The sequence below is a fragment of the Nyctereutes procyonoides genome, unplaced genomic scaffold (genome assembly GCF_905146905.1).
Source record: "Nyctereutes procyonoides isolate TBG_1078 unplaced genomic scaffold, NYPRO_anot_genome, whole genome shotgun sequence".
Classification (NCBI taxonomy): Eukaryota; Metazoa; Chordata; class Mammalia; order Carnivora; family Canidae; genus Nyctereutes; species Nyctereutes procyonoides.
The window spans coordinates 22,925,749-23,069,927 of NW_026575125.1; the positions used below are offsets into that span (position 1 = coordinate 22,925,749).

At 35.6% G+C, this 144,179-nt stretch overlaps 1 protein-coding gene across 1 annotated transcript; it reads left to right on the plus strand.

Moving 5' to 3' along the window:
- Nucleotides 1-10,463: 10,463 nt before the first annotated feature.
- On the plus strand, nt 10,464-107,115 carry LOC129517848 (DDB1- and CUL4-associated factor 8-like). The gene is made up of 3 exons (XM_055337993.1): nt 10,464-10,586; nt 97,598-97,668; nt 105,177-107,115. The coding sequence occupies exons 1-3, from the start codon at nt 10,464-10,466 to the stop codon at nt 107,113-107,115; spliced, it is 2,133 nt and encodes a 710-aa protein (XP_055193968.1).
- Nucleotides 107,116-144,179: the final 37,064 nt, after the last annotated feature.

A 144,179-nucleotide genomic window follows, 5' to 3' on the forward strand; every position in this document is an offset into this window, starting at 1 on the left:
ATGAGAAGTTTTAAGGTCTACTCGCTTAGCAAGTTTCAAGTATACAATACAGTATTATTACTAAAATCACCATGCTGTATGTTACATCCCTGGGGCTTATTTATTTTATAACTAGAAGTTTGTGCCTTTTGATCATCTATACCCATTTTGCTCACCCCCAACCCAACCCTCTGCCTCTGGCAACCTCCAATCTGTTCTGTGAGTTCAGATTTTTTTTTGTTTGTTTTTGGTTTTGTTTTTTAACAGATTCTTAATCATTTTGCTTTCTGACCAAACCATGAGCTCACTGAGGTAAGATACTTCACTCAGTCATCTGCTGAATCTAGCACAGTGCTAAATGTTGAATAGAACAAAATAAATATCTTTACAGTGACTAATAAAATGAATTATTTTTAATGAAACAATCAACATTCCTAATGATTAGTTCCTAATACATGCCCAAGGAATTCATGATAATTTGAAAGTATCATGCTTAAGGAGCTGTGTTGATAGTCACCTGTTATCAGTCTCAAGAGCTGTGCTAGTCACTGTACTCAATATAATGTTTTCTTCTAAACCAACCCTATGAAATAGATACTGGTAGGACATGAGGAAGCTGAGACACAGAAGAGTCAAGTAATTTTTTTCATTGGCATTGAGAAACTCAAGAATGAAGCAAACACCTTGTTTCCTGACAACTCCACATTCATTCAACTGGCCATTCTACTTCCACATTTACCACTTATAAGAAAAATAAAATTCTTCCATCATCAGTGTTTCATATTGAAAGTGATACTTTTTGAAGTATCATTTCAGTATGTCTGGATAATAGTCAACACTTGATGTATGCAAGCAACTTCTATTAATGTCAGTAGAAATACAGAATGTTTGAAATATTTTATTTTCTTAATGAACTGTGTTGCATGAAAACCCTAATGCTGAAATAAATTACTTTAGACAGCTGGGGCCTTATATCTCATCTGTGTTCATGATACATTCTCCATGTTTAGAAGAAACTTGTTCCTCTGACCCTTAAAGATTTTATTTTGTAATGATAATTTATTATTAACTCCATTTTATTTTAACCTAAAAGCCACTACTATTGAAACTTAATCACTAACATTTAGCTATTAGTAAATTATCTCAAACTGATTCAAAGATATAAAAAAGAGGAGTGTTTATTCATTCATTAATGTAACTCCTTGGAAAACCAGACATGTTTCCTGCTGAACCTGAATGAGGAAGCGTGTAGCCCCAGGAGGTGCTGGCAGCTATGCTGGTTCTAAGATTAAGGAAGAGAAACTGACAAATAGATACAGAGAAACCAGCTATATCAAGTGGGCTACATCTACCTAAAATGACTTCTGTAAAATTAGAGAAGAAGTTTATTGGGAGAATATTAATACTTCAAAGAATGAAAGGGAGAACTGGAGGACCATGCTCAGGAAATAAGAAGGAACCAAAGAGTTGAGTGATATGATATTGCAGAAAAAAATCTGATCTTCAAATGTATCTGATGCTGTTTCCTATCTCCTTCACATCTAGCCATGATAGCCAGATGCAGGGGCAACTAAATAACGAAACTCTTTTCTTCAGGTCCCTAGTTCGAGATACACATCTCAGTTGATAGGATCTGAGTGTTGATTCCCGTGCTCTGGTCACCAGGAGATGTGAAGACAGTAGATTTTACCCCTAAGCTTCTTTTACTGGGAGAAGCTCTCTCACCTGTTGAGAATCACAGAGAATCTACAAAAGTAAAACAGCTCTTCATTTTCTGAGCAGCCAAAAATGACAAACGACAAATGTACATTCTTTTTTTTTTCAAATGTACATTCTATAAAGTCCCAGTCTTATGTTTGAAACTGAAGGCAATCAGAATATGCTGCCCCAAAATATGTCACTTTGGCACAAAGATAATTTCAAGCTGGGGGAACTGACAATCAACAAATGCAGAGAGAATTCTCTGTTGTCCTCTTATCTTCCTAAAAACAGGACATGAATTTCCCTTTGAGGAAGGTGCTCCCTCCCACAGCCCCAGTATCAGGGAGAGAGGAGGGACTCTTATCAAAGACTGGAGTCGACATTGAGTTTGGGTAAATAAACCTTACTAAAATAGCCTTTATCTTCCATTATTTCTTTCATATATATTTCCTAATCACTTCCTCATAATTTCTTTTCCCTTGAAACCTAACCCTCTTTCCTTTGTTAAAAGGGTATATAAACTCCCAAGTCTAACTGCTGCTTTGAGTTTCACTTCTTTTCTCTGAGCTCCTGTGCATGTAACTATTAATAAGAGTTTTGTGCCTTTTTTCCTGTTAGTCTTTTATTGTTTTTTTTTTAGATTTTTATTTATTTATTCACGAGAGACAGAGAGAGGCAGAGACATAGGCAGAGGGAGAAGCAGGCTCCTCATAGGGAGCCTGATGCAGGACTCCATCCTGGAACCCCGGGATTAGGCCCTGAGCCAAAGACCTCAACCGCTGAGCCACCCAGGCATCCCAGTCTTTTATTGGTTTAATTAATGATGATCCAGGTGGAGAATCTAATAGAGTAGAGGAAAAGTTTTTCCTCCCTAAGAAGACACATATAGAGCCTGACCTAATGCTGTTTTCTTCCGTAGAGTGTGATTATATGATTAGATTAACCTTTTGGCTTAAGTTAGTTTGCTTCAAATTAATCCGTTGTTTGTGCCCTAAAGAGTTCTATTGGTACTTAGGATTTCTAAATTTTCTACAATGGGAGCAGTCCCTATTCCAGAGAGCTAGAGAGTGTTCTAGCTTAACTTTGAGGAATGGCACTCCACTTCTAAATTTTTAGTAAGATTATCATTATCCAGCTATATATTGTTACTCAGTAAAATTGTCTGCTTAACTGGACTTCCCCATGTCACTGTCTGGGTTTGCCATTATCATGTTCTTTCCATGATTGGGCATATGCCACTCAGGGCCAACACACAACTTAAGATGGAACCAATCACATTGAGCATCCAGTTTCAAGCCATGGAGTACATAGCCTAGGAGACTAGCTTAATATGGCAATCCTGACACCACTCCTTAATATTTGATCACTATTTTGGATTATTGATCACAATAATTTGGATTATTTTTATACTGTTTCTTCAGAAATTATTTCATATGGTTTACAAAATTTATACAATTAAATTAAAAATGAAAATTTAAAAACCTTGTGAATTAAAGTGGACTCAAAATTTAAAGAAAAGATGATTAGCTCAATAAAATTGAGTCATCCTTTTGTTTTCAATTTTCTATCATCCAACACGAAGTGGTTATTTACCCAGGTACATTGTCCATATATTAAAAACAAAGCAGTTGCTTATGGGAAGCAAAACTATTCATGGAACTCAAACTAGACATGATCCCTGCATTATTAGTTCAGATCCTGGGAGAAACAGACACTAAGACAGAATAAACAAGGCAGAGATTGATTTGGGAAAAATGGCTGTGAGGGAAAGAGTGGAGGGAACTGAAAGAGGCTGGATAGCAATTTCAACTCCTTGGAGGAGAGATGGAAGGATGGAAGATTAGGAAAGAAAAGTTTTAGATGCAGCTCAGTTTCAAGAAAGTTTCAGCAAGACTGATGGGTAGACTTTTAGCCAAAGTTGCTCATTAGAGAAGTTCTGTACTTTGCAGGAATACCCCTGATTTAGTATCCCTGCTGCATGCCATTAATGGCTAGAAGCAACCTGTGGGAAGTGCAGTGATGGATTCAGAACTCAACAGCTGGGCCACTGATCAATTATGGTCTCTGCAGTAAGAGATCTGTGAGCAATGTTTTTGTGGATGCCACACCTCCACCCTCATTTTGATGGGTCTGAAAATATGATGACTACTAAATGTAAATTATTTACTTGAACCAAGCCTGAAATTTTATGTACCTTGGAAACTGACATTTCCCAATTATTTTAACCTTCATGACCAGCTGGATTTGCCCTTACTCTGATTATACTGGCAATGAGTTTTATAAATCTTGAAAAATGAGAATCCATGCCCCATGGAACTGGCATTCTAGTGAAGGTTGTAGACATGTCAGCAATGAAATATAACACAAGGTGAAAGGAAATGATTGTTTAATAAAGGTGTAAACAATGTATTGTGTAGGGGTAGGGAGGAATGGAAGATTTCACAAAGAGTTGGCATTGCATAAGAGACTTTACAGGTGAGTAGTGTTCCAATGCAGATTAAGAGTAACCCAATTCATTTGCATTTACTGTTTGAAGTAATGAGGGCTAATGAGTTAATGTATATCTGTAGTGCTCAAGCTTTAGTGCACATCAGAATCATCTGGAAGGCTTGTTAAAAACACAGATTACTGGATCCACTCCAACCCCCAGAGTTTTTGATTCAGTAGGTCTGGGAATGGAGTCTGAGAATTTCTAATAGGCAACCAGTGTGTCTGATATTGCTGGTCTGAGTAACATACTTGGAGAACCAAGAAAGTAATACAAGAACAATGGCTTTTGAAAATATGAGTTACCTAAATAATTACTCTCATAACTATTTTCTCTTTAATTAATCTTGAATGTGTCATCATAGGATTATTATTAAGAGTACGGGACCTTTGGTATCAAGCAAGTGTGAGTTTCAGACAGGACTTCTTGGGCTTTTGTTTGTTTTTTGGATTCATTACCTCCCACACCCCCAGCCATTGGCAATCCCTCATCAATTTCTGTCTCTATAGTTTTATCTTTTCCAGAAGATTATATAAATGGATCAGTATAGTGTGTAGAATTTGGAGTCTGGTTTCTTTCACTTACCAACATGCATTTCACATTTATCCACATTCTTGCAAATGTCAGTATTTCATTAATTTGTATTGCTGAGTAGTATCCCATTGTATGCATACACTGCATTCTGTTGATCCATTCACCAGGTTAAGGACATTTTCATCATTTCCAAATTTTGGCATTATAAATAAAGCTGCTGTTAATATTTATAAATTAATCCTTTCACTTAGGTAAATATCTAAGAGTGGAGTTTCTGGGTCAATGTATGTTTAACTTTATGAGAAACTGCCAGACTTTTTTCCAAAGGAGCTGTACCATTTTTGCATTCCCACAGCAATACATGAGAGTTCTTAGTTGCTACACATCTTTGCCAGAATTTAATATTGTCATTTTATTGGGGCTCCTGGGTAGTTCAGTTCAGTCAGTTAGGTGTCTGCCTTGGGCTCAGGACATGATCCCAAGGGCCTGGGATCCAGCCCTGAATCCCTACGGTGCAGGGAACCTACTTCTTTCTCTCCCTCTGCCTGCAGCTCTCCCTACTTGTGCTCTCTCTCTCTCTGTCAAATAAATAAAATCTTTAAAGAAATTTAGTCAGTTTATTGTTTTTTTTTTCTATTTTAGCCATTCTAATAGGCATATAGTGGTATTTCATTGTTGTTTTAATTTAAATTTCCCAAATCATTAATGATGTTGATATTTACTCAAGTACCTATTTGCAATCCATACACCTTCTTTGGTCAAATTTTGCTTTAGTGTTTCTTGTATAGATAACTTACAGCAGTCTACTCTCAAGTAATGTTTTATCACTTGACTTATAGTAGAACCTTAAAATAGTACAATTTACTTCCCTTCTGTCTTTTGTGTTATTGTTGTCATACAGTTTAATTTTACATATGTTATAAATATCACAAAACACTGTTACTATTTTTAATTAAGCCTTCAATTATTTTTAATGTAATTTAGCACATAAGAGAAAATCATTTTGTATTTATTCACATATTTCCCATTTCTGGTGTTTCATTCCTTTTTATAGATGAAGATTCCTATGTGGTTCACTTCACCCTTCCTGAAGGACTTCTTTTAAAATTGCATGTCTGCTGGTGATGAATTATTTCACTTTTTATATGTTTGAATAAATATTTCACTTTTATTATTGAAATATATTTTTACTGGTTATACCATTCAAGGTTGATTGTTATTTCAGTACTTAAAAGATATTGATCCACTCATCATATGTACTGTTTCTCCCAAAAAGTCTTCTGGAATCCTCAAATTTGTTTCTCTTTGCAAAATGTGTTCTTCCCTCTTTATCACTGATTGTAAGCAATTTCATAATGATGCGTCTTGGTGAAGTTTCATTCATTTCTTTTCCTTGGGGTTTGAACCTTTTAAATTTGCTTTTAAGCTTTGTTAAGCAGGACCAGAGAAGCTTTGGTTTAGGTATTATTTAAAGTGAGCCAATACCCCTCTGCATAATGCACCTGATTCTTCATATACTATAATGTTTTCTACTTAGGTTGGTGAGGCCACCAATAATTCCTGATCCATTTGAGCCCTGGAGACTATTATACCTGTTTTTTCAGGTTATTTTTTCCTTGGCTTCAGGTAGCTTTCTCACATGTATGTTCTGACAAATACTCTGATTGAAAGACTCAGAAGGGAACCCTTCTGCAAATCTCAGCTTTCTCTCTCTGCAACTCTCTTTTCTTCTTTACTCTGCCTGTGAACTCCAGATACTCTGATCTTCCCAAATTTCCAAGTTCATCTCTTCAATTCAGGACACTGCTGGGCTCATCCTGGCTTTCACTACCCTGTGCTCTGGTCTGAAAACTCTCTTCAGGTATTATCCTGGGTGATCATAAAATTCACTTCATTTGTTTCCCCTCTTTCAGAGATCACTGTCCTGCCAGTTGCCCAACACCTGAAAACGAATGTTTTATATATTTTTTTCACTCTTAGTATTTTAAGGCAGAAAGGTAAATTTGGTCTGTTTTTCCCCTTCCATCTTGACTAGAAGCTTAACTGTTTATTTACTTTGTTATTTTCTATAACATTTATCATCATAATATTTACTTCACTACGTTGTTATAAGAATCATATAAAATAATATATGTAAACTATTTGGCACAGTACTATAAAAGTAAACAAACTATTTTGTCACTCAATCATATTTTTAAAAAAAGATTTTATTTATTTATTCATGAGAGACACAGAGAGAGGGGCAGAGACATAGGCAGAGGGAGAAGCAGGCTCCATGCAGGGACCCCCACGTGGGACTCAATCCCGGGACTCTAGGATCATACCCTGGGCCAAAGGCAGACGCTTAAGCACTGAGCCACCCAGGTGTCCCTTCAGGCATATTCTGACTATTTAATAAGGAATTCATATTACTTCCATGCTGTAATTTTCTTTTTTTTTTTAGATTTTATTTATTTATCTATTGTAGACAGAGAGAGAGAGAGAGAGAGAGAGAGAGAGAGAGAGAGAGAGAGAGGCAGAGACACAGGCAGAGGGAGAAGCAGGCTCCATGCCGGGAGCCCGACACGGGACTCGATCCAGGGACCCCAGGATCGCACTCTGGGCCAAAGGCAGGCGCCAAACAGTTGAGCCACCCAGGGATCCCCCATGCTGTCATTTTCAAAAGCATAAGTAGATTATTCCACTTTCGAAAATATGAAAATCTGGGTAATTGAAATAACATTTTCAAAATATACTAGACTACAAACTTTCTAAATTAATTTCCAAATAATCAGATCCCCTACTAAATGCTGGCCTCTATAAAGATATTATTACATAAGAATATTTTATAATCATTGATTTTTAATACTCAAGAAATCCAATTTCTTTCTTTAAACTTAATTAATTAATTAATCTTTTAAATAAATTTATTTTTTATAGGTGTTCAATTTGTCAACATACAGAATAACACTCAGTGCTCATCCTGTCAAGTGCCCACCTCAGTGCCCGTCACCCAGTCACCCCCACCCCCGGGCCAACTCCCCTTCTACCACCCCTAGTTCGTTTCCCAGAGTTAGGAGTCTTTCATGTTCTGTCTCCCTTTCTGATATTTCCCACTTATTTTTTCTCCTTTCCTCTTTATTCCCTTTCACTATTTTTTATATTCCCCAAATGAATGAGACCGTATAATTTTTGTCCTTCTCCGATTGACTTATTTCACTCAGCAGAATACCCTCCAGTTCCATCCATGTCAAAGCAAATGGTGGGTATTCATCATTTCTAATGGCTGAGTAATATTCCATTGTATACACAGACCACATCTTCTTTATCCATTCATCTTTCAATAAGAAATCCAATTTCTGTATAATTCAGTACATATTTTCTTAGTCATGTAATTATTGTACCATTTGTATCAGAAGATTATATAAACTTCTACCATTACATATTTATGTATACATGTGTATTTGTGTATATATGGACTTTTATAATCATTCGTGCTTTGATTCTCTTTTAGTTCCATTTCCTTACATTAACAAGGAAAAATATACTTAAGGTTTTCAGAGTAAGTTTAAATAAAAACAGGATAAAAAATAAATAAAAATAAAAATAAAAACGGGATAGATATGCTCTATAGACTGTCTCTCTGGCTGTTTTCCTCATAGAATGCCTCTTGTTTTCCAATGCATGAACTTCATGCAATGTGTGTTTCAGCTAATATTCATATGGTAAAATTTAATTTCACTTCCATCAAACTTATTAAACCTTTAAATTTTTTAATAAAAAGATATGTAGGGCAAGTTTGGAAATATTTTCCACATATAACTAGTACACCATCAGAATCACTTAGTCATTTTGAAAAGAACAGATAGCTTCCATAAAGATAACATATAAATCGAGTGTTAGAGGTGATAAGAAAAGCATCATAGCATTATTACAACCACCCCATTGTTTATTAACTCTGCCATACTATCCTTTTTTTTAGCAGAAAGTGATGTCTTAACCATTTTACCTTTTTTAAAAAATTTTATTTATTTATTCATGAGAGAGAGAGAGAGAAGCAGAGGGAGAAGCAGGCTCCATGCAGGGAGCCTGATGTGGGATTTGATTCCAGGACTCCAGGATCACGCCCTGGGTCAAAGGCAGGTGCTAAACCGCTGAGCCACCCGGGAATCCCCCCATTTTACCTTTTAATATGATAGTCTGTTATTTATATGTAGATGCTTTTAGAGTGCTTCTGTTATACTTTAATAAATTGGATTAGGTTTTAGGGTGATGGAAAATATCTCATTTCAAACAGGGGGAAAGCAGCTCCTAGTTAGCATTTCCACTTAGAAAGTCTCATTTGAGGAATGTATTACTGATGTTACAGTGGGAAATATAATGTATTACTTAGTAGAAGAAAGGGCTATAAGGATCAAGTGCCTTGTTAAGGCAAGTGTTCTGGACTTATTAACAATTGTTCCCCTCACTCTCATCATGAGTTTTGTGAGAAATTGTACTTTTCCTTTTTCCCATAAAATCATTTTAAAGGTATTTTAAAGTCTGTTATTTGTTTTTAAAAGAGCTATTCTTATTTTTGTATTCTCTTTTGTTTTCAGAAAACAAATTTGGTTATGCTGATACAAGAGAGACCAGATATCAAGAAAAACTGGTAAAAGAATCCAAGTAACTTTTGGCCGATTCCAGCAGTTTTATAAAAATACATATAATGTTGTGCTTACATATACATTTGCTATAGTTATAATCTGAAAGCTATAAATGATTTATACATTGAAAAAAGTAAAACACGACTCCTATGTTATTCTTCTGGAGGCAACAGGGTGACAATAATTAAAATATTTCTTGCGACTACGTTACTTTCCATGAGGTTATCCCCTGCCTTCCCTATTACACTGTCAGCGCACGCCAAGTTACTGGTGTTTAGCTCTTGCATCTCATGCAATGCCTAACATATTAAGTACTCAATAATCTTTTATTTGGCTGGATGATTGATTGGACTGTAAATGAACTGATTAGGAACTCTCTAGCTCCTTGATGACCAAATGACTGATTTAATATTCCAAAAATTTTACTTTGTTTAAAAAGATTATATTCTCCTGAGCTTTTATTATACCCCACAAAAATAACTTAACTCCCATTTTTAGGTCTTTGCACTTAATGTTATCTTTGCCCAGACTGTTCATGCCACCCCTGTCCATCTGTCTTGCTCCCTTACTACTTTTTTACCTGATCAATGTCTCCTCTGAGAAGCCTTAACTGGCCACTATATCAAAAATATCACCTGTCACTCATGCTGACCCATGATTTTATTTTTTTGAGAGCTACTTAAGAGTATGATGTGTTCTCAGGTATATGTGTGTGTATAGTGTATAACACACATTTGTGAAACACATACACACATTTAACTTGTTCTTTGTCTCTCTTGTCTAGAGATCTTTGTTCTCTTGTCTAGAATGTAAACTCCTTGACAGTAGCAATCGTTTTTGATAACCACTTTCTCCCCATGGTACAGAAGAGTGTAAGACACAGAGGAGATATTCAATTAATATTTGTCAAATAAATGAATAGATGAAGTAAAAAATGGATGATACACTTCATTACCAGAAGCTTCATCATTTCAGTAATATAGGACACATCTGTTTTCAGGGATAAGGCAGGCATTCCTATGAACAACTGTTTGTTAGAAATCATCAAGATATGCTGGATAAATATGACCAACAGGTATCTAATTACATAGCTGGGCTCTCAGGACAATAAGGGAAATCCCCAGGACCATGCAAAAATGAAGAGGAAGCTCGGAATCAGGTGGTACACTGAAGCTGAAACTGTACTATTCGGGTTTTTTAAAATTTTTGTGTTAGTATCCAAGACACTTGTGCCTCCACAGCTGCGGAAAAAGAAGGAGGTAAGTCCTTGGAGCCTAGGAAGGAATGGAACAGGGAACAGGAAAAAGTAGAACAAAAAGACCCCAGACCAAGCCAAGAGCTACACCTTTGATGAAAGCATGAATTAGACAGAAATCAACCTCCTAACAAAGGTCAATAAGAAGTAAAATGATCTATCTAGGCTTGGGATCTGGGAAAAAAAATTGTAAGGTCCTACTGAGATTTCACAACTTCATTCCTACCTTCACTTAGGATATAAGATCCTATTTTTGGTACCCATATAGTCTATAACACTCCATGCCACAAAATTAACTTGAAGAGCCACCTCACAAAGGTAATAAACACGTTGCCTTTCTAGAAGAAAATGATCTCAAAGAGAGTCCACAGGCTGTCCTCATATAAAGATTCCCTGAATTAAAGCTCAGAACTAAAAGTTATATAGCAGAAAAAGAAACAAGATACCATAAACAAAGTGAAGAGGTAAGAAAAAGATTTTGATGAACAAGAAATTGTGATATTAATAGCAAGTACAGATGGTCAGATAAACATGCGTAAAATGTTTAAAGAAATAAAAATGACTGTGAAATTTCTGAAGATAATTTTCACATTTTGGAATTACAACGTAAAAATATACAAAATAATATTCTATATTGTTAAGGGATATATACATAGGGTAATAAGAAATGGGAAACATTCTTATAAACACTGAATTCAGGATAATGATACCTCTATGAAGGAAGTAGAAGCAGGGAGAAGAAAGATTTATGTGATACCAGGTAATACTTTGATAGAGGTATGATTTGTATTTTAGGAAAACTGACTTCAAAGGCCAGTATTAATATTTCTCAGTTGATCGGGCATAATTTTCAAATTATCTGTGATATACCTTTTGGAATTGCATCCTGTTATTAAAAAAATTAGATCATAGGCAGAAACATTCAAACTTTCTAAAAGGAGAATTTATTTTTTATTTGAATTCAATTTGCCAACATACAGTGCATCATTAGTTTCAGATGCAGTTTTCAATAATTGTGCAATGATTGTAGCTATCTAACAATTTTTACAATGTCTTTCTTTCTCAGTTGACTGGACACAGTAATGATGTTAGGGGTCTCAGGTATTCAAGGCAGTTACCATATCATTTTGTACACCCTCATCTCATTCCCACCTTCATTCTAGGACTGTAAGTGATATATAGATAGAAAAAGATGGACAAAGCACAATTGAGTGGCATGATAATGATCCTAAGTAAGATTTATGTAACCTGGAATTGGTCAGAACCTGCAAATCAAACGGGTTCTATTAGAGGTACTTTAATATTTCATACACATTTGACTTGAAGATAGAATGAAAATAAGATTTACTGGATGGCAGATGGGTTAGTATATCAGCTCATGTTGGAACCAAGGTTCTCAAAGATAGCTGTACATAACATTATTTGAGAAAGTTTAAAACATACTGATGCCTGGGCTCCTGCCCTAGAGAATCTGACTGGATTGGTTTGGAGTAGAGCTTGGGCAATGAGATTTGTTAAAAATTTCCCATAAGATTCTAGTTTGTAACCAAGAGTTGAGAACGGCTTTCCTTCAGCAAAATGGCACGGAGTTAGTACATGCATCTCCATGAAACTCTGAGAATGAAGCTGCAATTTCAGAATCAATATAGTACTGTGAGTGGTCAGTGTCAACTGCTCTGATTAGCCTGAAAATAGCTAGAAACCTGTCTGCTATCTCTGCACAAGAATTGCAGGACGGCTTTCAGAAAGAGGTAAAAGAGTTAGGAATATTGGAAGATTCTTATCCTGTATGTTCAGGGCTCATATATTCAGATATGAGTTTAAGTAACCTTATTTCAGATCTCTGAACATTCTAGGATCCAGTACAGTTTAATACACTCTCTTAACAAGATAATTTTATGCTATGAAAGATAAAATCTTAGGGTAAAAACAAAGAGAACTGAGATTAAAAAGAGAACACATGAAAACAACAGTAGTGTGCTCTGTGTGTGTGTTTACCTTTCCTAAATTAAATAATAAAGAGAACAATAAGTTAAATTGCAGTGTCATTAACCAAAACCAAATGAATAACTATCTACACTACAAATTTAGTTTGTCATTGTGTACCTAAATTTTTTTTTTCTATTTTACCAGAGCAGAAGAAATAATGGAGGTGAGGAGAGACAGGCAGGAAAACTAAAGGAGAGGTGTTTTACCTTTGGAAAAAAAAGAATCCTCAGTTCTGAATAAGACTTTTTTTGCTATTTTTATCTTTACAGAAATTAAAACTAAATACCAAATTTGATACAATTTTATACCAGTGCACATTCATTTGCTCAATTAACAACTTTAATTGGAACAAAAGGACCTAATGAATAAAATTATATTGAACTATATGCAAAAATATGCATAATACATTTTATTTTAGGTTTACTGGCTTCTGGAAATGCAAGTTCTGTAACTGACAAAACATGATCCCATGTTTATGCTTTTGCCAAAAAAAGGGGAGTGAATATTGTGACATGTATTTAGATCTCTGCTGTCTAATATGGTAACCATCAGTTAGCTACATATGGTTATTTATATTTAACTTCATTATAATTAAATAAAATTTAAAAATCAGTCTGTCATTAGGATTAGCTACATTTCCAGTACTCAATACCCTCATGTGACTTATGACTATTGTCTTGGACAGCTCAGATATACATCATTTCCATCATCACAGAAAATTGTTGGACGGGACTGAGTAATTCAAACCCTCCTAATGCTAGCATTTAACACATTATTCACTGTGTTATTTTAAGGCAAAGTAAGTCAATTTATTTTTGATGCTTATGATAATTGCCTGTTATTGTCTTCTTTGATATGTATAAAATCACTGTATTTCCTTGATAAAACAAATGTAAATATTAGGATTAAAAGTAGACATTTTAATATCAGATAATTATTTTAATTTCAGAAATTGGAGAAGTATGGTGTTTTGAAAACCTAACTTTGACAAGGTAGTGCTAGATACTTTTTTAAAAATATTTATTTATTTATTTATTTATTTATTTATTTATTTATTTATTTATTTATTATTTTAGAGAGTGCCCAGTGGAGGGAGGAAGGGAGAGGAAGGAGGGAAGAGGGAGAGAGACAATCTTAAGTGGGCTCCATGCCCAGTTTGGAGCCCAACGTGGGGCTTGATCTCACAACCCTGAGATCATGATCTGAACTGAAACGAAGAGTTAGACTCTTAACTAACTGAGCCCCAATACTTTTTAAAAACTAAAAATGGGCACTAGCTCCTATTTTTTCTTTACTCCCATTTCCAAGCCCTTTTGTAATCCTTACCAATGGCTTTGCTCTTTAATTTATAGTGGTTTTTAACAGATGAAATTTCTTTAAAATGCACTGTTTTAATACCTAGTTCTGAGAGTGAATTCCCAAACAAATAAAATTCCTATTGAAAATAAAAATTATAACTACTATGTGGAGTGATTACAATGTGACAGAAATAATCATTGACTATATATTATCCCATTTAATCTTCACAAAATTACTTTTATTTTCCTTTAAAAATGAGAAAAACTCAAAGACTGAATAACTGATATGAGATCACATAGCCTGCTTTCTCTTAATCCCTTGAGTCTAACTACTATGACATAAAATACTTTTAAAATGGCTTTAAAATGTAGTACAAAATGTGAGCATTAATTCACTAATCGAAGTAACTATTTATTACAATTTATTTCATTCATTCCTTCAGTAGGATTTATTGAGTATCTACTATATGCTAGTCACTGACTGAGCTCTGGGTGTACAGCTATGAACAAAATGTGGAACCCAGGAAATTTAACAAAAATCCCCTACCCCTAGACAAGCAGAGCAGGACTAATTCCATTTTGTGCTGCACCCACCACCTCCTGTATGACCCCCACATGACCTGCTTATTGCTTAAGGCGCTGCCCCACCCTAGTCAAGCCGCTGAGCACACCCTTACCGGAAATCGGCTCATAAAAATGTAACCCCGCCTTGTGCCTGCCAAAACTGCGTGCGAATTCTGACCAGAGTGATAGGCCAGTTCAAACGGTCACTATAGGGTAAATTGTGATTCAATTGGCCACCTGTGTGGGGACTGACATGACTGTGCAACTTTCTATGTGTGTTACAATCCCATTGGCCACTGGCCCCTATAAAGCTGCTACACCTCTTAGCCTCGGGGTCCAAGTCCCTGCTTCACTGTGTTGGGTATACTTGGACCCAAGCTCGAGCTTGCAAATAAACCCTCGTGTGTTTGCATCGGTGTCGGCTCCTTGGTGGTTTCTTGGATTCGCAATATTGGGCACAACACAAAACAGATGAAATTTCTGCCCTCATGGACCTGTGGAAACTGAAATTTCAAGGAAAAGAAAGATTAGATCTGTTTAGGCACCTGCAAAAGAACTGAAAACATAAACAAATACCAGCATCTGAGATGCACCAGTTGGTTGCTCAGCCACTTTGTCAATTCCAACAACTTGAGAGCATTTCATTATTCCACCACTTGGTCATGCATCCAGAGGGAGGAAGATAGATATGTAGTTATACGAATGATGAGGATCTGGCCTACCATTATTTCAGAGCAAAGTGATTAAAAAAATAGAACTATTGAAACCTTGGGGCAAAGAAACAAAATCTAGGACAAAAATCTCGGCCAGTTTAAAGGTTAAAAGAAAACACAAGAATTAAATATTTTCAAATTGTTTACAATTTTTTAAATAATTTTAGATTGTTTTATTCATCTAAATTGATCACAATTACTCTGAAGTAACAATCATAAAATGATATTTATACATACTTCTAATGTAAGAAAAACAGAGATACAATTGACTGACATGAAGACCAAGTACATGTTCAATTTAGGATGTAAATTTTTTCTAGGAAATTAAGAGCACACGTATATTGATGGGCATTGAATAATATATAGAATTGTTGAATTACTATATTGCATACCTGAAAGTAACATAACATGGTATGTTAGCTATACTGGAGTTAAATTTAAAAATTTTTTTAAAGAATTATCAATAAAAAAAATTGTTTTCTAGGTGATCATACTCTGAAGAATTCTAAATACATTGGCTTTACTTTTGGATTATTTGGAAAAGAGGTTACTCATTTAAAGTAATTTTGTTGCAAGTATGTATTTCTTTAATTTTAAGAATAATAAAAGACACATTCATATAATAGTTGTCAGAATAACTAGATCCTTTGTCTACTTCAATATGGCAATTCCTGTTGGTTCATTTTGTTGTAAAATATTTTGTAAGTCATGAAAGCAAATCCAGGAAGAAGGCAAGAAAATAATACCAACAAAATGCATCACCTTGATTCATATATATATAAACACTCCTCCTTGGGGAAATGCATTGCTATAATAAAATACTTTTAAAGACATTACATCTTCACCAGGAATAATTCAAGAATACAGTTAAACACTTAGGTGGAAAGTCCATGACATATACTGTAATCTTATATTTTTCTCATCAATTCAAGATCTAAATATTTATGAATAAGGATTTATGCAGCATCTGCTAGTAAATATGTACTTTAATACATTTTTATTCCTTAAAATTTGAAGAAAAATATGAAAAAAATCTTAGGTGACATTTCTGCATAGTAAGATCAATTCATTGACACATTAGTCTATGAAGCAAAGTGACCATGCATTATTAAAGAATTTGGCCACATTCTGTGAGACTTATGTCTCCTGTGGGTTTAGGTATAAATAATATGATTTATTTTTTCGAATAGTCTGGAAATAAAATTTAAAAGGGTTACTCTTCATTTTAGTAGCTGGAAAGCAGTAATTTCCAGATATTCATTTGTTCCTAAAAATATATATATCTTATCACATTTTAAAAATGTATCTTATCAAATTAACCCTGCAAAATGCTATGGGAAGAAATTTCTAAAATATGTTTATTTACAAAAGAACTCTAACTAGAATTAACAAACACAAATAATCCTAATATCTTTTTTTAGCTAAAATTCAATTAATTAACATAAGGTGTATTATTAGTTTCAGAGGTAGCGTTTAGTGATTCATCAATTGCATACAACACCCAGTGCTCATTACATCAAGTGCCCTCCTTAAATGCTCATCACTCGGTTACCCCATCCCCCACCTACCTCCCCTCCAGCAATCACTCCTAAAATCTTATAAAAACAATCTTATAAAAACAATAATTCTTAGTGAAGAAAGCCATTTTTTGTTTAAACATTCAATTAATATTTTGGCTATGCTAACAAGTAGCTATGTTTTTAAATGAATGCTCATAGATACAAACACATGCTCTGCTTCTATTTGTGAGATTCTTCAAAAAGAATTCCATAACCTTCACCCTGGACAAAACCAGCTTTCATGCAGTCATATCCACCAATGATTTTTCCCTTAGACTAGGACTACTCTTTTCTGAAGCAGCCAGAAATGGGTGACTGGTCAGTTAATCGAAAGAACCCAATACAGAGGAAATAATGAGTTACTATAGAACTATATAGAACTATATATGAACTACATATATATGAGTGTATACTTTAAAATGTTCATTTAACTTAAATATCAATATATTTTAATTTACAGTGCTTCATTTTAACTTTAATATACCTTTTATTTACTTTTCTAATGTGGTGTCAAGACTCTTTCTTGTTTTTTTTTTTTGAGTTTGATTTTGCAAATGGATTCACACAGTTATATGTATCATCCACACATTTTAGTTTTAGGGTTTTTGTTATTATTATTAATAAAGTGGAAGCCTAAGGACACTTGGGAAGTACTCTGTGTAAATATATTTCTAGAATGTGATTTTCACAATTTTTTACATGTCTCCTCATATTTAAGCAGCTCACAAGTCAAGTGTTAGTAAAAGAATTCAACTTGTTTTATAAACAAAAACCTGTTTTAACACTTAAATGTTTTGTTCCGTTCATATTGAATTAAATCACACAATTAAAACAAGTAAAATGGCACAACAAACTTGAGAGAATAAAGCATAGCCGCCTCTTTGATAATCAAATAACTCGATTAATGGAGATGGATGTTCAAGGGTGTGGTAGAGTAGACTTGTAACCAGGAGCATCAAGGTGTTCAAGAAGATCTGTCAGTATGTTTTATGGAGGTATTGAGGACAATTGCTCAACCCAATTAATAATGCATAAAGAGTGCTTTAGAGTTGTTTGTTGTACATCAGGCATTCAAGCAAGCTTTTAAAAAATATTAGTGTAGGGTGCCTGGGTGGCTCAGTCAGTAAGCACCTGCCTTCGGACTCCGGTCATGATCCCATTAAGAGTCAGTCAGAGTCAGGCTTCCCGCTCAGTGAGGAGTCTGTTTTTCCCTCTGCCCCTCACCTCACCTGTGCTCTCTTGCGTGAGCTCTCTCTCAAATAAACAAACAAACATTAGTGTATTTAATCCTTATTATGGCATGAGAACTCTGTGAGATAGACATTATCTCATTTTTAAAAATGAAGAAACTGAGTATTGGTGAAGTTAACTGCTTTACCCAAAGCTTCCCAGTTAATAAATACCAAACTAAAACTGGAACCTTTTTCTAAAAAGTACTGTCTCAAAAAAAAAAAATGTACTGCCTCTAATATAGCTTTGATTATACCATATAATGATCAATACTTGTTTCTTGGTGCCTGGTTGGATTGGAATTTGCTAAGGGAAGAGCTCAGTCTTTGTTTTTGTTTTTTAAGATTTTATTAATTTATTCATGAGAGACACAGAGAAAGGCAGAGACACAGACAGAGGGAGAAGCAGGCTCCTCACAGGGAGCCCAATGTGGGACTGGATCCCGGACCCTCGGGATCACGTCCCAAGCCACAGGCAGATGCTCAACTGCTGAGCCACCCAGGCATCCAGAACTCAGTCTTTTTCATTAGTGGATCCCCTGGCTGACACAAAATAGGTTCCTGGGTTCTTTGGGGAAATATTAACTTATTCAGATAGTAACTTATTTGATTATTCATCTAATTGGGGGATAGTTTTGAGCAAAATAATTAGGTTTTGTCTCAGGTTTTTAAAGCCTTTTAACAAAATTTAAGTGTGCAACACATTACTGTTGACTATAGGTGCTAAATAAGCAAGATACGGAAAGACGAGTACTACATGATTCCACTTACATGAGTATCAAAAACAGTCAAATTCATAAAATCAAAGACTGAAATGGTTGTTATCAGGGCTGAGGGGAAGAGCACATAGAAACTATTAATCAAGAGGCATAAAGTTTTAGTTTGTTTCTTACTATTGAAATTTGGTGCAGTGGAGAATGTTATTTCTTAACATTTTCTACAACTGTCTAAGAATTTGCCATTTTTAATTATTATCTACAAGCTTTATTCAGTTGTTACTTGTATAACATTTATTAAAACCTTGAATCAATGGCTTCTTGTATGTAAAATGATCTTTCAGAAAATAAATTTGGCTTATATAATAAAAATGAAAAGTATATAATCTTATCATCTAAAATGATGCTATTATCTCATATAACTTGATTTACTTTCATTGTTCTTCATGAAGCTCAAGTTTTGAGATGAAGATGATGATTAGCAGTTATGAAAGTTTAGTCAATGTAAATTGTACAAAAGTAGTGTATTTTTTAAAAAAATCACTCTAATAGATGGGCTCTACTAATGTTGAGTAGTAAAAATGGAGATACCATTAATTAGTATTTAATTCTCTTGGGGATGACTGTAAGCAAATTTGAGCATGCAAAACTCAGGGATGTTTTTGCTTGTGTTTAATAAATAGTAGCCAGGGATCCTTGGGTGGCGCAGCGGTTTAGCACCTGCCTTTGGCCCAGGGCGCGATCCTGGAGACCCGGGATCGAATCCCACATCGGGCTCCTGGTGCATGGAGCCTGCTTCTCCCTCTGCCTATGTCTCTGCCTCTCTCTCTCTCTCTGTGTGTGACTATCATAAATAAATAAAAATTTAAAAATAAAAAATAAAAAAAATAAATAGTAGCCAACAAAATGTTTTATGTGAGTAAGAATTAGCTACTTGCCTTAAACGTTGCAGCCAGATTATTATGAAACCAACAAGCTTCTCATAATAGAAACACTTTTTAGCAAAGAGGCAAAAATGGTTCATATAGTCTATTCTGTAAGCTTGATGAAGTCCTAGCTTTCTGTCATATTAGAAGCTTTGCCCACCCCACCCCTTTACAAGGAATATTGACTCAACACTGGACAACATCCTGGAAGTAGGACTTAGTTACTCTATCCTCAGGATTAGGCAATCAGAATCCCTCTAACCCAAAAGAAGGATACAGGATCATTTCAGGCCAAGTCTGTGGCATCATCCTCAAGGGTAAAAGCTACAAATCTTGCTAGTTTTTATGTCCAATTTATTCAAGGGGGAAGAGTGTCTGCATACTATTTTAGCCAGTTTATATTAGTTGAAATCTTTTAGTTTCATCAATTACCATCCAATTCTAACAGATGCTTTACTAATTAATAAGCTAGCCACTGACTTAACGAATGGGATATGATATGAAATATGATATGAAATATGGTGATTCTGATATGAAATATCAGTTCTGATATGAAATATGGTGATTAGAAAAACATATGTATATGATCAAAGACAATGTGTTTGTATTCATTACCTCTGAAGGGAATGGTTTCTGCTTTGAAAAAGTGGTTTCTGACTTTCCCTGGAGTGGCCTTTCCTAGTTAGAGTGCATAAAGTGCCTAGGCCAAATTACTTTTTTTTTTTATAAAAGATTTATTTTTTATTTCAGAGAGATACAGAGAGAGCATGAGTTGGGGTAGGGCCAGAGGGAGAAAATCTCAAGCAGACTCTCAGCTGAGTGGAGCCGACTTGGGCTCCATCTCATGACCCTGAGATCATGACCTGAGCCAAAATCAAGAGTTGGAGGCTTAAACAGTTGCGCCATCTGGGGGCTCCTAGGACGTTACTTCTATGCAAATTAAAATTTTTTTACGATGATTAGGAATTAGATTCCTAAGAAATGAAAAATAAGGGATAAATGCAGAGAAAGTAAGTTCATTTATTTTTTTTTTGCTGTTTATATAGTTGTATTTTCTTATGTAGACTTAATGCATTAATGCATAATATCACTCACTTAATAATAATTTTCTTAATCTGGGATGAGTTGCATGATGTTTGATGGGTTGCTCTGACTGGAGTGGTGAGGAAGGAGATAGCTGCCATCTATAGAGTTTAATCAATGAAGTCATATTCTGGAGATAATGGGCAGTATATATCTCTGCCACGTCCCTGACAATTTGGCTTATCCAAACCACTACTTTTTAAATATTTGTTCAATTTTTATTTAGAGGACAAGTTGATTGTTGTGTTCAAGGGTCAGAAGAAGGGCAAATCTGCTTGTCAAAAACCCTACTCACTGACATCAGTCAGATCATTGTTCATTGGCTCTGGTCTCTTAGTAAACAATCTAATAATCCTGTACTATTACTTTTAGAAGTCCCTTATAGGATGTGGAGAAAAAGGAACCCTTGTACATTGTTAGTGGGAATGTAAATTGGTACAGCCATTATGGAAAACAGTATGGAGGTTTCTTAAAAAATTAAAACTAGAACTAACATATAATTTAGCAATTCCACTTCTGGGTATACATCTAAAGGAAAGAAAATTACTACTGCAATGATAGGTGCACTCTCATGTTCATTGCAGCATTATTCATAGCCAAGATATGAAAACCTAAGAGTCTGTCAAGAGATAAATGGATAAAGAAAATGCAGCACGCACACACACACACACATACACACACACACAATGGAATATTCAGCCTTAAAAACAGGAAATCCTGCCATTTTTCACAACATAGATAAGCCTGAGAACGTTATGCTAAGTGAAATAAGTCAAACACAGAAAGACAAATACTGCATGACATGATCTCACTTATATGTGGAATCTAAAACAAACAAACAAAAAATGTTGAACTCTTAATAACAGACAGTACAATGGTAGTTACCAGAGACTAAGGAGTTAGGAAAAGGGGGAGAAATTGATCAAAGGATACAAACTTTCAGTTATAAAATGATTAAGTCCTGGAGACCTAATGTATAATATGGTGACTCTAGTTAATAGTAATATATCGTATACTGGAAATTTGCTAAGATAATAGATCTCAAGTGTTCTCACCACAGGAAAAAAAAAGATGACTATATAAGGTGATGAATATGCTAATTAGCTTCATGGTGGTAATCAGTGCACAGTATATACATATATCAAAACATCACATTGTACACCTTAAATATATTCAGTTTTTATTTGGCAATCATTCTTCAAAAGAGCTGGAAAAAATAAAGATGTTAGAATAAAGAGGATGAGAGAGAAAAAAAAGGACCATGCTCCTCCCCCTTTATTTTCCTGATGATCTGGGTTTTAATTTTGTTTTTATTGTGCCTGACAAAATAAAGTTATTTGATGGTTCCTCAATTATGTTATTTTAATAAAGTAAGCTAAATGTAGGTTTGATGGCTGTTTTTCCTTTTAAAATAATACTGAGCTCACAGCTTGAACTCTCCCATTTGTTCATCTCTCTTGGAGCAAGAACTCAAGCAGGGCCAGAAGTGGGCCCAGAGCTTCCCCCTGGGTGAATCAATCTAATTCAGTCTGTTCCTGTGCTATCACTCTTCACTAAAGAGTTAACTATAAACAGAGAGAGAGAGGGAAAGAAAGAAAGAAAAGAAAAAAGAAAGAAAGAAGAAAGAAAGAAAGAAAGAAAGAAAGAGAAAGAAAGAAAGAGAAAGAAAGAAAGAAGAAAAGAAAGAAAGAAGAAAGAAAGGAAGAAAGAAAGAAGAAAGAAAAGAAAAGAAAGAAAAGAAAAAAAGAAAAGAAAAGAAAAGAAAAGGAAAGGAAAGGAAATAAAAGAAAAGAAAAGAAAAGAAAAGAAAAGAAAAGAAAAGAAAAGAAAAGAAAAGAGAGGCAAGCCACAAAAGAGACTCTTAATTATAGGGAACACACTGCTGGTCACCAGAGGGGAGGTGGGTGGGGGGAATGGAGGAAACAGGTGATGGGGATTAAGGAGGGCACTTGTCCTGATGAGCACTGGTTGTTGTATGGAAGTGTTGAATCACTTTATTGCACACCTGGAACCAATATAACACTGCATATTAACTATACTGGAATTTAAATAAAAACTTTTAAAAATTATGCAAAAAGCACTCTAAACTCAGGTAAGAGCAGATCTTTTTCTATCTGCAATTTAATAGTCTTACCCCAAATGGCTTGCGAAAAGAAAACATACCCTGCAATTGCATTCAGTATACATCCAAATAAGAGTTCTGAAAAAGATATTTTCTCTAATTCTTTATATTTTCATGGACATTTTAGGTCCCCTTTATAATAGAGTTTCCTGCTGAGCACCTGCATGACTACCCTCAACTCAACCCAGTCCCAAATATACAATACGTATAAATATTCATATAGTTTAAATATATATATGTGATTTCTTAGTCAAAGGACATATAATAATAAAATACATACACACAAACCTTTTTTTTCACACAAACCTTTTTTCTAGAAAAGTTTTAATATGTCTCAGCTCTTATCAATTATTGAGTATTTTGGGGAGTCTTATGGATTTTTTCTTTAATTTGAAATATGACTTTATAAATAACATGGCCTTTCTTGAGAATGCAAGAATGCTGTGTCATAAGGCTGAAATTACTAATGTGCATGAATACTCCTTTTCTTCTCTTCTTTGAGGTACATGAGAATATTCTATTTTTTCTCCACCTCTTGAAGTTGGGTGTGGCTGTATGACTATTATAGTCAATGAGTCGTAGGCAGAGTGACATGTGTCATTTCAGGGCATGAGCATTTAATTGTTTATTGTTACAAAACCCTCCAGGACTGCTACTCCTCTGTCATGGCAAGTAGGCAAGCACGTGTGAACTTGGAGCCCACATCAGTATATGTGGTCTAGATACCTGCGATTAAAAGAGCTCCCCTACCAGCCTGAGTGGTACATGTAGCATGTGCAAGAAGTTAGTTAAATCTTTGTTTCAAACTGAGATTTAAAAAACAAACAAAAAAACCCAGCAAAAGCAGTAACAAAAGCAAAACAGAACATGACTGAAGCTGAACTACCTAGTACTTGCCCTTTAATTAAAAAAAGGGGAAAAAAAGACTTTAAAAATCCTTTTTCTAGGGAGAGAGGAATCGCCTAACTATACAATATTATTTTAAAAACCATTTTCTATAGCTGAAATAATTTCTCAATTAAATCAAAGTAGCTAAATGTTAGTAGAATGCTGGTTATTTCACATAGTCATTAAGTAGTTCTTTCTATATATTCAGCAAGCAGTGGCCATTTGAAAGTTCTCTCTTCATAGAAATGAGACAGTGCTAACATATCAAAAGAAAATGACCACAAATATTCTAGGCACGGGGTGCAATAATAGAATATATATTTTGTTGCAGTTCTTTTAACCGTGTCACACTGAGAACTAAATTAAAATTATTTAATTACATTACAAAATTCCTAATCAAGATGTAATATGAACTACAAAAATTTATATTAAATTTTACCTCATTCATTTATTATATACTTGTATTCTCCTTGATATGTTATTCTTGTTTGTGCTACAATGAATTTTACAGAAATGCTAAGGTTTATTTTTTTTCCTTAATGTATATCATTAAGATAACATTAATGTGATTTTAAAATCAAACTTGAACCACTGTTGAATATAATAAATTGTTTTTTCTGTCTCCTACTACCTCTTTTTTGTCTGTTCTATCTCTGTACTTCAGAGTTCTAGAATTCATCTACTTAGAATCCTTGATTTTCAAATAATCAAGGAAAATTAGTAAAGACTCAAGGGAAGATACAAAGTGAGTGACTAATACAAATTCCACTTTGTGTACAACTCACTCCAAAATGCTGTCATTATATTTGAAGAAGGTAAAATAATATGACATTTAACCTCTAAGTCAATCAATTTGAAAGAATATTAAAAACACTATTTTGAAGAGATTGATTGAAATTAAATATTTGGCATAGTATAAGAACAATTAGTAAATGGTTTTAGGTTCCAGAATAATAGTTATCTATATACAAATTATCAGTAGCTGATTGGCTCCAATTAGTCCTTCAGACATCTAAGAAAGACAAAAAAAGACATAAAAAGCTCTTGCTCATTTGCATATTCATAATACCTCAGTGAATCACCAGGACTGGCACTGATGCTGCCTGAATATTAATGCAGAGCCAACAGCTGAGCTGAAGGGCAAAGCAATATATAGAAACAAACTGCAATTTCCCTGTAGATTTCACAATTTAACTTAATGGTGGACAGCTTTTTAAACCATTTATTATTATTATTATTATTATTATTTCACCTATTATCACAAAATTCTTCCCCATTTTTTAGAGCATCTAATTAGATCAGTGCAGGATTACAGTCCATCTTTTATTTGTATTTTAAACCAGATTCGATTGTGCAGTTTTCTTTTACACTATAACCCACAAACTACTCCAGTTTATGTGCTAAATATCTACCCAAAAAAAAAAGGAATCCAAGTTGTACCCTGCATTCCGCTGAAGGGCATTCTATTTTTATATGCTTTTAAAAGCTTCAAATTTGTGAGCAGTTAAAAGTTCGGATAGTTAAGCACCTCTGCCTTCAATTTTTCTCCCTATCCTGCCCTTTAATTCCTTGTAAAAACCTTTGTCTCCTGACCCCACTCTCTGTCACAGCTCAAATGGATATTTCTGCCTTGGCTTCTGCAGAGAGCCACAGATTGAGGCTTCCGGAAGAAATGCTCCAATTCCTTCCATGAGATGCAGCAGAATATTTGTGGAAGAATATGTAGGAGGGAGATATGTATTTGAAGTTTGCATGTGTGATGTATTTGTAGCATCGCCATTACATTTATATATCTGTGATCACAAGATTGTTTATTATAGGACTCTATTTTCCTTGGAGAAGTGGCAGATTAGACAAAACTCTCCCCAGCATTTGCATTTCCTTTTCCTGAAGAAGGTGCTGTCTGCCAACAGCAGTTTCAGAAAACAAACAGGAGTAGATAAAACAGTTTCTCTCTAAAAACCACCTCAGGTTTGGAAAATAGAGTTCTGTACCTTACTGATTATCATACTGCTTTGCCGTGTTTATTTTTTATTGGGCTTTATTTCAAATGATAGTAAACAATAATCATAGCAATAGCTAATCTTTATTGATCATACACTGTATCAGTCAATTCTTGCTGCATAACAAACTACCTCTAAAATCAGTGGCTTCAAGCAATAAATTATTGCTTGTGTGTCTATGGGATGTCCGGGTTAGGCTCAGCATGCATCTCTGTTTCAGGCTGTGGCAGCCAGCATGGCCCTACTTTTCACTGCAGGTCTGTGAGTTGGCTAGAGTGACTGTCTTAATCCTCATTAGACCTACTGGCTAACCAGATAGTACTCTATCTATACATGGGTTAGGAGAGGCCCAAGGGCACAAGCAGAACATGTGAGCCTTCAAAGCTTGCACTAAGATCCAGAACACTCACTTCCTCTTTATTTTTTATTATTTTGATCAAATTCAAGCATCAGGAAAATATATTTTTTCCTTTAGTGGGAGAGACTGAAAAGTCATACGATGAAAGGAGGGGTGAAAAACTTAACCCAATAATGCAACCTACTACCCACACGATGGGCCAGCCTCCTTTGTTAGCATGTTACATAACATAATCTCATTTAGTTTTCAGAGCAATACCATGTATTATTATCATTATTTTACAAATAAGAAGTTGAGGTTCAGAATGATTGAGTAACTTGTGTAGGACCACACTGCTAGGAAATGATAAAGCAATGACTGATGTCTAAGCAGATTTTAAACACTGCAATTTTCTCAAATGTTCTATTCTACCTGGTTTCAAAGAATATTTCTATATTTAGTATAAAGATTATAAATATATGGGATATAATATTCAGTCATCATTATAATGATAATGACTAAGGATAGAACATAACAAAAATTCTGCTGGGATAATACTATTCATTTCTAAGTCAGTCTTAAAATTCATTTATACATGAGAGAGAATAAAGATAATATCCTCAGCAGGGAAGAACCACAGGCAAATTAATAAATTTACATTTATAGTTCTTCTGTGATCAATAATTATTTCTTAACACAAAAAAGACCCTCCTCGTTGACAATAAATACGACATATAAAAATTATAACTGGATCTATTTTATCAAAATATGTGTACCACATAAGTATAGTTTTGTAGATTCAAATACCATTAACCAAAAGCCACAAATGGCTATAATAACCACAGAACTTTAGTGACTGGAAGTTAGCTGTTTTAGTGCCAGCAGAGATATAAGTATACTCCTAATTAAAGTATTTCCTAATTGCCTTCTTGGCAATTAATAACAATGTGGTCTTAGAATATGTCCGTATTTGCACTAGGTTCTTCATTTTGCAGATTTCCATTTTTTATTTAACAACATTTGTTTTCAAAAACCTCAAGAAGGGATCCCTGGGTGGCGCAGCGGTTTAGCGCCTGCCTTTGGCCCAGGGCGCGATCCTGGAGACCCGGGATCGAATCCCACGTCGGGCTCCCGGTGCATGGAGCCTGCTTCTCCCTCTGCCTGTGTCTCTGCCTCTCTCTCTCTCTCTCTCTCTCTCTCTGACTATCATAAATAAGTAAAAATTAAAAAAAAAAACTCAAGAAGTTGGGCACCTGGGTGGCTCAGTGGTTGAGCATCTGCCTTCGGCTCAGATCAAGATCCTTGGGTCCTGGGATCGAGTTCCGCGTCAGGCTCCCCACAGGGAGTCTGCTCCTCCCTCTGCCTATATCTCTGCCTCTCTCTGTGTCTCTCATGAATAAATAAATAAAATCTTTTTAAAAAAACTGAAGGGCAGCCCCAGTGGCTCAGCGGTTTAGCACCGCCTTCGGCCTGGGGCATGATCCTGGAGACCCAGGATCGAGTCCCATGTCGGGCTCCCTGCATGGAGCCTGCTTCTCCCTCTGCCTGTCTCTCTCTCTCTCTCTCTCTCTCTCTCTCTCTCTCTCTCTGTGTCTTTCATGAATAAATAAATAAAATCTTTAAAAAAAATCTGAAGAAGTTTAGTTGAATAAAAAAGTAAATGTGTACCATAGGACTTAATGATAATTCTATATTGTTTGCCTACTATTCCTCATTGTGTAAAGTTTGGCTTAGTAAATACCGCTAATTATTAACATTCTGGAATAACCATGAAAATAACATGGTAAAATTAAATAAGATGGGCTCTGACATAAATCCAACCTTCATGTCACAAGATTCCTCCCTAAGGTTAAGCCATGCACAAAGAAAAGATGGATTTTATTTGGGAGCAAGATTAGCATTCATAGAATTGGAATACCAATGCACTGAAATGAAAGTCTATGTGTAGTATGTGAAATAATACATAGACTCCATGACTTAGACACTATTATGTTTTTCAAGATTAATAATTGTACTGAATCTCACACTTGGTGTACTTCCCTCACTTCACACTAAAAACATCTCAGAATCTCATTAAATGCACACTAGAAGCTAGAAAGCTGAGAGCATTTCTGTGGGTTTGTTCTGCGGAGGAGAGTGTATGGTATATAATAAATACTCAATAATTTTAAAGCAGTATTATGAGCTTGTACACCAATAGACTGAAACAAAATTGGATTCTTAATAGTTGAATGATCCCAGTCAAGTTATTTAATACTACAAAGCCATGTTTTGTTTTGTTTGTATCCATAGACATGGTGATACAATCTATGTCACAAAGTTATTTAGAGGAGGAAATGAAAGCATTTATTTACAATCAAATTTCCCCAACCTTCATCAACTTATGATGACTTAAAATGGAATCACACTATTAATTCAGAATTTAATAATTCTGATCCCCACCTGCTGAGGTAGAACTTCAGTCCCTACCCCCTAAATTTCTCCCTGTCATATCTGAATGTCTGTGAAATGGGCTCACGAGAGGCCCTCTCTCATTTTTCCACCTCAAACCCTTCATTGATGCTCATGGCCTACTTGAGGATCCACTTTCTCCCAGCTGGCCGAAGCTGCCATTTGGCCCTCAGAGAAAGGCTGATACCAAATCCTATGCTGCCATTTCTTGTTCTGATGTTGCAACCTCTTGGAGTACTCAAACAATACTGTGTTCTCTGGAGTCCTCATTGAGTTGAAGCTCCTGTGTATCAATGCACAAGTAGAAGAATCATCCTTGTCTGTCAGCCTGCAGTCCCTCTTTCTCTAAAGTTGAATTACTAAAATAAATAAATAAATAAATAAATAAATAAATAAATAAATAAAGTTCAATTACTTATCAAGTTGCTGAGATAGGGGAAGTTAATATCTGAGTCAGAAACTGTGCCATATATATATATATATACATATATATATATAAAATCAGATGAATTATATAGTATATATATAGTCATATATATATATACAGATGAATTAATTCACACACACACACACACACCACCTCCTAATCTCCCTAAGTTTTCTCAAGGTTGGATTTCAGCACACATGAGAAAAGGAAACTCACCTATATCTTGATGCCAATCATAACCCTTTGCAATGGACTATTTGGAGGAAATAAGACTCTGTACTGCCAGGGGTTTGCACATCTGGTGCCTTGTGGCTCACCATTAATATAGACTCCATCACCTAGAATGGATGTTTTAAGATTTTTCTGAATATGGGCCCCTTAAGACATCCATTCCCATAGATCACTATTTGGTCTGGGTTGAGTTGCTGGCATCAGTAATTTCTAAAAGTTCCTGAGAAACTACTAATGTGTAGCTCAAAGTTAAGAATAACTGGTTCAGAAAATCTGATGAAAACCTATTTAATCACATAAAATGTTTATTTGCTTTTGTTTATAATTTTAGCAAAATGTCTGTGAACACCATGAAATCTAGTTTAAGGATAATTGACTTAGAATCAGTAAATTAGGTTGTTTCTCCAGAAGAGGGAGTAGTCATGGTGGGCAAGCTGCTAAAGAGTTACTAATAAGACTTTGTCTTAGAATGAAGGAATAATCAGCTTTATCTAATACAGTGGACTTTTCCTATTTATCTCTGTTTCCCCAATGTTTCTGGTATTATGTGGTGTTCTTGTAGTAAGCAATTAATGTTATTAAAGCCCATATTACCATCAAAATTAAGGAGAACATTTAGATATGATAAATCAGAATGAGAATAATAAAAAGAGATTTGTAAGTACTTCACTTTGGGGAAATAGAAAGTTTCATTGACCAGTAAATTAACACTGAAAAAAAATCTATCCTAAATCTAGAGAAAAGGTAATAACCATTCCCTATACAAGAGAGGAAAGTATCAGTGACAAATGTTTCACTAATTGTGTGGCAAAAGGGTTAGAGAAATACTGTGAGGGTTTTGAGTAAATAACTACTTCCTAAGATGTCTGGAAATATACATGAGACTCAGTTTTTATTAATCTGTAATAAAATCAGGGACGCCTGGGTGGCTCAGCGGTTGAGTGCCTGCCTTTGGCCCAGGGAGTGATCCTGCGGTCCCGGGACTGAGTCCCACATCAGGCTCCCTGCGTGGAGCCTGCTTCTCTCTCTGTTTGTGTCTCTGCCTCTCTGTGTCTATCATGTATAAATAAATTTTAAAAAATCTTTAAAAAAACTGTAATAAAATCAGCAAGAGTGTTTTCTAGCTAAGTCAATGTGGGGAAATTAAATTGCAATTAAGACCAGTAATGGGAATGTTTAATTATACCAGAAATAGAATAAATGTTTTCAAATTCTGACAGCTCCAAAATGAAGTGTCAAGTGTAAGAAATATTTAGGACACTTGGAGCTAGATATTATGACCCATTTTGGGGATTTTGACTATTTTTATGATAGGCTGAAGAGAAGTACAGAAAGGGAAGAAAGATGAAAGGGAAAGGAAAAGAGGAAGAGTGGAAGGGAAGGAGAGGGAAAGTGTGTTTAAGGTCTGTGATTATTTGTCTCTGTAGGGAAGCAGATTTATAAACAATTTTATAAGGAACCCTATGGAGGAATATGAAATAAAATGGCCTTTATAAAATATCAAAACAAAAAATTTAGTCTATTGTCAGAAAGAATGGATATATACATATGCAATAAAATGTGGATAATTTTTCAATTTTTTATCAATATTACCATCTAAAGGTAACCACTTTGTTTTTTTTTTAATTGGAGTTCAATTTGCCAATATATAGCATAACACCCAGTGCTCATCCCGCGAAGTGCCCCCCTCAGTGCCCCTCACCCAGTCACCCCAACCCCCTGCCCACCTCCCCTTCCACCACCCCTTGATAATTTCCCAGAGTTAGGAGTCTCTCATGTTCTGTCACCCTCACGGATATTTTCACTCATCGTCTCTCCTTTCCATTTATTCCCTTGCACTAATTTTTATATTCCCCAAACGAATGAGACCATATAATGTTTGTCCTTTTCCGATTGACTTATTTCATTCAGCATAATACCCTCCAGGTCCATCCACGTCGAAGCAAATGGTGGGTATTTGTCATTTCTAATGGCTGAGTAATATTCCATCGTATACATAGACCACAGCTTCTTTATCCATTCATCTTTTGATGGACACTGAGGCTCCTTCCACAGTTTGGCTATTGTGGACATTGCTGCTATAAACATTAGCAGGTGGGGTGCAGGTGTCCCGGCGTTTCACTGCATCTGTATCTTTGGGGTAAATCCCCAGCAGTGCAATTGCTGGGTCGGAGGGCAGATCTATTTTTAACTCTTTGAGGAACCTCCACACAGTTTTCCAGAGTGGCTCCACCAGTTCACATTCCCACCAACAGTGCAAGAGGGTTCCCCTTTCTCCACATCCTCTCCAACATTTGTGGTTTCCTGTCTTGTTCATTTTCCCCATTCTCACTGGTGTGAGGTGGTATCTCACTGTGGCTTTGATTTGTATTTCCCTGATGGCCAGTGATGCGGAGCATTTTCTCATGTGCTTGTTGGCCATGTGTATGTCTTCCTCTGTGAGATTTCTCTTCATGTCTTTTGCCCATTTCATGATTGGATTGTTTGTTTCTTGGCTGTTGAGTTTAATAAGTTCTGTATAGATCTTGGATACTAGCCCTTTATCTGATAGGTCATTTGCAAATATCTTCTCCCATTCTGTAGGTTGTCTTTTAGTTTTGTTGACTGTTTCTTTTGCTGTGCAAAACTTATCTTGATGAAGTCCCAATAATTCATTTTTGCTTTTGTTTCTCTTGCCTTCATGGATGTATCTTGCAAGAAGTTACTGTGGCCAAGTTCAAAAAGGGTGTTGCCTGTGTTTTCCTCTAGGATTTTGATGGAGTCTTGTCTCACATTTAGATCTTTCATCCATTTTGAGTTTATCTTTGTGTATGGTGTAAGAGAATGGTCTAGTTTCATTCTTCTGCATGTGGATGTCCAATTTTCCCAGCACCATTTATAAGAGACTGTCTTTTTTTTCCAGTGGATAGTCTTTCCTGCTTTGTCGAATATTAGTTGACCATAAGGTTGAGGGTCCACTTCTGGATTCTCTATTCTGTTCCATTAATCTATGTGTCTGTTTTTGTGCCAGTACCACACTGTCTTGATGACCACAGCTTTGTAGTACAACCTGAAATCTGGCATTGTGATGCCCCCAGCTATGGTTTTCTTTTTTAAAATTCCCCTGGCTATTCGGGGTTAAAGGTAACCACTTTGAATATATATATATATATGTATATATATATATATATACACACACACATACACATGCATACACTGACACAGTTTGACATTTTCTGCACACGTACATCTTTTCTTTCAATATGATAATGTCCGTTTTAATTCGTAATTTTTTAATTTGATGTATTATTTATATCTTTCATTGCTATTAAATATGTTTCACAGCATCATCTTAAAGGCAGAGTACTATCATGTAGTTGTAGCATTGTCTCATTATCATAGCAGTACCTGAGCAAATATTCTTGTACATATATCTTTGTGTACACATTTGTTATCTAGGGAAATTCCTAGATGTGGAACTGGTGGTTTAAAACAAATGATTTAAACTGTCAATTCGAAAAAAAAATAAACTGTCAATTCGAAACACTTGTGGTAATATGCCCCCACATCTTACAACATGGTTATATGAATTTATATACTCTCCGAACTGTGTACAAGTTTTAGAGATTACTCCTAACACTGTATTACAGAGAATAAGGAAAGAGAAATTGATCTGATGCATAGAATTTCAGTGTCTTCATGTGTTCCTTATTTGCTTATAATGATCTGAGGCTTCAGATTGGCAAGGGTGTTTTTCCAGTAACAATTGCATTTTTACTTGTCCTTCATCTCCAATTAGAGTCTGAGTTGTTGTGGATAGAGACCATATTTTATTTAGTACTGCACTTCCAATATAAAATGTACATTCTTAAAAAAAACCTACATTTTTCATGTATTAGGCATTCAAATATTTGTTGAAGGAATATTAGCAGATAGTATATGAAAATAATTCTGGTCACCTCAACTTTCCGGACCTAGGATAGGATAATGGCAATCATATTGGTAGATTGATTTCACCATAAGGTGAAAGTAATGCAATTAAAGCAATATATTTGCTTTAATGAGCAAAATTAATTAAAGGTAGGGATTCTCAGGAAATATGTACTATTAAGAAAAAAACATGTATTATGTGTTTAAAATAATTATATAAATAACAAAAGTGAGTGGTATCTACTTTCATCAATAATTTTATATTTATTGTGATTTGACTCTAGTGTCCTTTTAAGCAAATATTAAAATTGTGAATGTTTACAAAATATGTATTAAAATTTGCAATAAAAAATCTCTTGAGTATGTAACTTCTGTAGAGCCTCTAACATTTTAGACAATAAGAATAAATACAATTTTTATTTAATAAAGACCTTCAAAAAAACTGGTTGTTTTATTTTACAACTATTTTTTTTCTGGAAAGGCCAGAATTATATTTGAATTCATTTGGTTGCTTTAACAGACACTTACTACTTTATAAAATAGTATAAGAAGTAGCTACTTAACCTTACAAATAAACAGCTTATCTGATTTTAGGTCATATCTATCCAGGTAACAGATATCATATTTTTGCTTGGATGGAAAATATTCTACAGTGTGAAAGTGTCAAAACAGTCTGAATAATTTAGATCTTTCTAACTCAGACAAACCTTACTGGTAACACAGCATATTTGTTTTTCAGTATTATTTTGTGGAATATGCTTTGTGGGCAACTGAAAGATGAAAATCTTTTTTTTGAATTCTGGTTTAAAAGATAATCTTGTTTTCTAGGCTTCTATGATATGAAGCAAAAATCCTATTCAATTTGTAACAGACATAGTTGTTTTCAGCATGCACCACCTTTTATCCCTACGGTGTATTTTTGCCTTAAATGAATGGCATTTTAGAAAGAATACAAGTCCAATGCTATTTCTTTTCATTGTAACATACTACCCACACAGGAGTATGTTAAGGGCTAATTGCTTTCAACAATAAACAGTATAGCCTGTTCTCTACACCACTGCTTCTCAAACTTTAATATACATATGAATCTACTGGAGAGTCTTGTTAAAATTTAGATCCTGATTCAGTAAGTCTAGGGAAGGCACAATTGCCCAGCAGTTTCCTGATGATACTTCCAGATGCTACTGGTCCAAGGACTACACGTGGAGTAGCCAGCATCAGAGAAAGACAAATACCATATGATTTCACTCATATGTGGAATTAAAGAAACAAAATAAACAAGCAAAGGGGAAAAATAAGAGTGAGAAAGAGAGACAAATCCAGAAACAGACTCTTAATTACAGAGAACAAACAATGGTCACCAGAGAAGAAGTGGGTGGGGGGAATGGGTAAAATAGTTGATGGGGACTAAGGAGGGCACTTGCTGTGATGAGCACAGGGTGTCATATGGAAGTGATGAATTACTATATTCTACACCTGAAACTAATATAACATTGTATGTTAACTAACTGGAATTAAAATAAAAACTTTAAAAAAAGGTCCATGATGGGGGAATTGGGGAGGAGAGGGGTAATAAAGGAAAGATACAAGGCAACTGAAAAAAAGTTATGACTTTCCCTTGAAAGGTACAGGTATTGATCTGATGATTTTTATGCTGTGAATCGTTTGTTTCTTTTGTTTCAAATTATTTTATTACTAGGAATAAGCTGGTAAACTATGACTAGATTAAGTTATACATGAGGTTCAGTGAAAGAATGTGTAAGCAAGCCATCTTTTAAAAACCTTGAAAAAAATAAACTAATGAACTGAGCAAAAAGAGAGGAACCAAGATTAATTATAAGGGAAAAAATGAGCCCAACAGTAGTTTCAAAAGTCTGTTTTATAATATAAAGGAGAGTCAGGCAGAGAAGGACACAGTACTAGATAGCTTATATGCAGCTCAGCCCTGAGAGAGCAAAGACAACACGGAGCTAGCAAAGTCTAGTTCAGCTAAATCAAATTCTGACAAAATTAAATATTTGGCTAGTAAGTAGTTGTTTGGAGTTACGTTTTTTTTTAATACTGAATAATAATGCATTTTGAAAAAGAGGATATTAGCTTGTCAAAGTACTTAAAAATTATTTTTCTTTTTCTGTGAGCATTTTATGGCATGAAAGAGAATTCCCAAGAATTCTTTTCTTGAATAATCATTACCAAATTTGTTAATAAGTTTCACTTCAAATATTCCTGTTTGGTTTATTTTACATATGAAAGATACAGACTTCTGTGGCACGAATTAGTGCTCCAGAGTATAAAACTGAATTGACAGAAATCAAGATGTTCTTTCACTGAAAAAGAATGGAGTTGCAAGACATATCTTATCAGTTTGGAGTAGTCTTTCTAAAGGTGATGACTGTGGCTCTCAAAGCTTTCAAGTTAAAGAAGTGGTTCCAATTGGTAAGGCTCCTTCCCAAGCAGAGAAAAAGGTCCTCATCTGTGTGATCAGTCATCGCACTTTTACCGATATAAAAATCACAAGATTACTGGACATGCGGAAAAAAATCTTTATTTGGGACAAATAGCTTCCATGAAATACTATCATGAGGAAAAAAAAACTACAACTGAATCTTGGATATGTCCTGACAGCTAACATATTGTCAGCCTGTAAGATGCATCCTGTCCTCAGTTTGATCTCCCAAAAGCAGACCCCCAAGATCGGATTTTCATCAAAGTGGTTTATTAGGAAGTCTTTTCAGTGGAAAAACAAATAAGCAAAGGAACAACGAAAAAAATGGTAAGTGAATAGAAAAAATTGGGGCAGGGAAAAACAAAAGACAAAAAAAAGTATCAAAAAGAAATATATCAAAGTCCCACAGAGGGTAACTGAATTAGTGTCAAAGTTACTGTCCTTGCGACACACTGTAGATCACACCTCCAGTTGTCTCAACCAGAGGGCAAAGAAGCTGGAGTATTTATACTCCTGTGACTAGCCGACTAGCCTTTAGTAGTTAAGGACTGTGCCTTGAGGATCATAAATTACCAGGAACTTCTGGCGGTCTCTGTGCAGGTAAAGCAGTTCTGAGGCTTGAAGGAAGTTTTCAGACAACATAGGGGGGGTGCACAGGAGTGAAAGCTTACAAGGAAGCCATGTGCACACAAATAGTCAAAAGGGCAGATAGGACATGAGCAGAACACCGAATATTCTTCCCTTTCCAATTATACAAAATGAGACCATAAGAGAAATGCTTATTTTAAAAAATTAATATTTGTGTTGTCTTGGTCTATCAAAAGAAGGTGATATTGCTAAATGAAAAAGGGAAAATATATGCATGTGCCAAGTTAGTAAGGGGAACCCTTTACAGTTACTGTTTAACATAATTTTGTTTATCTACAGAGTTTTCTGGTAACAAGTTATCCCTGGTCTTGGACCTTCCCATCCCAAAAGTTATTTGTGTCTCTGTGTCAGAGTCTCTTTCAATGATGAGCTGCATTCAAAGCACTTTACTGTTTTATTTTTTTTTTCTTGAAGAATGATTATTTAATGACCCAGGGTTGCTTAGTCTACATCACCTAACCAATATCTCTAAAAAGAAACCAAGAAGCAAGTTTGTCCCTCAATTCCATAACTCTTCCATCTTTGTTTCATAATGGTTTTTACAATTTTGCTGGCTTTATAGCTACCACACTTCCTGAGTTTGGTTTTGTTTCTTTGTCTAATGCTTCTTAACATCTTTCTCAATGTCTTAGACTATTTCCAAATTGCTTGGTTTAGTCAGGACTTTGACTGCAAGTAACAAACACAGGACTGACCACGCTTGTGCCCGTGTTTATTGGCTAGACTATCTGGGGAAGGTGGAATTTGAGCTGGCCTGAGAGCACTAGAATTAGTAAGCAAAATGCCAATGGGCTTCCCCTCCATCTCTTATCTCTGCCAGTCTACATCTGCTAAATTATCCTCTCCACACAGTATCTCCACTTGAAGCAGGATGTTGCTGTAGGCTCTTCTGAGTTTACAGTCTGTTACTGCTGTGACCAGTGCTGAAAGGATTGCTTTCTTTTTCACAGCCCCAGTTTGAAGACTATCTGGGAAGGAATCTACGTTCCCAGCTTAGATCATGTGTTCTTTAGATCAGACACACTGGGGAGAGGGAGGTGTGAGTTTCTGAGATTGCTCAATGTTCTCAGTCATGAGTCCAGAGGTATCTACTATATTAACATAGTCTCAGACACGACCACTTGGCAAACTAATCCAAGTGGGTCAGACTAATTTGGCTCACATCACAATAGCAGAGCAAACTCAACTATTTAGTTACTTTGGAGAATCTCACTAAATCTTATAACATTAAACAATAAATTTAAACCTCCCATTTTTTTCTTTTTTTTAAGATTTAATGTATTTATTCATGAGAGACACACAGAGAGAGGCAGAGACATAGGCAGAGGGAGAAGCAGACTCCTGGCTGGGAGCCTGATGTGGGACTCAATCCCTGGACTATGGGATCACACCCTGAGCCAAAGGCAGATGCTCAACCATGGAGCCACCCAGGCATCCCAAACTTTCTGTTTTTTTTCTGATAACTTTTTTATGTTTTCACTGAAATCATCCTCATCCTGCCCCAAACACTGCAATGGGTTTCTTATTTACTTACTAAATCCTTAGGTAACATTAAGTAACACTGCATGAGTCTTTAGTTAGAATTATCTACAAGAAATTTCTAGAATGCTTCCAAGTTTAGGCCTCTCTTCTTCTCGTCCTACTCCAAATTTGCAACCCCAAAGGGGAAACACTCCTGAGTACACAAAAAAGAATCTGTTTCTAAACATTGTAATGAACATTTTTATTTACCCAACATCTATTCCAGCTTCCTTTGATTATAGTTTCTCATCCTCAGTGGGGTGAGAACCTACTTTCAATGATACCCACCCTGAGGAAGGAGAACCAAGTGACTACAAGAGGGAATCCAAGGCCCAGAGATATTTCCAAGTCCCTGAAAAGCCATACTTGGTCTTTGCACTTTCTTGAGACTGTGCATTTCTCTTTGCTAAGGCCAATTTTGGCTCTTTTCTGTTACTTCCAAATGAAATAATTCTGAGATAGACAATTACTCAGGAGTGTTATATATTTAAGGTGCATCATTTTCAAAATGTCAGGAACCAAGTTTACTGAAACCTCAAAACTTGTCCATTTTTAGAGCAATGAACCCAGAATGAGGCAGTGAATTTTATGCTATGGTAAAGGAAGTTTAGTGAGCTCATAAACTATCTATCTTAATATAAGACTAAAATCTTCAGAATGAAAGTAACTTCCAAAAGGAAAACAAAATTATGTATACAATGTTAGAAACTGTTATGACCTAGAAAAAAGCATGTTGAGATATTATATCAAAATAACTTTAACGTGTATAAAGATTCCATATTGGGGATCCCTGGGTGGCTCAGTGGTTTAGCGCCTGCCTTCGGCCGAGGGTGTGATGCTGGAGACTTGGGATCGAGTCCCACATTGGGCTCCCTGCATGGAGCCTGCTTCTCCCTCTGCCTGTGTCTCTGCCTCTCTCTCTCTCTCTCTCTTTGTGTCTCTCATGAATAAATAAATAAATAAATCTTAAAAAAAAGATTCCATATCACATGGAGTGTTTGCTTTTGCTTGAATTGTTGTAAAATAATCTGTTATTATTGATGTGGAAACATTCTTTGAAAGCTCTAGTGTGTACAGATTAGCTTATCAAAAGTAGTAATGGAACTGAGGTAATGCAAACTACAGGGCCTGCGTTACTTGGGCAATCACTTTTAAAGATTGCCTTGGCTGGGGTTTCTAGTCTATTCTAATTAATTATTCAGTGACATTCACATCATTTTCCCTGGCTTGAGATCAGTAAAAACACAACATCTGCCAAGCAAACCACTCAAAAAGATGAAGAACACTACATTTTCTTAAAGACTCCTAACATTATGTTGGAGCAATTTCATTAGATCTCAGACTTTCATTTTTAAGAAACTACAAATTCAAGTTTTCCCAACTACTACTTATTTGTTGCTTCACAGAAAGGGGAAAGTAGTGCAATGCATTACAACAGGGGAGCCTAAGAAGGATAAATGGATTGAGTACTACTGCCAGTTAATTACTTTGAGAAAATGGCCTTCACCTATAGCAGGAATAAACATGGTTGGCACAAAGATACTTCTGGCTAATGCAATCTGAAGACTTGAGGCCAAGACTACTACAGGATAAACCTTTATTTATTCATTTGGTTATTTATTTATTTATTTGGGATTTATTTTTTATTTACTTATTTTAGAGATAGTGCAGAGGGAGAGGGAAAGAATCTCAAGCAGACTCCCCACTGAGCACAGAGCCCAAGGCGGGGTTCGATCTCGGGATACTGAGATCATGGTCTGAGCCAAAATCAAGATTGGGGCACTCAACCGATTGAACCACCCAGGTGTCCTCATGGTAAACTTTTATATTTGATAAATAAAATCCCTCAATTTCAGATGAAGTGTAATTCATGGTTATTTCCTCAAAATCTCTCAAGTTGCCTTTCCATGAATCAAATTTGGATTTCAAATTGGAGTGATAAGAAAAAAAAGTCTCTGCATATTATTTGAATCAGTTATAAAGCTAGCGACTGCTTTTATACTGTTTAGGTTTGAAGAGAATAGAAACTTCTTGTCAGGATATCTTGACTTAACTATACAATTGAGGCCTGTCAAGAATCCCCATAAGCCCCGGAGAAATTTTGAGTAACTTTGTCCTCTCCTCCTGCCTCCACAGACACACACACACATACTCACGCCATTCCTTTTTTTTGTTTGTTTGTTTAAAGATTTTTCATTTACTTATTTGAGAGTGAAAGAAAGCACAAGCAGAGGGAGGGGCAGAGGAAGAGAGAGAAGCAGACTCCCTGCTGAGCAGGGAGCCCAACTCTGGGCTCCATCTTAGGACCCTAGGATCATGACCTGAGCTAAAAGCAGACACTTAACCACCTGAGCCACCCAGGCACCCCACACATGGCATTCCTAAAGCAACACAGCTCAGAAGTATTCTCATATATTTCAGTTATATTTATAGGACTATAATTTATTTTCTTGCAAGTTCTAAAGAATCCAAAGATCAGCTTGAGCTTCAGATAAGACTTTGGCATAGGAGTAAGATTAGTAATCATAATAATGATGATGATGGTAGTAATAATAACAATATTTACTTTTACTGAATCCTTTCCATATGTCAAAGACTTCTGAACTACTCTATATGTATTACATCATTACTATATGTCAAGTATTTTTCTGAATGCATCACATGTAATTAACTAATTTATTTTTCATAACTAGCCTTTCAAGAGATACAATATTCTATTTTTATTCCTGTTTTTAAGAAAAGGTAGCTGAGGCATAGTGTTTAAAGGCCTTGCTGAGGATTGTACAACTAGAAAGTAGAAGACTTTAAATATCATCCCACACCCAAAATCACTTATCTTAACTCACAATTTTTTCCCAAATGTTTCCAAATATGGATGCTTATTAGAATCAAATTAGTTATTTACTTGATCAGTCTAGCATAGTAGTTAAAAGGATGGGCTTTGAGTCAGACATACTTTCCCACTTAGTATGTTGAGTGACATTCAGCAAGTTAACTTCTCTGTACCCTGGTTTAATAATTTAATTTTCCATAAATTGGAATAAAATGTATTATTATGTAAGAGATTAATTAAAGAATATATATGTATTTATGGGTATGTATTTGTATGTCTGTATGTGTTTGTGTAACAGCACACTTCTAAGCATTTATTATTTTCAACATATAGTATGCATTTTATTTATTATGTCCTTTCTTCCAATTTCCAGAAGAATGTAAGTTACATTAGTAAAAAATATTAATTATATCAGCTTTATCTGCTGAGGCAAAGTTAGAAAGAATATAATCCAAGAAAACTAGGTTCTTAGGTAGGGAACAGAGGCTGAAGAAATAGAATGTATCATGTCTGCCAAAGGAAAGACGAAGACCTAGCAGGAGCACTTCACACACATGGACTTTCTCACATTCAGGCTGAGAAAGCATGCAACCACTGTACAATAATGCCAGTCAGGAAAGACCTTTCTTATTTCCCTTACTGTTTATCTCTACCAATGCTGTGACACTGGCAGTGTTTAAGAAATCTGAGTAGTGCAAATGTTAGGCTATAGAAAGGTTTGAGAAGATTTTTCTACAAAATGAAATGGAAGTGCTAAATAATAATTTGGATTGGATGCTTTCAATTGCAGAATTGAGGCTTTGATTTTGACTTGGACCACAGAACTTTGTGCCTCTGAAAAGCTGAGAGATCAAGAAACCTGTCCTTTTTCACATCCTGTGGTAAGAGGACCACCTACACTGAACAGGTTTACGGGCAATGAAGAAGACAAACATGGAATTGCTTTTATGAATATTTCATGTGATTCTTTCTTGTTCCAAATATTATTTTTCGGCCACTTAAAGTAAAGTAAATGTAAAATGTAGGATCTTGATCTGAAAAAAGAGTAACATTTCAGTCAATGTAAAGGTAAGATTTAGAAGATGTAGGAAACTCACACTATCCAAAACACCCTCCAAAATCCCATTATCTAATCTTTGCCACAGGAAGCAGTCTTCTATCTCTTAGCAGAGGACATTAGCAATTCCTCATTGTTACTTGCCTAGGTATTAACATCCATATTCAACATGGCCTGTGGGGAATGGGGGAAGAGACAGTGAAGTGTAGAGTAAAAATAGTGAAAAGAACCATTCAGTAAAAATATTTTAGGAAGTTTGTTAAAAACATCAATAATTTGTTAAATAATCATGGAAATGAATTGTGACAATGCTAGGCCAAGGAATGTATAATATATCTTTAGATCAGACTGATTATTTTACATGTATTAATTTAGTTAGAGATGTATCCAATGTGCTAGTTGGGCAGATGGCTGAAGTTTTTAGTTTTCTAGGTGACTAATGCATTGGATGCAATTATGTTAAACATCTTAAATGACATATATAGACAGCAGTCAGAGTATTTGTAGAATAGGAATGCTGAGTGGTACTCATACCATGTGACCCATACATCCATCCTCACACTCAAAGAGCCTTGCTTCACCAAGGTCTTGAAGAAGATAACAGATGATGACAATACACAAATATTTAAAGAGTGCTTTATTGGCTTTAGGCCAGGATCCTGGTAGGATGAAATGCAATTTTATTGGCTCCAGATTTCCATGGGATCAAAAGGTTGCAGAATGCAGTTAACCACCAGAAACAAAGTGGACATCATTAACACAACAGGCAGCAAAGAAAGTATGGCAATCACCTGTCAAAGGATGCCTTGACTTGCAAGGATCTCTAGTTATGCCTAATTAATCATAAAATACCGTAAGTCTAACTTAATTTGCATAATCAAATGCAGAACATAATGAAACAAAACTTTAGTCCTGCCTTAAGACAACATGAGAGAGTGTCACATTTTATCATCCTATTTCCATCCTTGAGTTAGTTCCCAAGCCCAGAGCAGTATGGGATACCACTGAAGTCTCTCCCATAATGCCAGGAGTAGTCTCTGTCTCTTCCTAGGCTTCCCAAAGTGACTTACACTAATTAATCTGAGTCATTAGGTGCTAAGAAAGTGAAATTCAAATATTTCAGGTACACTTGTAGAAGATATTCATTAAAATTTATTTATTTTTTAAAGATTTTATTTATTCATGAGAGACACAGAGATAGAGATAGATAGAGAGAGAGAGAGAGAGAGAGAGAGAGAGAGGCAGAGACACAGGCAGAGGGAGAAGCAGGCTCCATGCAGGGAGCCTGATGTGGGACTCGATTCCAGGACTCCAGGATCATGCCTGGACCGAAGGCAGGTGTTAAACCACTGAGCCCCCCAAGGATCCCTGATTAAAATTTATTTTTGAAGGCACAAATGTCACTGGAGTACTGGAGTAGGATCTTTAGTGCTCATATTTCAAAGGAAGTTTCAATTAAAGTTTAGTTTCATGTAGAAGTATATATAAGTTTTTATGCACATATGTATATATGCATAAATGCACAACTACTTATACAATAGCAGAATTTTAACATCAATGCTTTGTTAGCTTAGGAAGTTTCAAGTAGAATCCTTTGAACCTCCTGGTTCCTGCTAAAATAGTGAATATAACATCCCCAGGGGAATGGCAGAGGTTAGAACTACCACGAATAAATCAAAAGAAGCAGAAGTGGTAATTGTCAGCACATCACCATCGTTTCTTCAGTTTGGTCAGCACAGAATGTTTATGGACTTGGAGAAGGATAATAGATTAACATGACCTTAATGAGGCAATGACTCCAAATGTACCTGCTGTTGCAAATGTGTTTTCTTAACTAGAGAAAAGCAGTGTAGTTCTTGGCATTCAGCATTTATCTATTGATTTTGTGAATGCATTTTTCTCCATTTCAACAAATGGAGAAAACCAGAAATAGTTTCCATTCACACTGCGACAAGTTTGTCTAGACACTTTCTCTTTCCCAGCTCTCCCTAGGCTTTTTTTCACTGCTTGTCTTCATCTCCTGCCTAAACAAATGCTGTACTCTTCCTCTAGGAAAAGAAAAAGAGCCAACTACTCTACAAAAGAAAGGTGACATAGTTTATGGGATATTCTTAAAGAGAGGGGTAAAAACACAACTGTGGATAAGGGTATGCTTCTGGCTAATTCTAAAAGCTCTGTTGACCTTGGAATTGTGGTGCTCAGCTCAGCAAATATGACTGATCCCTAAATGCCCAAGATGCAGGGGATATCAACATGGATAAAGCAATGCCAGACCTTTACCTGGATAAGGAGCTTCAATTCTGATGAAGGACACAAAGATGTAACTCGATTCATTTCTTGATCCCTCAAGTACTAAGTGTCTACTCTGTGCCAGGAACTATGCTATCTATTAGATAGATAAAGGTTTGAAAAAGGAGACATGGTAATGCACTACTGAGACTTATTTTCTAAGTAGATAGATTTCAATAAACAACCCAAACAAAAATTGGAAATGTTTCTATGATAAGTTGTTAGGAAAAAGAGAAATGTATTAGTGAGAGCCTATGAAAAGAAGTTTAACCTAATCTTAGAGATGAAGGAGAGCTTCCATATGGTGATGATAACAAATGGCAGGTTCCTAGTTAGAGTGAATATCATTTACCATGTCTCTGTTCTAGGTAGTGATGATTCATTAAAAACCCAAAAAACCCAAGTACGTTCAGCATGATGGGAGATGGGAGAAAGAGGCAGACTTTGTCTGAGGTGAAGCTTAGGAAGTGGGGCTCAGATGATGCATGGCCTTGCCAGCCATATTAAGAATTGTGTTCTTTATCTTAAAAATGTTAAACTGTTGAATATTTTTCAGCAGATGGGTAACATGATTGTATATGAACTTTCTGACCATACTGTGGACAGTATATGTAAGGAGGTAAGATTGGATACAGGTAAACCAGTTAGGAGGCTATTCCAATAATCAAAATGATAATGAGAATTCTGTCTACAGAAAAGGTAAATAGGAATAGAAAAAAAATAAGTAGATTTAAGGAGTATATCAGAGTTAAAACTGACAAGACAATTACATGAAAGGTGAAGAAGAGAGTTATATTAAAGGTGACTTATTTTTTTTAGAGATTTTATTTATTTATTCATGAGAGACAAAGAGAGAGAGAGGCAGAAACACAGGAAGAGGGAGAAACTTGATCCCAGGACTCCGGAATCACGTCTGAGCCGAAGGCAGATGCTTAACCGCTGAGCCACACAGGAGCCCCTTAAAGGTGATTTTTTATGGTCTGGTTTATATACCAGCCTGGTTGGTAGTTCTATTCTCTAAGGAAATACCTGCAAAGGACCATATTTTTGGGAAAAGACGAAACATTTTATTTTATTTTTAAGAGTCTATGTCACATGCAAATGAAGAAGGTATATCAAAGGTTTATATTATGGAAGTTCCTCAAAAACTTAAACAGGGAATTACCATGTGATCCAGCAATTTTACTTCTGAGTGTGACCCAGAAGAACTGAAAGCAGAAACCTTGAACAAATATTTATACACCAATGTTCATAGTAACATTTTTCACAATAGCCAAAAAGTGGAAACAATATAAATGTCCATTGACAGATGAACTGATAAACAAAATGTGTTATATATACATATATAATATTATTAGAATATTATTCAGCCTCAAAAATGAATAAAATTCTTACATGCCACAAAATGGATGGACACTGAAAACACCAGGCTAAGTGAAATAAGACAGGTACAAAAAGACAAATACTGTGTGATTCCACTTATATGAAGTACACAGAATGGGAAAATTCACAGAGACAGAAAATAGATTGGTGGTTTCCAGGGGCAAGAAGGAGAAAGTAGTGGGGAGTTATTGTTTAATAGGTCTGGAGTTTCTGTTTGGGAAGATGAAAATAAATTCTGGAGATGGATGGTGATGATGGCTGCACAATAATGTGAATGCACTTAATGCTACTGAACCCTACGTTTTAAAATAGTTAAAACAGTAAATTTTATGTCATGTATATTTTGCCACAACCAAAAGATGCATATGAATCTAGAGCTCCAAGTCCTAGGCTAGTGATGTAAATGAAGGAGTCATTGAGGCATCTATGACAACTGAAGCCATGTAAAGTTGCCTGGTTTGAATGTAGGATGGAAAGAAAAGACAGTATATAATTAAATCTGATGAATCCATCCATTAATTCTACACAGAGAAGGATGGTCTTCGAAAGAGACAAAAACAGGATGACTAGAAATTTGAGAGGAAGGCAAAAAGAGAATATCAGAGGAGTTAAGGGAGAGAATGTTTCTAGAAGCCAGTGATCAATACTGTTTTATCAGTATGTAAGTCTCATTGTGGAAGGATTCCATTTCTCATGAATCTTAAAGGTTCCTTCTGGGGCTGTACTGCTATATAGTGGTTCATTTTTACTATAAGGCAGAGGTCTCTATAATTCCGATTTGAGCTTTACTCTTGACTTAATATGTCATAGGGAATTCCCTATCAGGCCACAGATGTGGTTTGAAAAAGAAATAAAAAGAAGTAATTTGGTGGAATTAGGGGACTCTGAATATATGAATTATATCCTTATGAAAACTATGTCTTTAGAACCTGCTCAGCCACAGTGCCATAAATAAATATTTTCATTTGGTATTTAAGTGCTTCTAACTATACAAGACTTTATGGCTCGGTGCAACGATTGTATTTGGTTAATCATAGTGGCTGGGGTCAGATATTCCCATGGTTTCCTGGACCAGGAATTCAGCTTCTGTGAACTGATCCACGTGAGCTGTGAGCTGAGAACTGAGAGGTTCTTCTTGAGAAGGGAATAGTTCCATAGTAAAACACGCATAATTCTGCTCCAAAAGTCTTAGATCTTCCTCCATGATTTTTCTTTCATAGATTACAATAGGCTTGATTGCACATCCCCATCTGCCTCTGACTGTTAAAGCACCAGAGCATGTACTGTTTTATAATGGCCAGTTGACAAAATTACTTGTCCTGTACTTTGGACCAGCTAGAAAGTCCTTCCTCCTTGCTCCAGGACTCCAGGGCTCCACTAAAAATGAGAAGTTTTTGCTTTATCCAGTAAGAGGATCTAATTAGAACAACATAATGTGGTATACTTCTTAAATATCTCTAGAGATTGCTTAAGTATATTTAGTAGCAAGAAAATTAAGATGTATAAACATACCTTTTATTTTGCACCAGATCACTGAGACTCCCCCAAAATTTCCTAGGTAGTAAAAACCTATCCCTCTCAGTCTCTGGTGCCATACTCAGGCATTTAGGACATTGTTTTCTTCCTTTTTCCTAGATCCTATTGCAAGAAGCCATCACTGTAGAGGTTTATCCTGACCTACAGGAAGATGAGTTATTTGAAGTCCCCATGGACTGAACAGTGGCACAGAACTTTAAGAGTGGACATATCTCTATGGCAAGATTATGAAAGTTTATTCCTGCTCTGCAGATCCCAAGATAATAAAACTGATCTACAACGAATGTGGTTGAGTTAGGAAAAATAAACTTCATAAAGTACCAATACCATTGTTGGCAGTCTTGCAGGGTCTTAATAGTAGTGATAAACTAAGTATAACTAAGAAAGTTTATGAGAAAAACCCATAATGACACTCTGTAAATCATGTCTTCCCTTTTGCACAGAGGTAAACAATAATGAAAAAAATCTCTTAAATACTGGAAATTGTATTCAATTTTTGTGACTCTTGGTCTTTCTTTTCAATATTTTTTTTCTACTCTTCACAGGCTGTCTACTGTCTACTCCCTTCTCTGTTTTTCTGTCCATCTAATCCCTAGTGTTTAGTTCCTCTCTGAAACAGAGAAGTATCAAAATTCAAGCATTTAGAGTAGTTGAACAATTGGCTAATTGACCTCCCTGCATTATCTCAGCCAAGAATGTGTACTTTAATGCTTTCAATTATAAAGTTCCATAATAGAGGAATTTCAGACATTGCCAAGCAAGTGGAAATACATTTTGAGTTAATACATTTAGAAACTCTTTAGCTATGTAAATAAACTGATTTAGTCAGTTTCAGGTGACTGAATAGCTGGAATCAGAATGTGAAATCTGAATTCTCATTGTCTACCTAGAAACATACCCTGCGGAGGAGAGGTCACTAAAAGTATGGCTGGAGGAGAAGCAACAGCTTCTCTGAGCCAAGTTTATTACGCAAAGATGGGGCCCTGTCTTCGAAGTCTATAAATTAACTAGTAATCTTGTACTCAATAGCACTAGCTTTTGTATTTACCAATGAATAAGCGAATCCTTTGTGTAAGTTTAAATGAGAATGACAGAGCTGTCATGGCAAAGGCAGAAACACACACACACACACACACACACACACACTCTACACATGTCAGTCAGCAGAAGCAGTAGCTAGCAATGAAGAGTAGAAGGAGGATAGAGTGGTGGCAAAAGCAGAGACAAAAAGTAGGAGTAGAGACAGAATTGTTCTGGCATAATGTTGTATCCCTAGATTGTGAAACACTACTTCTCCTCAATGGAGTGACAAGGCAACCTAATCATTAGAGCTGCACCATCCTGAATTATATGACTGTTCTTTGGAAGGTCCAGTCTAATAATTAAATCCTGTTAACTAAAGCAAACTGAAAAAAAAATACAGTACATTGATTTCAGTCAGATCAATCCTTTATCATATGGCCTTTCACCATGTAAACAATCTCAGTCATTGGCAATTCACTACACTAAAAGAAGCTGTATATTTACCTTATGTGATTGAGTTAAAATCCTATAATCATAGCTGAAATGGTTTACCAATTCCCTGGACAATTTGCTGTTGAAATATCTTTCAGGCATGATCCACATTTTAAGCCTTTACTCTGAATCTTTCTTGAATTTAGTTTTCTTATTTTGTAAGATAAGTGGCTTATCTTATAAAATAAGAAATGATTGCTCAGACTCTAGATATTTTTTAATCTGAAATGCCCAGAGTCTATGATTATATTACAAAAATTAATTTTACTAAATAACTAACATAGAAATCCAAATAATTATTTCCAGTTATAGAATACCACAACAAAACCACATCGTTTTTGTTTTGTTTTGTTTTGTTTTAACTTTAAAATGAGATTTACCAGACCTTAATAATATTTTAAAAAGGTCAAATTGCTTCTATGTATAGTAAAAAATTCTAAGAATTGTCTCTGAATATAGGAATTTCCTACAAAAATAGGGAAGGGAAAGGCCAGTATTGAGAAAAATACACAAGAAAGCAAAATACAATAATTTATTTAAAGAGTGTCCAATAAAAATGGATTATTGCCTTTTACTTTAGAATGACTTATTTTATCTGAGAGATCTGCTTAAAATTTTTTCTGTCTTTATTTAATGAGTAAACACCTTGTATTTATCACTAATTTCATTTGTATAATAGAATTTTATTGTTTGTAGTTGTGGATAATAGAGATTAAATTTCCATGTGACTGAAGATTATGGGTCATTGTGATTCAGGTCAATGGAAGTTCACTATGTTGGCAAAATGAGTATTTTTATATGTTGTTGAAGCTGCCAGGAGTCTTCCCAGAGTCCTTTATTTAAAGGAAGAAGACTGTATTTCTCAAGAAAAAAATCCTGTAAAGTTTTATGTACTTTATATTGACTCTTTGTCTTCCTGACATATTTAATAGTTCCTGTTAAAGCCACAAGATATTGGTTGAGAGGCTCTGACTTGAGCCACTGCTCCATTTGAATAACCTTTAAAGCTTTAGTCTTCACAAACCAGCAGTTATTACAATAAGACCCATCTCACATGTAAGTAACATCTAACAGTTTGTTCTAAGATCATTATAATCACATATGAGACTTCTTTGACACTAAAGTCTTAAAAAGGACTAATTACTAGCCAAAGATTGAGTCTTTCTATATTTTGTCATCCCAGTTTTAAGCATGCCTGAGATTTTGATTTTATACTGGAAAACCTTTCTTTTTGGACCACACATCAAATGTAAAGGCAATTGGCTTTATCTGTGTTAATTTGCCAGTAGTGGCTGTTGAGAACATCAAATGGCCTTTCCACTGGCAGTCCCTGCTCTCCACCAAGGTGCTCCAGATTATTCATTCAAGAGGCATGAAGTGGTGTGTGGCAACTGTGAGAGTCAAACTTTCCAACCAACAAGTTTTTGGAATTGAATAGCATTTGTTCACCATGAATTCAGTTTTAGTTTCACCTTCCTAATTAGGTTTCTATAAACTTCTTAAACTTGTATTTATTATTTCAGGTTTAGTGGCATATGCAATAGCAACAAAGCCTTCCAATAATCACTTTATAGATACCCTGTGGCTATTAATGTTCATGCTCTAACCAGCTCCCTTCAAATCCCTATTTTTTTTTTTTGCACAGTTCATTTTCCTTTTCCTTCCAAGCATGAGTACTAGTATGCAACTCTTTTGTCTTCAAGCTACTGGAGCTGCTTTTGCCCACAGATTTTGAAGCATGTGGGAGTTAATGCGCCCAAACCTCAGGATGGTCCTTAACCAATGACTGTACAGTGTAGCAGCATGAAAGACCAGCACCCTTGCTTGGGATAAGGATAAACCTGAGACATAATGTACTCTCTAGAGTTCTCCAGCAGAACCAGACTAAAGTTAACTTAAACAGTTAAATTAAAGTTAAGGGGTTTTTACCTGAAAATGCTCTCTTCTTTGGCTTCCACCATCTCTTATAACCCCCAACCCCAGGAACACTTCCTTAAATTATTTTTTTTTTGTTAGCATAGATTTTTAGAAGTTTTGTTATTTATTTTCCTTTTTATTTAAATTCATTTGTCAACATATAGTATAACACCCAGTGCTCATCCCATCAAGTTCCCTCCTTAGTGCCTGTCACCCAGTCATCCCATCCCCCCATGCCCCTCCCTTTCTGTGACCGTTTGTTTGTTTCCCAGAGTTAGAAGTCTCTCATGGTTTGTCTCCCTCTCTAATTTTTCCCCACTCAGGTTCCCTTCTTACCCTTATAATCCCTTTCACTATTTCTTATATTCCACATATGAGTGAAATCTTATGATGGCTGTCTTTCTCCAATTGACTTACTTCACTCAGCTTAATACCTTCCGTTTCCACTCACGTCGAAGCGAATGGTGGCTATTTGTCCTTTCTGATGGCTGAGTAATATTCCATTCTATATATATACCACATCTTATTTATCCATTCATCTGTTGAAGGACATTGTGGCTCCTTCCACAATTTGGCTACTGTGGACATTGCTGCTATGAACATTGGGGTGCAGGTGTCCCAGTGCTTCACTACATCAGTATATTTGGGGTAAATACCCATTAGTACAATTGTTGAGGGATCCCTGGGTGGTGCAGTGGTTTAGCGCCTGCCTTTGGCCCAGGGCGCGATCCTAGAGACCCGGGATCGAATCCCACGTCGGGCTCCCGGTGCATGGAGCCTGCTTCTCCCTCTGCCTATGTCTCTCTCTCTCTCTCCCTGTGTGTGACTATCATAAATAAATAAATAAATAAAAAATAAAAAAAAATTACATACCTTATAAAAAAAATAGTACAATTGCTGAGTCATGGGGTAGCTCTACTTTTAACTTCTTGAGGAACCTCCACACAGTTTTCCAGAGTCGCTGCACCAGTTCACATTCCCACCAACAGTGCAAGAGGGTTCCCCTTTCTCCACATCCTCTCCAACATTTGTTGTTTCCTGTCATGCTAGTTTTAGCCATTCTTACTGGTGTGAGGTGGTATCTCATTGTGGTTTTGATTTGTATTTCCCTGATGGGAAGTGATGCAGAGCATTTTTTCATGTGCTTGTTGGCCATGTGTAGGTCTTCTTCTTTGGTGAAATTTCTGTTCATGTCTTTGCCCATTTTATGACTGGACTGTTTTTTTCTTGGGTGTCGAGTTTAATAAGTTCTTTATAGATTGGATACTAGCCCTTTATCTGATAGGTCATTTGCAAATATCTTCTCCCATTCTGTAGGTTGTCTTTTAGTTTTGTTGATTGTTTCCTTTGCTGTGCAGAAGCTTTTTATCTTGATGAAGTTCCCATAGTTAATTTTTGCTTTTGTTTCCCTTGCCTTCATAGATGTATCTTGCAAGAAGTTGCTGTGGCCAAGTTCAAGAAGGTTGTTGCCTGTGTTCTCTAGGATTTTGATGAATTCTTGTCTCACATTTAGATCTTTCATCCATTTTGAGTTTATCTTTGTGTATAGTGTAAGAGAATGGTCTAGTTTCATTCTTCTGCATGTGGCTGTCCAATTATCCCAACAGCATTTATTGAAGAGACTGTCCTTTTTCCAGTGGATATTCTTTCCTGTTTTGTCAAAGATTAGTTGACCATGGGCAGCCCTGGTGGTCCAGTGGTTTAGCGCAGCCTTCAGCCCAGGATGCGCTCCTGGAGATCCCGGATCGAGTCCCATGTCGGGCTCCCTGCATGGAGCCTGCTTCTCCCTCTGCCTGTGTCTCTACCTCCCTCTCTCTGTGCCTCTCATGAAGAAATAAATAAAATCTTTAAAAAAAAGATTAGTTGACCATAGAGTTGAGGGTCCATTTCTGGGTTCTCTCTTCTGTTCTATTGATCTATGTGTCTGTTTTTGTGCCAGTACCATACTGTCTTGATGATCATAGCTTTGTAATACAGCTTGAAGTCAGGCATTGTGATACCCCCAGCTTTGGTTTTCTTTTTCAACATTCCTCTGGCTAGTTGAGGTTTTTTCTGGTTTCATAAAAATCATAAGATTATTTGTTCCAACTCTGTGAAGAAAGTCCATGGTATTTTGATAGGGATTGCATTGAATGTGTAAATTTCTCTGGGTATCATAGACATTTTCACAATATTTTTTCTTCCAATCCATGAGCACATAATGTTTTTTCCATCTCTTTATGTCTTCCTTGATTTCTTTCAGAAGCGTTCTGTAGTTTTTAGAGTATAGATCCTTTACCTCTTTGGCTAGGTTTATTCCTAGATCTCTTATGGTTTTTGATGCAATTGTAAATGGGATTGATTCCTTAATTTCTTTTTCTTCAGTCTCATTGTTCGTGTATAGAAATGCCACTGATTTCTGGGCATTGATTTTGTATCCTGCCACATTACTGAATTGATGTATAAGTTCTAGCAATTTTGGGGTAGAGTCTTTTGGGTTTTCTACGTACGGTTTCATGTCATCTGCAGAGAGGGACATTTTGACTTCTTCTTTGCCAATTTGAATGCCTTTTATTTCTTTTTGCTGTCTGATTGCTGAGGCTAGGATTTCTAGTACTATGTTGAATAACAATAGTGAGAGTGGACATCCCTGTTGTGTTCCTGATCTTAGGGGAAAGGTTCTCAGTTTTTTCCCATTGAGAATGATATTTGCTGTGGGCTTTTCATAAATGGCTTTTATGATATCCGTAAATTATTTTGACACACATCCTCATTTCAGAGTCTATGTCTAATTTAAGACACACTTACAATAGAGAGCTCACTGTCATGCCAAATATCTCCCCCTTGGGGCAACTCTAAGTATCAGAGTTCCTTGCTTTCACTGCCTGACCTTTTCAATGAATACCTGCTCTATAACGGTACTGAGAGTGATTAAAAAAAAAAAAAAGGCAGTGGCATTATCTCTACCTCAAATAGCTGACAATGCCTAGATCCAGAAGAGAAGAAATAACAACAAATGTGACCACAGGTAAGATCTGCATAGCTATCAGTAGAAAACAAGGAAGAAGCAGCATGGGAAGAAGACCAGTTTTCTGAGCATCAGATTCACGGAATCTCATCATTTGAGACAGATCAGACACTTACATGCTCTTTCTCAGTGTCTCATCACCAGAAGAGGCTACAGCAGAATTTTCGATGTATTAAAACTCAATAAATAGTTGCAAATTTGAATTACAAAGACTGGCTTATGCCCACTTAAAATAGGCCACAGAATAGCAAAAATGAATGAAGTACACGGCTGGACAATAAAAGGAAGGTTGAAACACTAGTCCAGAGACTGCTTGCTAGCAAGTAAAATCCCCTTAAGGTCAGAGCCATAAATATGCTACATTTAGGACATTCAGAATTTAATAGTGAATCCTATTATGTTAGATGGGTCTATGCATCATTAATGTAGGTCAAAATTATTAAAAAAGTAATCAATTTCATATGGTTCTAATACAATATTCTATGTGATAGCACATCTTTGATATGAGCTAAATGTACAGAATCATATAGGTCATCTAGTCTAAGCTATACATCTGAAACAGAGGTAAGAGTCCTTATACTTAATTCTACAGACTTGCTTTCAGCATTTTAGTGATGTAAGCTTACTTGCTTATGAGATTAGTGATCTCTTGTAGGCCTGATTAATTATAAACATTGTAACTTTCATCCATTAATCCTATGTATGATATTGGGAGTTAACAGCTGGATACCTCTTTAATTTTCTTAAATTACAAAATCATGTTTCTTTAACATCCTTTTTTGATGGGACGCTCTGATCAATCTTCTCTGGAATCAATGTAGCTGATCAGTTTTAGAACAGGATGTAATTGCCCTATATTATCAGTGTTGTGCACTGAGCTTGTATGTCATGGTATTTTCTTTGCATTTGAGGGTATTCTAAAGCAACCTCATGCTTTCCAGTTGATGCCTCATGAATAAATCAGGAATTTTTGTTTTCCAATTTCTAACTGAAGATAATATAAAAAATAATCTAGGTAGGAAGACAAAAGTGGTTAGTTAAGGAAGTTTGGTATTACTTCTATCGCTTTTAAGTAAGCAGAATGGGCAAAGACATGAACAGAAATCTCACAGAGGAAGACATAGACATGGCCAACAAGCACATGAGAAAATGCTCTGCATCACTTGCCATCAGGGAAATACAAATCAAAACCACAATGAGATACCACCTCACACCAGTGAGAATGGGGAAAATTAACAAGGCAGGAAACAACAAATGTTGGAGAGGATGTGGAGAAAGAGGAACCCTCTTGTACTGTTGGTGGGAATGTGAACTGGTACAGCCACTCTGCAAAACTGTGTGGAGGTTCCCCAAAGAGTTAAAAATAGATCTGCCCTCCAACCCAGCAACTGCACTGCTGGGGATTTACCCCAAAGATAGAGATGCAGTGAAACACCGGGACACATGCACCCCAATGTTTATAGCAGCAGTGTCCACAATAGCCAAACTGTGGAAGGAGCCTCGGTGTCCACAGAAAGATGAATGGATAAGGAAGATGTGGTCTATGTACACAATGGAATATTACTCAGCCATTAGAAATGACAAATACCCACCATTTGCTTCGACGTGGATGGAGCTGGAGGGTATTGTGCTGAGTGAAATAAGTCAATCGGAGAAGGACAAACATTATATGGTCTCATTCATTTGGGGAATATAAAAAATAGTGAAAGGGAATAAAGGGGAAAGGAGAAAAATGAGTGAGAAATATCAGAAAGGGAGACAGAACATGAGAGACTCCTAACTCTGAGAAACGAACTAGGGGTTGTAGAAAGGGAGGTGGGCGGGGGGTTGGGGTGACTGGGTGACGGGCACTGAGGGGGGCACTTGATGGGATGAGCACTGAGTGTTATTCTATATGTTGGCAAATTGAACACCAATAAAAAATAAATAAGTAAATTAATTAATTAAAAGAAACTAAAGTAAGCAGAACACTAGGGGCAGGCCACACCAAGAGGATATCTGTCAAGAGTTTGACAATAATTTGGGGTGAAAAAAATAATTTGTGGGTTACAAGACTTTGTCCCACAAGATGATTTCATTCAATGACTATATTAAATAACTATATAAAGGAAATAAAATATAACTGTCATATTTCTTGATCACATCCTCATTTTTAGATTAAAACATACTTAAATAATTAGGGCAAAAACTTGTTTAAGTGGCTTTTTTTTGTTTTTTGTTTGTTTTTGGTTTATTTATTTGGGTGCTAGTGACAGATTCTAAATAAACTCTTTTCCAAAAAGGAAAAAAAAAGAATGATTAAAACTGAATGAGTAAAAATACAGAGATATTCATAACCTCAAAATAGGATAGCAAGAGAAAAATAACTAGACAAAAGTATTAAAAATATTTTTAAGTAAAAAGATAACAAAGAGTCATCTTTAAACTATATCTGCAATATATGTAAGATAAGAATATAAAGTCCACATGATTCTGGAACATGTTAAAAATACAATGATATTAAAGCACTAAGAAATCATTCTTCCTTTATAGAAGTACTTGGCTTTAGTTTCCTAGCTAAAACTCTAATTAGAGTATTAGTTTTAATTTCAGTCTCTGTTTTAATAAAGATTATGAAGAAATTAAAGTATATGCCAAAGAATTTTTTAAAATACTGAAAGAGAGAAATCGAGTTGTATTTAAAGGCTAAAGTTTTTGCCTACTCAGAAAATGTAATAAAAAGAATGAATTAGTTGTTTTTGAATGGAACACTGTTTTGTCTGAAGAACAAATAAAAGGAAAATTTGCTTAAATGAAACAGAGAAAGATTCAGTCATACATGAAGATGAACTTGTTAATTATCTCATTAATGAAGAGTAGAATGGGCTCATCATGTAAGGTTTAGAATAGTTTTTTCATCAATTACATTTACAAATCTAGAACTTCAAGGGAACATATGACCACCCTCTCTCTCCTTTTTTTATATCAGGAAATATAAACATAGAAATTAAATTGCTCAATTCACTTCAGCAAATCAGCAAGGATTAGAACTCACAGTTTCTAACTTCTAGGCTAGCTCCATGGCTTTGAATAAGGTACTTAATTAAAACTTTTGTGTATAAGTTTGTTTTGTTTTGTTTTTCATTTGTACATTGGAAATAATAATGTATAACTCAAAAGAAGAATTATGGACATCAAATAAATATTTGGAAAGCACTTTGCATAATGATCATATATAGTAACCGCTCAAAAAGTAGGAGGTTGTTTTTGTTGATCACCTTGTACTTTTTCTTCTAAAAACAAAGCATCCAACAATAACAAATGATAATCTCGAACAATCTTATGAGCCATCTTTTATGTAAAAGTCCAGGTCAGGACACTTTAAAATGTCAAAAGTATATAATTTTCCCACAAGGGAAAATGTATTGTTTTAGATTATGGAAATGAAAAAACTGCTATTAAAATATTCGTATATTTGACATTAACTACCTGAAGATCATTTTCTCATTTTCATTTATTATTTTCTTTCAAATCCAAAGACAAGTTTCTATCTTTGAAACTACACTCAAGGTAGCAAGGTAGTTTTTTTTTTTTTAAGTCAGGTTTTATTATCATCTCTACATTACAGATTAATAAACCCAAATCTCCAAGAGGTAAAATATCTTACTACTGTTCTCTCTGATGTGTTCCAGTTTACTCTTGGTGTATGAGGCCCCAAGATGATGATCAGAAAGGGTATGGAGGGGATCCCTGGGTGGTGCAGCGGTTTAGCGCCTGCCTTTGGCCCAGGGCGCGATCCTGGAGACCCGGGATCGAATCCCACGTCGGGCTCCCGGTGCATGGAGCCTGCTTCTCCCTCTGCCTGTGTCTCTGCCTCTCTCTCTCTGTGTGACTATCATAAATAAATAAAAATTAAAAAAAAAGAAAGGGTATGGAAAAACACACTGTTTTGCCAGATTCTAAATTAGCACCCTCTTTTAGGAGTACAATTTGGTCCTACCTAGCCAATTTAAAAGCACACACACTTTGAACAATTTTCCTTTTAAGGATTCATCTAATAAATGTACTCAAAATACATATATAACAGATGTACTCATATACACATAAAGATAGCTGTACAAAAATATGTTGCCACATTATAGTCTTTATAACCAGCAACTAAAAGATGTTAACATAAATGTTACTTGTATAGTGGAATACCATGTAATTATTAAGAAGAATGGATGGGAGAATATGGGCTGACATGGGACAATATAAATGATTCATTCATTAGTATATTTGGCAAATACTTGAGCTCATACTAAGTTCCTGGCACTAGTTATGCAGCCACGAACAAGACAACATTCCTGCCTTTATAAATTTTACAATGTAGTGAGAAAAGCAGATGTTAAACAGAAAAACAAGCAAATATATAACATATGTCATGTAATGCAATGTAGGGATAAGTGTCATAAAGAAAAAATTTAAAATATATACAAAAAGTATATATATTGCTCAGAAAATAAATAAATAAGCAAAATGCTCTATTATAGTCCTATTTGTGTTAAAAGTACAGGGAATATACATATGTAATTACATATATGCATATATGCCTGAGACTTTTTTGGGGAGATGCATAAGACCACTGTTGATAGTGGATACTCTGGAGATAGACTAAGGTACTAAATTATGACAGAAAAATATTAAAATATTAATGTTATTAACTTATAACTTTCTGTGGTATATATAAATTATGTGCATATGACTTTTTATCATGTGGATATGTTATTTTCCCAATAATAAGAAAAGATAGATGAGAGGAGGTCAGAAGCCTTGAATACAAGCTATGATCAATAGAATGGTCTTCATGGGTTTGAATATTTATCCGGTTGCAAGCTCAAATGCCACCAGCAAACTTCCAATAATATAAACATGTTAATCAAGCTGGAAAAAATGTATAGGGAATTATAGGCCACTTGATGACCTGAAGAATGCATGATCTAACTACAGACATTAAAATTTTTTTCAGACAAATTTAAAAATGTAGAAAGAGATACAAATTTTCAATTCTCTGACCTCATCTTACTAGAACTGTCAGTAGTACTTGGCACCCTTGCCCACTAAGGTCCACCCATCAGGTTTTTGTAAGATGATTTGGCTGACATGTAAATTACATGGAATTTTTCACTGTTAAAAGAAAAATACTATTTGACAGTCTTTTACTGTAAGCACAATAAAATGCCAGGTTGTTATATTGGTTTACAAAATCCTCTGTGATATGGCCATGCCCACCTCTCTCTTCTCATTTTTTCCACTCTGCCCTTTACTGGTTATCATACAACAAATAGGAGTTTTGCTCTTTTTCTCTCTTGAACCTGCATATTAGCATCCTCTCTGATATAAACTATTTGCAACTCAGTTGAATTGATACAAAAAGTCATTCGATTTAGAACAACTATTATCCCTAAAATATAACTACTTTGAAGTTTTTCTTGACTTAGATGGGAACTACAAATTGAAAGCATAAAGGCTCATGCCCATTTATATTCCCATGTGTCATCAAGTACCACTGAAATAAGCATTTTTTTAAATGAAGGACAAAAACACATTTTCCTGTGCCAAGCAATTTTTCCTGTGTTTCTTTGCACATTTACCTCAAACTTCTTTAGATATATGCACATTTATCATTCTATCTGAATGACATTTAATATATTAAGGAAAAAAGCTTTAAAAATCACATTTAAGATCCAAATCAAATTGTAGCAATTCATTAATGTTATGAATCTAACAAGGTTATACCTCTTTGTAAAGTAGCTGATTTTATACTATAAATTATTCGTATGTTAAAAGGATGTGGATTTTTTTGCTTCATTTACTTCTGGAAACTTATTTTAAGAGAAATATGGCTATGATATTCCAGGTTCCCTAAGCATTTATAGAGTGAATGTAAATCCATGTCAGAAAGAGGGAAAAAAAAAGATATAATTGCAATTCACTAATGTAAAATCAAACTTCAAATTTCTATATAACTCATTAATACATGCTGAAAGTAGAATATTGGCTGTTGGAATAAAAAGATGTAGTATTTCTGTGACAAATAAAAAAAATGAATAAGTAATGATATAATCTTTGTTGAGACATCTATTTGTTTCTTTGTCCTGTTTCATTACAATTATAAATGTTATTATTAAGATATTGGGTAAGGGAAATTCCAAGGAATTTGCATGTGATAATCCTCAGAATAATCTTATGATACAGGTACTATTGTATTTATCTCACAAATAAGGAAGGTCTCAGGAAATTGTGTCTATAATTTGTCAAAAACAGCGTGCCAACAAATGACAGAAATTGAACTCATTCTCAGATTGTCAAAATCTAAAACCCATGCTACTATGGGAACAGAGTGAGCAAGGGTAGGTAGTAAGAGAAAGTGAGCGAAATGCTCTTTTTAGACTTGAAACCTAGGAGATTAAAATATGGAGTTGTCACTAGTAGAAATAAGATAATTTTGAAAAAGAGAGGTTTGGATTTGAGTTTGGAGGAACATTAATTCCATTATCAACACGCTAATTGTAGTGAGCTTCTAAATCGAAGATATAGTTAATACAGTTGATATAGTTTAAGAATTTTCAAGTAGCTGGAAATGTAAAAGTACTGATTTAGAATATCATTCTTGGGGGGGAGAGGTGTGGTTTATTTTAAGAACTGACACCTTCCAAATATCTTCCAAATAGCATAGCTCTTCTCTTTAGTTTATTTGTATGGACATACCTAGGTTTACCACAAAATTGCTTGTCACTGAAGGTGTTACATTCAGATTTCTGGTTTCTGGGAGATAGATATTTAAAGCTGAACATTAATTTAATATGAATGTTGAGGGGAAAAAGTAACAGCCTGACATAGGGCTTTCAATGGTACTGTGAGAAAGACAAGATATACTTACCTAAAGACATGTAGGATGTGACTTGATTGTCAGCTAAAATGAATCCTTGATGTACCAAGGTGTTCTGTAAGAGGATTTAATGTGTGAGGTGCCTAAAAATATACATTTTCTCAATTTGTTCTTTCTTTTCATTTAAATATATTATTTAGAAATATTGTCCAGACTAGATGTTTTAAACAAAAGAACATGAATGGACCTGAAGAGTCCTTATCACCAAGATGTAATACAAAAAATGCTGTTTCTGCATGAAATTTTTTGAGCATGGTCAGTTAGATTCTTAAATGGGTCCATGACCTAAACAGTGAAGAATCAGAGGCACAGAGAAACGTTTACTTTGGTGAGATATTTTATACCCCTAACCCAGTAGTCTCAACCAGAGGAGATTATATCCTCCAGGGGATATTTGGCAAGTGTCTGTAGACACTCTTCAATTGTTATGACATCAGGAAGGGAAGGGGAGTTCCACTGGCGTTTAGTGAGTGGAGGCCAGGGAGGCTGGCTAAACATCCCACATTGTACAGGATAGTCTCCAACAAAAGAATTATCCAGTCTCAAATGTCCATAGTTTTGAGCCTGAGAAACCTTGCTTCATCCTATGCCAGGTCCTAGGATAATATAGAAGAGATCGACTCCAATATTGTTATGTAACATATGTACCAATTGTAGGAAACAATTATTTTAACTAGATCATTGATAGCTATATTTCATGCATGAGTTGTATTATAAGCCATAAATGAGAAACCTATCACTTTACTAGAATCTTCTATCCCCAAATGACCTTCTCCCTTAAATAAAAAAAAAACTAAGATATTTGAGAGAATCTTTTTGAATCTGTTTAAAATACATGGAAATTAAACTTCCATTTGCTTAGCTTCATCAGCAAAACTATAGAACCCATTAATAAATAGCTACAGAAACTTAGCTCTATAAATCAGGAAAGTTATCAAGTGTAGCTACTATTGCATGTCTGTGTCTGAATTAACTAAAAATCAAAGATTGGGGGGGAAAGAAAGCCAGCTTTTCATAAATTATTCATTTCTTTTTCCCGTCTTCATATTAGGATGACTTAGATTTTCACCTAATTTTTAAGTTTTATTTCCTTCTATTCTACCCTAGTTAAGAAGTATAATTAAAAAATAATTATTTTTCCGTGTTTGTTATGCTCCTGTTCACACAAAAACTTGTCCTACAAGTTTATCATTATACTTTTAATAATTTCATTTTATGTTTAAATACCTCAATTTAATTATGCTTACATTTGTTTGAAAACTTTAAAAATGTTAACATTTCTCTCAAACTGATCTTTTTGTAAGATAAACTCAAATTTTAAAATAATATTCTACAGATAACTTTCAGGTATTCAAAGATATAAACTACACTGGCAATAGTCACATACATTATTTCTTGTCATGTATCTATGAGGTTTTAAGCCTCCCATGCTAGCCTTGTTTCTCATTATTATGACAACAGAAACATGACTGTACTTGAAATATAAACATGCCTAGTATAATAACACTTCAGCTACACTGAAGACATTTTTATTCAGGAAGGGCCACCTCACAGAGTTGAATTTTGCCTATACAAGGGTTTTAAATTGCTCTTTTTTTCTCTTTTCCTTCCTCAACCACACATTTGTACAGTACACACAGCAGACAGAAGAGTCTGGAGATGTCATTTTCCAGACCTTGCTTTCTGTGTGAGCACATACCCTTCTGAAATCTAAATGGCTTCATGATTTTTCATATTAATAGGTCTCAGTTTCCCCTTGTGAAAATTATTGGTTTATATTTGATAAACTCTAAGGATATCTCTTGCTATAAAATTCTGTGTTTACTTAAGAGCAGACTAAGGGATGACATCACAATTTTGTTTTTTATGAAAATTACTATTATTTTTACAAGTTGGATTTACGTAATGCATAAACCTTTATTTTATTTTATTGTATTTTTTATTGGAGTTAGATTTGCCAACATATAGTATAACACCCAGTGTGCATAAAAGTTTAATGCAGAGCAACTTTACTTGCTTATAGAAAACAAAATTATATAAACACATTTTATTTTATTTTATTTTATTGTCTTTTATTTTATTTTATTATTATTTGTAAAGGAGATAGAAGTTTATTGAATACACCGTAAGGGGGAGGCAGGCAGAACAGCAGAGGAGAGGCTGTCTGCCCATATAAACTAATTCTAAATTACACAGAAGAGAAATAGTTTTGATTCATCATTGGAATGGGCTACAGAGAAAAACATTTTGGAGTTATCCGAATGGATAAGAGCTTATGCTTTGAAATCAAACAAATCTGTAATGGAATCAGTCCTATGTCGTTAATTAACTAGGTATCCTTGAGAAGTCCTTTACCTTTTTGAGTGCCAATGTCCTTATGTAAAATATGTGTACAACAGTGCCTACTCCTCAAGATCAAATATGTTTACTGTCTGGCATATAATATAATCGTAGTGAATAACTGAGAAACACTTATAAATATTATAACCCTCTCTACAATTAAGACCGTAATCAACATTTATGTCCTCATTAATATAGATATTTTAATGTCTACACGTAAGACTTTATAAAGGAAGCTCTGCAGCTTATTTTCAGTGTACTGGGAAGTATTATTCAAATTTGAAATATTACATTTTAAAATTTACATTTGAATTTGCATGTAAATGTAAGTTTGTAATTCAATATAAGTAGGCTAGTATTGCTATCCAAAATTAAAATGTAGGGCACTGGGTGGCATACTACAACGGATACAGCCAAGACTGGCTCTAGCTGTGGAGCCTTGAACAACAGGTTTCAGCTGCATATTTTTCAGTAAAAGATGGTTTAGACTGGCTATCTAAACAGGCCTCTTTCTGTTGTAATTCCATCATCCCTAGTCTTCTTATTTACTATGTGAGAAATAATGTCAGTTTACCAAAATTTATATGAAAATGTTTCCTTCACAATAAGAAATACTTTAAGGCACATAAGCATAGACAAGTTATGAGCAAATAGCTCTCAAGATTTGCTTTACTTTTATTTCTAGTTTTCCAAACAAAAGGCCTCCAGATGATTGATAAGTCACTTCCTGTCAAGTGTAACAGCAAATCTTTCTGAGAGACTGTCAGTGGGTCTGATTCTTGAATCTCTCTTTAAATAGACTTCATAGGCCAGCCTACACAAAGAACACAATGGTAGGGAAGACATTTAGAGTCAAGTTGGGAAGCCTTGCATCCTTTAGAAGTAGCAGCATTTTTTTAGTATAAAATTAATAATATCCCAAAAGATTTCCATAACTACACTGAGAACCTCAATCTGGCATTATCAGTTTGTCAGGTCATGAAGGGTCGAGGAGGGCACCACTGCATGTGCTATGAAGAGTTTGAAATATTTTCTTTTAAAAAGTGTATACTATATTATTTTAACCTGACCTAACCCCTGATACTTGGTTAAAAGCTGAATGGCACTCCTTTTCAGGTAAAAATTTTCATTAAAATAAACAGAGGTCATATCTTGCACTAGTCTGATTGACAGGAAAAGGCCTAGTAAGAACTTTATAGAGGTGAAAAAATAGGCAGTGGTTAAGTTATTAAATAAATGCTAAAGCAAATCTACTTATGTCAACTTTAATATTTGTACTGTGCAACATTTTCCACCATTAATATAATTCTCTCCCTGAAAACCAGAGGTCTGGATATATGTAGTCTTTATGTTTCCTGATAGCTTTTGGAGTTGAGAAAATTACAGTAATGTTCAATAATGTATGACAAAATTAGATACACACATATTCTATATACTTTTCAGTAAGAGTTCTTAGTGCTCACCTAAATGTTTATACTAACTGCAGATAGTATTTTTCACGAACTCTATAAAACTTGAATTGAAACAGACCAAAAGCAGGTAAATTTTACACTAGTTTACCAATTATTCTGTTTTTTACTTATCCTTTACTAAACATAATTACATATTAGCTATTAATTTGTCAATTTCCACCAAAAAAAAACTGCTGGAATTTTTACTGGGATTTTATTGAATATTAGATAAATTTTAATGCAATTAGTAGATTATCCATTTTGAGCCTTCCAATCCAGAATTATCCTATATTACTTAATTAAATATTCTAATTTCCTTTTCTTTTTTTTTTAATTTTTATTTATTTATGATAGTCACAGAGAGAGAGAGAGGCAGAGACACAGGCAGAGGGAGAAGCAGGCTCCATGCACCGGAAGCCGATGTGGGATTCGATCCCGGGTCTCCAGGATCGTGCCCTGGGCCAAAGGCAGGCGCCAAACCACTGCGCCACCCAGGGATCTCCCTCTAATTTCCTTTTCAATGTTCTCTAGTTTTAATGGTTGCGTCTTACACATCTTTTATTGAATCTATTCCTAAATATATAGTGATTTGGGGCACTACTGTAAATACAACATTTTTTAAATTTTATTTTCTTTCAAGTTTTTACTTAAAGTCCAGTTAGTTAACATACAGTATAATATTAATTTCAGGTATAGAATTTAGTGATTCATTACTTACATATAATACTCAATGCTCATCACAAGTGCCCACCCAAAGAACAGAAAAATACTGATTTGAAGAAATACACGCACACTGATGTTTATAGCAATGTTGTTAACAAAATAGCCAACCTATGGAAAGAGCCCAAATGCCCTTTGACTGATGAATGGTTAAAGAAGATGCAGTATGTATATACAAAGGAATATTACTGAGCCATCAAAAATAATGAAATCTTGCCATTTGCAGTGATGTGGATGGAACAAGTGTTATATGCTAAGTGAAATAAGTAAAAGACAATTACCATATGATTTTACTTATGTGTGAAATTTAAGTAAATATAATCTCTTAAATGTTATTGTTTGTGTACATTAACTTTCTACCCTGTGATCTTACTAAATTCACTTCTGTTTTTTCCTAGTAGTCTTTTGTGGATTCTCCATAATCTTAGGGGAAAGCACTCACTCTTTCACTATTAAGTATGGTGTTAACTGCAGGATTTCTGGTTTTTGTAGATGCCCTTTATCAAATTGAGGCAGTTCTATTTCTAGTTTGAGAAGTATTTTTATCATGAACAAGTATTTGTCTTTGTAATTTTTCTGTATGTCTTAAAGTGATGAAATTATTTTTCTCCCTTGTTCTCGTAGTGTGTTTTTGAATTACATAAATGAGTTATTTTGATATTAAACAAAACTTGCATTCTGGAGATAAACTCTATTTAGTCATGATATATTATCTTTTTGTATGTTGCTGGAACAGATGTGCTAATATTTTGTTTAGGATTTTGCATCTAAAGTCATAAGGGATATTGATCTGTAGTTTTCTCGTAATATCTTTGTTTGGTGTTGGCATCAGTATAATGCTGGCCTCATAAAATGAATATAAAAAGTGTTCCCTCTCCTTCTATTTTCTGAAAGTGTTTGTAATTGCTATCACATCTTTCTTTAATGTTGGTTTGGATTCAACAGTGAAACCATCAGAGCCCAGGAAGACTGTTAACTTTTTTTTTTTAATGTCTAAAGGATCTGTGGTGATATTCATTTTTGTATTTATGATATTGGTCATTTGCACTGGATCTTTTAAAATTCTTTATCATTGTAGCTACAGGTTGTTAATTTCGTTATTCTTTTCCAAGATCCAGATTTTGACCTTATTATCTCCAACTATTTAATCTGTTTTACTATCCTTTGGTTGTTGCATATAAGTTTATTATTTGTTTCTAACAGTTTTGGACTTTTTCTTAGTTTTCTGTCTTCTTGAGATGGAATCTTAGATCAAGGAATGTAAGTAAATTCTAGTTAAATTCTTTACTCATTTTCTTACTAAAAACTGTGTACGTGGCTATCAAATTTCCTCTAAGCATTGTTGTGTGTGTGTATGTGTGTGCAGCTTACCTACATGTGCTCTCATTATTGATTTCTAATTTAATTCTGTTATGGTTAGAGAATATATTCAGTATGATTTCAATCTATTTGATTTTTATGAGGCTTATTTTATGGCTTACCATAGAGTTTACCTTTGTTAATTTATGTTGCACTTGAAAAAAAATGAGTATCCTGTAGCAGTCTGATATAGTGTTCTGTAAGTATAAGTTAGGTTACAGTGGTTTTTAGAGTATTGCTCCAAATATCCATGATTCAACTAAATTTTGGCTAGTTATTCTGTTTTTATTTTTTATTGACAAAAGGTATTAAAATACTCTTCCATTAATCTAGAAGTATCTTTTTTTCTCCCTAGTGCTCTCAACTTTTATTTTGAGGCTCTGTAATTAAGAATATACATGTTAATAATTTTTATGTCTTCCTGATAAATTGACCATTTTATCTTTATAAAATGTACTTTTTTAATTTCTAGAAAAAGCTGTGTCTCATATTTTATCTAATATAAATATTATAGTTCCAGATATCCTAGATTTACTCTTTGCATGCTCTATCTGTTCCTTTTTATTTAATTTAAATCTGTTTCTTCAAATTTAAGGTATCTCATATATATATTTTTTATTACAGTTCAATTTGCCAACATATAGCATAACACCCAGTGCTCATCCTGCCAAGTGCCCCCCTCAGTGCCCATCACCCAGTCACCCCAAACCCCCACCCACTTCCCTTTCATTTCCCAGAGTTAGGTGTCTCTCATGTTTTGTCACAAGGCATCTCTTATAGACAGTATATAATTGGGTCTTACTTCTTACCTTATATCATACTATGTGCTTTTATTTGGAGTATTTAATCCAATGGACAAAATTCCATTATTGGGCCTGTTGATTGCCTTTTCCTTTGAAATTGGGCCTAAATTTCCTGGCTCTTTGTGTGTCAGATAATTTTGGATTATATCATGGCCATTGTGAATATCAGATTGTGGACATTCTATATTCTGTTATATTGCTCTACAAAGCACTGATGTTTTTTTTCCTTTGAGTAGTTAATTTGATTACATCCAAATTGAAAAGTGCCCTGACTAAAGGGTTAAGTGGCTCAGCCTTCAATTTTATTCTTTTAGCCTTAGCAGGAACCTGTTTCCACTTTGCCCTACATGTGCATGTTTCACAGGTTTGGGCTGAGTTTAAACACAAAATGTAATATTTTCTTTCTCTGGATCTCTCCTTTCCAGGATTCCTTGCTTGCTTTTCTACCAGAAAGACATCATATTTACTGTAAGAGTTTTAGCTGACCCTATGCTGCCACAACTGCTATAAAAAATACGGAATTCACTTTGTGCTGTTCACTTGGTCCAAGTTTTGATCCTCCTTAACAAATATGTTTATAATTGTGAAGTCCCCAGAGCTCCAGGTATTTTGGCTTGTTTGCTTGCTCTTGTCTAAAGCTCATAACTAGTATTTGGACTGGTATTCATACTAGGCCCTTATTCCTCCCTACTGGAAGCAGAAACCCTTAGCAGAAGCTTTAAAATAGATAATCATCTGTTTCTATAGAGGCAGACTGTGTTTACTTGAAATTTACCAAACGCATGAGCCTCAGTAAAGTGGATTCTTCAGAAATTGTGCATAAAGAGTTCTGTCTTGGGCAAATTAACAGTAAGATGCCTATTTATGATCTAAGTATATCTAAATTATAGCTGAGGCAGTTAGGTGTCTGGAATTTGAGAATGAGGTCCTAAGTTAGAAACACGGTTTTGGGAATTATCAGTGTATAGAATATATGGTATTTAAATTAATGATACTGGATACAATTATGAAGGGGATAATTGTAGATAAAAGTCTAAGGACTGAATCTTGGCATACTTCGGAGTTCAGGAGCCATAAAATGAGGTACCAGTAAAGGTGACTGAGAAGAGAAAAACTGGTGTACAAGGGAGACAGAACATAGAGACTCCTAACTCTGGGAAACGAACTAGGGCTGGTGGAAGGGGAGGAGGGCGGGGGGTGGGGGTGAATGGGTGACGGGCACTGAGGGGGGCACTTGAGGGGATGAGCACTGGGTGTTATTCTGTATGTTGGCAAAGTGAACACCAATAAAAAATAAAGTTATTTAAAAAAAGAGTTTTAAAACATGGTTAAAAGAAACTCTTCACTGGATTCAAGTGAAAAATGGACAATGAAAAGTGGAAGAGCTAGGATATACACAGGCTTTTTGAGTATATTTTCTATAAGGGGGAATAGAGAAATGGGACAGTCATTGAAGGAAGAAAGTAGAAAGTTACAACAGATATCACCTTTAATGAGAAATATTACAAATTTGTTAATTGGCATAATCTAACCAAGAAGAAAAAAATATATTGAGGATGTTGGACATCAGCACACATTTTCTCTAAATAACCAGATACTAAATATTTCAGACTGTCTGTGCCATGTGGTCTCCGTCACAGCTATTAAGTTCTGTCACTGTAGTACATAAGCAGCCAGAGACAACATGTAAGTGAACAGGCGTAACTGTATTCCAATAAGATTTATTTACTAATAGAGAAAAGACAGGATTTGGATTGTGGGCCATCGTTTACTGGCCCTGGATGTAGAAAAAAAAACCAGGATAATGTAAACAATTAACTTCTTGAGTAGGCAATCCTTGAAAGGATCCAGTGTAAAAGTATATAGATTATCATTTGATAAAAAACAGGAAACTCATCCAATTTAATCAAATGTAAAGTAGAATATGGGTTCTGATGATAACAGAATGGAAGATCATGGTTGTAAAAGCATGTAGAACTTTTTTGATTGCTTCTATTTTCCCATGTACACAAAAAGTTAGGTCATCCACGTGACCTTAATTAACCATTCCATCTCTGGATTGAACATCTTCAGCTTTATCTCCCCCAATTCCATACACTGCTACCAGTAACATTATCACTACTTTCTCCTTAAAAATGTCTTTTCTCTACCTGTAAAGCTGTTAATCATGAGTATGGCTTTATCAAAATGATAAATGAATACCCTTTTCTCTACATCTAAACTCTAATTTCCTTTGTATTAGTTTCAATATTAGGCACAGAATAAATAGTGGCAAACATGGCCGCTGGCAAGTAGCTCTAACTTATATCATCGTTAAAGGAAGTGGTTTCAAAAATTAATGCCTTTTTCCTTTTACCTCAAAAATAAGTTTAGGATGGGGATGAGTGGCTTGTCCCAAGGGATGGTGATGGAATACGCATATTTCTTGTTTGGGTCCTATGACCTCTGTCTAATTTTTTAACTGATATTAATTAATTGATGTTTTTTGGGTACATGCTTCACACATTGCTAATTATGCAGTTTATAATTAATGTATATGCTAAATTTAATTGATTAAGAGAATTTACAGGTGTGTACTTTGATATTGACACCTATTTGTATTTCAATAAAATGACAGTGACTTGGCCATTTCTGGCCTGGAAACCTATTATGTGCCTGAGTAGTCAAGAGGAAATATTGATGGTGATCCAGTGACAGTATTTAATGCAATTAAAATGTGAAAACTAAAATTTTCAATTTGTTACCTCCTAGGAAGCAAATTCATTTTATACCAGGGGAAAGACAGGAAAATGCAAAATAATGGCTTTCCATGGGTTTTCCTATAACCCTAATTCTGCTTTTTATTGATTAAATACTTAAAAAGATAGATTGGTCTAACAAATCAAGCTGTTAGAATTATTTTGAACTCTTAATTGTACCAAACCAGATTCTAAATATATGCTAATCCATTGTTTTATTTTCCACTTGAGATTGTTCTAACAGCGTGCTTACCACTTCTTTCTCCTAAGTTTATATAGTCTAAGAGGACAAAGAAGCCTACCCAGGAGTTCCTTTCCTTGCCATTTGTTTTCAACTCCAAAGAACTGTTCTCTATGTATGCTTACTAACATAAGCATATGTAAACTTTGCTTATGCTTTCTATTTATTACAATAGAAATAAATATTTCTATTGTATAAAATGACTGTATTTCATTATCACTAAGATTTAGGAAGTATTTTATTTTGGTAAAGGAGTACATTTTGGGCAGCCAACATCTTTACAGAAGATGCTGTGAACTATGGAGATTGTGAAACTAATAGCAGTGAGGATACATATATTTGAGAAAATCATGTTTTCTGAGAGATTGAATATGTTAACAAATAATTTCCAACCTGCCCATCTCCCCTATTCCTCCAAATTTTGAAGTAATTCCAAATGTTGGTGCCCTGCATTCTATTGGGTTTGAGGCCATAATACCACAGTTTTATTGGTAAAAAGCCTTCAGCCACCTTACAAAGCATGTTTAAAGTAGAAAAACAGAGATTTAAAAAAACTTCAAAGGCATATATTTCTGGATACAGACAGAATTTTCTGAAAATAGCTCCTCACCTGCATGTTAGTAGGGACTTAAAATATTTTTACCATGGCACCAATATTTCCCCCCTCCCTAAGTTATGATGCTCCATAACGCCTAAGGAAAATAACATATATGGGTGGAAATGGGAGTCATAAGTAACTAATATCAGATCTATTCTTGGTGAAATTTGGAAAAAGTAATAAAACAATAATAAATTATATCACTTTCTACCAGGAAGGATAGAAAAATTTTTGCTTTTCTATCACAGAACTTTTCCTCTATTATTGCTGGACATTTTAAAAATCACATACTGTATAACCTTAAATGTTATGTTAAACGTGTTATGTTCCTTCTTTATTGGTATCAGATAAACTGGAATGCCAATAAGTCAGTTACTTCTTATCTTCATTAAGAAATCTCATTAGACTTGCACTGAAACAATTTATTTTATCCTGTTAGGAAGTTGCACTATTCAAGAGGTCCATTAACTCTTTCATGAAGTTGTGGAATCAGTGGGGAAATCTCTAATTGCTACAGGCACAGGTGAGTGCCATGAGTACCAAATTATGCATGGCAGCAGCAATTTCCTAAAAGATCCTAAAAGCTTTTAGTGGTTAAAAGCTTTAATGCGCCTCCAGTGAGTGTCTAAGTCATTAAGAGAGAATGATTTAGGCATGGGAAGAATCTAACTAAAATGTAAAACTGTGAGGCCCTAAAAAAAAACCAAAACAGCAACAACAACAACAACAAAAACAAACTGTGAGGCCCTTACAAATAATAGTATACCCAATAAAAAGACTTGAATAGTTGTGTCAGATGCAAGCATTTTTCCCATTAATTCTCATGTCGTGAGATATACAAAGCAACCAAAAAGCACAAAGAGAAATCCTGTCATAAAAATGGGAGAAGAACAATCAGAAACAAACCAAAAATCTTTTTATTTATATATTAGCATCTTCTTCATATTTATAAGATCTTCACTTTGGAAGAATTTAAAAGAACCATAGCCTCTATATTATTTGCATTCCTCCCTTTACTATAAGCTCCTTTGGGAAATGTATCATTCAGTTTTTAAAGTGGGGGGAAACTGAGACTAGATGTATTTCTGTGGCTGTGGGATTTGTGATATTCAATTATTTTTCTTTAGATTGTATTTATTCTTATAAAAATATAAATAAAAAGTTTAAATATTATCTTTTTTCCCTTAAACAACTATTTCTAAATGTCCAAGTTCTCCTTTTAGTGTCTATTGAAATGCGATTTTTAAATAGTTTCAGTCATAACATACCAGCCATGTATGATTCAAAATACATTTTCAATTCCATCCTTTTCACGAGTGCATAATATTTCATTCAATTGAAATGCTGTAACTTAATCATTTCTCTATTTTGAAATATTCTACTGAGTGCCTGAGTAGCTTAGTCAGTTAAGCATCTGCCTTCGGCTCAGGTCATGATTTCAGGTCCTGGGATCCAGCCCCATGTAGGGCTCCCTGCTAAGCAGGGAGCCTGCTTCTCCCTCTGCCTCTACCCCTCCCCCTGCTCATGCTGTGTGCTCTCTCAGTCAAATGAATAAAATCTTAAAAAACAAGAAATATTCTACTCCCATAAATAATGCTGTAATTAACATCCTCTTTTTCTCTGGCTTCACTGGGAAAAATTTACATACAATAAAATCAATCCATATTAAGTGTACAGTTTGGTAAATTTTGGCAATTGTTTGTATTCGTGTAGCCATCCCCATGAACATGTTATAGAACTTCTAAATCAATCCCCCAAATTCCTTAGCGACTCTTTGCATTTATTCCCCCCATCCTTTGCCCCAAGCAACCACAGCTTTGCTTTATGACACCATAATTTAACCTTTCCTATCTGTGTCTCACTTTCTAACTTAGTATCATGTTTTTGAGATTCACCTGTGTTATTGTGTATATTAGTATTTTTTCCTTTTCATTACTGAGTAATATTCCATAATATGGATATACCAAATTTGTTTATTCATTCCCCAGTTATGGGAAACTTGAGTTACTTCTTCCAACTTGGGGATGATATAAATAATGTTACTTTGGAAATGTGTATATAACTCTGTGTTAGTTAATTTTATGTGTCATCTTGACTGGGCCATGGGATGCCCAGATTTTTGATGAAATGTTATCTTGGGTGTGTCTGTGAAGGTAGTTTTATTTTTTTTTAATTTTTATTTATTTATGATAGTGAGAGAGAGAGAGAGAGAGAGAGAGAGAGAGAGAGAGAGGCAGAGACACAGGCAGAGGGAGAAGCAGGCTCCATGCACCGGGAGCCCGATGTGGGATTCGATCCCGGGTCTCCAGGATCGCGCCCTGGGCCAAAGGCAGGCGCTAAACTGCTGTGCCACCCAGGGATCCCCTGTGAAGGTAGTTTTAGATGAGATTGACATTTGAATCAGCAGACTGAGTAAGGCAGATAGGCCTCCCTAATGTGGGTAGCCCTTATGTAATCACATGAAGGCCTTAATATAACAAAAAGCCTGACCCTTTTTCAAGTAAGAGGAAACTCTGCCTGCTTGGCTGTTTGAGCTGGAACATAGACCTCTACCAGCCTTCAGATTCAGATGGAAACATCAGCTTTTCCTGGGTCTCAAGCCTGCCAACTTTCCAACTGAAACACACAGCATTGGCTTTACTGTATCTCTAGCTTGCTGACTGAAGACATGGGGACTTTTCAGCCTCTGTAATAATCTGAGCCAATTCCTTATAATATCTTTATATAAACACATACACAGACATACACACATTCTAATGGCTCAGTTTCTCTGGAGAATCCTAATTAATACAAAGTCCTTGTATGGACCTATTTTTAAAATTTATCATGAGTAAATACCTAGATGTGGGATTGCTGGGTCATGAGATGAGAACATATTTAATGCTCATGTTTAAGTGACAAAATGCTTTTTCAAAATGGCAGCACCATTTTGCATCTCCACCAGCAATGTATAAGAAATGTAGTTGCTTCATATGCTTGTCAAAACTTAGTATTTCAGGGGTTTTATTTTTTTAGGTCTTAGCAATTCTAGTGTCTGTATTGATTGTGGTTTTAATTTGAATTACTCTGATGACCAGTGATGTTGAGCATCTTTTCATGTGATTACTGGCTATACATGTTATCTTCTTTGGTTAAGTAAATCTTTAAATCCTTTGCCCAACTACAAAAAAACAGTTTTCTTAATATTGAATTAAATTTGTTCTGTGTATTTTCTAGATACATGCTTTCTGTCAAATAGAAGACTTCCAAATATCTTTTCCCATTTTGTGGCTAGAGATTTCATTTTCTTAACCATGTCTATCAAAGAACATGAGTTTATTTTGTTTTTTTTTTTTTATTTTCTTTTATGGATAATGCCTTTTTGTCCTGCTTTAGAAACTTTGTCAAAGACAATATGGCAAAAATTTTATCCTATGTTTTCTCCAAAAGGTTTTATATCTTTATCTAATAGGTCTATAATTCTCTTAATGCTAAATTTTGCATATGATATAAAGAGGCAGCTACATATATATTTTTTAACCATACAGATGACCAATTATTCCAGTAACATTTATTGAAAAGAATATCTTTCCCTGATTCAGTTGCCTGAATTTTACCTACAGCAAAAACCAAGTGATCATATATATGTGGATCTATTTCAGAAATCTTCATTTTGTTTAATTAAGCTTGATGTCTTCTATTATGCCAATACCACACTATATTAGTCATTTTAGCATTATATTAAGTCTTGAATCAGGTAATGTAAGTTTCTCAATGTCATTCTTTATCACGCTGTTTTGACTATTGAAGATTCTATTTTCATATATTGTTGTAATCAACCTATCAATTTTCTAGGATTTTATTGAATCTATAGATCAATCAAATTCAGCAGGCCAATTAAACTCAGCAATGAATGTTTTGCAATTTTTCAGTATTCAGACCTTGCATATCTATATTAAACATATTTATAAATAGTTTATATTTTCACATGATTTAAGATGGAATTTAAATATTATTTCTTGGGACATGGGCTCAGCAGTTGAGCATCTATCTGCCTTTGGCTTAGGGTGTGATCCCGGGGTCTAGGAATCAAGTCCCACATGGGGTTTCCTGCATGGAGCCTGCTTCTCCTTCTGCCTGTGTCTCTGCCTCTCTCTCTCTCTATGTCTCTCATGAATAAGTAAACAAAACCTTTAAAAAAATAGATTATTTCTTAAATATGCATTTCCATTTTTTAAAAGATTTTATTTATTTGAGAGAGAGACAGCGAGCATGCACACAAAAGCAGGGAGGGGGAGAGGGAGAAACAGCTCCCACTGAGCAAGAAGCCCGATGTAGGACTCAATCCCAGAACCCCAAGATCATGACCTGAGCCAAAGGCAAACGCACTGATTGAGGCACCCAGGTGCCCTGAATTTCCATTTTATAGAAATAAAATTAATTTTTGTGTACTGGCCTCATAAATTGCAACTTTGCTAAATGTACTATTTATAGTAACTTTTTTTCAGTTATTTTCCCAGTTTTCCATGTACATAATTAGATCATCTGCAAATACAGTTTTACTTCTTTATTTCCCAGTCAAAAGGTGTCCCTTTTTTCATTCAATCATTCAGTTTCATGTTTTTGCACTGTCTGGGTCTTCTAGTATAATGTTGAACATAATGGTGGTATTATAAAAGGTAATACTATTGAACAAACTGAACATAGGAGGAAAAGGAAAAGAAGGAAAATTTACAAGTTAATTAATTTTACTGTTGCTCATAATGAGGTACCAAAAGATACTTTCTAAAGAGAAAGAAAACTAAGGATATTATGTAAATATATACGTTTAATGGTAACCACTAGAACAAAGTTTTTTTTTTTATTCCAAATACTAAGAGGGTCTACAAAACACTAAACATGTAAATACATACAAGAAGATATAACTCATCTGTTTTTAAGTCAGACGAATCAAAGAGCAAAAAAAAAAATCAGTGAAAGTAATCATTAGCATCCTTAGTAAAGACAAAATAAAGATTAAAACACAAGATGAGAAGTAATATAGATAAATAAAGTCCCAAAGGGAATTTAAAAAGTCGTTTACAAACTACTTTAGGTAAGTAGGATTTTATTGAATCCAATGCAAAAAAAAAATCTAAATGAAATAGATAATTATCTAGAAAAATAAAATCTACCAGAAATATTACCAGAAGAGAAAGTGGAAATAGATAAATTTCTCTAGAGAATTAGAGAAATTTGTAAATGATATAATACACCCTTCTCTGCAAATACCACTAAGCACAGATAGGTTAGCATGAAATTCTACCAAATCCATAAAGAACATAACATTTGGATAGCAAGTCCCCCTATTCAAGAGTATATACCAGAAGGAATTCTTAAAATTATTTTCATAAAGCTTAAGTAATATTTTATCCATAACTAGAAAAAAAGGACAAAATGTGAAAACTATGGAGTAAATTCTCATTTATTTTTCACTAATGCATCTCATTGATGCAACTCGACGCAAATTCATATGATTGATTTTTTAAAATGTTGAAAGGGCATTTTTGACTTGATTTAAACCTGTTGCTTGTATTTTTTTTTAAGATTCTATTATTTATTCATGAGAGACACACGGAGAGAGAGAGGCAGAGGCACAGGCAGAGGGAGAAGCAGTCTCCATGCAGGGAGCCCAACGTGGGACTCAATCCCAGGTCTCCAGGATCACGCCCTGAGCTGAAGGCAGCGCTAAAACGCTGAGCCACCCAGGCTGCCCAAACCTGTTGCTTTTAAAATGAAACAAAAACACCTTGATAAAATAAGATTCAATAGATATTTCATTAAAATGAACACACAGATATAAATGTATTATTTTTTTGCAGTATCAGTGTCCTCCAGTATAATGTTAAACATATATATAATATATATATGTAATATTTCATTTAATTATGATACATTTCAGTTACAATCAGGAAGAAAAAATAATGCTCACCACAACCACTGATATTTAACATTATATAAAATGCATCAGCCAGTGAGATTAACAAGGGAAAGAAATTAGACGTGTAACAACGTAAAATGAAAATATGAATGTATTTCAGATGACAGAAGGTAATAAAGTGTTTTCTGTAGTTCCGGGAAAATGATATGAAAATCTACTAGAAACAATGTTACTGAGATATAAAATTAGTATTGAGAAATCAATAGACACCTTCTGCATAAATAAAATCTATTTAATTAAAAAAACTCTGCTCATTAAAATAGCAACAAAAATAATATATCTAGAAACAAAATCTAAAATGAAACCTATAAGGATGCCTGGGTGGCTTAGCGGCTGAGCATCTGCCTTCGGCTTCAGTCGTGATCCCGTGGTCAAGGGATCGAGTCCTATATCGGGCTCTCTGTATGGAGCCTGCTTCTCCCTCTGACTCTGTCTCTGCCTCTCTCTGTGTCTCTCATGAAAAAAATAAATAAAATCTTTAAAAAACGAAAAATTTTAAAAATTAAAAAATGAAACCTATAAGTTTTCTGAAGAACCTATATAGAGTTTAACAAACAGAAAACTGCATTATGCCTTAGCTAAGGAGAATCAATAATAAAAATGTTTATTCCTCATTAAGTAAATATGTATATCATAAAATCTAAAAGTACCAAATTAATCCTTTCTATCAACAGTGTCGTTGCTACTATTGTTTTGTTCTCTAAAATTAAGTAAATATGGTTGAAAATTTATACGGGAAAAGAACCATCAAAAGTAGATAGTAAAACATTGTTTAAAAAAGACAACTAAGGGGCACTAGCCAAACAAAATTTAAAGTATATCATAAGATTTTAATAATTGCTGAGGAGGGCACTTGATGGGATGTGCACTGTTGTTATACTACATGTTGGCAAACTGAATTTAAATGAAAAATATATAAAAAAGATTTTAATAGTTAAAAGGATGTTATATTTGTATATAGAGACAAGAATGGAATAGGATGGAAAGTTCAAAAATAGAGTGGTATAAATATGGAAATTAGTATGTGATAATGGTGGATTCTAAAAATCAGTAGGTAAAACTGATTTTTTTTTAAATAAATCATTTGGGGGGTCAGGGTAAGATGGCGGAAGAGTAGGGTCCCCAAGTCACCTGTCCCCACCAACTTACCTAGATAACTTTCAAATCATCCTGAAAACCTACGAATTCGGTCTGAGATTTAAAGAGAGAACAGCTGGAATGCTACAGTGAGAAGAGTTCGTGCTTCTACCAAAGTAGAAAGACGGAAAAAAATAAAGAAATAAAAAAGCATCCAAGGAGGAGGAACCCCCCCAGGAGCCGGGCTAAGGCCCTACAGCGAGTGCCCCCAGGACAGGAAAGCCCCGTCCGGGAGAAGCAGGAGCTTCACCAATCTTCCGGGAGGGAAAGGCGCTCGCGGGGAGTTGGAGCAGGAACCCAGGAGGGCGGGGATGCCCTCAGGCTCCGGGGGTCACTAACAGAGGACCTGCGCCCCGCGGCCGAGCTCCCTAAAGGGCTGCAGTGCATGCACGGCCCAGGGCGCCAGGGGACACAGCCCGGGATCTGGCGCTCCCCCTGGGACAGGCAGTGGCTGGGAGGACACAGGACAGCGAGGACGCTACCCCGAGCTGTGCAGATAGGCGCTCCCCCCCCCCCCCAGCATCCAGGCCCCTGCAGAATGGGAGCTGTGGTAGTTACTGCGGGAGCTGACTCCAGAGCTCGGCAACTGGCCCCCGCCAATGTTGTTGTTCCTCCTGGCCTCACCTTGTATCTGGGACTGAGTAGGGGTCTCACAGGATAAACAACTCCCACTGAGCCGTGCATGTGGCAGGGGGCTGGGCAGCTCCCCCAGGTGCACACACCTGAGAATCAGCACAGCAGGCCCCTCCCCCCAGAAGACCAGCAGGAAGGACAGGGGAAAAGCAAGTTATTGACCAAGCAGCTCTGGAAAGTTCCAGGGGAAGTCGAGGGATTTACAGTATATAAATCAGAGGATATTCCCCCTTGTTTTTTGTTTTCTGTTTCTTTACCCCCCCCCTTTTTTTTCTTTTTTCTTTTTTTTTCTCTCTCTTTTTCTCCTTTTTCCAGTACAACTTGTTTTTGACCACTCTGCACTGAGCAAAATGACTAGAAGAAAAACTCACCTCAAAAGAAAGAATCAGAAACAGTCCTCTTTCCCAAAGTTACAAAATTTGGATTACAATTCAATGTCAGAAAGCCAATTCAGAAGCACAAATATAAAGCTACTGGTGGCTCTAGAAAAAAGCCTAAAGGATTCAAGCGACTTCATGACTGCAGAATTTAGATCTAATCACACAGAAATTAAAAATCAATTAAAAGAGATGCAATCCAAATTGGAGGTCCAAACGACGAGGGTTAACGAGGTAGAAGAACAAGTGAGTGACATAAAAGACAAATTGATGGCAAGGAGGGAAACTGAGGAAAAAAGAGACAGACAATTAAGATCATGAGGATAGGTTAAGGGAAATAAATGACAACCTCAGAAGGAAAAATCTCCATCTAATTGGGGTTCCCGAGGGCGCCAAAAGGGACAGAGGTCCAGAATATATTGAAAAAATCATAGCTAAGAATTTCCCTAATTTGGGAAGGGAAGCAGGCATTCAGATCCAGGAGATAGAGAGATCCCCCCCCCCTTAAATCAATAAAAACCGCTCAACACCTCGACATTTAATAGTGAAACTTGGAAATTCCAAAGATAAGGAGAAGATCCTTAAAGCAGCAAGAGACAAGAAATCTCTAGCTTTTATGGGGAGAAGCATTAGGATAACAGCAGACCTCTCCACAGAGACCTGGCAGCCAGAAAGGGCTGGCAGGATATATTCAGGGTCCTAAATGAGAAGAACCTGCAGCCAACTATACTTTATCCAGCAAGGCTCTCATTCAGAATAGAAGAAGACATAAAGAGCTTCCAAGATAGGCAGAAACTGAAAGAGTATGTGACCACCAAACCGGCTCTTCAAGAAATACTAAGGGGGACTCTGTAATAGAAAAGGAAGTCCAAGGAAACAATCCACAAAAACAGGGACTGAATAGGTATCATGATGAGACTAAATTCATATCTTTCAATAGTAACTCTGAACATGAATGGGCTTAATGACCCCATCAAAAGGCGCAGGTTTTCAGACTGGATAAAAAGGCAAGACCCATCAATTTTCTGTTTACAAGAGACTCATTTTAGACATAAGGACACCTACAGTCTGAAAATAAAAGGTTGGATAACCATTTACCATTCAAATGGTCCTAAAAAGAAAGGGGTAGCCATCCTATATCAGATAAATTGAACTTTATCCCAAAGACTGTACTAAGAGGTGAAGAGGTACACTATATCATACTTAAAGGATCTATCCAACAAGAGGACCTAAAAATCATGAGTATTTATGCCCTAATGTGGGAGTTGCCAAGTATATCAATCAATTAATAACCAAAGTTAAGACATACGTAGATAATAATACACTTATACTTGGTGACTTGCCTGTAGTGCTTTCTACAATCGACAGATATTTTGAGAACAACATCTCCAAAGAAACAAGAGCTTTAAATGATACACTGGACCAGATGGATTTCACAGATATTTACAAAACTTTACATCCAAACGTAACTGAATACGCATTCTTCTCAAGTGCACATGGAACTTTCTCCAGAATAGACCACATACTGGGTCACAAATCAGCTCTTAACCGATACCAAAAGATTGGGATCGTCCCCTCCATATTTTAAGACTATAATGCTTTGAAATTAGAACTAAATCACAAGAAGAAGTCTGGAAGGATTCCAAGCATGTGGAGGTTAAGAACCATCCTGCTAAAAGATGAAAGGGTCAACCAGGAAATTAGGGAAGAATTAAAAAGATTTATAGAAACTAATGAGAATGAAGATACAACCATTCAAAATCTTTGGGATACGGCAAAAGCAGTCCTGAGGGGAAAATACATCGCAATACAAGCATCCATCCAAAAACTGGAAAGTACTCAAATACAAAAGCTAACCTTGCACCCAAAGGAGCTGGAGAAAAAACAGCAAATAGATCCTACACCCAGCAGAAGAAGAGAGTTAATAAAGATTAGAGCAGAACTCAATGAAATAGAGACCAAAAGAAGTGTGGAAGAGATCAACAAAACCAGGAGTTGGTTCTTTGAAAGCATTAATGAGATAGATAAACCATTAGCCAGCCTTACTAAAAAGAAGAGATGAAAGACTCAATAAAATCATGAATGAAAAAGTAGAGATCACCACCAATACCAAGAAAATACAAAGGATCTTAAAAACTTATTATGAGCAGCTTTACGCCAATAAATTAGGCAATCTAGAAGAAATGGACACATTTCTAGAAAACCACAAACTACCAAAACTGGAACAGGAAGAAATTGAAAACCTGAACAGGCCAATAACCAGGGAGGAAATTGAAGCAGTCATCAAAAACCTCCCAAGACACAAGAGTCCAGGGCCAGATGGCTTCCCAGGGGAATTCTATCAAACGTTTAAAGAAGAAACCATACCTATTCTACTAAAGCTGTTCCGAAAGATAGAAAGAGATGGAATACTTCCAAACTCACTCTATGAGGCCAGCATCACCTTAATTCCAAAACCAGACAAAGACCCCACCAAAAAGGAGAATTATAGACCAATATCCCTGACAAACATGGATGCAAAAATTCTCAACAAGATACTAGCCAATAGGATTCAACAATACATTACGAAGATTATTCACCATGACCAAGTGGGATTTATCCCCAGGATGCAAGGCTGGTTCAACACTCATAAAGCAATCAATGTGATTGATCATATCAGCAAAAGAGAAAACAAGAATCATATGATCCTCTCAATATATGCAGAGAAAGCATTTCACAAAATACAGCATCCATTCCTGATCAAAACTCTTGAGAGTGTAGGGATAGAGGGAACACTCCTCAGCATCTTAAAAGCCATCTACGAAAAGCCCACAGCAAATATCATTCTCAATGGAGAAACACTGGGAGCCTTTCCCCTAAGATCAGGAATAAGACAGGGATGTCACTCTCACCACTGCTATTCAGCATAGTATGAGAAGTCCTAGCCTCAGCAATCAGGCAACAAAAAGAAATAAAAGGCATCAAATTTGCAAAGAAGAAGTCAAACTCTCCCTCTTTGAGGATGGCATGATACTGGACATAGAGAACCCAAAAGACTCCACCCCAAGATTGCAAGAACTCATACAGCAATTCGGCAGTGTGGCAGGATACAAAATCAATGCCCAGAAGTCAGTGGCATTTCTATACACTAACAATGAGACTGAAAAAAGAGATATTAAGGAGTCAATCCCATTTACAATTGCACCCAAAGGCATAAAATACATAGGAATAAACCTAACCGAAGAGGTAAAGGATCTATACCTTAAAAACTACAGAACACTTCTGAAAGAAATTGAGGAAGACACAAAGAGATGGAAAAATATTCCATGCTCATGGATTGGAAGAATTAATATTGTGAAAATGTCCATGCTACCCAGGGCAATTTACTCATTTAATGCTATCCCTATCAAAATACCATGTACTTTCTTCAGAGAGTTAGAACAAATTATTTTAAGATTTGTGTGGAATCAGAAAAGACCCCGAATAGCCAGGGGAATATTAAAACAGAAAACCATATCTGGGGGCATCACAATGCCAGATTCTAGGTTGTACTACAAAGCAGTGGTCATCAAGACAGTGTGGTACTGGCACAAAAACAGACACATAGATCAATGGAACAGAAGAGATAATCCAGAAGTGGACCCTCAACTTTATGGTCAACTAATATTCGACAAAGGAGGAAAGACTATCCACTGGAAAAAAGACAGTCTCTTCAATAAATGGTGCTGGGAAAATTGGACATCCACATGCAGAAGAATGAAACTAGACCACTCTCTTTCACCATACACAAAGATAAACTCAAAATGGATGAAAGATCTAAATGTGAGACAAGATTCCATCAAAATCCTAGAGGAGAACACAGGCAACACCCTTTTTGAACTTGGCCACAGCAACTTCTTGCAAGATACATCCATGAAGGCGAGAGAGATAAAAGCAAAAATGAATTATTGGGACTTCATCAAGATAAGAAGCTTCTGCACAGCAAAAGAAACAGTCAACAAAACGAAAAGACAACCTATAGAATGGGAGAAGATATTTGCAAATGACGTATCAGATGAAGGGCTACTATCCAAGATCTATAAAGAACTTATTAAACTCAACAGCAAAGAAACAATCCAATAATGAAATGGGCAAAAGACATGAACAGAAATTTCACAGAGGAAGACATAGACATGGCCAATAAGCACATGAGAAAATGCTCCGCATCACTGGCCATCAGGGAAATACAAATCAAAGCCACAGTGAGATACCACCTCACACCAGTGACAATGGGGAAAATTAAGAAGACAGGAAACAACAACTGTTGGAAAGGATGTGGAGAAAGAGGAACCCTCTTGCACTGTTAGTGGGAATGTGAACTGGTACAGCCACTCTGGAAAACTGTGTGGAGGTTCCTCAAAGAGTTAAAAATAGATCTTCCCTACAACCCAGCAATTGCACTGCGGGGGATTTACCCCAAAGATACAGATGCAGTGAAACGCCGGGACACATGCTCCCCAATGTTTCTAGCAGCAATGTCCACAATAGCCAAACTGTGGAAGGAGCCTCGGTGTCCATCGAAAGATGAATGGATAAAGAAGATGTGGTCTATCTATACAATGGAATATTACCTAGCCATGAGAAAGGACAAATACCCACCATTTGCTTCGACGTGGATGGAACTGGAGGGTATTATGCTGAGTGAAATAAGTCAATCAGAGAAGGACAAACATTATATGGTCTCATTCATTTGGGGAATATAAGAAATAGTGAAAGGGAATAAAGGGGAAAGGAGAGAAAATGAGTGGGAAATATCAGAGAGGATGACAGAACATGAGAGACACCTAACTCTGGAAAACGAACAAGGGGTAGTGGAAAGGGAGGTTGGTGGGGGGTTGGGGTGCCTGGGTGATGGGCACTGAGGTGGGCACTTGATGGGATGAGCACTGGGTGTTATGCTGTATGTTGGCAAATTGAACTCCAATAAAAAGAAATAAAAAAAATCATTTGGACAGCTGGGAACCATTTAGGATAAAAAAAGATAAGTTTTAGAACTCTCCCAGTATGCATCAGGGTTAATTTCAACTGGTTTAAAGATTAAAAAAAAGAAACCCCACAAATATTAGAAGTAAATATAATTGTAGTTTTTATAAGTCTGTGGTTGGGTAGTACTTGCTAAGAAAAGAGTCAAAATCCAGAAAGCTTAAATAAACAGAGTAATACATTTTACTAAAGTATTTTTTAAGTCACAAAGTAAAAGACAAATGAAAATAGTGAAATATCTTTACAGTTTGTACCACAAACAAACAAAAGACTAGCCTTCTTTAAGACATGTAGAGCTTTTCGAAATAGAGAATAATAAGATGAAGAATCCAATAGAAAAATTAGCAAGGAATATGATTTGGCAATTCTCAGGAAGACATATACAAATGGCCTTTTTTTAAGACAGAAAGAGAGAAAAAAAACAAAAGAGAGAAAGAGAGAGCAAAACAGCAGGGCTGGGGGGGGGGGTGCTCAGAGAGAATCTTAAGCAGGCTCCATGCCCAGCACAGAGCTATATGCAGGGTTTGATTTCATGACCCTGAGATCATGACCTGAGCCAAAATCAAGAGTCAGATGCTTAATTCACTGAGTCAAATGCCCCACAAATAGTCTTTAAAAATAGAAAATAATTTTCTGATTTTTCAATTATAATAAGAGAAATGGAAACACACTACAGAGATGCCTTTTCTCACCTATCATATTCCATTTTTTTAATGCATAGTTGGTGAGGCTGTGGGAAAACAACATTCCCATACATTGCTGGTGAAACTGATAAACGGTATAATTCCTATGCAAGGGAATCTGACATTATATATCAAAATACAAATACAAGTATCCTTTAACCCATGATACCCACTTCTGTGTATTTGTCCTACAAAAATGCCTTCTATGTGAATTCTAAATGTCATATGAATGAGCTTACTCATCAAGGGAGTATAATAGTAAACAACTGGAAACAAACCATATGTATATCAATAGAAAATTGATTAAATATCTTAGACTACACCTACACAATAAAATATATTTGTAAAAAGAATGAATATAGTCTTTATGTACCAAAATAGAGTGATCTTCAATAAAATTTTATTTTTTTACAATTACATTTTAAAGTAAAAAAGAGATGAAATAGTATATATGCTATCAATTTTCTAAGAAATAAAGCTAGTGAATATATTTTTATATTTGTATATATTTGCATGAAATACTGAAGAGATAAGAAAATTCTAATAAAAATACTTGTCAGTACGATGGAGTAGAATGGGTTGGAGACTTCCAGAGCATGTATTTTATATTATTTTGATTTTTGAATCATATACATAATATTTAGTCAAAAAAATTTAAATGTAAAAAATAATCAATAGGTGTATGTCTCTGATCTCTACATTTGAAGTACATTTTAAGTAAGTTTAGGGCAGCCCCGATGGCCCAGCGGTTTGGCGCCACCTTCAGCCTGGTGTATGATCCTGGAGACCTGGGATCGAGTCCCACGTCAGGCTCCCTGCTTCTCCCTCTGCCTGTGCCTGTGCCTCTCTCTCTCTGTGTCTGTCATGAATAAATAAAATAATAAAATCTTAAAAAATAAATAATAGTTTACATGGATTTTTGTACTTGATTTTAAGTCATATGATTATATGTGGAAAGAAGTTAGTGATAAATTTGATATAATTTGATATTAGAGGATTTACATATCTCCCAAATATAAGACAAGAGTGTTCTATTAATTATTGTTTCTATTTTTGTGAGGAACAGTGTCTCTTGTTTACTTTTCTGGGATAAACTGCTGGGAAACTGAGTTTGTAACAGGTTGGAAGATAGAAATTGTTTAAATTTCTGCTAGGAAGAACAAGGGGGAAATAAAAGTTTTTACTTCATCTATAATTGAAGTATAATTGAATAGGTTACCGGCCTACTAACTGCAAGAATATATGAAGTTAATCAAGAAACAGGGAAGCAGGTTATAAAAATTCACTGTTAATTCATTTTTATTTTTTTATTTTTATTTGTTTAATAAATTAATTTTTATTGGTGTTCAATTTACCAACATACAAAATAACACCCAGTGCTCATTCCGTCAAGTGTCCCCCTCAGTGCCCGTCACCCATTCACCCCCACCCCCCGCCCTCCTCCCTTTCATTTTTAAAATCACAAAGCATATTTAATTCTTCACTGCTACAAAATGGATTCTCCAAATAACAGGACTATATTCATATTCATTAACAACATGATAGATCGTTGCCTAATTTTAACTAAATGCAGTTGATCTGCTTGCACATTCTAGGTATATTTCTTTTTTATATATTTCTTTTTTTGAATATTTTATTTATTTATTTGACAGAGAGAGCACAAAAAGGGGAACAGCAGGTGAAGGGAGAAGGAGAATCAGGCTCCCTGCTCAGCAGGGAGTCCAACGCGGGGCTGGATCCCCGGATCTTGGGATCATGACCTCAGCTGAAAGCAGACGCTTAACTGACTGAGTCACTCAGGTGCCCTGGTATATTTCTATTTTAAATTAATCCATCTCACATACAGTATAAAATGGGAAAAAACAATAGTTCAGCCAAAAGAAACCATCTTGGAAATAAGTATATATACTCTGTTTCTGAGAAAATGGAATAACACCTTGTATATTTAAACATATTTAACATTAAATAATTATTAAGGGAAACAAAATATTAATGTTGTTATAGGATTCAAACCAAATACTGCATTTAGATTCCATGTTTGAAACTCCATGTTTTTAAAAATAAGAGTCATGGTAATAAGTTGTACCATATGCGAATTGCAGGACAGAAAGACTCTATCCACTAGGACAAACTGCATGAATTGAGGTAGAATCCTTCGTTGTATCTTTCAGTAGCCCTGTAAGATTCATTCTGTGACAATTTGTAATATGTAAGAAAATGCAATCAAATACTAATCTAATTTCTAAAGGATGTGCAAACTGTCTAAGCAATGCATTCTCCTTCTAACATACTTAGAAATACTCTTTAGTATTAAGATAAAAGCTCAGATCAGCAATCCTCAAATGAAGACTACACTAAGAGTAAACAGCAGCCAGGACTGAAAATTTGTTTTTCTTCACCCAAGACCAAACTTATCTGCAATAATTATAAATAATAAATTTGACCTGCTGAATGCAGATGCTGGCATTTTAACAAGGTTAATATATTTACAATATCTTTATATTCAGATTTTATGTTTTATAAAGATCACACACTGCACTTTAAATGCCACTGAAAACCCACAGACACACACGTACACACTGGCAGTGTTACAGATAGAATAATATAACTTGCCAATTAAAATTATCATAAATGAACTACATTTAATGTTAAATATAAATTTATAGGAATAATACAAAGTATATTATGATATTGCTCAACAAAATGTCATTAATCCTTTAAGTGTAAATATATAAGGTTAATATTTATATATAATAATAAATGTAAATCAGGACCTCTGTTGAAAAATAAAATACTGCAAATATAAATGTCCTTTCCACTTATTTCCCAACTATAATGTAGCTACTCTTGACAAGAACAAGAAGAGTTAGCAGCCTATCCTAGTGTTTTGTATTACCTACATCACTATAGTGCTAGCCTCTGCTTGTGCACTTTACTCAGTCTAACCAAAGCTTGATAACTTAAAATCAACAAGAGACCAAAGACCACCCTCTACCATCCCATGCCAGTGGCCCTTAGGACATTCTTCTCTTCTCTCTCCATAATAAATTTTCTCAGGGGCAGCTAAGTGATATTCTCTCTTTTATCAGTTCTCATAATCTCTTATTTTTAATCTGAATGAGACTTGGGGGATCAGTTCTTAACAGATTTTTCCAGACTAATTCACTAGCCCCTTCTTTTATGCCATTAGCTAATATCAAGTATGTACTTCCTTCAAGCCAGTCATGAGACATATATCATCTCATATATTTTGAAAAATGCATTTAGGTAGGCACAAATTTTAAAGAAAATTAAAAATTTTAACTATTTCTTAAAACTGAACAACCCCTATGTGAACAGTATTATTCACAAAATGAATATCTACCTAAAGCACACAGAGCCAGAAATGTTTCCATCACTCAGAGGCCATACTCCCTGACTTTTCCTAAAAAGACAATGGGTATCTTGACTTTCAACAAAAGATTATTTGCTTGTTTTGGAACATTTTACAAATGGAATTACACAGTATGTATTCTTTTATATATGGCTTCTAATCTGCTCAAAGTTTGTTATATTTATCAGTGGTGTTTTGTGCAGTAGAAGTGCCTTTTTCTTTGTAATATAGCACGCCATTATCTGAATAGATGACTCATTTATCCATTTTATTGTTGAGTGGTATTTGGGTCGTTTCCAAGCTTGGGCATTGATCAGAGGATATGCATATCTGCAAATTTAGTGGAAACTGCCAAATAACTTTTCAAAGTAATTCTATCAACATACACCCTAATAAGGAGTATATGAAAGCTCCATTTCTCCACATCCTTGTCAATAATATTGGACATTTTCAAGTCTTTTCAATTGTATTCATTCTCGTGAACATATATATATATGGTAGATTTAATTTGAATTTCCTTGGTTACTAGTGAAATTGAGAATCTTTTCATAGATTATAAGCTACTTTTATATTCCCCTTTTCAAAGGTTATTAAAAAATCTCTTGTTCCTTTTTTTACTTGGATTTTCTATCTTTTTTTCATTTATTGATCTTCTTCGTGTATTGTGGATATGTTACTTTGTCAGTTACTACATAGATTGTATTATTTTTTATTTATTTTTCTTTTAAAATAAATTTATTTTTTATTGGTGTTCAATTTGTCAACATACAGAATAACTCCCAGTGCTCATCCCATCAAGTGCCCCCCTCAGTGCCCGTCACCCATTCACCCCCACCCCCCGCCCTCCTCCCCTTCCACCACCCCTAGTTCGTTTCCCAGAGTTAGGAGTCTTTATGTTCTGTCTCCCTTTCTGATATTTCCCACACATATCTTCTCCCTTCCCTTATATTCCCTTTCACTATTATTTATATTCCCCAAATGAATGAGAATATACACTGTTTGTCCTTCTCAGAGTTAGGAGTCTTTCATGTTCTGTCTCCCTTTCTGATATTTCCCACTTATTTTTCTCCTTTCTCCTTTATTCCCTTTCACTATTTTTTATATTCCCCAAATGAATGAGACCATATAATGTTTGTCCTTCTCCGACTGACTTACTTCACTCAGCATAACACCCTCTAGTTCCATCCACGTCGAAGCAAATGGTGGGTATTCGTCGTTCCTAATGGCTGAGTAATATTCCATTGTATACATAAACCACATCTTCTTTATCCATTCATCTTTCGATGGACACTGAGGCTCCTTCCACAGTTTGGCTATTGTGGACATTGCTGCTAGAAACATCGGGGGGCAGGTGTCCCGACGTTTCATTGCATTTGTATCTTTGGGGTAAATCCCCAGCAGTGCAATTGCTGGGTCGTAGGGCAGGTCTATTTTTAACTCTTTGAGGAACCTCCACACAGTTTTCCAGAGTGGCTGCACCAGTTCACATTCCCACCAACAGTGCAGGAGGGTTCCCTTTTCTCCGCATCCTCTCCATATACTGGCTTCTTAAGTGCTAAATGGTGTCTTTTGAGAAGAGAATTTCCTTCTTATAAAATAGCCCAACATGTCGATCTTTTCCTTTATAGTTGGAACAATCTTCTCCTTTCCCCAAACACATGAATATATTCTCCTATGACATATTTAGTGATAACTTTTTCATAACTTCAGCCCTTACTGTGTGGTTATGTTTCTGGCCTTTCTGTTTTGTTCCACTGATATATTTGTCTCCATACCAACACCACACTATCTTAATCATAATCTTAATATCTATCTTAATATCTAATCCAACTTTCTTCTTCTTCAAAGTTGTTTTAGCTATACTTGAATTCTTTATAAATTTTAGACTCATTTATCAATTTCCACATTCCCCTTTACCCTTACACACACACACACACACACCTTGCTGGAATTTTATTTTGATTGTATTGATTTTATACATCAAATTTGGGAAAATTGATGTATTTTTGATAATAAATTTTCCTATCTATGAACATGTGTTCTTTCATTTCACTTTCATCTCCCAGATGAACGCCTCTGGGAAACATTTGATGCAGTTTTTCAGATGATACTATGGATGGAGCAACCAGCCAGTCACTTGTAGTAATGGCCAGATCAATAATATATTTTTTAAAACTGTTTTTTTCCTCTCCTGTCTTCTCTGCTTGGATTCCTCTCTTCCTCACTGCTATTTCCTGAGGTACATTCCCTAATAAAGAACTCACACATAAGCCTTTTTTTCCAAAGTCGGCTTTCTTGCCAAGAAATCTCAACATCATGTGTAAGGGAAAGCCACAGACTTTTCCAACAGGCCATGCAGTTCTAAATAGACTGGCATCCTGCTACCTGCCTGACCTCATCTCTCTCTCCTGCTTAATTTTTTGACGTAGCATATCACCTAATATTAATATATCAGGACATGGGTTTTTGTTTCCTCATTCTTTTATCTGTTGCATCTATAACACTGCCTGACATTTAGTGACATTTGGTAAATATTTTGTTGAGTGAAATATTTTGATAAACCTGTGAAGAACATGCTTCCATTTTTGTAAAGAGGGTAGAGTAAGAAAATGTCTGAGTTAATAACTATTGAAAGAGTAATTTTTTAAATTTAAATTAAAACATAAATTCTAAAATAGAATATTAAGCTCCCTGGAGATAGAGAGTTCTATAACACACTTCAAGTTTAGCAAGATGAAAATGAGGAGTACTCAGGTCTCTAGGGTAAGAGAATAAAGGAGAATGGAAGGAAGCAGCTTTAGGGAAGTATAATTTATATGCAATACAAATCATCCATTTAAGTCTATGGTGTGATGAGTTTTAACAAATGTATTCAGTCATATAACTATCACAGAAATCATAATATAGATTATTTCCATCACCTTACAAAATTTCCCTCATGCTACCTTGCGTTCAATCCTCTCCCATGACCCTGGCTCTAGGCAAGAGGACTGGTATTTTTTATTATTATTATTTTTTCAATCACTGTCCTAAACCAATTTTGCGGCTGTACTCCTAGCTGGGTATGAGATGAAAAATACTGAGTACTAAGAAGTATATCCACAGGTACCCAAAACAGAGGACTCCATGGTTGGGCTAAGCACTGCAGCCTTCCTTGAAGATTCTCACTGGTGACTTTTGTAGGGATTAGCTATAAGATTGTAAGATTAGTTGTCAAAAAATGTCTCTATATGGTGGTGGGGAAACAAACACTAAGGAACTTATCGGATAATCCTTATTTGGATTTATAAATTGGACTGACCCTCTCTCCCCATGACACCTGCCAACATTTAGGTCTTTATAAGCCATATGTTTCTAACGAATTAGACATGGGAGTTGGTTAGGGCAAGGAGAAAGATAGAGTGTTCTGTTAATTTAGTCCTATGATATATAAAACTGCACATTTTATTTTTGAAAAAAAACTTTAACTATATTTGTAATTCAAGCTGCAGAACATGATCACAAAATGATACATATTTAAAGTAAATTTACCATGATGATGGTGAATATTTGGGATGTAAACCTTTGATTTTGAACCTAAATATATTTCATTTCATTGGCTTTAACCTGGCATTCAATTTTAACTTTCAATTTTATATCACTATTTTTTTTTTCTTTTTCTTTATTTTTTTAAAGATTTTATTTATTTATTCACGAAAGACACACAGAGAGAGGCAGAGACATAGGCAGAGGGAGAAGCAGACTCCCAGCGGGGAGCCCGATGTGGGACTTGATCCCAGAACTCCAGGATCACGCCCTGAGCCAAAGGCAGACGCTCAACCACTGAGCCACCCAGGTGCCCCTATATCACTGGTTTTTAATGTCATTATTCAATACATTGATACAAGTGCTGAAATGTGTTGAATCAAGTACAGAAGTTTGAAACTTGTGATCACAAAATTTACTTTAGGCTGGCACTAATAATAATGACAACTAACATTTACATAGGGCTCACTATGTACCATAGTGAGCAAACATTCTGAGCATTTTTAAAGTATTAATTTATGTAATATTAATTGATGAATATCAATTGTATTAATTTTTAATCACATATTCTTTGAGATAGTTGCAATAAATACTCCCATTTTTCATACAGGGTTGGAGAAGCACAGAAATGTCCATTGGTTTGTCCAAGATTATATAACTAGAAAAAGGCAGGGCAGGATTCAAATTCATCCCCTGGATTCCATGTTTTTAAACATCATGTTTTGAGTTTATCTATTGTGACAGTTTCAAATCTGATAGCACACATTATTGCATAGTCTTAACTTCTTCACCTCAGCTCAGAAACATTTGAAAGGTGCTGTGAAGTACCTTGCAGAGATTAATATACACATGCATCCCTATATTACTTTCCTATTGCTGCTGTAATAAATTATCACAAATTTAGTGACTTAAAACAACATAAGTTTTATCTTACAGTTCTGAAAGTCAGAAGACTAAAATGGGTAGGCAGGGGTTCATTTGTTCTGGAAGCTCCATATTTCTTTTCCTTTTCTAGCTTCTAGAGGCTACCTACATCTCTTGCCTCACGGCCCCACATTACTCGCACCTCTCCTTCAATCATCACATCTTGTTCTCTGATTCTGACCCTTCTGCCTCTCTTGTATAAGTATCCTTATGATTACATTGGGCCTATCTGGATAATCCAGGATAATCTTTCCATCTCAAGATCCTGAATTTAATCACATTTGCAAATTCCCTTGTAAATTAATATATTCACAGGTTTGGGGGAGGAATATTATTCTGTCTACCACAATTCCCCTGTTCATATGAAGAGGAAACTCATCACTCAGAATAATCATGCTCCATGGTCACGCACTTACGACATTTGTGTTGAATAATGACAATGCACTGTCTCTCCACAGTTCAAGATTATTTAATAAGCCTTGGACAATCTCATCTTCAAATGATTTTTACTATTGTCCTTACACATAAATTATCAGCCTGATGAAAATGTGTCTGTTCATGTTCTGAAAGAAACAAGCTTTGTGTATTCTCAGTCCTGAAGCTTTTTAACCTTTTCCGGGAGGACTCTTCCTCTTCCTCTTACCAGTTTAGTCTCTGTTTTTCAATTCTTTTAAATTGTTTCCCCAGCTGCCCACCCTTTGGGACCCTTCTCTATTCTGTACCTCTTTGATTATAATCGTCTTTATAGCTCACTTGGTAATGAACACATGCTATTTGAGTGACTTCCTTTAGAATGTAAGTGGTGTAACTAAAATGAATGACAATATGTGCTAATTGTTTTAAAGAAACTCACTAAACCTTTTATGTTCAAAATGAGCACTACTTTTCAAAGTAGTCGCTGTGGAAGGTGATGCATTTGTTCCAAAGAATATGATATTCATCATATTTGTAGTCTCTTTTTTGACGCTGCCTTTAGGGTTTATTTAGAAGTCATATAAGAAAAGCCCCTATGGTGCTTCACAGTTTCAGCTTGTATTTGACTAAAATTGGCTTTAGAAATGTAGAGTCTAGTCGTCTCATTTGCATTTCTGAAAACCAAATGGAAGCAACCAAATACTACCATTCACCTCTTTTCCCGTCAAGTAAATTCACTTAAAATACTTTATAAACCACCATCTTCCCTAATGCCTCGCAACACCATTCTCCAGTAAAAGTTGGACTAGTAGGAAACATGGTTTTAATGTCAGAAGCTAAAGTGGGGCTCACCTAACTCACCCCAAATCTAAAACTCGAAATTCAATATTCATGGAAAGTGGGCTGGGTGGGGAGGGTGATAAGAGAAAGAAAAAACAAACCATATAAACAGAGTTAATGTGAACTGCCCAGCAGTGAGTCTATGTACCCCAACAGTGCATAGAAACTGATGGCAGGTCCAACAAACACACAGATTCAGTGGTGAAAGACAACACCAACAGGAAGGATGGCTAGCACTGCTATGAAAAGCAGGCCCTGATCACTGTCCGAGCATACCTACTGCATGTTGACAAGAAGCCCAAGTGTACTTACCATGTTTGAGCATCAAGACAAAAGCATGGGCAAGAAAGCAAGAGGGTATGTCACACATGAGCAGTGACTCTGCCCAACAATAAAATGTGGTCTGCCATCTATTTCAGAGACTTAAGTATACATTAGAAGTAAAGATTACTCCCAGTAATACATATTCAATAAAATATACCTTTGGTTACTTTTAAATCTAATGTGCATAATTCTCTATCATGGCAGAGGGCAAAAATTTCCATTAGATTATACCAGAATATTTTGTATCATAGTTTTATAGCTTTATTTCACACATTATCATGAATATCTATCTTATATCCTCTTAGAAATAATGTTATGTTATTCATTTAAACTATATAAATACCTTTAGTGAGATGTATGAATATTCAGTTTTCTATGTTCATTATGTGCTTTATTAAATGTATAATTAATAATTGATGAAAATCAAAGGTAATTTAGTTTTCAAAATTATATTTTTTACTTTCCTGAATGCTACAATTTCTATAACTCACTGAATTATGCAACTGATATAAATGTGTGGTATATATCAGGAGCTCAAACTTAGGCAAACCCAATTTGTTTTTCATTTGAAGCAAAGAAAATAATCAGAGTTGGGGAGCCATATTCAGCTTTTAAGACAGGTAGTAGTCATTTGTTCTTTGGAGATATTGATACATTTTTGGCATAAATGAAAGAGACAAATAGACTAATTATAATGAAATAGCTGCTATTTTCTATCTATGCAGATGCTTCTCTTTCTAACTTTAAAATTATTCACATCCTCCTGGGACAGGGCAACAATTAGGCTGACAGAATAGGTTGGAAACAAAAGGTAAGGATAGAATAATACTATATAGAGAAGTACTGGATAAAACAGCAACTCTGGCCAGATGGAAAAATAAGTATCAATAAAGGACATGAGAACTGAGTCTCTTTAGTGTTTAAAGTATTCTTTTTGTCTGTTGGAGCTACTCTCTTGAAAACATGAAGCCTGACTGTTTTGTTATCTTCTGAACTCATTTTAAGTTGTTCACAACACATTTTTTGCACAATGTGTCTTTACTTTCAATCACATCATGTCTATTTAATGAATTTTGAATTACAAAAATGCATGCTTGCTGATAAACATACTTCTGATTGTGTCATCAACCCTAGCTGGGGCTTCAGAAGTAGGAGGATGTGACAGGAGATTTGGTCAGTTTCTATGAGTAAGTCAAAGACTGTGTCTCCCATTTTCTACCACACATTCATATTAAGAGTAGGGTCAGCAGATTCCTTCAGACTTGTGGAAGTAATTCAACTTTCCACATTATGGATGGAATTTAGAAGTAGTGAATTTGAAAACAAGCCACTGTGCAACAGCTAAATTAATCGCACTTGGTTGGCAGTTAATTGGCATCCACTAAAAGAACTGTACATTTAGGACAGCAAAAATCCAAGAATTCTGATTAATTATTTAAAATATTAAGACATTAAAAACAAACACTAAAACATCAAAAGTATTAAAAAATAAATACTAAAATATTAAAGCACTGAAAACAAATATTAGAATATACTGTGATCTCAACTTAATTTGATAAGACACTATGTAACTTTAAAACTGCCAAAGGCACTAGGAAAGGCTCAAATCCCATAAGGATCTGAAATTTTTCATATTCATAATGCAAAGAGAAATCACCCCTTCAAACCTCACCCCATTCTATCCTTCTCATCAACCCTGAATCAGGGTCACATAAGGTAGATGACCAAAGTAACGGTGTTCCTTACTCTTTCTTCCACAATCCTTGTCCAGTAAGTAGGTCAATGGCATTTTCAGTCAACAGTGAATTCAGTACACCTCTTGAATCTCCTCTGGGTTGCCATTGCCATTAAGTTCAAGATTAGATCATCATCTATTTGTAATATACTATGTTACTTCTTTCATTTATTTTCAACAAATCTTTACTGAGTGCCTATTCTGTATACTTTGCCAAAAGTTGTAGTTATAAAGAATCAAAAGCAATACCTACTTTCAAGCAACTTACTCTTGAGTAGAGGAAACTAGACACATAAAAAAAATTATTACTGGTATTATATATGTGTTTGCAAAACAGTCCTTCCAGAGAGAATGCAAGAAATTGTTCAAATTTAGTTTCCAAACATGTAATCTTTCTCCAACTTATTTTCCACTCTGAGATTAATGATTATAAAATGCAAATCCAATCCTTGCTTAAATTATTTAAGTATCTATGCATCACCTACTAGACGGAATCCAATCTGTTCCCTGTAAGTCTTTACAAGAAGTAGCAGTTGTCAAAGTGTGTTTGGGGAATCCATGGTAGGGAGGGGTGTCCCTGAGACCTTTTTAGTAGGTCTGAAAGGTCAAAATTATGTTCACGATAGTTCTAAAATCTGCCTTTTTTTCCCCTCATTCTCTCACAAACGTACAGTTGAGTTTTCCAGACACTGCATAACTTGTGGTATTGCAACAGATTGCTTGAAGCAGCAGAAAGAAGAATGCAGATGTTTCCTATGAAACCAGACAATAAAAAAATATTTGACATTGTACAACAATTCCAATTGTCTCATTAAATTTGTTTTGCTTGGGAAAATTGATTATCTTTCATAAAAATATATTATTCATGTTAGCATGTAATGAATTTAAAATTCTTGTTTTAGTTGCTTAAATATTTCTGAGCTTTAATTTCTAGTATGGCAAATATCAGTAGATGTAAATGACATAAATATAAGTACTTCAGGGGATGCCTGGGTGGCTCAGTGGTTTAGTGCCTGCCTTTGGCCCAGGGCATGATCCTGGCGTCCCGGGATCGAGTCCCACATCAGGCTGCTTCTCCCTGCAGCCTGTGGAGCCTGCTTCTCCCTCTGCCTAGGTCTCTGCCTCTCTCTCTCTGTGTCTCTCATGAATAAAAAAATAAAATCTTAAAATATATATATATATATATATATATATATATATATATATATATATATATATTTCAGGATTCTCAATAATTTTTAAGAACACAAAGAGGTCCTGAGGCCAAAAGGTTTGAGAACTGCTACAATAAAGCATTCCAAGTTACAGGCTGGCCTTGTCTCATACTGTTGTTCGCACTTACTTGGTGCTTCAATCAAAGCAAGACTTTCCATTTTCCAGAATCTATCATGCTGTCTCCTCCCTCCCATCACAGACCTTGTGCTAATCTTCAACTGCTTCCAGTAGCTTCCCACCTTGCAGCATCCCGCACAGAAAAGGAACTCAGGCAGAATGAGGATGAGGCAGGGGTGTGGGCATGCATACACACAAAGGCACGGAAGAAAATTCATGTTAGGTGGCAGTGTACTGTTCTGTTGCTCTTCCTTCAATGTTATGCTCAAATATCCTTCTTGGAAGCCCACTGAAGTCCTACGGCTACCCCAAAACATCCTCTCTTGTCACTCTACTTTCATGGGATCCTCTGTTAATAATTTCATTAACACACATGTTGCTACTTTAATTATTATTATTTGTTTATAATGAAAATTATTCCAGAATATAGAGGGTTTTTTTCCCTCTTCTGATTCCAAATGGCATCTCAAAGTTTCTGGGCTTCCGAAACATTTGAATAGGTATTTCTAAAATCTAGGAAGCACATATAAGTGTAGGTTTTGCCAACATTTTATGAAATCTTCACAGAAACATTTCTACTAATCTTAGTGTTCACTTCACTTTATGATACTAGTTTACAAGTCTGTCCCTCAATGGGATGTTATATCTATGAGCACAGAAAACAAGACAAGCTTATTACATGAGGGAGGTAATATAGCATTTTAGAAATGATTGTCCCTTGAATCCCCAAACTCACTGAGGTAATCAGATAAAAGCTCCTTTGACTGCCACTTTCAGAATCATATTGATTCTGCCATATTGCTGGTCTCTAAGAGTAGTTATGGCAATGTTCTGGGATATTCAAATGGCTCTGGAAGGTTTCTTCTAAAAAATATCTCTCCTAGAATAGGAAGTCCTTTTAGATTAAGGAAAGAGTTTCTGGGAAAATTAAGCTTATCAGTCAGTCATGTCTTAGAGTGAGTTACTTTAATCTTTTAATCAAATTGCTTTTGCTTTAACAGCTTAGGTACAGATTACAGTGCTCTGGGTCATCCTGTCCTCCTAAGCTTCGTGTATACTCGCAGGCTATAAGGTAGTGAAGCAAAAATGAACTCTAGTCCTCTCTAGTTGAACACACTTGCCGATCACAACAAAAATTGACTCCACTGGGGCCTCCAATCTGCTGATCCTATCAAATTTGTCTTCTTCATCTTCCCCATCTTATCCTTTATTCCCTTTTTTAAATAAATTCTGTGGTTCATTATAATTTCCCTATGTTGAATCTAACCTCCTTTGCCTCCCCCCAACTTCCCATTATCCTCAACTAGCAAAAGAATTCAGAATTTAGTTTGAATCCAAGTATTTGTCTACTCCACTCCTGTCCTCGAGTGTCTGAACTAGAGAAAAACAAATAAACATGCTGTTTCTTTTTACTTTTATGGTATAAAACCATAAGTGAACCCTCTAAATTTACAGGCAACAATTCTCCATTTCCCTGCTGGACATTTCCCCATTTTCTGAGTTGACTATTCAGCACCTTCTTTGCCTCAAAGATCAACGCAGCTTTAATCTTCTTCATTCTTAGCTTTTACCCTTCTTTCTTTATTCATTGGGAGAACAGAAGCAATTAGAAGAAAGTATGTTCTTCCAACACCAAATCTAACAACCTACTTGCCTCTGTGATACATATTTTGTCTCCCCTTCTGTTACAATTCCTCTACTTGAATCCTAGTCTTTCCCTCCTATTCAAGACTTCCCTCCTGAAAATTCTTCTATCTCCTCTGCATTGGCAGTTTTCACCCTTACTACTAAATCACTGTTACTAGCATATAACATTCTGTGATACCTAAGGTTTAAAAAAATGTTCTTGACTCGACTCCCCCTTGGAGCTCTGATTCTTTTCTCTGCTATGCAATAAAACTCCTATAGCAGCTGTCTTTACCCACTGTCTTCACTTCTTCCCTCTCTTTTCTCTCCCCAGACTTCCCCGGTCAAGTATTTGTTCTCACAAGTGCTATAAAACAGTTCTAACAGAGACCCTTGGGTGGCTCGGTGGTTGAGCATCTGCCTTCAGCTCAGTGTGATCCCAGAGTCCCTGGATTGAGTCCTGCATCGGGCTCCCCACAGGGAGCCTGTTTCTCCCTCTGCCTGTGTCTCTGCCTCTCTCTCTCTCTCTCTCTCTCTCTCTCTCTGTGTGTGTCTCTCGTGAATAAATAAAATCTTTAAAAAAAAAAAAACCGTTCCAGCAAGTCACTCATCACCACCCTGTTATCAAATCCAATGGTCAGTTCTCAGGCCTTATCTTAACTTGCACAGTTGATCACTCCTCCCCCTGTGAAATAGTTTCTACACTCCTTCATATTCTCATGTTTCTCTCCTGTATAACTGGCCACTCCTTGGGCTGATATGATTGGATTCTCTTTTTTTTTTTACCCTAAAATAAATATTCCAGTGCCCAACCCTCAGATGTTTGCTCTTTCCACTGTCTACTCACTCCCTAGGTGATTTCCTTTATTCCCAGTGGCTAATGACTTCCAAATTTATTTTTATGTTTATAAACTTTCCTATAAACTTCAGACATCTGTATCCAATTGTCAACTCACTTTTTCTTCTGTCTCAGTGTTTAGTGGGTATTTTTATACTTGATATAAACAAAACAGAACTCTTGATTCTTCCATTCCCATGTCTCTAGCCCTCATTTCAGCAAATTTCACCACCATTCACTTACTCTTTCTCATAAACACTTGGGAGTTATTACTGATTCTTATGCGTCCTCCAGAAACTGGGTATCTTATATGTGCCCATCCAGATTTATTCTCATCCTTTCTTTTCTATAAAAAATTTTATTGGGCAGCCCCGGTGACCCAGCGGTTTAGTGCTGCCTTCAGCCCAGGGCGTGATCCTGGAGACCCGGGATCGAGTCCCGCATCGGGTTCCCTGAATGGAGCCTGCTTCTCCCTCTGGCTGTTTCTGCCTCTCTCTGTGTGTGTCTCTCATGAATAGATAAATTAAAAAAAATCTTTAAAAATTTTTATTAAAGAAATATTTTATATTTGTATTTTTTATTTTGGTAAGAACACCTAAGATCTACCCTTTTGATAAAATTTTAAGTGCACAATACAGCACTTTTAACTATAGGTCCCATGTTATACACCAGATCCCTAGAACTTCCCACTGCAGTTCCAAATGAATTTGAGCTTTGGCTTTCCCATTTCTGAAAAAAAAAAAAAAAGACTGTTGGAATTTTGATAGGGATTTCACTGAATCCATAGATCACTTTGAGTAGTACAGATATTTTAATATTAAATCTTTCAATCTATTGACATGGCATGTCTTTCCACTTATTTGTGTCTTTAAATTCTTTCATCAATGTTTTGTAGTTTTCATTGTACAAGTCTTTTACCTCCTTGGTTAAATTTATTCTTAAGCATTTTATTCTTTTTGGTGCTAATGTAAATGGGATTTCTTTTCTTTTTTGAAAAAAAATTATTTATTTATCTGAGAGAGAGAAGGTGTGAGTAGAAGGGAGGAGGCAGAGGGAGAGGGAGAAGCAGACTCCCCACTGAACAGGAAGCCTGACCAACTGACCAACGAGGCCGGATTCCAAAACCCCAATATCATGACCTGAGTCAAAGGCAGACACTTAACTAACTGAGCCACCCAGGTTCCCCTAAATGGGATTATTTCTTTAATTTCTTTTTTTGAATAGTTGTTAATTGTTAGTATCCTGATAGCAAATACAACAAACTAGGAATAGAAGAAATTGGCTTCAACATAATAAAGGCCATATATGAAAGTCCCACAGCTAACATCATACTCAATGGTGAAAAACTAAAAGATTTTCCTCTAAATCAGGAAAATGGCAAGGATGCACACTTTAGACACTTTGATTCAGCATAGGACTAGAACTCTTAGAGAAATTAGGTAAGAAAAAAGGAAATAAAAGGCAACCAAATTGGTTAGGAAGTAAAATGATCTGTTTGTAAATGACATGATCTAATATATGGAAAATTCTTCAAAAAAGATTTTATTACTTATTCATGAGAGACACAGAGAGACAGGCAGAGACATAAACAGAGGGTGAAGCAGGGAGCCCAATGTTAGACTCCATCCCAAGATGGGCATCCCAAATGCCCCTAGTGGAAAATTCTAAAGACTAAATTCTAAAGACTCCACACATACTGCCTCTGTCTCAGTCTCTGCCTCTCTCACATACATACACTTTTAAAACAAATACATTCAGGGACACCTGAGTGGCTCAGTGGTTGAGCATCTGCCTTCAGCTCAGGTTGTGATCCTGGGGTCCCGGAATCGAATCCCACATTGGGCTCCCTGCAGGGAGCCTGCTTCCTCCTCTGCCTATATCTCTGCCTCTGTGTGTGTGTGTGTGTGTGTGTCTCATGAATAAATAAATAAAATCTTTAAAAAAATAAAACGAATACATTCAGTGAAGTTACAGGATACAAAATCCTACCCTCTCCACATTACTCAGTGGGAAGTACCTGCAGGCAAGCAGAAAGAGGAGAATAAATTTGGAGAATTTGTTTCCCTGGCTCTCTCTTTATGGGTTCATAGAGGGATGGCTAATGATAGCTCCTTTCAGGTCATACTCTCCACATCGCTCTATCTCAGGTTTTTGACAACTGCTCTCTCCCCTTCCCACCTTTAGGCTTAGGGGGTATAATATCTTCCTGTTCATAAATAGCCCTGAGGTCCTGATCCTTCCCTTGTGGTTTCCCTACAGGCTTCTCTCACCTTTGTAAAAAGCTCACTTACTGAACTGCTTCAGATTGTTCAAATGATATGTATTTCTTGCCAGTGGCCTGACTAATTTCCCTCACATTCACATTCAACTAATCAGTAAATGCTGTAAATTCCATAAATCATATTCCAAAACTAACCAATTTTCACCACCTGCGTTATTCACCCTAGTTTAAGCCACCTTAATTTCTCACCTACATTACAACGACAGTTGAGTGCTTCTGCTCTCTCTTCCCACTCCATTCTATTCTCACAGTAGCCAGTAATATCTTTTTAAAAAGATAATGCCATTATACTGCTCACAAGCTTCTAAAGGCTTTCCGGTATGCATAAAATGAAATAAACATGAAAATTCTTTATTATGTTCAGCAAGTCTGATCTTCAGTTGGCCTTTGATTCTTCCAGTCCTATTGCTGACACTCTCCCTAATGCTTACTGATCCTGTTTCAGCCACAGTGGCCTCCTTGAAGTTCCATAAGCATTCATATTATACTATTTTATTTATTTTTATGCTACGATTTTATAGCATTTGCACTCAAGTGTCATTCTATAGAGAATGTTATCTTAGATATTTGCATGTTCCATTTATCTTTGCATTCAGCCCTCTATTAAATATCATCCCATAAAAAAAAGACTTTCCCTGTATGCACTTTCTAAAATAACAACAGGCAGTCTATATCTTACACACCTTTATTTCTTTTCATAATATTCATCACTGCCTCATATGATGTATCTAAGTATTGACTGTCTATTGTCACTTTTTTTCTGCTATATTATATACTTCATGAGTGGAGGAATTACCACTTTTTTTTTAAATAATTTTTTTTTATTTTTTTATTTATTTTTGATAGTCACAGAGAGAGAGAGAGAGGCAGAGACATAGGCAGAGGGAGAAGCAGGCCCCATGCATCGGGAGCCCGACGTGGGATTCGATCCGGGGTCTCCAGGATCGCGCCCTGGGCCAAAGGCAGGCGCCAAACCGCTGCGCCACCCAGGGATCCCGGAATTACCACTTTTATTCACCACTTGTAATATTGGGACCTAGAACATTGCATTATGCATTGAAGTTCTAATAAATTTTTGGTGAATGAATAGGAGTGGACATAAACCAAAGGGATCAGTTAAATTAAAAGCAAACTTAAGGGCAGCCCGGGTGGCCCAGCCGTTTAGCGCCGCCTTTGGCCAGGGTGTGATCCTGGAGACCCGGGATCGAGTCACGCGTCAGGCTCCCTGAATGGAGCCTGCTTCTGCCTGTGCCTGTACCTCTCTCTCTGTGTGTCTCTCATGAATAAATAAATAAAATCTTAAAAAAAAGCAAACATAAATGAAAAGCCAATACATAGTCAAAGTTCGCTTAATGAGCATAGAAAAAAAGTCAGATGAATACAATAGCATCAGGTTAAAATGACCTGATCCAACCTCTAACACTGGAACTGTTCCTTGTAACAGTACAAGGCATTTCCAAAACAAGTTAATAAGGTTTCCTCCCCTGGACATTGCCAGGATGGGCATACTAGGGTTTGATGCTCTAGTTTTCCTGTTTTTGTGCTCCACGGCCAAGCAAGACCCCTTGCTTATCTCTTTAAAAAAACCTACTATGCAATACATCAAACTTAGAAATACATCACACTTAGAAAAGGGCATATAAATGTATATGCCAGGCAATAAATAGTATATGTGCTGCTGAAGCGAGCACATGTGCTGCCGAAGCGAGCACTGCCAGGCAATAAATAATAAAAAAAGAATAACAACATACCTATATTTGGGGCAAGACATAAATATTACCAAGAATTTTTTAATTTTATTTATTTATGATAGTCACAGAGAGAGAGAGAGAGAGAGAGAGAGAGAGAGAGAGAGAGAGAGGCAGAGACACAGGCAGAGGGAGAAGCAGGCTCCATGCACCGAGAGCCCGACGTGGGATTCGATCCTGGGTCTCCAGGATCGGGCCCTGGGCCAAAGACAGGTGCCAAACTGCTGCAGCACGCAGGGATCCCTACCAAGAATTTTTGAAGCTCCCTCTCTACCAGATTTTAACTTCCTCCGTCCTGTAAAGGTAATGATTACTCTGAAGTTTGAGTTAATTATGGCCTTGCCTTTTAAAATCGTTTTATTCAAAGGGTTGCAGAAGGGGAGGTGGGTGGGGGAATGGGGTAACCGATGGATGGGTAATGAGGAGGGCACTTATATGTTGGCAAATCGAACTTCAAAAAAATATTTTTAAGATGTAAAAAATAAAAAAATAAAAAATTTTTAATATGAAAACTATAAAGATCTGCACAAAAATGAAATTACTGACTATTCTTTCACTTGTGTTTCCATTCACCATTCTGTTTTTAAGATTCATCCATGTTGATGTATTTAATTCATTAATCCTCATTTTTGTATATTATTCCATTATAAGGAAGATATGCTGATTTATTTATGCACCTTACTGTTGATGGGCTTTCAGGTGGTTCTCAGGTTGTTGTGCTACTCTTTACAAATGGCTGTGAGTATTCTTTTATGTGTCCTTCCATTACTACCACCTTGGAACCATTCTCTTTCTTTAGAAGACTTTATACTTCTATGTTTAATCAATTTTGCATTGATCTTGCAATTGCTCTGAGGGAACTCTTGTTTTCCTCATTCCAGCATTCTTAGCGGTTTAAAGTAGCCCTTCAAAAATTTACTGACATTACCTTAGATAATTCACTTGGAGAATCTCTGAACTTAACAGAGCAGTGCCAATTAATTGTCTCTGAAGAGTTTTCTTTCCTAAAAGGCCCCCAAGAAGCCTCTGAAATCTTTTGGGAGATATTTAAAATATTTTGATAGTTCTATGACATCACAAAAGAAAGCTTTCTTTCATTAAATTGTGTTGATGTTCCCTAAGTATCCTAAATTGAATTAACCCCTGTGGTAGAAAAAGAAAAAGGCTGTACTTCTATCTCAAATTGGTGAAGCAGTGACTAATTTCAATGTCTACTTTAAATTGACCAGTTGATTTCAGCCTTGATTACACTGAGGGACTAAATTACTCTTCTCACTAAGAAAGTGTGCCAGATGTAACAAATAAATGTACAGGACACACGGTTACATTTGCATGTTAGATAAAAAATGAGTATTTTTTGGTAGAAGTATGTCCAACTCAATATTAGGGATCTACTCATACTAAAAAGTATTGTTTAAATCTAAAATGGGGGATCCCTGGGTGGTGCAGCGGTTTGGCGCCTGCCTTTGGCCCAGGGCGCGATCCTGAAGGCCCGGGATCGAATCCCACGTCGGGCTCCCGGTGCATGGAGCCTGCTTCTCCCTCTGCCTGTGTCTGTGCCTCTGTGTGTGTGTGTGTGTGTGTGACTATCATAAATAAATAAAAAAATAAAATAAAAAATAAAATAAAATAAATCTAAAATGCAATTAACTAGGCAATGTGTATTTTATTTCTGACATCTCTACCAATTAGAGCTGTCAAGGTTTCCCTAAGGCTATCTGATTTCCTTAAGACATTTTTTAGATATCATAAACTCACTAGCTGTGGGGACCTTAGCAATCTTTCATTGTGTTTGCATATCCATTTCGTACTGTACAGTACCTTCAAGCGAAGCACCGAGAGTCTCCGATAACAGCTGTGCCCAAGAAGTATCAACTTTTGCTGATGGTTCTCTAAGAATGTTTTCCAAAGTGCAACATGTTCCCATCTTCAAAAGAACAGAATGTACAGCGGCCAACAAGTGTAAGACAGTTCCGGGGTGGGGCTGAGCGCCTGGAAAAGTCTGAGCAGTCCTGAGATACCGCGAGATGCTAGAAGGGAAAAAGTCTTGTGAACCTCACCAGCTCCCATACTTCCAATTGCCTCAGCCGGCTAAGCACCCCTTCCATTTTCCTACTGCGTTGGCGTCTTGCTGCTTGCCCCAGCCAATTTTCTCTGGTCTGTCCGGAGCCCGGCCAGGCCCGCTCTCCTCCCCAGACTTCTGGGGGCTTTTTCCCACTCCAGACCGGCTACAGCAAGCATCATTTTAAAATGTCTGACAACGAGAGCAGCGCAGATAGCCCACAAAGAAGCCTGCTGAATAGCCCTGAGGAGCAGTCCGAAATGGACGCCAGGAGAGAGACCTCTTCAGACACGGAGCTGAGCTTGAATTTGCCCAGAGATGGCGGCATCCTCAGCCAGGTCGGCCCAGAAAACGAAGGCACAGACGCAGACGTTTCGGGTGAATACATCGACTTTGAAAGCACGGAAGATTCTGACCAATTCTTCGTCTGTGAGGAAAACCTGTCCCCTTACCGCCCACAAGGAGAGGAGGCGCGAGGCGCGGAAGCGGAGGAGAGAGGAGCGGCAGAAGAACAGCCTCAGGTACAGTGCAATGAGGCTAATTATGATCAGTATTTATCAGATGAGGACCGGGCCCTGGAGGAGTGGGTGACCTCCGAAACATCTACCCTGCCCCGCCCTCGCTGGCAAATCGTTTCCGCTCTTCGAGAGCGGCAGCTGGGTTCCAGTGCCCGCTTCGTATATGAGGCCTGTGGGGCAAGGCTGTTTGTGCAGCGTTTCCACCTGCTCCATGAGCTTGAAGGCCACCATGGTTGTGTCAATACTGTGCACTTTAATCAGCGTGGCACCTGGCTGGCCAGTAGCAGCGACGACCTTAAAGTGATAGTGTGGGACTGGGTGCGTAATCACCCAGTACTGGAGTTTATGAGTGGCCACAAAAATAATGTCTTTCAAGCCAAGTTCCTTCCCAATTGTGGTGATTCCACCTTGGCGATGTGTGCCCGTGATGGGCAGGTACGCATAGCGGAGCTATCTGCTATACCACACTGTAAGAATACTAAGCGCGTGGCCCAGCATAGGGGAGCCTCCCACAAGCTGGCTCTGGAGCCAGACTCCCCTTTTAAGTTCCTAACTTCGGGCGAAGACGCAGTTGTTTTCGCCATTGACCTCAGACAAGGCCGGCCAGCTTCCAGAGTGGTGGTAACCAAAGAGAGGGAGAAGAAAGTGGGGCTGTATACAATCCATGTGAATCCTGCCAATACTTACCAGTTTGCAGTGGGAGGAAGAGATGAGTTCATAAGAATTTATGACCAGAGGAAGATTGATGAGAATGAGAATAATGGGGTACTCAAGAAATTCTGTCCCCATCACCTAGTCAATTGTGAGTCCAAAGCAAACATCACCTGCCTGGTGTACAGCCATGATGGCACAGAGCTCCTGGCCAGTTATAATGATGAAGATATTTATCTCTTCAACTCCTCTGATGGAGATGGAGCCCAGTATGTTAAGAAATACAAGGGGCACAGAAATAATGCCACGATCAAAGGCGTCAATTTCTATGGCCCCAGAAGTGAGTTTGTGGTGAGTGGCAGTGATTGTGGCCACATCTTCCTCTGGGAAAAATCATCCTGCCAGATCGTTCAGTTCATGGAGGGGGACAAGGGAGGCACCATAAACTGTCTTGAACCCCATCCTTACCTACCTGTGATGGCGACCAGTGGCCTTGATCATAATGCCAAGATCTGGGCACCCACAGCTGAAGCTACCACTGAGCTGACTGGGTTAAAGAATATGATTAAGAGAAACAAGCAAGAACGGGATGAAGATCGCATGCACCACACCGACCTTTTTGACAGCCACATGCTTTGGTTCCTGATGCGTCACCTAACACAGAGAGGTCATCACCAGCGCCAGAGAGCTCCTGGAGTTGGAGTCATGGATGCAGAGTCGGATGAGTCTTCCACTACTTCCAGTTCATCTGAGGAGGAAGAGAACCAAGACCATGTGCAGTGCCTGCCGTCCTGAATGCCTCAAGCATGTTCCAGCTAGCTGTCACTTCAGTAGGCTGGACTTTAAGTTTAAAATTCAGTTTCACTAATAAGTTTGTTTTTGTCTTCTATCTAGTTTCCATAATAAAAACTATCTCTTCCATCTCTTTACTCTCCCCTCTTTTACATTCTTCCTCTCCCATTCCTTTCCTCTCCCTTGGTTTCTTTACTCCTCTCTCTTTACCCATTATATCTCTGTAAGACAATATGTAAGGTTTCTTTATTTGGTGTTTTTTTTTAACCTCTTTTCATTTATTTTACATAGGGGAAAAAATCCATTTTCCTATGGCTCAGCTCTTATAGCTGACTTCTAAAGGTTTCTAGTTCTGGTGAAAAAAAAATTAATAGCCTTATTGAATCTTTTCATTTCTGACACCCTGAAAACTATCACCTTTTTTTCATCTTTAGCAGTTTAAAGTTAATTTCTTTAATTGACTTGAAAATTTCAGAAATGTGTTTATTCTTTAAAAGTAAAGTAAAGTAAAATAAATCAAACCATGGTCTTGTTCCTTGAATGTGGACACTTGGCCATACACACACACCCACGCACACACAGACTCTCTCTCTCACTGCCTCTCAAAAGGAAAAGAAGGGAAGGGGTGCATAATACCAACAGGATAATTCATGCTTCTTGAATAATTAGATTGTTGACATTTTCTGAATTCGTATATTAATATTGATTAATTTGGGCAGACAGAGACTGGTAAAAATTAAACCACTCTCAATTCTCTTGAAGTTTCATGGCAAGAACTCACAGGACTGCCTTCCAGGAAGTCCTCTCAGGAATATAGGAATTCCTAATATTTGAGAAAATATATTTGAACTGACTTTAAGAATGGCTTAGTGTTGCAATAAAGAGTTGTTTATCCTTCTAGATAACTGATAGCATTGGAAAAAATCCCCATTAGACATCCATGTATTGCTAAAAATTCTCTTCACCTGCTTATAAAAGGTTGAATTAGTTTTAAAAAAACTTTGTTTTAAACCGTATTTAATGTAAATTTTGTGTGCTGGATGTTCAGTTCGTGTACAAAAATAATACTCATTTTTGTCACTTGTGTAAGTGAATGCAGAGGATTTCCCTTACTCCAATACCCCTGCTTTCCTTTGATAATACTCCTTAAAGTGGGTATTATCTCTAGCACCTTGAGAGCAAGTTGAGACATTTACTTAATGAAATTAGGCTTTGGAATGGAAAATAACTTGACCAAATTTCCTGTTCACTGAGATTCAAAGTCAGCAAAAACTGCCTGGGAATCTGGGAGGCTAGGGCAGCCCCTACCAAGGCCTGCTGTTAGGAAATAACCTAAAGGCCCAAAGGAACCCAATGAGTCTGAACTAAGCACTGTGGTTTAAAACAGGACATAAAAAGCACAAAATTATAAACTTGCACCTAAGTTTGGGGCAACCCTGCACAGTTGGGTGAGATGTATACTAGCAACAGCAACAAAACATTGAAAAAACACTTTTGGAATTTCTAGTGACACTGGGTGGCAGTGAGAACAATGACAAGAGCAGATTAATTATCCAAGTTTTTTTTCACCTGCTGTTTGGAAGCAGTTCTGAGTGGGAGGGTGGAGGAGGGAAGTGGGGGGGCAGGGTGGAGGTAGAGGTGGTACTGTGAACTGAAACTGCTTCAGAATTCCCTGCATGCTTCTGAAATTTTATTTTATTTTATTTTTTGAGATTTACTTCATTTAGATAAAGTGGGTGCATAAGCAGGGCGGGAGGGGTGGGCAGAGGGAGGGAGAGAAAGAATCCCAAGTAAACTCCCCACTGAACCTGGAGCCAGCCATGGGGCTCGATCCCACAATGGCTGAGATGACCTGAGCCGGAACCAAGAGTTGGAAGCTTAACCGAATGAGCCACCCAGGCGTCCTGGTTCTGAGATTTCTTGTGCTGTATGAAACATTTGAGAGATCTGGAAGGCAAAGGTAAAGGAGTAGCTATTTTTTTTAATGCTCAGGAAGTAGAGGAAGGGGCACATTGTCACTGATCTGCTGGCTTTACTGTGAGGCAGCAAAAAAGACTGACTACTTCTCCTGCGGGGCACTCACTCATCAAAGTTGGAGGTTTGGAGGCAGTGAAAGATCAACATGGGTTCCAGTCTGTCCTTGTAAGTTCCCTACTCATGGATTCTAATGTATCCTGGTTTCCCCCTATTTCACACCCATCTCTTCCTGAATGGTGTACTGACTTCAGGCTCCAGCACCTGAAGCAGACAAAAACCTTATGAAGACTGCTTAACAGCTCTCAAAATTACATACTATGAGGTCTCTGTTATAGAAGTCACTTGTTACCTGTGTATCACCCCAGTGTTTCTGTTTCTCTGAACTGTGATAAGTACAACCGCCTCCACCTAATTTGAACTGAGTAAGTCTCTAGATTACTTAAACAATTTGCCATTGGAGGAGTAAAAGTCCTCCAAAGAGAGGTTGGATTTGAGTAAGATAGGTGATAGATGATAGCTAGCTAGATAGATAGATAGATAGGATTCAAGTAGTTAATTTGAAAAATGAAGTTATGATTACAGGTAAAAGCCAAACAGATAAAGTAAGTCCCAGAAAATGAAGGTAATTGTTACAATTTTAATTTATGCAAATATTGGTCCTACTGATGTATAGAAGAGATCAATACGATATCACTACCAGCCTTCCATGAGATGGCAGGCAAAGCTAACAATCCTATCAAATAAGCAGACAAAACTGCACTTTTAAATTTAAATTTTCAACACCAATTATTTTCATTCCAATAGGAATTTCTACAGGACAGTTCTGTGTAAGCCCTCATGGCCTTTATGCAGTATTATAATTGTCTCCTAATTATGTACAAAATTTAACTGCATAAAATTGTGACAGATGCCAAACTATACTTTTAAAAAGACATCTTCTGGCAGCCACTCCTTAAGACAGGTGTAGAAAAAAAATATAAAATATAATGGGGCCTAATTGCTGAATAGCAGGCCAAAAAATTTTGGGTGAATTTTGTTAGTCTAACAACAACCTTCAGCAGTGCTCATTCTATCATGTTGTAAGCCAAAAGCATAATGCAATAAAGTTACAATAGACTGGATCTTAGCCATCCTGTGATCAACTTCTATGAACTTCACTATCTTAATTTGCTTGGACTTTAGTCTCTTCAATGGTAAAGTGAGAGGTTAGATTTCTATATTTAGTTTTCGAGCCTTATGGAGCACTTAATATATATTCCTTTACTGGATAGTGAAAGTTCAAAGATGGATGTATGATAATCCAGGTTCATAAGGAGCTTAAGGTACATGAAAGCTGTGTTCTAGGGAGAACTAGAGATTTTTGGATATTTTCATTGGGGGGAGGTTAGGTAGTTTCCTAACCTGCGCTTTATTTAAAGTATAATGTTTATTCTTATTCTTCCTTCCTAGCTATGGCAGCTTCTTTATCTCTAACTCCATTATATAAGCAACCACCTAAGGAAATTACATATACATATGCTATTAAGTATATTCAAGTGTAATTTCTCTTAAAAAAGCATATTAAAATGAAGGACAGGAAACATAAGCTCTGAAAAATTAACCTTCCAAAGTCATTGAGCTAATATACAGAGTAGGGACTCAAATAGAATTTACAACTAAATCCAACTTCATAATGGTGCAGAGTGTCATTGTTTTGGTGCATAGTGATTTGGTTTGGTTGACAATAGAAATTGAGAACCCACATCTCAAGATTCTTTCATGACATATAAAAGTCTCCTTTCATCTATTAAGGTGGCCATAGTCTCACTTTGGATTACTGCCAGCTATATGGCAGGTGTCTTAGCAGCCCAAACCCCTGAAATTGAATTGTAGGTCACTGAAGAGAACAAACAGAACAACCACAACAATGAACCAATGAAAAACAAAAATGAAAATACAAAATATAAAAATACTGCATGCTGGAGTAGGGACAGTACTTCTAGCCTCTGCTACACATTGATCGGGATAACATTAACTGGAAAAGTTGTTGCTCATGAATCTCTGTTTAGAATCAAATTCAAATCACAGCCAATTTTGCATGATTGGTTCTTTTGATTATTCTGCTAAAAAGCTATAACAACCCAGATATTCTAGAAACTCTTCCTCAGCTGACAGGGATTATGAACACTGTGAGGGACCAAGAGCCATGATCAGTAACCATAAGATCTTCAGTCAAATGAAGAAGCCTCTCTTTTCTACAATGAGTTGTTCTCTAAGAGACAGGATTTGGGCCTTAACTGTCATCTTCTTAAGACTAATTAATAATAATTGATACTCCCCATCATAAATATTTTTTAAAAGATTTTATTTATTTATTCATGAGAGACAGAGAGAAAGAGAGAGAGAGACAGAGACAGAGACACAGGCAGAGAGAGAAGCCTGCTCCATGCAGGGAGCCCAATGTGGGGCTCGATTCTGGGACCCGAGGATCATGCCCTGGGCCGAAGGCAGATGCTCAACTGCTGAGCCACCCAGGCATCCTATAAATATTTTTTAAAAAGCTTGCAATGATAAATTCTTGAATGAATACAGGTATCCTTACAATTTTTTAAAAGATGTTTTTAGATATATGGAAATATACCTACTTTAACATCATCAGATAGAATCAAATATTTTTAGGGACAGATTTTTCTTTGCACATGCTTTTTCATAGAAGATTCCTCTCCAGAAACATCTCTGTAGAATTTTAGGGTGATGGAGCTACTCTGTATGGCACTGGAGTGGTGTATATATGATTCAATGCATTTGTCAAAATTCATAGAATTGTACATCACAAAGAGTAAACTTTAAGATATGCAAAGTACAAGAATTTCAGCCAGGGTGTCAGGAAGTCTCAGAATGTAGTACACATGATGACAAATGATTCTAAGTCTATTACAAATTTATGACAACACCTCACTGAAGCACGTGGGAGAAAAGAAGCCAGCTAAACAACTTTGTCAAAACTAAAGACAAAAAGAACTGTACATAAAAACTGTACTCCAGGTGGCAAATTTGTTTCTCGTGATGATTCAGGTTAAATAATTCTCAACCTACTTTACAAATATATCTCATGTTTAATAATCAAGTAAATGGATGTTAAGAACTAGGTTTCTTACTGTCAGAGAGGGAAAGTATGGATAAGCAAGGAAGGAAGGCTAGATGAACTCTGTGGTACTGAATTTGAGTTGGGAAATACCAGTATGAATTCATAATTAAGTTAGCATAATATATATACAGATGGCTAAATGCTGAAATAATGATACAAATGTGTGTATACATAGGTTATTAGGTCATTATACTGATATATATATTTCATAGCTCTCTTCACTGAGAGGCCTTGTGACCCCTGACACCCCTGTAGTAATGAGCACTACCAGCACCTGGATTTTTATTTCTTTTTTTTTAATTTTGATTTCTAATCCCATTTTCCAATGAAAGGAACCAGAGATCCTTGGAAAAATGTCTGATTCCAATGCTAGGGCAGGGAATATACAAGATAACCCTGGAGCACCTTGTAGGGCTGGAGAGCAAGGAAGTGGGATGAAGGTATATCAAAGTGGCAAATGGAATAATAGAGTTCCCAGTGACCAAAGCTAGAAGAGTTTGATTTAAAAAATAATAATGTGGTATTACATTATGACCTAAAGTATAAGACAAATATTCATGAGTCCATCCTGATATAAAATTAAAAAAATAATTTGGGGATAAAGGATAAATCTCCCTACAGAATAATTCCAAATAGCATAAATAGAGATGGATCTTGATTTCCCTCCTGCTTTTAAGTATCTTGTATCCAAAAGAACAGAGTATAAAAAGAGAAAAAAGAGTAACTTTACAGTAAATAGATCCTACAAACACCACTTAAACAAGTGATAGTGACTATCACCAGTGATAAAGTCACATCAGTATTACATGCCTCCAATATGATACAGGAAGGGCATTCACCTCCATGGTTGTTCTTCCCCAGAGCCCAATAACTTCAGTCTAGCCATGAAGAAAATATCAGACAACCCCAAATTAAGGAACATTCTACAAAATACGTGGCCAGTATGCTTCAAAAATTCCAAGGTCATAGCAAACAAAAAAAGGCTGAGAGTCTAAGGAGACTTGGTGACTAAATGCATAGTGGTATCCTAGATAGGACCCTGTAACAGAAAAAGCATATTAGTGGACAAAGTTGGGAAAACATGAATAAATTCTGCAGTTTACTTAATAGTCACAAACCAATATTGATTTCTTAGTTTTAACAAATATATTAAGGTAATATAGATGTTAACATTAGGGGAAACTGAGTAAGGGGTGTGTGAGAACTCTCAATATTAACTTTGGAACTCTTTTTGTATAAATCTAAAATTCTTTCAAAATAAAAAAAATTAAATGTCAAAAACCCCATGAAAAAAATCTCTAACTTTAGTAGTCATAATAATTGTGGTAATGTTTATCGTATCAGCAGAAATAATTCAGTTCCCTTGGTTTTTGAAGTCTCTGCTTTATTTTGTGATTCATGCTGAGTAACTTTCATTACTTGTGACCTTTTGAAAATGTTCTTTCTTTCATCATTTCTCTAGTTTGTTTGATGATGTGCTTCTGGTAAGTTGTTGCTAATAAAAGTGCAATAAAAAATGTAAATTCAAACAAAGATGAAATTTTAAAGGACAGCATTTAGTAAATTCTTAAAAGAAAGAAATGTGCTTAAAGAGAGACATTTTACCAAACTAAATTGTAAAGTACTTAGTTTTTAGGAACTGCACAAAATATGCATGAATAGTTGCTTTCTTTAAACACTGATAATTTAATAGAAAACTTATCTCTGCAGTAACATTTTTCGGATCTTTTTAGAACAAAGGCGGAATGGAAGCCAGATTTGCCTTGGTTGAAAGTATACAGGAGGAGAGTAAGTAGATAGTGAGCACTGGCAAATCTTTCCAGAAGTTTTGCTATGAAGAGGAAAAGAACAATGGAGTGATAGCTGGAATAAGATGTATATTTAAGGGATCATTGTTATACTTTATTTTTTATATACTTTATATTTAAGGTGAAGGAAATTAGAAAAATTTATATTGACAATAAAACATGAGAAAGAAATGAATGATATGGGAAATTGTGGAAAACTCCAGGATTCAAGCACTGAGGGAGATGTTATTTAGAAACAAGTGGAGGGGACCCCTGGGTGGCGCAGCGGTTTGGCACCTGCCTTTGGCCCAGGGTGCGATCCTGGAGACCCGGGATCGAATCCCACGTCGGGCTCCCGGTGCATGGAGCCTGCTTCTCCCTCTGCCTGTGTCTCTGCCTCTCTCTCTCTCTCTCTCTCTCTCTCTCTCTCTCTCTCTCTGTGACTATCATAAATAAATAAATAAATAAAAATTTAAAAAAATTAAAAAAAAGAAAAGAAACAAGTGGAGGAATGCCCTTTCCTAGGCTCAGACCATATGTTATGAATTTGGTAAAAAAAAAAAAAAACTGACAAATTTGGGGGCAGGAAGGGGTGGGGGAGACTGATGTTATTGCTTTGACTCTCTGTCCTATAAAATATGAGGTAAGGCCATCAGTTTAGATTCCTGGGGAGGGAATTTTGTAGTTCTGAAGAGAGAAGACCACTGAACTTAATTTTCTCAGAAAGTAGGGAATAAACTTCCTAGAGAAATAAATTTTTTTCAAGAAATTTAGAATTTTTGAATAAAACTGTTAACTAAAGAAATTTTCCTTGGCCATTACAGTAATGGCATTTTATTTGAAATTCAAATCTAGCTTGAAAGTACATAAAAAATAATGTGTGGCAAAACCTCACTCCACTGGAGACAAAGGCAGTGCCTCTATCTCATTTAGATAGCACGCATTACCATGGCATCTATGATTTCTGTGCAGTGTCACACTAACTTGATTTAAGATCCAAACTGAAATTTATACTTTCCACCAAAATGCTTATAAAACCTTCTCTTGATTATACCAACACATGTATATGGAAAGAGTGCTTACTCTTCTATATATAGAAGTGTAGGCACTTCAGTGCCACTTAAATCTAGGTCCTTCCTAGAGTTATCAAGTAAGAAGCCTTCTGCAGAATACCACAGTGGAGATCCATGCTCTACTACCTTTTAATATTTTTATTTTTTACTTTTTAAAATATTTATTTATTTATTTGAGAGAGAGAGAGCACACGCAAGTGGGTGGTGGTGCTGAGGCAGAGAGAGAGAAATCCTCCAGCAGATTCCCTGCTGAGTACAGAGTCCAATGTGGGGCCTGATCCCAGGACCCTGAGATCATGACCTGAGCCAAAAATCAAGAGCTGGACACACTTAACTGACTGAGCCACTCAGGCACTCCTCTAATACCTTTTTAGGACCACAGTTTCTATAACCTGGACAAAAACTTGAGAAATCTCTGCAATGAGTATTAGAAGTCCAGACATGAGAAAACGACCACTTCAACATAGTCCAGAATGATGTATAAAGAAAAAAATCAGTCAAACAGTTCCCTCAGTTTCTAAGTGGGTACAGACAGATTGTAAAGTACAGAGTGGGGTCTAATGGGATTGTCATTAAAGGCTGAAATTGTCCATTGAAATCAGAAGCCACTTTAGGGCAATTGGTATATTAGAGCAAAGACAATAAACTATTTACTCTTAAGTGAGTGCAGGAATCACATATGAGCTATTTGAAAATGGTCACTTTGTTAAACTCTCATATTAGTTCTAATTATTAATGAGATGCTCTCAGATAGTCCATATGTGCTATCATATCATCGACATTCAGTCTTCAATATATTTTGCATTTCTTATACTTCTTATTTCTCCTTCACTGTTTCTGGCATTTGCTGGGATCTCCTAAGCAGAGCTGAATGATAGGGGTATTGGGGTACATCCGTGTTTGTTCCATTAACGAAAGTGTTTTTAATCTGTAATCATGTTTTTTTTTTTTTTTTACTTTTGGCATATATCTGTGCCTCGACTCTTTTTCTTATTTATATTAGCCAATTTTTAAATGTATTTTACCTAATTTTTCAATGTCAGGTTTTGGTTTTAGTGTAAATGAGATTACTAGTGTGTGTTTGTTTTGAATGGTTTATCTTCTACCTCATTAATTTCTGCACGTATACATGTTTTATTTCAATTTATTTGGGGTTTTATTCATTTTTCTTTTTTTTTATTCTTAAAGAGAAAAGTTTCTTCCTTTTAATTTCGATTTTTCAAGTAAAATCCATTTAATCCTATAAAATTTCTTCTGAGTATGATTTAGGCCACTTCCCATAGGTTTTTCTTTTAAAGATTTTATTTATTTATGTATTTATTTATTGAGAGAGAGAGAGCGTGCGCATGCAAGCAGGGGGAGGGAGAAGGACAAGCCAACTCCTCACTGAGCCTGGAGTCCAACATGGGGCTCGATCTTATGACCCCGAGATCATGACCTGACCCAAAATTAAGAGTTGGACACTTAACCGACTGAGCCACCCAGGCCTCCCCATAAGGTTTTAATATATAGTGCCCTCATTCTTTTCTAAATACATTGTGATGCTGGCTATGATTTTTCTCATTAAAACAAAACTAAAAACTAAACTAGACAACACTAGCACTTTTAGTTATTTTATTATGATGATTAAGAAATAACCCATTTTCATAATAAAATATCCAAACAGTGGAGAACAGTATAAAATAAAATGAATTCCCCACGTCTTCATACTCTGTTATTGGAGGTTAGTAATATTAACAATTTCTTCAATCTTTTTGCAAAACATACTTTATACATATAAGAGCACATGTATCTTTTTTTTTTACATGAAAGGGAATCTAAACTAGTTATCCATCACTGTGAAACACATTAACCCAAAATTTGGTGACTTAAGACAGTCAACTTATTTTTATTTCATATTTTCTGTGCATTAGGAATCTGCATGTGACTTAACTGGGTCATCTAACTCCAGGTATCCCACAAGGCTTCAATCAATGTGTCAGCCAGGACTGCAGTCACCTCAAAGCTCAAGAGGGAAAGGAGCAATGCCTCTGAGGTCACTCATGTGGCTCTCCACTGGCCTTTAGTCCCTACTAGCTATTGGTCAGAGACAACAATTCGTTGTCAAGTTGGCCTTTCCATAGGGCAGTTTACAAAAAGGTAGCTGACTTTCCTCAGAGAAAACAAGTGAGTGCAGGAGGGTACAAAAAAGATACTACAGTCTTGTAACCTAATCTTTGTCACCTCTGCTACATTCTTTTCACTAAAGTGAATCATGAAACCCAGCCCACTGGGATGCCTGGGTGGCTCAGTGGTTTGGCGCCTGCCTTTGGCCCAGAGTATGATCCTGGAGACCTGGGACTGAGTCACACGTGGGGCTCCCTGCATGGAGAGAGATCTCTGCCTATGTCTATGCCTCTCTCTGTCTCTCATGAATAAATAAATAAAATCTTTATACAAAAAATGAAACCCAACCCATTTTCAAAGGATAATACCAGGAGGGCAATGATTGAAGGTAGTTTTAGAGGCTGCTTACCTCAGGATCATATTATGCCTTTATCCCCTCAAAAATATCTTTTGCATCCTTTCATGTTGTTAATTTACCTAATGCTTTCCAATCACTGCCAGTGTGATGGGGGGAAAAGCAGTGAACGAGCAAGCAAGCAAAAAAAAATAAATACATAAAGAAACACATAAATGAGAACTCAATTTAGTAAATATATTTAGGTATGATTACTAAGCATATGTGAAAAGTTCATGGTTAGTGGCATACCCCACAATACTGTAAATTCATTTCAAACTTGGCCAAGTAGTATAATGGACTAGCAGGATCCTCTTGAGAATGGAATCAAGGGTCACAGAGAAAAATAGAGAAGAGAATTCCTTCTGGGAAAGCAGAAGAGTCCAAATGGATAATCAGTGATCACAACTGTAGAAGACTTAGAAAACATTGGTCTTCCTTTTTACACAAAATATTTGAAATCATAATGGGGCAAATTCTCCTGTTCCCTAATTCCTCAGCTGAAGCTGAGAGATGAGGACTTAGACGAGGGAAAATATAGGTTCAAAAGGCAGCTTCTACTGTACTGTGTCAAATAATCACCTTATTGGTTTTTCCAGGGCTTTTTCCTGGCCCCTATCAACCCCTTCCAGTCATGGAGTACCCTTGGACTAGTTTTAATCATTTGTAGCATTCTTCCTTGTACATATGCTCTATTTCACCTTATGTATTCCAGTATTCCTTTATCAACTTTGTTCCAACATGGGAACTCCATATGTTTTCCAGTAGAATTGTAGATTTGGGGGATATTTTTTGTACATTATTTTCTAATCCAGAGCATTTTAAATCCAGTAGACCCATATTATAACATTTTTCTAGTTTGCTATACCACCATTGCAAATCCTTTCCTCCATTACACGGAATAATTAACATGAGAGGCTGAAGACTTCTTACCTGTCATGGAATAACCATTCATATTTTTATCTCCTTCTATGGTTTTTAGAAGTTTCATGATTAGCAATGCTATCACTTTAAATTGTGAAGTTCTACATATTTCATGCAACTGCCCTCTTCCCAGTGTTCATCAAGATACTTTGAAATCCCACCATCCTTTCATGAAAATAGTCCAAGATATACAAATGATTCACTTGATTAATACTTTTTAATTTTATGAATATTTTTCCTATTCTGATTTTTTAATGAAGAAAATATATAGGTTTCTAAGGTATGTGATGGTCAAAAATAGGCATAGCCCTTCCCTACTATTGTTAAATAGGGAACTGTAGCAGTAGTGAGGAAAAAAAAATAGGTTAACATTTGCTCTACATAGATAATTTGGCTTCAATGTGCCCAATAACAGATTAGATTTACTAACTATGAGACAACTAAATGAGAATCTTCACTTGGTGTTTTTTTAGTTTAGAGTCTCCTTTTACTGATTACGGTATGATGGTCAAAAGAACAAGCTAAAATTATTTTTTAAACTTTTACTTATTTATTTTAAAGAGAAAGAACGTGCACGTGTGAGTGGGGGTTGGGATAGAAGGAGAGAATCTTCAAGCCGACTTTCTGGTGAGTGCAGAGCCCAAGGTGGGGCTCATTCCTACTACCCATGAGATCACTAATCATAAGATCATGACCTGAGCTGAAACCAAGAGTCAGACACTTAACTGACTGAGCCACACAGGTCCCCCAAGCTAAAACTATTTTTTTAAAAGATAACTGTCTGAGGATATTTAATCTGTAAAAAATGAAGTGTAAAATTACCTCTTAAGTATAAAATGAGAAGAGTGAGTCAAGTGGAAGCAGGTACAAAAAGTGAGATAGATGTGTTTTATCAATGCAAACAAAAAACATGTCAGAAAGAGTATTGAATTTGTTTGGGCCTCTAAAAAATTACCTGAAGTGGCCGAGGCTGGGCATCTTATGTTTAGAAAGTTCTAGGGAATTCTGATCCCCTAGATTAGTTACAATGAGTGTGGTGCTAATTCACACTGAGACATCATCCTTATTTAAAGACCTTAAGATGTTTGAAAAAAGAAGAGGATAGTGCAGAAGAATTGAAATTCTTAGGGAGTTACACTGTTCAGATGTTAGGAAACCTGCTGAGTCTTACAGCCTTCAGCAAGGCTGTAGCCTCTGTTTTTGAGGGTGATAGAACTTCTCTGAAGAACTTCAGAAGATTATGTGGAGGAAGCTTGCTTAGTGTCTATAAATAATGGCTTTTTGGAATAAACATCTGTATATACTTTCATTACACAAGACAAAAGATATCCCAGGTCATGCTGTGCTCCAAAATTTCTTACTTGGTTTCTTGCAAAATATTGAAGGTAAATAAGCTTAATTGTTTTCAGAAGTATCATTCACAAAAATGATTAGTTTAAAATACACTAAAAATATTTATAAGATTGATGAGAACTTATTTTAAGGAAATCTTTGCATGCCCTCAAAATTATTATTTCTTTGAGTGATTTTATGAAAAATAAAAAAAACCCTGCAATTTCATTCCAAATACTTCTTTTGGCCTAATTATGGGTAGCTGCTTTTCTCATATAATTAATAAAAATCAGGTTTCAGATTTATTGGATTTTGGATTTTAAAAAATTTCCTAGGAAAATTAGAAGCCATTCTAATAATGCCTATATTGCATATATGAATAAATCTATTCCTTCTCTTAATTATTAAAGTAGGTCATAGACAAATCAATTTGTGGTAAATACAGAGGAAAAATATAAACTATAGCTAAGGGTTTTTAACTATTATAAAAACTTTTAATTGTGAAAACAAGGTATCTGTTGAGTCTGTGGAAAGGAAGTGCTATTATCCTTTCCCCTTAATTCACTGTCCAGTTGGTGTGCAAGAATGAGAGCTAAGCAAGATTTTAACTTTCATACAAGTTTCCACTCCAAATAGGCTTCAGCGAAATTGTTATTTTAGAATAAATTTACAGAAACAGCATTGCTGGGAAAATGGTATATAAAAGATAAGCTTTTTGTTGTCCCTAAATTGCTCTTCATGCATTTGTTTCAGTTTTGGCTCCCATCAACAGTTTTAGACAATACTGGCTTTCTCATACTATAAACAAAAAAAAAGCCATATTTTAAAACTTTTCTTACAATGTTTAGTTACTCTCTTTCTTCTTTTGTTTCTATTTGATATTTTTATAGTAGCTACAATACATTATTTCACTAGATTTAAAACAATTAAGAGTCTATATAACGAAGTGAGAAAAATGAGGATTGCTCTTCTCTTTCAGTCATCCCATATATGTTTTTTTGGGCTTATTTATGATTCCCAGAAAGAGAGAAAGGGGGAGGGTAGGGAAGGAAAGGAGAGAGTGATGGAATAAGGAAGGAAGGAAGGAAGGAAGGAAGGAAGGAAGGAAGGAAGGAAGGTTGGTTGTTTGGTTGGCTGGTTGTAGCTCTAAAAAGAATTTTATCCTAGTATCTTGCATAGCCAAAGAATATTTTTCCCTCAGGGTCATAACCATAATATGCAAATGGTACCTTTGATTTTCTAAACAAACCTGTTTATTGGCATAGCACATGGGTTTGTCCTTATGCAAGGAACTGTAGTCCATAGAATCCATGCTCTCCCAGACAGTTAATTACTAGATTTGGACAAAAAAAGCACTGAACCTACCTTGTCTGAGACAGAAGTGAATGTCATATAAGAGGACAGTGTCAGAGATATGATGAGTTCATCATATCACATCCTCCGTCTTTCTTTACAAAGACTCTTCCAGATAGCACCATTACCCATAGCCTCAAAATAAGAGAAGCTATCTAAGCTATTTTAGTTATTGATTGCAATTGGATGTTGGTAAGAGAAACCCATATTATCCAGGGCTTAAACACAATGCAAGTTTGTTTCCTCTTAAACAAGTCCAAAGATGGGCAGTTCGTGGCCCTCAATATCCCAACCAACTCTTACCTTTATGCCTTGCCATTTATATCATGGTGGGGAGAGGCTCTACCCAACATAATTTTTTAAAGATTTATTTATTCATGAGAGACACAGACTGAGAGAGACAGGCAGAGACACAGGCAGAGGGAGAAGCAGGCTCCTCACAGGAAGCCTGATGCGGGACTTGATGCCAGGATCTTGGCATCACGCCCTGAGTTGAAGGCAGGCGCCCAACTGCTGAGCCACCCAGGCGTCCCTCCACAAAACTTTAATAAGCAATTGTGTTCCAGGCAGAAAGGGCAAAGTGGGGGAAGCAAGAAGAGATAATCTCTATATAGAGAATCAAAATCTTTCCCAGAAGTGCCTAGCCAACTTCTTACATCTTATCACCTCCTCCCAAATGTAAGTGACCTTGATAATTTATATTATTTTAGCTGATCATATGGTCACACGTAACCTACAGAGTTTCTATTCATAAGGAGAAAGGAAAGAGAAGGACAGATACTGGGTAGATTTCCTGCTACAGGAATGCCAAAAGTATTTCATAAAGAAAGGAATTCCCAACAGTGCCAAGGATAGCTGAAAATCAAGTAAGTTAAAAGTGAAGAAATATCCATTAATTCTAAGAATAAGGTTATTTATGGCATGGAAAGTTTCAATGATTGATGCAGGAGAAATCAAAAGGAGTGAGGGAGGGCTAGCACTAAGAAGTGGACTACTAAAGACAAGGGTTCATAAGCAAAAACAGATTTTAAAAAAGAATCATTTTATAAACTGCACATGTGCACAAGGGAATTTTGGAGGGTGATGAGAATGTTTCTGGATTTCGGTGCTGGTTGCACGCATTCATAAATTCACTAAAAACATCACTGAGTTGACACAACCTGTGAATTTTATGACATGTAAATTATACTTCAATGAAACCTAAAAATAAAACAAATGATATTAACCTCTATAGATATTTGGCTGTGAAGGAAACAAGAAAGATGTAGCAATTTTCCCCATTATTAAGAAATCCCAACACTTGGTTTCATTCTTGTTAAAGATTTTTTTTTATTTTTTAAAGATTTATTTATTTGAGAGAGAGAGAGCACACTCGCCCATGCATGAGCAGGGGGAGGGGCAGAGAAGGATGGAGAAGGAGAAACTGACTTCCCACTGAGCATGGGGCTCATGCAGGGCTCAATCTCATGACCCTGATATCACGACCTGAGCTGAAATCAAGAAGGGGACATTTAACTGACTGAACCACCCAGGTGCCCCTACTTGGTTTCATTTTTATTTTTTTTTTGTTTTAGTTTTTTGGCAGGGTGTGGGGGCAGGCAGATTTTATCAAAATCTAAGTTACTTTGAAGAAATGAGAATTTTGTTTCTTTTTGTCAGGAATTAAGAAAAGAAATACAAAACACAATAGAGCAAAAGCTTATAAAGTTATGTGAGGTTAAATTTAAAAAATCTTTCCCTACTTGGTCTGCCATCACTACTTCTCAAAGGTCAATGCACTTATTAGCCTGGTGGTCTATCTTTTTAAAGTTATATGTATATACAAACATATACAAAGGTGGGCCCAGGCTAAGTGGAGCCCAAAGTCTATACAATACGATGGCTAATAAAAAATACAAAAATTAAGAAAAATAATACAAAATTATATATTTATAATTAGGTTCAAATATATATATATATATGTTTTTTAAAAATTTCAGTTAAGTAATAAACAGCATAATAACACTTTTGTGTATCAGCATAATATTAGTTTCAGGTGCAGAATTTAGTGATTCAGCACTTCTGTACTCACCCAGTGCTCATCACAAGTGTCCTCCTTAATCCCCATCACCTTTTTCACCTATCCCCAACTCACCTCCCCTCTGGTAACTATGTTTATTCTCTATGGTTAAGAGTCTGTATTTTTTCAGCCATAAAAAAAGAATGAAATCTTGCTATTTGCAACGACATGGTTGGAGCTACAGAATATTATGCTAAGCAAAATAAGGCAGTCAGAGAAATACGAATACCATATGATTTCACTCACATAGGAAATTTAAGAAGCAAAACAAATGAGCAAAGAAAAAAGAGACAAAAGTGTACATATATTTTAATGAAAAGAGAAATCACAAGGAATTTCTGGAGCTTTAACAATTGAGATTCATTTCTTCTGAGGTCTCTTTACACAATTTTGTGGAAATGCTTATAGAGAAATACTTTCTGTGCAAACTGGTTTCCAGAATGTACTACAACTCCAACCACTCCTACAAACCTAGGGACTTGTATGAGAGAGAGACCCTGAAGTTTAAGTTTCATTACTCTCAGAAAATCTGCCACCATATATATATTTTATATATCATAAACATTAATAAATATATTAAAATTAATAAATAAATTTTAATTTATTAATAGATTAATATTATTAATCTATTAATAAATAATATATTAATGTATGACATATTATATGGTGGGTAGCCAGCATATGGAGCTTAGTTGTGCAAAAGATACAATTCTTTTTATTTTCTTATATCCACTTTATTTTTATTGAAGATCTCTACTGGAGTAGTGGAAACTTGTTCTCAGTTCAATAGGGTTTTATCCTATTCCTCAGAGATTTGGTCAAAGTTCCTGGAGACTTAAAGGTGCAAAGGAATGAGAACAGATAATTCTTTTTATTTTATTTATTTTATTTTATTTTATTTTATTTTATTTTATTTTATTTTATTTTATTTTATTTATTATTTTTGTATATTTTTTATTGGAACCGATATTTTGGTTGGAGCCAATATTTTATTGAACCAATATTTTTATTGGTTCGATTTGCCAAACACCCAGTGCTCATCCTGTCAAGTGCCCCCCTTAGTGCCCGTCACCCAGTCACCCCATACCCCCCCTCCTCCCCTTCCACTACCCCCTGTTCATTTCCTAGAGTTAGGAGTCTCTCATGCTCTGTCACCCTCTCTGATATTTCCCACTCATTTTCTCCCCTTTCCTCTTTAATCCCTTTCACGATTTTTTTTATATTCCCTGTATGAATGAAAGCATATAATATTTGTCCTTCTCTGATTGACTTACTTCACTCAGAATATACCCTCCAGTTCTATCCATGTTGAAGCAAATGGTGGGTATTCGTCATTTCTAATGGCTGAGTAATATTCCATTGTATATATACATAGGCCACATCTTCTTTATCCATTCATCTTTCGATGGACACCGAGGCTCCTTCCACAATTTGGCTATTGTGGACAATGTTCTAGCGTTGGGAGTGTAGTGGCTCACAAAAAAGTCTCTGTCCTAATGAAGCTTTGACTTTACTGGGAATAAGGATAATAAAGATGTATACACATTTATAATGTCAGTACAGGTAAAGGCTATGGAAAAAAAGGGGGGGGAGGCAGGTGAAGGCTTAGAGACTGAAGATGGTAATCAGGGACAGTCTTTTACAAGAGCTTTGAAAAAATTAAGAGTGAGCCCTGTGAGTATCTGGAAGAAGTTCCCTGACAAAAAGAGCAAGTGATGGAGGCACTGTGAGAAAGGCAGAGTCCCTGGGAAGAGGGAGAGCAGCCTAGAGTGATGGGAGATGGATAAAAGTTTCAGAGCCAGATCCTGTGGTCAAGTACAGTGATATAGGCCTGGATAAGAACTTTGTATTTTATTCTCAATAAGTGTGATGGGCTTCTGAGAGTTCTTTTTGCTTTCGTTCCTTAGCTTTGTTTCTTAACCAGAGTGTCATGTGTTTCATAAACAGTGCACAATGTCACTACTTTTAGGACTGACAACTTAATTTCAAGGCATATATACTGAAGTATAACCAGGTCTCATTTGCATTCTAAATTTAATAAAAATAGGATGAAATATAAATAAAGTGTATAATTTTATTTTTAAGACTAGCAGTTTATAGCACAAGAATTTGGTCGCAAACATGTATTTAGCTTAGAATATGCTGCACTCTATATCAAGCAAATAGGCTATTTCTCCTCCCTTTAATCACAATGCCTGACAGGTGACAGACATGTTCTATAAAAAATGTAATAAAAAAAACCTTAGAAAACATATTTTTCTTAAAAAAGAAATTTTCAAGTCAGTGTAGTTAGTGCTGGCATCATAGAAAAAATATTTGTGAAGATTTTTCTAATGTAAATTACAAACTTAACCATGTAAGGGTTTCTAAGCTAAATGACTCAACTGGAGACACAAACAGAATACCAGAAATTTTTTGCATGATTAAGTTGTATACTTCAAAAAATGATAACTATGTCAAAACTTATTCCTTGAACTGACCACTATACATTACTTTTACATCATCTATTTTAAGTATCCCAATAAATCCCTTAGGCTGTATCCTAAGGAAATAATCAGAGATACGAAGAAAAGATTTAGGTTCTAAGATATTTATCCTAGTATGATAAAAGCAAATTTGACAAAATCTAAATTCCCAGCAATAAGGTAATAATCAATAGATTGTGCTATTTTGTATCATGAAGTATTACCATGATAATGAATGTTCACTATTCTAAGTATAAAATAAAGGACCGAGCTCTGTGGTTTTTGTGTTCCCATTCAGGTATATCAAGCTGTCAAATTTGATTCTTCAAGAAGTTCCTCTTTTAATATGACAAGTCTAACATTTGTCTTTTCCAATGTTACTATTATTAATCTTAATTTCAGAAATGCAAACACTATTCACTGATTAGCTTGAGGTCTTTTGGGATACTTCCTGGATTACTTTTGTCTACATGTACTTCATTTTATTTTAATACTTAGAAAGCCGAATAAGCAGTCACAAGGACTTCTTGTCCCTGTTAAAGCAAAATGTACTATTTGTCTCATCTTTCCCTCAACGTTTATAGATATATGATTATCTATCATCTGTCTATCTATCTATATCATAGAGCTTGTCAAGGTCGTATATTTCTGAGTTTACTTCCTTCTGATTAAACAATAGTATATCCTTTCAATAGCTCATTTTTTTTTATTTTTATTTATTTATTTATGATAGTCACAGAGAGAAAGAGGCAGAGACACAGGCAGAGGGAGAAGCAGGCTCCATGCATCGGGAGCCTGATGTGGGATTCGATCCCGGGTCTCCAGGATCGCGCCCTGGGCCAAAGGCAGGCGCCAAACCGCTGCGCCACCCAGGGATCCCTCAATAGCTCATTTTTGAACAGAGAAGATCTCACTTGTTATCAGTTTTATTTGATCTTACCTAATTTTTCCATTTTTTTTCAGTTGTCCAGTCAGATTATATTGAAGTATAATAGTCTCTGGAAGTATTGCTCCACTTTACACTTCACTTCAACCTTTTTTTATCTTCCTCTCTGTATTAAAATTAAAATTACCAGGCAGCCGGGGTGGCTCAACAGTTTAGCGGCGCCTTCAGCCCAGGGCCAGATTCTGGAGACCAAGGATTGAGTCCCATGTCGGGCTCCCTGCATGGAGCCTGCTTCTCCCTCTGCCTGTGTCTCTGCCTCTCTCTCTCTGTCTCTAATAAATAAATAAATAAATAAATAAATAAATAAATAAATAAAAAAAATTACCAAACATTAGTTTCTTAAAATACCAGTATACTTAACCATTGATAAATTTATAACTTAATGACAATTTATAGGGCAGCCCCGATGGCGCAGCGGGTTTAGCACCGCCTGCAGCCTGGGGCGTGATCCTGGAGACCCGGGATCGAGTCCCACGTCAGGCTCCCTGCATGGAGTCTGCTTCTCCCTTTGCCTGTGTCTCTGTCTCTCTCTGTGTTGCACATGGATAAATAAATAAATTTAAAAAAACACTTTAAAAATGATAATGTATAATTATAAACTTATAATTATATTTATTGCATAAACAAAAGTGACATATTTTATTAGATGTTTGCATGTTATTGGTAGTAGAATGTATGACATTAAGAAAGACAAATGATAAATTTTAAGTTCTCCTTCTCTGAAATGAATAGTTAACTGAAAATTCAGTATCTGTGTAAACTGTAAATGTGTTTTTGCTAAATTTGCCTACATTAGTGTCATATGTTTTGGCTTTAAATCTTGGAATGGTAAAGTTAGAAGACTAGAGGTTATCATATTTTGTAGCATTACCTATGAGAAATGTACTAAGAAATGAAACCGTAATGAGGCAAATCAACATAATTACTTATTTTTCATGGTTTGGGCAGCACTTCACAGAAAGAAGGACTATAAAGTAGATGTGAGATCTCAGCTCCATAGCATATCTATACCATAAAGAGTTAGCTGTCATTTGACATCTGCACCAGAGAAAAGTCAGAGAGATTTTTCAAGACAGAATATTTTCTATGTAATGTATAATTTTGATCTTCCAACAACTGCCTAAACTATGATGAAAGATAATATGTGTTGTAATGGTTACTGGAACAGCCTTTGAAGCCAGCCTTCCTTAGTTCAAATCTTGGATCTGCCATTCACTGTTTAACCCATCTGCCTCAGTTTCTCTTCGGTAAAATGGGAATAAGAATAATATTATTTATTCACTTCACGGAATTTTCTCAATGTCAAATGAGTGACTAATGTGTATAAAACACTGGGAACTATAGCTGATAATTATAAAGTGTTCTTTAAATATGTGCTACTATTATTTTGATCCCTCTTATTATTACCCATTCACTTTTCTCATATTTCAGAAGTATTACCTATGGCTTGTGATGTGCTGGCAAACATTTCAGAAAAACAAACAGAATCAACTCCTGTAGCCAGACTTTAGGAGATTTTACTGACATTTGAAAACTATTTTTGCCATCTAATTCTAAATGCATCTAAGCAAAAGGCTAGCTTTTGTTGTGTTTTAAAAGCTAAGTTTTATGTAAATCTGATCAGAATAAAGAAGGGAGAATATACATTTGGTTAAACTACAAAAATACTAAAATGTTTAGTCTCCTTTTCCATTCATCATCTAGAAGTAAATTATGGCATGATACACCTTTATAAAATGCTCTTCAATTTTTTCCAGTCTTTTTACATAATCTAAATCCAAAGAACCAGGGATTATTTTTAATACAAGCATAACTACAACTGACAAATAATCTTACTTTGTTTTTAAAAGTTCTTGGGACCACAAATGTAAAATAACTTCTTATCAGTTAATATGCCAAACCAACCAGAATGAGTTGTTTAGTGAACTTTATTAAAAAAATACTTCAGGCAGCCCAGGTGGCCCAGTAGTTTAGCGCCGCTTTCAACCCGGGGTGTGATCCTGGAGACCCGGGATCAAGTCCTGCATCAGCCTCCCTGCATAGAGCCTGCTTCTCCCTCTGCCCGTGTCTCTGCCTCTCTCTCTGTGTCTGTCATGAATAAATAGATAAAATCTTTACAAAAATACTTCCTAAAAAGGCATAATATTACTTTAATCTGACAGGATGGAAAGGGAACATCTGCCACATAAACTGTTTTTTTAAACCCTATATTGTATGCATAACCATTGAATCTTTATTCTGATGTCCAAAGTTTCCAGAAATTTAATATGTATACTGAAAAATAATTTATTAAAATTGAATAAAACCAGATCCTATTATAACAACTTTAATTACTTCTTTTTATAAATTCGTTCACTCTAATTATAAAATTAATACACAGTTACAGTAAAATTTTTGAACATTGCAGGCACTCTTTGAGAAAAAAATGACCCTAAACTAAAAATGGCCTTACACAGAAAGCAGCTTATTGTTAGTAAATTTCTCTTTTTTTCTTTTTTTAAAGATTTTATTTATTTATTTATTCATGCGAGACACAGATTGAGAGAGAGGCAGAGACACAGGCAGAGGGAGAAGCAGGCTCCATGCAGGGAGGCCGATGCGGGACTTGATCCCGGGTGTCCAGGATCACACCCTGGGCCGAGGGCGGCACTAAACCGCTGGGCCACCAGAGCTGCCCAGTAAATTTATTTCTAGAATGCTCAGTCTTTGTATATATTCATATAGCTATCTCATCTTGGGTTCCTACCAGATATATAGAGCCATTTCCTCCTGCTTTTCTAAAATTAAACATTATTCCATGGATATTTCTGTGCTACTCTTTATTTTCAGAAAACCCAATTATAAGGGTTCCATGATAATTATTCATCTAGATTTTATTGGGACTCCAACCTTGTGTGCCTTTTCATATTTCCTTAATCTCCTTCTTTCACTTTCTTAGGTGGTAGGCAAACTATTATAGGTCATGCCTCCCTTTTTTGAACTTGGATGAAACAGTACATTGTGAAGAGCAAAATCCAACTTCCAGAAGGGTCACCAAATTAGCAGGGGATTAGCTACCCTGAGATCAACTTTGACCGATAGGAAATAAGAAACGGAAGAGATCAGGGCATATAAGTATCCCTCTTTTCTTTCTTATGTGGACTACTCCCAGGACTGGCTACCTTCAGGAACAGGTCTCATATGCTAAGTCAACATGGCTTCAGAGTTATCTAATCTGTCTTTTTTGTGGCTTAGTTGAACCAGTAGCAAATGTGGCTATTTATTGCTTGATGTTGCTTTGCATCTTAACGCATTTCCTTTTTATCCTTACCCCCACTACACTGGGCTAACAACTCCCAAGTGAAATTTAAGCAAATTAATCCTTCAGGTTTCCACTTTCTTAAGAAAATTAATTTTTCTTAATTTATTTAACAATTTTCATTTCTTGAAGAAGCTATTGCCATTGTTTTACTATTATAAATATTTAGCATAATAATATATAGCCATTTTGTGCATGTCTTTGACTGCATTTCTTTCTATTTCACAGGACCGATGAGAAATGCCCTTGTTAAGGCTCTTAAAATATTCATTGTAAATGGATTTTTCAGAAAGGTTATGCATATATATATGTATATATATATATATATATATATACATATATACAAACACACACACATAAATATCCCCACAAAAAAGTGAAAAGAATGCTCATTGCCAAAAATGACTTAAAATTTGCCAATCCAATGATCTTAAGTGGCATTTAAAAAAATATGTAGGCATTACTGAGACTGAATATTTTTTCATGTATTTACTGGTCATCCATATTCTTTTATAAATTGTCAGTTTGTGTTCCAATTATTTATAGGAAAGTAAGTTTCTGTTGCTTTATAAGTATTCTTTAATAATAACAGCATCCCTTACTGATTTTTTAAGAAATATATTTTATATATCTATATATGCTCTCTTTTTATGATATTTTAAAAATTATTACATTTAACCATATATACCATTCTGTCACCTACCATTGTGTTCATGTATAGAAAATTATTCCTCATATAAAAAATGGAAATATTCACATATGTTTCATGAAAAATAGCTTTCTATTTATCACTTATCTAAGTATCCTGGAAACTCTTACTTAATAATATTTCCTTTCCCTATAACTCTTCTAGACTCTGTGCTGGGAACTCTTTTCTTATCATAGTCCATTTTTTTTTTTACCAATGGACTGGTATCATACAATTTTAATTAAGGTAGTTTTAGATATATCTAAGTTCAAGCTTTATCAAATTATGTTTTATTATGAGGATAATAAATGTACATGTTAAATAAAAGAAAATATTACTGAACTGACTAAAATTAAAAAGTGAAAGTGTCTTCCTTTCTTTCTCATACACACACACAATTTAGTCATCTGCAGTTAATGGTTTTTGAGTTTAAGGCTCATGGTAATTACCATTATTACTTCAAAAACAGTTTTATGTACCAAATATAAAATGTGTACAGTTTCTTTTCTTAAGATTTTAATTATTTATTCATGAGAGACACAGAGAGAGGCAGAGACATAGGCGGAGGGAGAAGCAGGCTCCCCACAGGAAGCCTGATGCAGGACTCAATCTCAGGATCCCAGGATCACGACCTGAGCTGAAGGTGCCCAATGTGTACAGTTTCTATTGTCTCTTCTCTAGGCAACTAGAGGATATACAACATTTACATTACTTCCCTCCTGTTTTCACAGTATTCTTTTTATTTCTGGTAGTTTTATCTATTTTTTTTAATTTAAATGATGTACTTGTATTTGCATTTCTTAATATCTCACCTCTAGAAAATAACTCCCTGTTTTTATTTTTTTTAAGATTTATTTATTTATTTTAGAGAGGAGAGGCAGAGGGACAGAGAGAATCCTGAAGCATACATTTACATTTACAGTCATTTCTCTATAATTTTAAAAGATTTTCTCTATATGTTGATGTTAAAGCCTGAAAAGCAATAAACAGCACTTCTCATTCAACTATCCAAATGTATGCCATACAATTAAGTAGTACAACTGATTAGTCTTTGAATCATTATTTTCTGCAAAGGGGAAAAATACTGTGTGTGTGTGTATATATATATATATATATATATATATATATATATATATATATATAATGGGTCTTCTTTAAATTTATTTTTTAATTTTCTTGAATTTCCTAGGTCATACTTTGATATCAGTGTTTTTTATATTACATGTTGCCATCTTTCTTAGATGTCTTTTCGTTTTATGTCTTTGATGTCTTTTCTTTGCCTTTTAAGCAACTTTTTCATAGATATTAGACTTCTCTGTTCTTAAGTGTCTGAAAATACATTTATTTGACATTCATGGATGATGAATGATATGACTGGGTACAGAATTCTAGTTTCAAAATATTTATTTTTCATAAAAATTTAAAGATATTGCTTATGGTTTTTTTGTGAAAAATTATCTCCCCACACTTCTCCTTTCATTGTAAATAAAATTTATTTTCCTCTACGAAATCTGTAGGATTTTTATTTTAATGTTGATGATGAAATTTACTTATTCTACTGGGCAGTGAATGGACCCTTTAAATCTGAATGTTTACATCTTTCCATAATTCAGGGACTCTTTTTTTCAGTTGATTAGTTCCTCCTTTCTCTGGGGTTACCTGAATCTACACACCATGACTAACACTTATCCTTGACTTTGCCTCAACTATTTCGAGAGACTTCTAGATCTGCAATTCAAGCATAAGTTATGTACGTTTGTAATTTAGTCCATTGAATTTTAAATTTCCAAGAATGTAGTTTACATGTCAGATCTTTTTTGCTTTCATGGTTGATTATTCTTATGTCATGGAAGCAATATTCATCTCAGTTGTCTCTCAGGATGTGAATTAGATTCAATTTATTTCATTTTTCCTTTGCATGTTTTGATTCCTTAATTCTGTTATTCTGTTTGTTCTTCTTTGTCCATCTCAACACTTTGTGTTTTTCCTCAAGTGCACTGTCATATGTGTTGATTTATTTATATTTTTAAATGAAGTAATTGATTACTTAACATTGGTACACAGCATGCTGGGTTCCACACTAGTGCTGGTTGTGCTTCTCCAATAGAACTTTTCCATAATTAAGGCTGACCACTGATTCTGTGTAAGTAAACAAATATTACTCTGTAGCAGTTATTGACTTTTGTATGGATGGTGAATAGGCAAAGAGGCATACCCAAGGTCTTCATAATTGCTAAACCAAAGAATTTTACTCTGAGAATCAAAATCTCTAATATATTTCTCTTTTTTGTCCAGCACTTTCCTTTTTATAATCCCTTGAGGCTTGTCTCAACTTCAGTTTAGCTTCCTCGCCAAGACACAATACACTTACTAGTAACCTTGTCCCAGAACAGAATATTTTATCTAGAAAATTTTCTTGGACTTCAGTCTGAGGGAAAAATTCAATACAGCCAGCTGTTCTGACTGTAGACAGAGAAGCACAAACATCCCAGGTGTTATCAATAAAGTTTCTTAAAATAATTATCTTGAAGATTGACCTACAGCTCAGTCTGGCTTTGATAGTTGTTGACTCATAGCTTAGTCTTCTCAGAGTTTCCTTGAGAACATCTGCTTACTTGCTGTGTTAGCTTCATGTTTGGCACTTGTGAATCTGCTATCAGTCTAAACTCATTGACTTTCTACCTACCAATAATCATCTTATCTAAAAATACAAAGTTGTTTTAATTGACAATTCTATTATAGTTTATATATAATACATGTACAAATAATAAATATATTAAACATATAATAAAGAAAGAGAGAATTCTTTATGAAGAATTGGCTCCCATAATTATGGAGGTTGAGAACTCCCATGATCTGCCATCTGCAAGCTAGCAGAAATCCAGGGAAATGGTGGTGTAATTAAATCAGTCTTGAGGCCTGAAAACCAAGGAAGCAGATGCTATAAATCCCAGTCCAAGGGTCAGAGAAAATGAGATGAGATGTCCCAGATCATGCAGTGAGGCAATGTTGAGGAGAGGGGTGGTTAAAAAAGCCAAATTCCTAATTCCTCTGCTTTTTGTTCTAATTAGGCCTTCAACTGATTAGATGATGCCCACCCACACTGGACAGGACAACTACTTTACTGAGTCCATCAATTTAAATGCAAATATCATTCAGAAACATTCTCATAGACATACCCAGAAATTATAATTAATCTGGTCAGATAACTTGACACTTAAATTTAACCATCACAAACTTGATACAAGTCTCCATTCAAATCCTTGGGTCTCAACATAAAGTTGTATAGAATTCTTCATGAAGTTCACATTCAACTTTTATAATTACACCAAAATTCTACTAGTTTATTATTATTATTATTATTATTATTATTGATGGGGTATATTTTTCATTATATTTCTACATTATCTTTGATGGTATATAGAATTTTTCATATTTACTTATTTTTGTTTTCAGCAATAAAATAGATTTTTGTTGTGATAATTTTTTCAGATAATTTTCTGAGTTTTCACATAGATAATATCTTTTACAAATAACAGTAATTTTCTTTACTACTTTCCAACAGCTGCATGTCATTTTGTTTTTCCACATTCTTCCATAGGCTAGGACTAGCAGAGAAATACCAAAAAGCATGATAGGAACATCATCTTTCTATGATTTCAGAATGAGAGATGCCAATTCAGTGTTTGGTAATACAGATAATACAAAGGTATTCATTATTATGTGAAGCAAGGATCTTTATATTTTCCATCCATTCATTTTTAATTAGAGTTAATATGTCCTTTTATTAATGCCTTTTTGGTACATTGTTCCATTTTTATATTTTTAAATCTCCCACTCCTTCAAAAACTGTAAGTATTGAAAGTTTGTCATCTGTAGTCTGATGATTTTCTAACCTTCTACAAGTCTGGGAATGTGATGCTATGCTAGAAAAGAACAACATTAAACTACTATTTAGGATATATTGATCTGTTTACTGGCCAATATGCTCTTAGGGCCATTTCTTACTTTCCTCTTACTATACTCTGCTCAGGGGACTTAGCTCCACAACTGCAAAGCCCATGCTCCTTTACCAATTAGCATCTGACTAATGCTGTCAGATCAATCCTGTCAATGGGAGCCACTAGCAGGAGAGGGTGAATGGAGAGTGGAGACCAGATTCTAGGTTATTTCTCCCACTTATCTGCTTCAGATTACCTTTTTGGTGTGGCTCCATCTCCTTGTGGTTGTAACTTCTAGCAGCATTCCTCCTTCCCAAGTCCCAGTTCCTTACAGAAAGCCCTTACTCCTGTTTCTTTGTACCACTACTTCCTATCCTTGCTCCTCTAGTACTAGGTTTAGCCGTGGCTTCCTCCTGTGCTAACAGCCAAATTACCTCATGGTCCCTTGTTTGCCCTTTCAGTTCTTCTAATACTTTTTGGACATAATATTCCCAATATTAAATTTCCTCTACTGAACTCTATAGCTTAAATTCTCTCTGCCTGGCTTCTGACTGATATATGCTTTTACATTAAAATTGTTATTTAATAATCAGCTGAACAGGTGATGGGACAAAAATCAACCAAGACATAATTACAAGAAAAAATTAAAATATAATTTGAAAATAGAGACTTTGACATTTCCTTCTGCTCCTCTTTATATCTAATAATTCTATCATCCAACTAAAAAAGTACTTTAATACCTAGTAAATGAAATAATATTATAAAAAGGGAGATTCACCAGCTCATATATATTGACTTGTGTACCTTAATTCTCAGCCCAAATCTACAAGCTGGATTGCCTTATATGTATCAGAAAAATCATTTAGCTTAATTCTGTTTATGTTTGATAAATAATATACAATTAGTGTACCAGAAGAACATTTTACAAGGCCATGAGTATTAGAAAAGCTTTCCTACTTTATTTTTTTAATATTTTATTTATGTATTCATAATAGTCACACACACAGAGAGAGAGAGAGGCAGAAAAACAGGCAAAGGGAGAAGCAGGCTCCATGCAGGGAGCCCGATGTGGGATTTGATCCCGGGTCTCCAGGATCCCGCCCTGGGCCAAAGGCAGGCGCTAAACCACTGCGCCACCCAGGGATCCTGCTTTCCTACTTTAAAAGTATATTTTCATCAAAAGTCTTCAGGATACATAAGTAAACACAGAAGTATCATATAATAAAAAAGTAACTCTCAACCATATTGGGTTTGTACTTTTAATATATGATCCTATATTTTTAACATACTTCTCTTAGATTAGTCATGTTAAATTCTTAAAAGGCCTATTTTTATATTTTATGGGGAAGGCAGAATGAAATTAACAATGTATATTTTAAAATTGGATTAATTTGCTAATACTTTTAGATGAGAAAATGGAAAGAAATTAACATGGAAGAATACATGGATAGCTGGGTTATTAGCATTGATCTAAGTGAATTCATTTTATTATTTTTATTTTCTATTTCAGCACAGAAATAATTTGGTTTCATATCCCTTTATTTATTGAACTAGATTTATTTTGCATCTATACTTTCCTTCAAATGTTAGCCTTTATTTAAATAATCAAAGGCTTTTGCTAATACATTCAACTCATATAGGATTTAATCTCATTTAATTAATTAAAACTATTCTAACGACATACTTCATACACCTTTGAGTAAAGGCAATACCATGACTTAGCTAACTTCAGAAAACTACCTTTATCTGAAGGTCTAATTTTGAGAGAATTTGGATTTATGGTATTATGTGTTATAATAATAAACTCAATATCAAGAATTAGAATTATCAGAAAATTTTTAAATGGGATCAGCATGTAAGTTTTCATAATGCATAGAAGGAGATAAAATCTGAAGTATTTCAGAAGTGTATTTGAAAGTTATTTTGAAGACTGTAAGATTGCCATAAAAAAGAAACAATTGCTGCATCTCCTTAATACATTCTTCTTTCTTTAATGAGTTTTCAAAAGAGATATATTGGTTACTTTCACCTCCTTCACCTCTTTTTTCCACATCTGTACACGCCATTTCTGCCCAAGACATTTATTTGAATTATTTAAGGATTCCATTTAAAAATGAGGCTTGCGGTAGTGGAGAAAGCCTAGGAACGATGATGCATTCTTCCTTGGAAAACAGAGTGGAGGGGAAAGGTGGGATTGGACATGGAATTGGTTTATAAGCATATCCTTAGCTGGGATGAGGAGAAAGAAACACCAATTTCTCAAAGCTATTCTATTGTCATCAATCCTTTCGTCCTCAGGACTTTGAGTACTTAATGTCATTGTCTCTACCAGATAACTCACCACACTGCTACACAACTATCTCTTTGTTGCACAGTTATCATCATGGGACCCTGGTATCTCTGAGAACAGGGACAGCATGTTCTGTATCCCCAGTACAGAGGATGGTGCTTGCCACATGACATATATTTAATAAAAGTTGTTAGGTAAAGTAATTAAACGTCCAGCTAAGAAGTGTAGCATAGTGCAGGATTTCCACTATGTCAGTGCTTTTTTTTCGAGTTCTTTCTAGAATGGTTTCTAGTATTGATTTTTTAGAGACACACATGGATAACCATCTACTTTGCCAGCAGCCAAGTATGTTTAACTTTTTGCTTAGCCTTTATATTAAGTTATATATTTTATTTTATTTTTTTAAGTCTTTATTTTTTTTTAATTTTTATTTATTTATGATAGTCACACACACAGAGAGAGAGAGAGAGGCAGAGACATAGGCAGAGGGAAAAGCAGGCTCCATGCACCGGGAGCCTGACGTGGGATTCGATCCCGGGTCTCCAGGATCGCGCCCTGGGCCAAAGGCAGGCGCCAAACCGCTGCGCCACCCAGGGATCCCTTAAGTTATATATTTTAATAGTTACATTTAAAAGGACCTGTAAGTAATTTTTTCACAACCAAAATCAAAGCAAACAGAATTTAAGGGCTATTAGAAACTTACAAAGAGCTTTTAGCATATTATCAAATATTTAATTCTTGTTAAACCTACACTAATTTCTGTATTTTCTAGATAAAGTTTCATATATAGTCTTTGCCCTGGAAAATTTACAGGCAAAGGAAGCCTAAACAGAAATGGGACACGCACTTTTTGTCAACACTTAACAATATTATAAGATGTCAATACTATAAGATGATGACTAAGAAAGGCCTATAAAGTACACTGAAATGGTAGACCGCATAATTTAGAACCTGAAATGGTACCGCATAATCTAGAACCTGAATCCTAATATACATAACTAAAAAATTTGAAGAAGAAAAAAACATATAATCAGAAAGCTAACAACATGATGAGGAAATAGAAACCCCATATCTTGGAGAAGACAGAAATTAATAGGTGAAAGCAATACTTGCAATGCTATATGCTACCCTTTGCAGGTGGCTAAAGGGCAACAATAGCTGTGATAGGCTCAAAGGTTAAGTGAGCAAAAGATAAATTCCAGGTCCTGCCAAGATGGAGAACAGTTTTGTAACCTACCTGTCATTTAGGATAGTTCCTGGGATCCTGGAAACTAGGAGCAATTATGAACCAGAAAGAAATTTGTCCTTACATGGACTGAAGCATAGTTTTAGGTCATCTAGTTTCTAGAAAATCTCAAACTCTAAAACTGGATTACAGTGATCTTAGATTGCTAAAGCCTCCAAACACTTGGCAGTAGAGGGGAAAATCTCCCTGGAAGCTATTAGCACAAATACACGAAATCATCATATTCATGTACAGAATACAATAAAATGTCTAAATAAGTGTAATCAAACAAAGGATCTATACACAACAAAAAATAACCCAGTACATGAGGAGACAAGATGATTGACAGTCCTACAATTAGTACAGATACTATATATAACTGACACACAGAAACTATAAATCAACTATGCTATCCATGATCACAGAGCTAAGTGCTGAACTTAAAATATTCAGCAAGAAACAGCAAAGTACAAAAAGTAACAATACAATTTCAAAAAGAACCAATAAGAAATTCTAGAACAGCAAGATACAATGATCAAAATTAAGAAGGTAAAGGATGGATTTTATAGCATATTTAATTTAGCTTGAAAAGAAAAAAAAAACTATTGTGATGTGTAAGAAGGGTCAGAAAAAAAAAACACCCAGAATGAATCAGGAAGAGAAAAAAGTAAATGAAATATAGAAGAAAGGCTGAGAGACAGAGAATACAATTAAAAGTTTTAAAATACACCTAATAGGAGTTCAAAAGAAGAGAGAAAGAAAATGAGACTTAAAAAATGGCTATAAATTTTCTAAAACTAGGGACGCCTGGGTGGCTCAGTGGGTAAGTCTCTGCCTTTGGCTCAGGGCATGATCCTGGGATCCAAGGATCAAGTCCCACATCAGGCTTCCTGCATGGAGCCTGCTTTTCCCTCTGCCTATGTCTCTGCCTCTCCGTCTCTGTGCCTTTCATGAATAAATAAATAAATAAATAAAATCCTTAAAATTTTTTTCTAAAACTAATAGAACATATCAACCCATACATTCAAGAATCCCAATGAATCCCACAAAAGATAAAAGAAATTCAGACATATGTACAATATATCTGTGGGAAATCAAAGCAAAAAATAAGTAACATCTTTAAAAAAACTCATGGGAGAATCACATTTAGAGGATCAACAAAGGGCAGCTTCCTTTGTAACATCAACAATGAAAGCCAGGAGCCAATGGGATTATAGCTTCAAAGTATTAAAATGATCACCAACACAGAATTACATGTTCTACAAAAATATCTTTCAAAAATTAACAGAAAATAAAGACACCGACTGGCAAACAGAATCATGAGACTCCATCACCAACTGTCTTATAATAAAGGAAATAACAAAAAGTGTTTCTAAGGTAAAAAAAATCCTAAATATAAAGTCTGAGATGCAGGAAGGAAACAAAACTATAAATATGAGGAAATCTAAATCAACATAGAGTACATGAAATAAAAATAATAATAGCTGCCAGTGCTTAACATTAAAGAATTAAACCCCATAGGAATAACATATACATAAGTCAAAATGGAGGTAATTGTAGTTAAAGTAAACTACATTGCCCACATTTTTTAAATTTTATTTATTTATTTATTTTTTATTTATTTATGATAGTCACACACACACCCACAGAGAGAGAGAGAGAGAGAGGCGCAGAGACACAGGCAGAGGGAGAAGCAGGCTCCATGCACCGGGAGCCCAATGTGGGATTCGATCCCGGGTCTCCAGGATCACGCCCCGGGCCAAAGGCAGGCGCTAAACCGCTGCGCCACCCAGGGATCCCCCCACATTTTCTAAGAAGAGGGTAAAAATCAACAAATACTACTCTTTGGTACTTCAAGGTTGCATGCTGTAATTTCTAGGGAAAAAGGAATTGAAGAAATAAAGAATATCATACTATAAATGTCATAGAAAGGGAAAAATACATAATACCATGTTCAATGCAAAAAAAATATAAGGAAGGTGAGAAAGCCTAATAAAAAATGTAGGACAATATGAATGCAAGTAATAATTTAGTATTTATAAACCTCAATACATTCGTTTATTTAAGAAATGTAATGAATGCACTAATTAAAGGAAAAGAGATTCAGACTTGACTTAAAAAATCAATCATGTGCTGGGGTGCCTGGGTAGCTCAGTTGATTAGGCATCTGACTTTTGATTTTGCCTCAGGTCATCATCTCAGGATTGTGAGATGGAGCCCCATGTTGAGCTCCACTCTGGACATGGAGCCTGCTTAAGATTTTCTCTATCTCTCTTTCTTTCTCTCCCTCTTTCCTTTTCTCACCCCCAAAGATCAACCATATGCTATTTACAAGGGAGTTATCTGAAACAAGCGGATACAATAATATTGAAAAAGCATGGAAAAAGTAAATGTACTATGTAAATCCCAATCAAAATAACTCAAGTATATTAGTATTATTATTTTTTTATAAATCTTTTTTTTAAGATTTTTAATTTATTTATTCAGAGAGAGAGAGAGAGAGAGAGAGAGAGAGAGAGAGAGGCAAAGACACAGGCAGAGGGAGAAGCAGGCTCCATGCAGGGAGCCTGACGTGGGACTTGATCCAGGGTCTCCAGGATCACACCCTGGGCTGCAGGCAGTGCTAAACCGCTGTGCCACCGGGGTTGCCCAGTATATTAGTATTAGATAAAATATATTTTAAAGCAAAAAAAGCAATATTAGATATAAAGATTATTTCTGAATGATCAAAAATTTGATTTGATGGGAAGAAGAATCATTATACCTCAAATAAAATGTACTCTGCATACACAGGCAAAATTTGACAAAATTACAGAAGGTGTAGAAAAATCTATAAAAATAGTGAAAGATTTTAGTATATGTCCCTGAACTGATAGATCAAGCGGGAAAAACATTTATAAAATATAGAATATATTAAGAGTTTTAAATTTGATGTAAAGGATATACAGAGAATATTTTATCCAGTGAATTCATCACACACATTTTTTTTCAGGCATACCGGGAACACTTAAAATAACTAACTATACATACCAGGCCACAAAATAACTTTAAGAAAATTTCAGAGAATTAAAATAATGAAAGGCATAGTCACTAATCTTTGTAATTAAATGAAAATATCAATAATAAATAAATCAGGGCAGCCCCGGTGGCGCAGAGGTTTAGTGCCACCTGCAGCCCAGGGTGTGATACTGGAGACCCAGGATCGAGTCCCACATCAGGCTCCCTGCATGGAGCCTGCTTCTCCCTCTGCCTGTGTCTCTGCCTCTCTCTCTCTCTCTCTCTGTCGCTCATGAATAAATAAATAAAATCTTAAAAAATAATAATAAATCAGAATCTCCTCTAACTTTAGAAATTATAAATACAATGTTAAATAAACCATGGAAAAAAAGGAAAAAAAAACAAAACAGAAATTAAAATGTATCTTGAAATAAATGAAAATAAAAATACAGCATAACATTTAGAGAATACTCAATGTATACTTAAAGGGAATGTTACAGTTTTAAAGCCATATTTCAGAGATGAGGAGAGGGTGAAAATTGATAAGCTAACAAAAAATAGCATCCATCTCAAGGAAATAGCAAAAGAAAAGCAAAATAAACCCAAAGAATATAAAACAAAACATGTCGTAGATAAGAAGATAAAAATCAATGAAATAGAGTTCAAATAAATAAAGTACCAACAAACCAAAAGTTAATTCCTTAAAAAGACTAATTAAATGGATAAACTCTTGAAGAGAGATCAAGAAAAAGTGAAAGCATAAGAAAGCCACTGTTAGAATGAAAAAGGAATATCAGATCCAACACATATCAAAAATACTGTATTACAGAAAACTTATTAAACTAGATGAATTCCTAGAGAAATGCATCTTCCTAAAATTGACATAAAAAGAAATAGAAAATCTGAATAGTAATGAACTTAAACAGAATCCATAATTTAATTTCCCTCAAAGCAAATTCCAAAACCAAACAGCTTCATTAAGGATGAAAAAAAATTACATAAAAACATTTCCAAAAAAAAACCAAAACAAAACACATTTCCAAAGAATAGAAAAATAGGGGACATCTCAACTCATTTTATGAGAGCAGCATAAATGTAACACCAAACCTTGGCAAGGACATTATGAAAAATAATATTATAGCTAATTTCTTTCATAAGTACAGATGCAACAATCTTAAAACATCAGAAAATTAAATATAATGATAAATAAAAAGATAGTAAATAATAATTATTATTGTATTATAATAATAAAATGATAATACATCATTATCAGATGAGGTTTATTCCAGGAATGCAAGATTTCTTTAACATTAAAAATACCAAAACTTTTAACTCAAAAACATGAACAGGACCAAAAGGAGAAAATCACATATATCAATGAAGAAAATGTATTTGAGAAAAGTTAATAGCCATTTTTAAAAAAGATTTATTTGTGTATTTGACAGAGAGAAAAAGAAAAAAGAGATAGTGTGGAAGGGTAGGGACAAAGGGTGAGGGAGAGAAAATCGTGAGCAGACTCCCCACTGAGGTTGGAGCCTAACAGGGGGCTTGATCTCATGATCTGAGGTCACCACCTGAGCCAAAACCAAGAGTCAGGTGCTTAGCCAATTGCACCACCCAAGCATCCCAGTTTATAGTTATTATTAACAAAAACTATTAATCTAGAAAAGGAAATTTCCTGAATTGAATAAAAAGGGTCTAAATTTCTAGAGCAAACATTGTAGTTATAGTGAAATATTGTAAGTTTTCCCCTTGAACTCAGAAACAAGACAAATGTGCCTATTTATAACACTGTCATCACTTATATCTAAGATTTTGAAGGTTATCCCAGCCACTATAAGGAGCAGGAACACATACATATATACATAAAGACATAAGGATTCAACAAAACAATTAAATGGTTATTAACTTTTATTAATAACCATATAAAGTCCTGCATACAATTTTAAAAGTATCTACACATGAAATATTTAAAATTAATAAGGAACGTTATCAAGGTTGTGGGATACAAGTTGTTACAAACAAATTAATTGTATCCTTATATTATGGCTTGTAAACAAAAATGAGATTAATAAAAGCATGTACAAAGTCACCTAGGGGGCACCTGGATGGCTCAGATAGTTAAGCATCCAACTTTTTATTTCATCTAAGTCATGATCTCAGGGTCGTGGGAGGAAGCCCTGCGCCAGGCTCTGGGATCAGCATGAAGTCTAATTGAGATTCTCTTTCCCTCTGCCTCGGGCCTTCTCCCCACTCATGCTCTCTCTCTTTCAAAATAAATAAATAAAATATTTTTAAAAACATAAAATACTCAGAAATAAGTTTAAGAAATATACACAAGATGACATCACAAAATATAGCTGAGAGAAATAAGAGCTAAATACAAAAAAAAGATGAACTAAATAATTATTCACTGATTGCAGAACTGAATGATTTAAAGATGTCAAGTCTCCTTCAACTGAATATTAGATTCAACGCACTCCCAATCAAAATTTCTGCAGTTTTCTTTTTTAGAAATGGAAATTGACACACAGATTCTAAATGTGTATGGAAGCACAAAAGGCCAAGTACAGTCAAGGCAATCTTGAAGAAGAATAAAACTTAGTAACTTACACTACCAGATATCAAAAATGAATTTAAAACTACATAATTAGACAATGTGTTATTTACAAGAGAACAATAAAATAGGTCAACAGAAAAAACTAGAGTTCTAAAATGACCCACATATGCACAACAACTTGGTTTATGACAACTGAATGCAGTAGGGAAAGAAGTGTCTATTTGTAAAAGGTCCTGGAACAATTAAACATTTATGAGAAAAAAATAACTCATAATTCCTAACTCACACAATAAAAAAATCAGTTCTAGATGTACTGTGTATCTGCAAAAGTTAAAACAATGTAGTGTTTAGAAGAAAATGTCCCAGAATAAGCAACAGTTTCTCAAACAGGACACAAAAAACAATAATCACAATGAGAAAAACTAATTAAAATAGAGTACATCAAAATTGATATACTTTTGGTATCAAAATGCCCTATTAAAAGAATGAAAAAAGAAGCCAAAAAGTGGGAAAAGATAAGTATAG

Excerpts from the sequence above, each read along its gene's own strand:
- LOC129517848 (XM_055337993.1), top strand. The coding sequence starts at position 10,464 with ATGAAGAGGAAGCTCGGAATCAGGTGGTACACTGAAGCTGAAACTGTA. Across the intron at positions 10,587-97,597 it reads AGCTGCGGAAAAAGAAGGAG|CTTAGGTACAGATTACAGTG; the intron begins GTAAGTCCTTGG and ends TTGCTTTAACAG. Across the intron at positions 97,669-105,176 it reads GTATACTCGCAGGCTATAAG|CCGGCTAAGCACCCCTTCCA; the intron begins GTAGTGAAGCAA and ends CAATTGCCTCAG.